This window comes from Ischnura elegans, assembly GCF_921293095.1.
Source record: "Ischnura elegans chromosome 13 unlocalized genomic scaffold, ioIscEleg1.1 SUPER_13_unloc_1, whole genome shotgun sequence".
Taxonomy (NCBI): domain Eukaryota; kingdom Metazoa; phylum Arthropoda; class Insecta; order Odonata; family Coenagrionidae; genus Ischnura; species Ischnura elegans.
The window spans coordinates 9,333,334-9,454,955 of record NW_025791657.1 but is presented as its reverse complement, the minus strand read 5'-3'; the positions used below and the strand labels follow the sequence as shown (position 1 = coordinate 9,454,955).

Here is a 121,622-nt window from a genome sequence, read left to right as displayed (position 1 = left end):
TGAAGATGTTGAGGTTTTAAATGAAGCAACTCAAAGTTCAACATACAAGGAGAAATTTGTTGAATGCAGGAAAAAGGAGTATGCTACCTAAGCCATCCGTCACCAAGAACTCTGGGCTGAACCAGAAGGCAGGAAAAGGAAATATGCTACCAGAGATGCAAATTTCCAAAAACCCTTGGGTTAGCCCAATAGAAGCTCCAACACCCTCAACACCTAGCAGTGGGGTGCCCCAAATGGGGGAGTGGTATCGACAAAAAAGGAATAGATTCACAGTTGCTGTATCAGAAGTCAGCCATTCCCAATACATGTCCCATTTCCATGTACCAATTTTCATTACATACACTTCCTTACACACACACACACACAGTTTTCCTCTACCTTGTAAAGTTTTTCTGAGGACATGGGTAGTGATGCAAGAAGTGATGCAGGAAAATCTAAGCAAGTAATGCCTCATGAATGTGAAAGTGCTAAAGTCACAGCCATTTACTCACTATGCATGTCTTTGTGGTCCAGAAATGGTCCTACTAAATGAATGAAGCTCTTCACTGTCCCTTGAATTATTGCTTTCATATTTACTTTCTCTTGCTTTCAGTTGAAGGTGATGACTACAACTTCCAAATATTTGAAGCCAGGATAATGACTGAGCTGAAGGAGATAAAAGAAAGTATTCAGGCGCTGTCACTAAAAATGGATAGTTTGCCTGCAGGGGAAGAACATGAGGAGGAAGTGCAGGTTCTCCATGACCTTCCCTTGAAGAAGTTGGAGGATTTGACTGAGTTTCAGGAGACAGTTCGCTCCAATTCAAAGTACAGAGCATTTATGGTGTGTGTTTTTATTAATTATTCACATAATACCTATTATTTCTTTGCAATCACCATTACATCAATATTCCTCTGAATTTACTGTCCATGGCATTTTTCATGGGAGACTTGATGATAACCTGTAACATCGTATGAACCATTAATGAAGTTAATTATTCCTTTCAGGTGAAATACTTGCAGAGCAGATGCTCCAATGCCCTCTTCCAAAGTACAGGGAAAACATTTACAACTTCCCTAAACAAAACTGTAAACGTTGTGTGTGCCACAATTATGTGCAATGACCTAAGTCGTTTATTTTGCATGACAGGGCGAGCATCACAAAAAATACCTTTTGAGGCTGAGTATCCTCACATCATTGACCTAATATTTGGTATGTAATGCCATTGTCATCTGTTGAGACGCTTGGGGTGTACTGCATATTTTTAATTATAATCTGCTCAACATTTCTAATATCTCCTTCAGATGCTGTGAAGCAGAAGAATGTTAACGGCGTACCATTAGACATGGTGGTGGTGAAGAGGAGTATAGGGGAATGGTTCCGCCTGTCAAGGGTGAGAGGGCGCTCCAAGGCAGCAGTGGCAGCATCTCAGAATGAAGACATGGCAATTTTTGAAATCCTTGATGAATCAAACCTTGATACATATTAACCTCGGAAACGCCCGGAGTTTTCTGTGGCTTTTTTGCATGAAGTGATACCACCATGCCTTCCAACATTTCTAAGGAGCAAATTGTAGAAAGAAAAGTAACAAAAGAAGACCATGACGGCAAGACTTACAAGACTTGGAGGTTAGGGATGGTAAAGGAACTGCTCCCGAGCCAACAGTTGGAGTGAAACGTGCTCCATTCCCCTCATTCAGGCTGCATGATGTCCTATAAGAACAGATATTAATTAAAGCACATCATCAGTCATCTCAATAAAATGTTCAGGTAATTATTCGTGAAGCTCATATGAAAAACCCAAGGACAGACGACACTAACTTTTTGTATTTTATACAACTGTTAAGGTATGTCAGAGAGTCGAAGTGCACCCACTTCTTCCTCTTCACTGCCTCTGATCCACTGGGTGGGTGCACATTCTTCTCCCTGACATACTTGTCCCTCAGGCTTTTGAATTTCGAGGGGAGCTCTGCCTCCGGGATATTTCGTGCAATGATTGGTTATGTATAGAACTTTAACTGAAGCTGGCAGAGTAATAACTAGAGAAACACTCGGGAAAGTTTGTCAATGCATACCATCTAAGGCCAAGTGTACCTCCCTCCACAACATTGCCTTCCTCTCCGGAGTCCTCTCCTTGAGAGGAAGGCAAATGTCGAGTAGTGGTGGTCGCTGCCACACCTCCATAATGAGGGCTTTAATGAGGCAGTTGTCCTCTGAAAATTGAATTGATACATAGTCATTTGTTGCATACTTAAACATAATGTGCGAGGAAATAGTTTCTCAGTGGAATACCTCACCAATAGTCTCCCCACTGCTGCTTGTTGAGGGCCCTACAAGTAATACAAGAAAGCTGTTTCCATTCATCACAGCAACCAACCGCACTGTAGAATGACTAGAATTCTTACTTAAAGGCTTATGAAATACTTCTAGGTTGAACACAAAGGGACCAATACTTAACCCGGGAGTAGTCGCGCCTAACATGTAGCCTTACGTGGTCGCTGCGGGTCACTCTGACCCGCACTAAAATAAATTGTTTTAAAGCTTAATTTACATTTTTGTTTTTTTTATAGCTTTATACATTTCAGTTCCAAGGTATATAAACTCAAACCATGTGTTTAAAAAAGACATTTTATTGCTTTTATATTTTTTTCGGAATTAAAGAAAAAGTATCACAAAAAATGAGATTTTTGTCATAGTACAAGTTTTTTAGTAATTTTACGGCTAACTAGCTTACTTACAATAATTTTTACTCTTTAATATTGAACATAGGTTATAAAGAAATAAAAGATTAATATATGGCTTATTGTTATAAGGAAAAGTTTTCAAGTTATTGAAGCATGAAAATGTTGTACATATTTTCTTAAAAAAAAACGAAATATCAATGAGCCATGGTTTATCACATAGATTAAAAGAAAACTTCAACTATTACTTCATAATATTTTTCCAATAAGAACTAATATATACTTCCACAACTTTATGTCACTACAAATGTCCAGTTATTGGTTTAGTTGCATCCCAAAGTCAGTATAGTTGAGGTATCTTGGCCACGCGTGAACCTACAAAACCCACAACTTGATTAGATACACAAATGTATTTTTTATAAAAGCACATCAAAACTTTCAGGTGTAAAAATAATGTGTAGTTCCTATGTGTATAATATAAAAAAACTCACCATTTATTCCATGTCAATACAGTTGAGACAAGTGGGCTTGGAGTGTTAGCCACAGACAGGGATGTTGCATGACGCACAGTTGTGAGCCGACTTGTTGCCTTGACGGTCGCAAAGTCCACACCGCTTTCTCTTGTTCAGGACTTCTACTGGAGGGCGAATAATGTCTTCTTTTAGTATGTCCAAAATATTGATACGGGTTGACTTTGACAGAGATCCTTGAAGACGAGTTCTAAGGTGAGGTGTAACTATAGTTCCGTAGCCAACTCTTTGAGCCATTTCCTTCGTACAAGTTTTCTTTCTTTGTGATTTCAGGAGCAAATGATGAGAGAGTTTAGTCCTATGATGTGTAAAATGTGGTAAAATGCTGTGAGGGGCCAACAATTTGTCTTTCTGGCGACAGAGTAATTGCCACACATTTCATCAACCACATCAACTCCTCCTTTTGTGGCGTTGTAAAATGTTATTATCTCTGGTTTCTTTTGTTCTCCTGTGGCATTGTCAATACTTTTACTGTGATGCATGGTGGAGGTCAATAGAACAACCTTGTTCTTATTCGGGACATAAGATACGAGTGTTGTCAAGTTTTTGGCAAAACCAAAAATTGACGAGTGTACTTCTCGATTCTTAGTTCTCAAAAACTCTGGAGGTATCTCTTTTTTGTTTTTCCTGATTGTCCCAACTGTGGTGAGTTTTTGATTTTGCAAGAGATCATTAGAAAGGGCAGTACTAGAAAACCAGTTATCATAAGTGACGTTTCTGTTGCTTCCACTTATCGGTTCGACAAGCCTGACTACTACTGGAGATGGTGTTAGACTTATGTGTTCATGAGGTCCCGGGCGTTGTTTTCCAAGATATACTTCCATGTTGAGTGCATAAAATGTTCGTGAGTCAACCAATGAAAACACCTTCAAACCATATTTCGCAGGCTTATTCCGCATATACTGCCTGAAACCGCACCTTCCACGGAAGGCCCACAACATTTCGTCAATTGTTGTGTACTCACCAACAGAAAAGTTTGATTTACATTCCTTTACAACAAATTCAAAAACATCCCTGAAAGGTGCTAACTTGTCCACTTCCATCCTCTGCACTCGGGTTCTTTTATCATCGAATCTTAGCATTCGAAGCAAAAATTTAAATCGATTCAAAGACATTACACACTTGAATAGACGCACTTCTTCCCACAACTCTTCTGCGTTCAGATGTGAAGCCTTCAACACACCTGCGTAATACAATAAACCCAACAGGGCTTTAGTTTCTTCAACTGTAGTGTTTTTACAGTCACGATCTCGGCCATATTTGGTGGTAACTTTAATGACATGAAAGACGCGTAAAGATACTTAGTGGACTGTATTAACAATAGAAATGGTTCACATTACAGAATAGATGCTTCTCGGTTGATGTCACGCCAAACACTGCCCCCTTGTCTCTGTCTCTGAAGGTGCAGCCCTTGCACTAAGTCATGTCACACCAGGACCTCCACCCCCGACCCCACCGAAGGCCCCTAACCCAGTCCTCAACTCATACATCCATCATCGCGACCTCCACTCACCCCAACCCTAAGGTCCAAACCACAATTTTTGACAACGCTAATGGTCGCTGCGGGTCAGGGTGACCCGCACATGCACGACTAGGTCAACAAACGAGCGGAAACTAAAGAAACTCAACAGGGTATGGTAGGAGGGTTTTAGAGAAGCAGCTACACGGAAAGTGAAGACCGTTCGTTACTTTGCACATACAGGACAGATATAAATAGTTGCGTGCGGGTCGGAGCGACCCGCGGCGACCACTCCCGGGTTAAGAAAATAATACTCGCATTTTACATTTTGTTTACGAGTGTTCTTACATTACTCACACTACATTATTTAAGAATACTGATACTCACATCACCATTTTGACATTGTATGTGAATCAAGGCTCTACATATCCATGGATTTCACTTACAGATAATACCAGCTAATGATAATGCAAGGAATGACACTGCTCACTCTCAACTTAAGCTGCTACAAACTACGTTACCCAACATTTGTATGAAAACTATAGACACTTGTAAATATAGTCACTCACCAGGTTCCACCAAATTGCCCTTGTGGCACACTTGGTCCGTATATATTTGATCGGTGACGATAACTGAAAGAAAGGACAGATATTAGATACCGCTGATGAGTTTCTTTTCAAGAACACGTGCAATCAATCCCAAAAATGATATTAATGCCTGATCAGGCCAAAACTTACTCTCTCCCGATCGATATATCTTCCCCTGCAATTGATCCACATGAGTGAGATTCAGGAAGCATTCATGGTTGCCAATAGCATCCCGAGGCACCTTGCCCGAGCAGTGGCCACAGATGTACTAATGGGAAAGTTAAGAAGCCATACTTAAGGGAACCAGATTGAAGTAAAAGAAAGTGTATAATGCATATGTCACTGCCAATGAAAAAGCAGACTGCTATATTGAAAAAGAAGTGATAACTCTGAACACCCTGGCTACATTCATCTATCGCTTGGACTTCAACTGAGAAAGCAAGTTAAAGGTGAGAACATAAGAACTCGTAACAATCATGATTTGCAATTAAAGCATACAAAATGTTGGGGTTAATTAACCGAATGTGCAGATTAAAAAATTTTGAATTGCTGATCACTTCTCTATGCTACCTTGGTTACGTACGTTTTGGAATATGGTACGGTGTCCTCCTTCCATGGTACGGTCATGGAAGAAGGGTATGGTTATTGGGAACCCATATTATGATACCCACATGCATACTCTGGAAAGTGAGAAAATGAAATGTCTTAAATTACTTGACCATAAATCTTAAGAAAATGCCACAGGACTCAACATTTCTGCACAACATTTGCATTTGTACACTCTTTCAATTCGTAAAAGGCATATTGGAATGCTCTTCCTTAATGATAAGGTAAGATAATTAACATTAAATCCCCTGATTTATAGACCTTGCTAACTTATAAGTTTCCAAAATTTCCCAATTCTAAACATCCGTATGAGAAATTCGACCCCTTGCTATTTTCGTTACCAGCCATCCAACTACACCAAAAATATGATTACTTACAGAACAATAACTGATTGTAGCTTATAGTGGTATGACTGATTTTTTTCATTCTTTTTCCTCAAGTTCAAAAAATGCGCATTAAATAAAGTAACAATGTGATACCATAATGTATGTTATCATAAATGAAAACTCCTCTGAACACCTAGATATTTTATACACACCTTTTGAATCTGAATTTGATGATAATCTTATCAAATTAATTGAACGGCTTTCCTGTGTATTACTTAGTAATTTCTGTAAATATGTATATCTATTCCTAATGAAGTGCGGTTATGTCCCTAGAGTAATTACGTTACTTCATTAACCTTTTATTTTGATTACTGTCTTTGAAACACTAAAATTTTATAGTGCAAGTGGAACTACAGGTTTCCTAATTACATGGAATTGCCAATGTTAATAACGTTCTTGAACGTGCAGTAGTCACTAAAGCATCGTACCAATGTAAACACATTGCCCATGCATTAATTTCATCACATTATTTGCAATAAAGAAAGAATACACCCCGCTAACAAACGAGTTTTAACTCCGAATGAGATTCGTGTGCACATTAATGAATGAATTCATTATCCGTAAATTAAAATTTTCAAACACTAGAAATACTTAACAAGAGTAGTGCGGAATTTTAACCTTATAAAAGGAATAATATGCAAGCCTATCGATGATGAATTGGAAGGGTTCGAGACAGACGAATAAAATATTTTTAAATGAACTGTGGCTAGCCTAGGAATAACATGTAATGAGTCATCGTCGGAAGCACATGTGCAACGGCGTTACCTCAACACGTTATGTATTAAAAACTCATCAATACAAACAGGTAAGCAGCATTTTAAAACAAGTGCACTACAATGAAATATTATAGTAACCCTCACGACGTCATAGGGACTTATAAAACTTATAAAATAATTTTCGACGTCGAGGATGGACTACTACCGATTCATCCGCGATGAAATAAACGTAAATTACAGAAAAACCCGCAAATAATACAAATGGAAAGTCAAATATAACACAATACAAAGCCATATATCGCATTCTGTCGTCGTTCATAAGATAAAACCTCCAAAATGTGAATTTATCTGCTTACCTCACTCTCCATGTTTTTCGTAGTCCCCGGTCAAAGTGCTGCGTACGCGCCAGGAAATCCAACAGGTTCAGTTTTTCTGCGACGACGCAGCGAGCTGGAGACGTGACGTCATCAATTCTCAAAGACGGGCTCTGATTGGCTCGCTAGCCGCGGCGTCAACGCAACGCCGAACTGAAGGCCCCCTAAGGGGTTGTTCATTGTGGTATCATATTGCATTAGGGGATCCCATTTTTCAATTTGAAATTAATTGTTTAAACATGTTTTGTGAACAGCCTTGGTGGGCAGTAATGTAATATCTTCTTTCTTTAAATTTGTGTTCTGCATTACTATCTCCCACTTACCTCAAAGGATTTAAATGACTAACTACTGTTGATTTAGCATCAAGTTTGCAAAGTTTATTTCGCAGATTTTAAGAAATTAGAGAAATTAAAGAGAGTAATTTAAAGAAACCTTAATGTTTTGTTCACATGAGGAGAAATCGGTTATGATTTTTGCAATGAATTTAACACATTCATGAGGAGGACTCCTCATGATACTAACCACTAATCTATAGTCTTCAGCCAAACCATCATGTTTAGCAGTAGTGTAATTGTTCATGAAAAGAGTGAATATTGTTTTGAAATGTATTTTCTTTTCTTATAAAATTTTTATAAGGGCAGTTACCCTTGCTGAAAGTGCTGTTGTCAGGTTCTTATTGTAAAATAATCTCATTACTGTTTTTTTAAATATATATTTCAATACTTTATTTCTTATATATACGATGACATTTATCTTTGCACCTCGTTTTTGTGTTGTTGATTTTGTCAGTTATAAACACATATCAGTATCTGGGTTACTTGAGAATATGTAATGCTTTATGAAATAGTTTAGACAAAGATGATTATTTTTTGTTATAGTTTTCTAATTCTATAAATTTGGTCCTTGGCAAAGAAATTAAAATAGATTTTAAAGCAAAATGTGCTCTGATCAAAATAGAAGAACTCTAATCTTTATATTTTGTCTGGAGGTCAGTGAAAACCACACTTTTGGTTATGATAAAACCAAAACGCATAAAATCTATCAAAAATATTATTAAATGAAAAGTATTTTGCATCATAATCCAAAAAAATTGTAATATTAGGGGCCGTTTTATAATGTTGGGTTGGACTGGAGTTTAAGCTAAGCGTCGGTTAAGTCCCAAAATTCTGTTTTATAATCGATGGTTATGTAAAATATGAGCATGAAAACGCGTTTTAATGCACAGATTTTACATAACCATCACATATAACCATAACCATTTGCAATAAATTACTCACTTTATATTTTTTACACTTCACTGTTGGCAATTCTGCACACGAGTAATAACGTGGTAAAGAAGGGGTAAAGCTTACTGGGGTAAATTTGCCCCAAATTACCAGAAAATTTTCCGTCTAAATTATCTTTTGTGCTGACTGGGACGATAGTCAAGCTAAAGCATGGATTTCCCTCGAGTAAAAGGTGAACGTGAAGTTTAAATAGTTAAAAATGGCGGATGTTTTGAAATGCTGAAGTACCCTATGATAATATACAGAAGAAATAATCGACCAAGCGCAGCATCCTCCATTTTTATCCGTATCTACGATATCAGCAATCAATTTCCACTATTTTAGCACCATGATAACAATTTAATAAGTGAAATTGGCAATTGAAAGAGAGAAAAAGATCGTACCTAATAATTACATTCTGATTTACTAGCATGTGATATCACTATAGAATAGGGTAGTTTCCTTCAAAGAAAAAAAAAGCATTGATCGCGATTTGTTACCCACCATTAGTGTATTCATAATATACAAATTATTTGGTTTTAGAAATACCGGTTTAGACGAATGGCCATTTTTATCCTTATTTGAAAAGGGCCAGATTGGCGCCCATGCGATACCACTCCACGTGACGTCACAGGGACCTAGTTTCTACACGAGTAGATAGGAGTTATACATCGTCTGAGATTACCAATGGATGCATGAGGCACAGAGCTCAGGGAAACACATCTTAATAATCACCTATTAAAACTGGCTAAGGTCGGAAAGTTTTATTCGTTTGATAAGGCATTAATAATTCTTATTTAAGCCAAGCGCTACTTGCTAGCATGGTACTCAGCTACCTGCTAGCATCCTGCATCATATCAGCGCTCAGAGCCTCGCCCCAAGGTCACCTCACTTGCGGCAGCGGGAAGCAGAACGACGTCACGTGTAGTTTTTCCCGGCATTCATACTTAGCCGTCGCGTTTTCGCGCGCTTGAAAATTTTCACTTTTCATTTAATCGCAAAAAATAGATGTCTTCATATAAAAATCTAAAAGCGTGAAATACGTACTCAAGGAGTAATGATCTTTCGATTAAGGCAATAAATAAATAATAGGAAACCACCCTATTCAACATTAAATGTGAGGATATATGTCATGGGGTGAAAGGGGCTAGTCTGTTAAAATCCTATTTCATTTTCCAAGGGATATGTTTGGCAAAGTACAACAATAAAAATTGTAGGTAAGTCCATTAACAATATCTGGTGTACGGCTTGGTATTTCTTGGAGATAAATATATAGGAATGAATGAGGTAACTGAAAAATAGGGATGGTCGGATCGGATATCTCGGATCCAAATATCGGTGGATATTGCCCCTCATCGGATCCAAAGTCGTGGAAGACATCGGATCTGGTTCCGAAATTTTAAGTAATAGTGTCAGTGAATGAAACGCATAAGGGTGGAAAGAGCTCCGATTCTCTCTTCGACTGCGCCGTCGCATGCGATTCCTCTCCTACGCCACTGGTCAGTGAATCCGAAGAAATTTCGTATTTTCATTTTCAAACCCAAGCATAACAGTTTAGGTCCTGAGCAAGTAAAGATGTTTAAAAAAACAACTTGAAAGCCTATAAAAATGATTTTTAATTTGTAAAAATATTAAAATGTGTATGAAAATCTAAAAAGCATTCCTTCGATTACACGTACCCAAAATAAACTTTAATGATTACTTCGTTTAATAGCAGGAAGCGCAGGAAAATGCATTTGGATCCGAAAATATCCGATCCAAAAGATCTGGCTCCGAAAATCAAGGATCCGATCCGGATCCGAAAAAAAAATCTTGGATCCGTCCATCCCTAGTGAAAAAGAAAGGATTTAGCACGTTTCCTACGTAGTGTATACAAGATGCTGTGTGAGTTTTCTTTGGAAGTTGAGAAAGGCAAATTGATGCAACCTATTCAGCTCGTGTGGGTAAAAAAAATGTAAGAATGACTGATTTGGTCATAAGATGGTATGACATTAATTATTAATGAATTGGTATTGCAAATAAGCATTTAGAGTGTGGAGATTTACTTATTATTTTTTTGTGACTAAAGTGACCTCTCATCCTTTAGATAGAAAAAGATTCGGAAAGGCACCTTAAGCTAGAGAAGCCTTCTGTTCTCTGCGTGTTCTAATGCGTTGCCTTCAACAGAAAAAATAGGGTAGTTTCTTTCATCAAAGAAAACGAAAGGCATTGATTGCGATTCGTTTGCCACCATTAGTGTATTCATAATACACAAATTATTTGGTTTTTGAAATACCGGTTTAGACGAATGGCAAGGGTCAAATTTTATCCTCATTTGAAAAAGGCCACATTGGCGCATGCGATTCCTCTCCGCATGACGTCACAGGGACCTAGTTTCTACACGAGAGGATAGGAGTTATACATCGTCTGAGGTTACCAATGCATGCATGAGGCACAGAGCTCAGGGAAACATGTCTTAATAATCACCTATTAAAACTGGCTAAGGTCGGAAAGCTTTCTTCGTTTGATAAGGTATTAATAAACCTTTTTTAAGCCAAGCGCTACCATTCAGCAAGGTACTCAGCTATCCGCTAGCATCCTGACACGTATCAGCGCTATGCCTCGCCTCAAGGTCACCTCACCGGGCGGGAGGGGGAACCAGAAATACGACGTACGGAGATATTTCCCGAAATTCATACTTAAGCGTCGCGTTTTCGCGCGCTTGAAAATTTTCACTTTTCATTTAATCGCGAAAAATAGATGTTGTCATTTAAAAATCTAAAAGCGCGAAATACGTACTCCAGGAGTAATAATCTTTCGAATAAGGCAATAAAAAATAATAGGAAACCACCATATTGTGATTTTTATAGCCTAAGTGCTGTTCGTAGCCAAACACAGGTAATGCACTTTTAGGCCGGTATCGTTTGTCGCTTCTTTAGCCATCCTTCATCTTCTTCGGCTCATGAAGGATAGATTTCAGTTCGAGATACGTCTGAAGGTCTCCTTCAGCGCACTTTGCTTGAGAAGGACACCTCGCCAGCGTAGGTTGGTCTTGCCCAGCCTTCACATCCACTTCACAACCTCGACCATTTCATCACTTTAAAGATTTTTAAACAGGCCTTACATAAAAGATAGATTGGTAGAGAAGAGTTTGTTATTATTTGTGATGGCAATAACTTTTAATTTTATTTACGTTCATTTTTCCGTTTATTTATGCTTTAAATTGCAATTTTATCCGTTAGCCCGTTATGCTAAAGCTGCCAGGAGATGTTTGTGTATTTCGACACATTAAAACTTTAATTAGAGGTATTCCTCAGGTATAATCGTTTGCAATCATGTTGAATGACATGTGATAAAAGTCGTCGTACTAGACCCAATCCATGCTAAGTATATCACCCAGCACGCTAAAAACCATCTCTACATCGATGTCTCATGTAGTTTTTTTATCGGACTGCTGTAGCCATTTCGGTAACAATTACCAAATCAGTTTGATATAATTTATCAAACTGGTGTGGTAATTGTTACCAAATTTTTCAGTGAGCCATGTGACGACCGAAAAGTTTGATAAATTTCATAGTTTTAACTCAAATTCGATAGTTCTAACTTCACTTTTTTCCATGCACGATTACTTATCTCGGCATCACTTGAGGAATCGCCAAAATACAGTGGAATTTTATTCGGAAAGGGAATTAATGTCAAGGTACAGGTTTCCCAAGGAGACAGTGACTGATGTATTCCTACCAATGTTGGCACGCGGCAACAATAACAACCTTATGCATGATGTGAAATAGTCTTTAAGTGCTCATTTCTCCGTTAAAATATGTGTTAAGAATGCTCGTTTCGTTGTCAGAATCGAACGTGAATTCACCTCAGTAGAGTATTTGTTTAAAAGCGGTAATGTTACTTAGAAAACACGAATGCCATTTCGTTATCATTTATTTCTGTTTTTGTGACACCAGATAGTGTGATATGTGAAATATGTATCTAAGTTTAGCGTGTTTCTGATTTCCAAGAATGCCAGTATGAATTTTACGATTTCGTCGTTTACAGATAGTCTGCGCTGAGTTATCCCAGATGACGCAATCCACAGTGTCTGAGATAATCAAGGTAGGTGATACGTGATCATATATAGCTCTTTGAAAAGTGTTGCACGTATAATACTGTTAATAATTCAAATCGTGCATTTTGAAGACTGCTCGCTCGTAACATTGGCTGTCCAGAGACGGCATCATGGGCATCTATGAGAACAGCTGATTGTGTCGACTTGGTAGGGCGTAGATAAAAAAGGCTGTTTTGTTTACGTTATATCATGTCACTTCGTACCTCGTACTCGACAGTTATTTACATGAAAAAAACGAAGCAGAGGTCATTTACGTACGTCAGGAATCATTTTTAGTGTTATGTGATACTCCCTCTTGTGTGGTCTTCCTGAGTCATGCAATGTTGTGCGAACCTCGTCGGTAGAAATGATAATCATAATATTTTCCATCGATTTTACGTGATTTTTAAAGTACCACATTAGTAATATATTGCCTGGGAAAACTGATTTGAACTAATGTAAACATGTTCACCGAGCACGGTAGGTAATGTTTTCATTTCGTGATCGTGTGTGCTGAAATTTTGTCTTGCGAAGGGATGGTATGTTCTAAAATCATTGATTTGAGTGGTAATTTGGCATTTATATGATTGATTTTCGGTTTATTAATGTATTTTAAGCGTGCATGATAAACTCTCATGATATTCTCGTTATAATTAGTTAGCGGACGTGGTAAGCTAACGTGTTTGCATCATCACTCAAGTAAAAGTGCTTAATAGTTTGATATGATACAGAATAATGAATTTTTAAGTAAACGAAAATTTTTAATGCGTCTAATGTTTTATGATGTTGGTTTACATTATTGTATTTTCTTTTTTCTCTTGTCGTGACCTTTTCTAATTAATGATTGAATAATTCCTGGAGTATATGTCATGCAACGCAAATTTTTTTTGCCCACATTTCGGTTTATTTTAAAACCTTCATCAGGGCTATGAATGAAAAAAATGAGACGACAATAATATACAGCATTGATACATACATTGAGGTTACAAACAGTTTTTTACAATAATAGAATAAAAAATGAGAAAAGAATACACTAGAATTTTGACATTAAAAAATATAAAAAATAATTTTTTAATGTCAAAATCCTTGTGTATTCCTTTCTCATTTTTTTAATTATATTATTGAAAAACAACTTTTTCGTAACCATTATTTATGTATCAATATTGTTTATTATTGTTCTTGACGATCAAGTTGACCATCGTAAGTTGGGCAGTGTTAGATACTAAGGCCTACAATAGTAACTCTGCGCGTTTACACGGCGTTTTGAGGTTACGCGCGTATGGATCAACGTCGATACGATCGTAGTGTAAACGGAGTATTACGGGGGTTACGGGGTACGATGGTTGGCGCTAGTGCACCAAGAAAAAAGAGTTAGGAAATGAAGATCGATGCATATACGATTCTTTCGCGCCGTTGCAAACTTGATACGGTAGTTGATGTTTCATAAATAACTCTAATATATCACAGTTAAATGGCAACGATTGAAGACATTATGGAGCAGGTAATAGAAGGACGTAAGGGGAAAGTTTTTTCTGATGTTCTATTTATCAATTAATGATATCGGATATTCTATACTATACCAGTTTTATGTATTACTTCATTTACAGGTTAACCCATAATCATGTGTCCTTACATTATACTTTACAGATGATGGAAAATAACAAATAAACAAAATGTTAACCAATAAAAAATCGTTGTAAACAGAATTTCACGATAAAGTTCGCCACAAATAACTATAACATTTAGATGAAGACATGGAGAAATCATTACTTGAGGCGAATTTAGCAGAAATCCAAGCCTTTTATAGTAAAATAATAAGAGCAATATGTACTGCCATTAAGGCGTGAATATTCTTAATTTTTTGACACATTCACTCGAAGAATCTAGATTCTAAAAGGATTCACGGACTGTTATGACTAAGTTGAGTTACACCTCATCGTTCTGGATAACCGGGAGTTAAAGACATAATTTGCTCTATGGTAATTAAAAATAAACAGGTGAGGATTTGTATAGTTTTGACGGATTCCATTAAAATTTACTAATAAAGGAGATAGGAAAAATATAAATAGGAATAGTAATTTTGTAGAGGAATAGGCCATTGTTGGAGGATCCTTTGTCGTGCAAGAGTTTTCAAATTTGTTGGTAGAAGTTATTAAACTTAGACAGTTTTCATATGTTATTGTGGTTGGCATGTGAATTTTTACTTGGAGACATTTTTTGTTTTCAGAAAATAAAAAGATAAGGTTGATTGTTGTTCAGTTTAACACATTGAAACGTGTCTTTATTTTCTCTCGAATAAAAACTATAAAATAGCTAAGAATTCAACAGGTTACGGGCCCAGAGGCACGAAAGAAGTAAAAAACAAATTGTGAAAAACTGTGAATGAAGATATAAAAAAAGGTGAAGTACTCGTAAAAAATATACCTGTGCATATATAATTATGGCAATGAAGATTGTGAGTGAAGACATGGCCTGTGTCCAGAGGCAGAATTCTGTACACCGGACCGACGATTGTCGGTGTCGGTAATGCCCCGTCTACACATCGATCGTCGCGACGTTGATCCCTACGCGCGTAACCTCAAAACGCCGTGTAAACGCGCAGAGTTACCATCGTAGGTCTTAGTACCTAACACTGCCGAACTTACGATGGTTAGCGCTAGTGTGCCAAGAAAAAAGGGAAATGAAGAACGATGCATAGTCTTTCAATTTTTATCCAGCCTTCCCGCCTTTTGAAGATAGAGCAAAAAGAAAAAGAAATGGAGGGAGATAAAGGGAAAATATTTTCTGACGAGGAGGTGGAGGTTCCACTCGCTCTCTTCTCGGATAACGATATACAAAGAAAGTAAGTTTATTGTACAATATTTGTGGGTATTTAGTGATTTTATTCTTCGAAAATTAAGTAATTTCAATCGCTACTTACTACAAATTGTGTTGAGCACATGGTGTCATGTTTTGAAATACTAAGTTGAGGTATGGTGCTTGCATGTAGAATGCTTTGATGGTTGTTTGGAAAATCTTTCCCCACATGTACAAAGTGGATAGAATTGCTCAATTCGTGTTAAAGTCTTAGGTCATCAAACCGTAAAATACTGAGTGCCTCATTGATATTCTGAATTGATTACGTGTTCATAACGTAGGGATTCATACGTAAAAGGTTACCATGTGATCTACATTTCGTAAAGTGTCTTGGTGAATAGCAAAGCGTAGCAATGTGTTTATCTTTCGTGTTCTAATTAAACGCTGAAGTGTATGTCCTTACGCTCTCCATGGGATGTGCCTACGTGAAATATGTGTATCCTGAAAGTAATTACGGTCCTACACTCAACTATCATGGGTTTCATCTTTTTCCTTGTTCCTCTTCCTATATTTTCGGTGTCATTGTTATGACTTCCTAGTTGCTGCATAGGCTTTGAAGTTTCTTTCCTTCCTAACTAGTATTGGAACAGAAATTTTCATTCTTATGAAATGATTTAAATTAAGTTTTTCTCGTCTCGGAAAACTTCTTATCAGAATATCCCATTGAGACCAAAATGTTCGTTGCAAAGTAGTTGATCACTTCTTTTACTTTGAATAGGTTACAGAGCAATCAGAGGAGCCACACGGGAGTGTGGGTGGAGCTGGCGGAGCGGCTGTCAACCCTAGGATACCCAAGGTCTGCCAGCCAGATTAAAGATAAGGTTAATAACCTGAGGCGGAGGTACCTAGGGTTGAAGCGAGGGATGAGGTCAGGGGACTCTCCGCCGGAGTGGGTGCTTTGGGATGCACTCCATAAGCTTTATGCCACTGCTCCGGCGGGGACTCCTGAGGCATGGATGGACTCCCTAATATCATCGTAAGTACTAACTCATAGAATGTTACATGTGCTTCAATCACGTTATCACCTCAATGTTGCTTAGAGATATCACTCCAGTGGTAGCTTTTCATTCCTTTTAACCCATTAACGGCCAACGTTGCGAAAACGCAACATTATTGAGAAATGCAAAAAAGTGTTTCAATTGAATTTTATTAATGTAGAATTCGCTTTTTTCGATAAAAATAAGTTTAAACTGATTTTTAGCGTGTTTATAATAACAATTTATGAGTATTTCGATATTCATTAAAATACTCAAAATGACTCAATTTTCGAGTCTCCTGTTAAGCAACATAAATAATTTTTCCTAAGAGTAACTATTCCCTTTGTTACCTTTTTTATTCGACCATGTGGACGTAGAAATTTCAATTAACAGATATTAAAGCTTATATTTCGTCAGGGAGTCAACATTAAGCGAAAATCAGATCCGGAAAATAATGTTGCGTTTTCGCAACGTTGGCCAAATCCGATATCTATAGGCAGTTATGCAACCCACATTACCACATATTTCGGTCTCGTAGGAATATGCCGTTTTTAGTGTCAGATATAGTCCTACGCATTTTTATGCCTCGTATTTGACAGATATCGTCATGTTTGATAATTAAGATTCTTAGATATTATATTTCCAATGATATGCTGCATTATGTTACCTAAATCCAATGTAAAATGGAGATGCATTACGGCTTGAAAGAAATGAGTCAAAGTGAATATTTTTACGGAAGATAACGTATTTTACAGTTTTAAATTGACATTTTTATCACAAAAGATGGAATTACAACACATAATGACTATTTATGAATTAAATGAAAGCATTTCGGGTGAAGGAACACAAAACTTTGTACTTTCAATCCGAATTAATCCTTCCTTACTTCACGATTCAGCGATATCACCGACTTCCACAACAGGATATTGGGTGAATGAAGACGATAAGGCGTAGATTCGGTTCGGAAATGATTGAAACAAAACATTTAGATTAATCAAAAATAATTACACTTTTCAGACAATTCCTGTCTGAACGAAAATAACATATTTGTAAATTATGACCTCATTTTGACGACTTGAATTAAAAATTATTACAATTCGGAATATTTGCGCATACATTTTAAACTAATGAGCAAATGGTACCTTACTTTGGTCACTACAGTGCATAAATGTTCTTTTAAAACAAGCCTTTTAAATTTGGCTTTTAACTTTGGTGCTTGTATTATTCAGACGGTTTTAGGATTCAACCAGGCGATAGAAAATTACTTCCATCGAAATTTAGGCTTGGAAGCAAGTGTTATTCTGGAATTTCTCAAGGTTATCCCTGATCCCTCGAATCATCGTATGTTTTTCGATAACTTCTTTTCATCTTGAAGACTATTTATTGTTTTGAAATAAAAAGGATTATTTGTCACTGGAGCCATGCGTGAAAAAACGAGAAAAAACGTATAACTGAGGAGTGCCTGATAGAGTATAATTAAACCATCGACGTGAAACCGAGAGGAAAATGAAAACAAACATTTGATAAAGCCGAAGGTCTTCGTATTGTTCGATGGAATGATAAATAGATTGTCCCTGTAGACAGCAATACAAGTTTTTCGCTTCCATTTGGCACAGGGAAAAGTTTCAGAAGAAAAAAGAAAATACTATTTCACATACTATTCTATGTTAATAAAAGAAAATACTATTCGTGTTATTGGGGAGTATAGTAAATACATGGGAGGTGTGGACCTACTTGATAATGCAAATGCAAATTACCGCACTAGAATTCAGGGGAGAAAAGGTCCTAGCTTATCAGCTCACTGCACAGCGTTTGCGCTAACGCCAAGAGATTGTACAGGTTATGCAACGGAAGTAAATTTCACTGGTAGACCGCAAATCGTATCTAGCAGGGACGAATCTAAAAAGTGAAGTGAATCAGTCAGTAGATGACGTACCCCTATATAATTCGCGTCCTTAAACAAAGAAAAAGTTAGGCTATGTAATTCATCGCGGATCGTGAAGCATGAAATGACGAATTCGGCCATAGAGTTTAAAAAAATTCAGTAGTTGCCGAAACAGTATAAAAGCCAAACCATGTATTAATGTACGAAATTTTATGTTCCATTGCACCCAAAATGCTTGAGTATTTCATAACTAGCCATTAATTGTTGTAATTCAATCTGCAATGATAAAATTGAATTCAATGAAAAAATGTGAAATACATGCTCTTCCGAAAAAATTTTCGCTTTGACTTGTTTCTTTCAAACCGTAAAGCATGTCTATTTTATAGTGGATTTAGGTCAAATAACAACAACATCTCGTTGGAAACATAATATATAAGGATTTAATTTATCCAATATGACGATATTTGTCATATACGTGGCATGAAAAGGTATAAGATTACATCCGACAGTGAAAACAGCATATTCCTATGAGACGGCAATGTATTGTAATGCGGGTTGCATAACTGCATACAGATACCTGATTCTGCCAACGTTGCGAAAACGCAACATTTTTTTTACCATAAGCAAATTTTTTCTAAGGCCCATATTTTCAATTTACCTTATTTAGCATGTTATTAGGTAAAATGAAGAGAAAAATTCTTTACTCGGCCGGTAATGGGTTAAACAATAGCCTCAATGGGATGGGAAATGTGTAATGTGAATAAGTTTCTTGCTGTGAGCTAAGGCATAATTGAAAGATGCAAATCATCTAACTAATGTAAGTGAATGCTTGTTTGAATGAGTGTAACCTGGCATTGGACAGAATCACCATAACTTGGTAACCCATTTGCTGTTTAGTCTCTTAAGGACCATAGGGAATGGAGTCCTCAATCCGTTCCCTGTGTTTTTCCATTTGATATCATAGAAGTTCTAAATAACTGGCACGATTCATATTCCATTGTTTGACAAGTAATGCTTCCTTCATATTGTGTTTCAGAGAAGTGATCACGGGTGATGATGGGGGTCCATCCACCTCAGCCGCTCCAGCCACTCCATCAGTAACGCGGAGGAAGAGGAGGAGTGAATCGGACATAACTAGCTACTTAAGATCTTCGCATGAAGAGTACATGGGGATGCTGAGGAGGCAGAAGGAAAGGGAGGAGAGGGCCCTGGATTACCTAAGAATGCTCGTGGAGTCGGTGGTGAGGGGATTTCCCTCCAACTACCCTCTCCCATTGTGCCACCTTAATACCAACATATCCCCTCCTTATCCGAGCCCCCCAATTTCCATACCTTCTCCTAGCCCCCCCTATTCCCATACCAACCCCCAGCCCCCCCATGCCCACACCAACCCCCAGCCGCTCTATTCCCATACCAACCCACAGCCCCCCTATGCCCACACCAACCCCCAGCCCCTCCATTCTCATACCCACCCCTAGCCCCACAGTATCTGTAACAGCCGCCAGCCCCACCATCTCTCCAACAACCACCAGTCTCACCATCTCTCCAACAACCGCCAGTCTATCTACAGTTGCATATTTATCATCTATTTGTGGCATTAGGAAAATTGTTGTGTTACGTCCAAAAAATCTTAAATTAAATTTGAAAAACAGAATTTTATTGTGTCTCAGTTGCTTTTCAACCCATTCCTCCCCAGCAGTGCTAGTTTTCCTTCTCATAATTCGATGAGAATATGTAATTCATATCTTTTGCTTGTGTAGCTCAGCGGTTTGTGAGGCATTATGATATTTTTATTGAAGGTGTTTCATTAGGTTTGTTTCTGCTATAACAATTTCCTAAGGTAAGAGTGATCTAGTTACCACAGTTGACAGGCCTCCTAAAAGCGAGTGAGTATGTAAGGGTTAGGAAATGGTTGAAGGATGGTCCATTCTCACAGCGTGGTTTGCGAGTGAGGGGAAATGCCCATGAGGGATCACATTATTGCAGTACTATGTGATAACTTTATGTGCTCTGGTCACTATTGGTTATGAGCTAGGTACTACCCAGTGAGGAAAGTTTGTGCAGAATTAAGTTTGAGTTACTTCAAAGTATGTGCAGAGTTGAATTAATTCTGAATGAATGTGCATAGAACGTGCTTAGAATATGCAAAGATCGTTTCCCGCTGCACTAACTTTGAACATGTGCAAGGTGAACGTTCTCAGCACATTCTTTGAACTAAATTAGTGAACTAATTCAAAGATTGTTCATTTTGTTCATTATTTCACTGATGTCCGCGGGTTGTACGATCTCAGATGCCAACGGATTCTACAGAACACCTCCCAATTCACATGGAGTTCGAAGATTATTTCATATTTTCCCTCCAAATGTCCACACAAGGTGCGAGCGATGGTAACTTGATTACTCAAGCCTTTATATAATTTAAAATTCACGGAAATTCTGAATTTTAAAAATTTGGCACGCAAAGCAATAAGCTAGGTTTTATAATAGGTAAAAAAACTTTCTTCTTATTATAAGAGCCAAAATGTATATGTTGCGATTTAACGGCTCTGTAGAGCTTACGGGTGAAAGTAACAAGAGTTCGGGGAAGGGGAAGGAGGGGAGGAGAATGAAGACGGGAGAATCTCAAGTTTGTAAAGAAATAATAACGTTCGCGGAAGCATACCCAAGGAGTTGTTTTAGCGGCTTCAACTGACACCACCTACTCTGAATTGCAACTCCGTCACTCTTTCGTGAACTCGTGGTGAATGCAGTTGTGAGCTGAGAAAGGACCCCAGGAACTGGAGTGGAAGAGGCAGCTATCAATTGCGACCACTAACGCCGAATTATTCTAGGTGAGTACGTAGTATTTACCATATTACTAAATTTGTTTCATTAGTTAATATTATTATTATTAGAATTTTTGGTTCCCAGATTAGATGTATGAATTTTGCGAGACTCCACACATAAGCTCACTTGTTGCATATTCGGTTTGTGGTGATCGGAGGATACTCTGCGTGGCGGGAAAGGAGGCGTGACGCTACTTTTCCCGCTCTAGGGTGCGTGGGTCCAAGGGGTATTTCCGAGAATTTGGACCATGCACTGGGGTACACTACCCTTTCCGCTGCGACCCCTTCCCCCTCACGCGCACCCCCGGGAAGTGGACATATAGGGCAGAAATTCTGTCCCGCGTGGACAGTTTTTCTTGGCAGTACAGTGAGTGCGTTTGCTGGTGCCTGGGTTGGACGAGTTCATCGTTCGAGGACTTCTGCGAATCTCCATCCGGGGACTCTTCGGGACCTTGACGCGGGAGCTGCGGTAGTTCTCGAACAACAACTCGAGTGGGAATGGAACCGGGTACGACCAAGTCCACGACCATCAGCACCGCCTCTCCCTACTCGCCGCCACGTAAGTTCTATACCCAAGCATTCCACCTCCGTGCGCGCCAGCCTCAAATCCCCCCCGTGAAAGTGTACGAACGGAATAAAAGCGAACAATAAAAGCTGAGTTAGTTACTCCCAATGAGCATTTGATTCGCTCTCCCTTCGGGACGTTATCCAGGCAGAAGACCTACTAGTAGGTAGCAGTGTCGTCCCGTCGCGACATTTTGGTTTCAGGTGAAAAATTAATTTATCCAAAATTCATTTTACTTTTCGGGGGCTTACTTTGCAGTGAATAATCTAAAGGACATTTACTCCGATTTTTTTGTTATTTTCGTTATTTTATTTTATTTTTTGTGTGTGTTTTAATTTTGATATTACTTCAGTATGGCCTGGCCACAGGACAATTTTCCTTTCGAACAAAACTCGAATCCATTATTTCGGCAGGAGCATAGCTCGGATATAATTGATTTTTGTCCATCCGTAACCCCAAATGATTCAGAGAATTTACCTCATCCGCCATTCCCTACACCTAACTCCGCAATCCGTCACACTCTTGGGGGACAAGTATATTTTATTCCGTTATTCAGTGAGGATGATGACGTATCGATAGAAACCTTTTTTGAAAAATAAAATTAAATTCGTAATTTAAGTGCTTGGACCGAACATCAAACGCTATGTGTCGCGCGCTTACGCTTGGCAGGTTCCGCTGCTGAATATGTGTCGGCTAATCCACACGAAGTCAAAAACTTCAGAGATTTTCTTAGGTACTTAAAACAGAGATTTTCTGCCCGCATTTCACCTCTGTCACTCGAGTGCTTATTTTCCAGCTGCACTCAGCAGCCTCTGGAAACAGAAGCAAACTACGCAACACGGCTTCGGAAAACTGCAAGGCAATTGCTTGAAACACTCGCGGATCCGTCCTCGGAAGTAGCCACGGCGATGATAGAAAACAGGCTTCTTTTGCAATTTTTGTCGGGATTACGAGAGGAAATAGGGCGCTTTGTACAAGTCAGAAAGCCAAAGAGTATGTTAGTGGCCGAAGAGTATGCTCTGCAAGAGGAAGCAAATGTGAAGAGTTACGCCACCAAAAAAATAGACCCTGAGTATGTGCACATGTTGGATAGCTCTCCCTATGACCCTGCCTTCCACATCCCTCCACCCCAAGCTGGGAGAATCACGAGAATACCCTCACTTTCCCTTTCCTCCTCTAGCTTTCCTCAAGTGAACCACATCCCTGAAAGACAAGGTCTTCGCCCACACCCTACTCCTATACCCTCTCCTGTTCATAAACCTGTCGTTCAAGATCGCCCACCAAATGCCAACCGAAGCTGCTATTCTTGCGGAAAGACAGGTCATATTTCTAAATACTGTCGCTCGCAACCTCAACGCTGTTACAATTGCGGGGAAAAATCACACTTCTCCAAGGAATGTCCACTTCAGTGTTGTGGAATTTCTAAAGAAATCGGCCATCGCCCGCTCTATTGCCCCATCAAGAAGACCTCCGAGAAACCGGGAAATGGGATAACCCCGACCGCGAGGTCGGGGGCGAAGTAATTTTAGCAGTCTCACCAGTATCGGGTATGGCAGTAAGAGTTGCAATATTGGGAAAGCCTTAACGTTTTTTAGTGGACAACATGCAATAAATACTCTACGAATTATGCTTGTAATTTATAATATAAAAGTCATTTATATGTATATATTAGAAGTTCTATATTATTTTGAGTCAATGCATTTTATACTGGGAATTAATCATCAACGTATTACTTTCTTTCATCTTATTTGAAACTCAAGGATTTTTTAATGTTTTTTTGTTACAGAATTTGAGTTTCCAGCTTCCGAGTAGGCTTACAGTGCTCCAGTCATCATTCCATGGACGAACAGACAGGCAGAGCCAATGGGGGAAGAGGTCAATGAAGAAACCCTTTAAAAATTTCATTTTTAAGCTTCAACATATTCGTGCTTTGCCTATTTGCCTATTGCCGTGGAATAATTTTTATGTGGAAACAATTAGTATATATGTTTATTCTTTTCATGCTATGTGTCATCATCATCAATCATTCCTCAATTACTTATATTCGCTTGCTTTCACATTGTTTCTATAATATTTGCCATTTAATATGAATGTCATTTTTATGAACATAAATTTTTACATTGTATACCTATATTATATTATTATTTTATACCCTCCTTCCCTTCTCCTTGGATTTATTTCCAAAATGAATGTACATAAGATTCCTCCTTCGCCTGTCCCTACAATTGGTATAGCACTGAACTTGAAGCAGCTTTGATCATTCTTGCGGATTCATATAGCCAGAGGCAGTGCATCATGCATCCTATCCTATGGATCCTATTATATCCTATTCTATGGATCACATTTGTTCCTTCTCGCTGTAGGATTTCGCCGGGTGTAGTGCACGATGCGTATCCTAAGAAGCAATTATGAACCTTCACAATGTAGGATCTGCTAAGAGGTGGTGCTCGATACATATCCTATGAAGCAACTGTGAACCTTCTCAATGTAGGATCTGGTAAGGAGTAGGGCACAGTGAATATCCTATGGAGCAACTTTGAACCTTCCCAATGAAGCATCTAGCCAGGGGTTGTGCAAAATGCATGTCCTATGAAGCAGCTTTGAACCTTCTCAATGTAGTTTCTAGCCAGGGGTAGTGCACGATGCATATCCTATGAAGCAATTTTGAACCTCCTCAATGTAGCGTCTAGCCAGGGGTAGTGCAAATGCATGTCCTAGGAAGCAACTTTGAACCTTCTCAATGTAGCATCTAGCCAGGGGTGGTGCAAAATGCATGTCCTATGACGCAACTTTGAACCTTCTCAATGTAGTTTCTAGCCAGGGGTTGTGCAAAATGCATGTCCTATGAAGCAATTTTGAACCTTCTCAATGTAGCATCTAGCCAGGGGTGGTGCAAAATGCATGTCCTATGACGCAACTTTGAACCTTCCCAATGAAGCATCTAGCCATGGGTTGTGCAAACTGCATGTCCTATGAAGTAGCTTTGAACCTTCTCAATGTAGTATCTAGCCAGGGGTAGTGCATGATGCATATCCTATGAAGCAACTTTGAACCTTCTCGATGTAGCATCAAGCTGGGGGTGGTACACGATGCATATCATATGAAGCAACTTTGGACCTCCTCAATGTAGCATCTAGCCAGGGTTAGTGCAAAATGCATGTCCTATGAAGCAACTTTGAACCTTCTCAATGTAGCATCTACCTAGGGGTAGTGCACAATGCATATCCTATGAAGCAACTTTGAACCTTCCCAATTAAGCATCTAGCCAGAGGTTGTGCAAAATGCATGTTCTATGAAGCAACTTTGAACCCTCTGGTAAGAGGTAGATCACGATACATATCCTAAGAAGCAACTTTGAACCTTCTTATCGCACGATCTGGCCATAGGTAGTGCAAGATGAATAACCAAAGAACATCCTTTGCATTACTGCAGGAGAATGTTCTTTGAACTCGGATAGTGTGCCATTTATTGATTCTTTGGACGTTCATGAAGAACATTCTTTGCACTAAAGGTGCTTCGCTGGAGAATATTCTTTGCATATCTTTTGAACTAACTTTTCCCCACTGGGTAATGTAAAATGTAAGTGATAGTGATAATTTACTTATGCAAAACTCATTTCTGCTCTATTCTTCCCTTAGTACTTGGGAAAGGGTCTTTGTAATTATGATAGAATTTATTGATTGAAGCTTTCGCGGCTCATGATGATTAAAAATAAGTCACATACGTGTGTATGCCGCGTGTCGTGATGGAGATAGCCCCGACGTTTCGCGACCGACTGCTGGTGACTTTTTCAAGGGAATAATGTTAGGAGTGGGTTTATGCTGCCTTTTTATATTTCAGGTGGGAGGGGTGGGCGGAGGGTGTGGGGAGTTAGGACTGGAGGGGGAAGATAAGGAAATGTTGCGGATGACTGGGTTCCAGGTATTGCTGATTCTTAATCCGGTATATGTATTGTAGTTGTTCTTGTTTTTCTTTATTTCTATGGCCTCGCGGATGAGTCTGGTTTAAAAATGTTTTATCCTCGCGATGACTCTTGATTTTTCGAAGTCGATCGCATGTCCGGTGGCTTCGTGCTCCGCTACGGCTGACTTTGAAGGGTAACCCAGTCGAATGGCCCGCTTGTGTTCTTCTATCCGAGTTTTGACTGTTCGTCCGGTTTCCCCGATGTATTTCTTCTCACACGATCGGCAGGGGATTTCGTATACTCCTTCAATTTGAAGTGGCGTCCTATCCTTGGCATTTCCGAGGAGGTGTCGTACTTGGGCGTGTGGTTTAAAAATGGCTTTAATGTCAAATTTCCGGAGGATGTTACCGATCTTATCCGTCGTTCCTTTCACGTAGGGGAGGAAGGCTTTCTTTTGGCTAATGATGTCTTCTGCGTCTTGGGAATTGTTCCTGTTGTCCTTGTTGATAATCTTTCTAAAATTTCGGGATATAGCTCCGTTGTCGTAACCATTAAGACGTAGTATGGATTTCAGCTTAATTATTTCTGATGATAGATTCTTCGGGTCACTCAGCCGGATCGAGCGTTCAATAAGAGAGGTCATTACAGCGTTTAATTGAGCAGGGTGTTGATGAGAACTGGCATGGAGATACTGATTTGTTGATGTCGGTTTTCTATACACGGCGTGGCCTAGGCTTCCGTTGTCATTCTTCTTCACCAAGACGTCGAGAAATGGCAGTTTTCCGGATTCTTCAATCTCCATAGTGAATTTAATATTGCTGTTAAGGGTATTTAAATATTCAAAAAATTGTTCTAACTTCTGTCGACCATGCGTCCAAATGAGGAAAGTGTCGTCTATATACCGTAACCAAATTTTGGGTTTATGCGTTGCATTTTCGATTTCCACTGTTTCTAAGGTTTTTAAGAGCCATCCTTTCTCTCCTGGTAACGTTGGCCTTCTGATGTTGGGATGCGGAGTTCCGTTCCGTTCCGAGCGGAGTTTACGATGGGATCTCCCATCTCTCCAGCAGTGGCGAATATTTACATGGTACTGACTGTCCACTACAGCCGAAAGGATGACCGAGTGCCACCCTTTGTAATTGTAATAATCAGCTCCTCCGTGGATTGGGGTCTTCATAGGTATATGGCACCCGTCAATGGCACCGATGGTTCCCGGGAAGTTCCACCGGGTGCGGAACCAGTTCTCCTTGGCGGCCATTTCCTCCTCCGTCGACGGGAACACTATACATTCCATAAATATCTGTCAAGGACAGCTCTGCAGAAGTCTCTTACTGACATGCACAGTAGCTTTCCCCACGCCGAAAGCAAGGCCTACCACTCCATAATCAGCCCCAGATTTTAAATAGAAGAGGGCTACAGCGACCCTCTTCGCCACCGGTAGGGCAGGCCTCATTGCCGTATCCTGTCGACCGATGAACGGTGCCAGTTCTCGGCATAGCATGTCAAACATGTCCCTAGAGACTCGAAATGTTTGCAGAAATCTATCTTCCGGCCAAGCAGGGACGTCTCTCTCCTATACCGCTTGGGCTCGAATGTAAGCCCAAGCTCATCTCAGGGCTCTTCGTCGCCTAAAATTCATGGCAATTAACCGCTCCAGGCGAGCAATTTCTAATTGCTTATTTTGTCGCTGGTTCCATATCATACGATACCTTTGGTAAGCAGCTATAGCTGCTATTACGTTACCGAAGTCCATGGCGGTTCGATGTTTCCCCGAGGAACGAATTTGCGCTTTATCGAAATTGCGCTATATGAGACGTGTGCATATTTTATGGTAGGGAAAAGAACAGTGAGAAAAATTTTGAGTTAGTTGCATATAGTGATTCTGACTATGGTGTACACACTAGAATCAAGGAAACAGATACGACGAAGGAGTACATCAGGTTGTCTTATAATGTGTAACAAAAGCCCAATCTCGTGGTGTTCACGACGACAATCTGTAGCCGCTCAATCTACAACCGAGGCCAAACTTATCGCTGCATGTGAATGCTCTAAAGAATTGAAGTACTTAGTAGAGTTATCAAAGGAACTAACAGGAAAAATAGTGAAAAGTACATTGATAACCAAAGTACAATAAAATTAATTGGAGCTGCAAGAATTAAAACAAGGCGGCATATTGAAATAAAATAATTTTTTGTTAAAATTGAAATTTATAAAGGTTTATTTAACATCAAATATGTACCGACTGAGTATAATGTCAGAAACAGTCGTCACCTCTGACCACGAATTACGGCAATAACCCCGAAAATGGAGAAATCCACAAAAAGTAGGATTTGCTTTATAAATAATAATATTTATTAGACATAAAACAAAACACAATTTGCATTAGTCTTTGTCGTGACTGGTATACAAAATATTACAAATACAGATAATTATTATATTATTAGTGCAATCTGTGAAAATATTCAGTCACAAAATATTAAAAGATACAATGAATTATAATGAACATTTTGGTGAAATTATGGAGAATATTAAATCACAAAAAAATTAAATCACCCTTGTCGCTATCAAGGAATTCTTCGATTGAGTAGTAGGCCTTTTTATTAGCCAGGCATGCACAACTCTCTTGAATTTGTTAACACTAACAAATTTAGCTTCAGAGGGTAAACTATTAAACAGGTGCAACTTAGTTACATGAAATGATTTATAAGTTTTAGATAGTCTACAGTAGGGAACATTTAGAGTCTCCCTGTTCCTGGTGAAATGCTGGTGGACATTTCCTCTTGTCTCCAAGAAGTTTTGATTGATCTTTATATCAAAAAGACACTTCTTTAAATATAAAGAATACAAAAGAATATAAAGAATATAAAACTCAACCTCTCGTTAAACTCCACGTTACTGTCATCTCCACGTAAGTTAACGTGAGGTTTAACCAGACATTATAAAACCGCCCCCCCAAAATTATAACTAAATATAATATAAATTTATATTAATTATAAATACGCCAATGTCTCGTAGGAATCAGATTCAAGAAAATTATGTCACCAACTCAATAAAATAGTGCAACGGAGAGAGTCACGGACTTATAAGCCGATGCACCACAAAGTTTTCAAAAATATACTCCATGATTGAAGCACAAATGGTAACATCCACACTATTTAATTTATCACTTAACGACCGACCATGGTTTCGACACTTGGTGCCATTTTCAAGGTAATCCAACAAAAACCTCTCTCGGTTTATACACCCAGGCCAAGGTAGGAGGTGGGGGGGATATGGAATCGAAGTGAGGGGAGTGGGAGGGGGAAACAGTTTAGGTGAACAAAAGAGCGAAGGCCGAAGCCAGAAGACATACAACAAGAGGAGCGTGAAGGCCAGGGTTTTGACGTCATGGGGAAGCTTAACTTTAACTTAAAGGTGAGTCTGTAAAAAATAAAACATCATTACAAAATCGATATGGGCTGTTGGCAATTTCAAATTTTTTGAAATTGCTAACAGCCTAATTTCTCTCTGCCAATATCCCATAGATCCCTCTTTTACCGCTTAACTTTTATTTTCAATTCAATCTCCAATACTTCTTCTTCTTCTCTTGACATCTTTGCCTCCCGCACCAATGTAAATGACCAATTGAAAAGACTATCTTTGTGACAACGACCTTTTATGTTTTGTATGTGTTGAAAATGGTTGTTATTTATGAAATTATTTTTATACATGTCTATTAATTACATTTACATAATTCATTTTGCTTATAAACCCAATGTAAAAGCCTTAGTGCTGTTTTTGGTGTGATATAAATGCATAATTGTATGTGATTTGATTCGGAAGCTTACATATAGGATCCCCTTGCAATCCCGCAACACTCGAATACGCCGGTGTAATGCGGGAAACTTGGGTTAGGATCCGTAGGATACGATGAGTCTCATTATAACAGTAAAACCTCTTATTACATCGTAATGGTGGGGACCAAAATTTGGGCAACACATAAAAAAACGCATGATAAAAACACAAACGGTAATTTCCACACTATTTATTGTAACACTTAACGACCGGCAATTGTTTTCACGCTTCCTGTCATTTTCAAGGTAATCCAACAAAAACTCTCTCGGTAGTATTTATACCCAGGCCAAGGTAGGAGGTGGGGGCATATGGGATTGGAGTGAGGGGAGTGGGAGTGGGAAGAGGTTAGGTAAACAAATGAATGAAGACCGAAGCCAGAAGACATACAACAAGAGGAGCGTGAAGGTCAGGGCTTTGACGTCATGGGGATGCTTAACTTTAACTTAAAGGTGAGTCGGTACAAAATAAAACATCATTACAAAGTCCATCCGGGCTGTTAGCAATTTCAAATTTTTTGTAAGCAAGCCCTTAGTCAATACAATGTAAAATATCTATGCCAAAATTGCTTAAATGGTTGTTCAGGCATAAATGATTTTCAAAACAAGATTTTCTGTCATTATGTATAAAACTTCTTCCGTGTTCCTCCACTCTGTCTTTTAACCTTTTACCGGTCTGGCCAACATAACACAAACCACAGTCCTCAAACTTTAATTGTACACTCCACTTTTGCCCATACAACCATAATTGTCCTTAGAATTGAATATTATCTTGTCAAGCGTCAATGGGTTATAAAATGAAATATTTTAATAATTTTTATATTTAGAGAAGACATTCCGTAGTTTTATACGAAATGTTTCTAATGAAAGGTAGCTTGACCCAGCGGGTAATTTTAGTCGGGACTTTACACAGAGATGTCAGTTTGTGAGAGTTTGTGGTTCCTTGGGAGCGATAGCGTTTAAGCATCTTGCCTATGCACAGAGCATTGAAGCCATTTCTTACTGCTATGATTTCCATAATTTTGAGTTCTTTATCAAAGTTGTGGACAGTCATGAAAATATTCATTAACCGGTGGATCATACACCTCAATGCAGCTAGCTCATGTGTATGGTGATGAGATGAACCTATCGGAACAATAACATCAGTGAACGTTTCTTTTCTGTACATCGATAGATCATGTTTGCCACCCTTAATTGAAACATTTAGGTCTAAGAAATTGATATTTTCCCCACCATTATCAATCGTAAATTTAACCTTGTCAAGGATTGAATTTTAAACATTTTTAAAATTATCTTATTTGCGTGATGAGCCTGTCCATAAGCATAAAATATCGTCTACATTGTACTCTTCAGCCAATTTATTAATTGACAGTGATATGATTGTTTGCTGTAGAGGCAGTGACTTCCTATCATGGTGATACCCTGTAACTTTCAATAATTCAGCAAATTTTAACTCTAGAAAAAAAAGCCACCGGCTCATGATTCACGAGGATATCCACAGGCTTCGCATCGAATGTGACAAAAATAATTTTACCAAACTACATTGTAATATAGTTAATCAAAATTGAAGCAAATATAATTTTTTTATATTTGATAGGCATAGATATCAAACTAAAATCTTTTTTTCATTCTGAGATTAACAGCATTTCTTATTTGCTGATTTCGATCGAGGTGAACTGTTTATAAGTGTAACTCCCTCAGCAGAGTATTGAAGGGGTCAGCTAATGACAATTTGAGGTCTTCCACTGAAGCAAAGGACTGCATTCGAGATGCGATTGCAGGCTCTCCACGGATGGCATGCTCAGTCCAACCAACTGAAATATTCATTCCAGTGCCAGACCTCCAACTTCCCACAACCAATATGTCGGTAAGTTTTATCACCATCCAGGGCTGTGGCAGATCCATGATAGCGTCAAGATGGAGGCTAAGTGGGGTTAAAAATACCAACAGTAGTGGGGGTTGGAAAACATTACCATTCTATCTAGTGTAAAATGGGTACCCAAGGATAGCCCAACCCCCTACCCCCCTCCCCCATAGATCCGCCACTGATCCAGGGTGAAACCAGTGTTGAAAGATTCATTCTATAATTTTTGTTGTAGTAATATATTCTTTGTGTGATGAAAATGGGTATGACTGGCATTAGTATATGCATTTCTGAGTAAATTCTTCTTTAACATTACGACCTTCACTTTCATGACAGAAGGCAAAAAGTCTAATCGCGCTCATCCATTTACTCATAATTCACTTCGCTGTACAACACCGCTAATGTTATGAATTAAATGCCGCTTATCATATGTAGTAGGCCTATGGTGAACTCTCCCAATTCTACTTAGAAGCCATTAATCTACAAGCCAGTAATACTTCCTTGGTAGCCTGCTCAGTCCAACCAACTGAAATATTCATTCCTGAGCCAGACCTCGAATTGCCCACAACCAAATATGTTTGTAAGTTTTATCATCATCCACAGTAAAACCTGGTTTAGTCTTCTTTAACATTATGACCTTAACCCTTTCACTGCTGTGGACGTACCTAGTACGTCCGCACGGCAGACTGCTGTGGACGTACTTTTTCTTCCTCCCTGCCATGCGGTCAGCACTTTCGCCGAAGCACTTCGAAGGGACCCCCTAATCCCCGACCCTATACTGGACCAGCTCACCCACGCAGGACCGTCTCCTCGACCCTATGAGCAGGCAGCCTACCTCTCGAAAAGTGACCGCTCTGACTGCAATTTGAAAATCAATCACTCAATACGATCATCAAAAACTTATTGTTTTCATCGCACTCATGCCAATCATGCAATCAAGTACGTCTTTGAACCGTGTTTCTGCGATGAAAAATAACGGTTTTGTTAACTTTGCTAAAATGGCCATTTTCCGGTTGTCCGCAGCCACGTTTCTAGAAAAGTTAACAAAATAGTTATTTTTCATCGTAGAAACACGGTTAAAAGACATGCTTGAATGCTTGACAGGCAGGATTGCGATGAAAACAATCATTTTTTGATGATTGGATTGAGTGATTAATTTTTAAATTGCAGTAAGAGTGGTCCCTTTTCCGGAGGTAGGCCCCCGCTGGTAGGGTCGAAGAGACGGTCCTGCGTGGGTGAGCTCATCAAGGATAGGGCCGCGGATTAGCGACCCTTCGGAGGGTGTACCACACCCATCCTGGAAGTAGGTACCTGCTCCATGGGCCCAGGAAACGCATTTTAACATTTTCGCCGCATGTGAGGAGTAGGTTTTCGGTGATTGAACAGCAGCGAAAGGGTTAAGTTATATGATATATGGCAAAATGGCTAATCACCCTTATCCATGTGCTAATAATTTAATCTTAGTTTTATTACAACACTAATGTTACGAATGAAATGTCGCACATCGTTAAGTAAACTTTCTCAATTCGACTTACAAGAAAATACTCGTAACTGTAACACGGCTAGGTGTCAAGTATGTTCTCTATTTTTTTAAGTAATCTTTCTTCTGAACCTAAGTTAAGGAACTTGCCCATTTTTACGTGTGAGAAAGGAATGAAGAATATAGTTGCCTAAATTTACATTAAGTAATTAGCTCAAAGTTAATTTTAACTTGGATTTTCTACTACTGTACAATTTCAACTTAATTGATGTGCGTGGCTGCGAAATTGCCCCAGAAAAGTCACCCTATGGTGAACACAATTTAAATTATAACGCCTGAAATGCATCTCTCACTTACCATGACACTTTTTAGGGCCATATCTGTAGTGTTCAGTGGGGTTGACGGGTTATATTGACAAATATTTGGTGAAAAGAACTTTTTCGAGGGGCAAACCCTGATTTCCCTTAGAGATGAAGGCGATCACTGGGTTTACTATTACTATCATCGCTAATGGCTTTCGGGAGCAGCTGCGTGTTGCACTTTGTCCTGCGAGCGTTCGCATCCATTACAGGGCACATCATCAGGCAATGAATAAAAATTCGGAAAAGGTTGTCAATTAATATAGTTCTCCACCCTCTTCCATCCACTGGAGTAGTGGGGGAACTGGGCAACGCTGACGTCAGCAGAACTCTCAGCCCTGTCCTTGAGAGGTAAGCGGACTCTTTCTCGTATCTTGTGAATAACCTTGCTGGCTACATAGTCACCGTTTTCTCTTCCGGAAGATTCTTTTCCAGGTCTGGCTGAGTTAAACGCCGTCAACTCTGTTGAAATTCTGGGGGCATTTCTCAATTTCAATAGCGCATGGGGGAGTGTGGACGAGTATATTAATTGAAAACCTTTTCCAAGTCTTTTTGCATTTGCATCCATACTCAATCGCAGTGGATAGGCCACAAAAAGGTTATGTATTTACCGCCATTTAAATCGTGCGCAAGTTTTGAGGTGTTTTCCTTCCAGTGTGGGAAGATTTTCACTAATGTAGGAATCGTGCATCAGCTAGTAGTGGAATGCATTCACGCTTCCTCAAGTATTTACATTAAGGTTGCAGTAAAATAATTGAAATGTAGAATATCCGAACAAGTGTGTTGCAAAAACGCTTCCTTTTGCGACACGGAAATATCATGATTGAAAATAAACATGTGTGAAAAAAATTGAAAAACAGCAGATGCTGCCGCACTGTATGAAAAGATTTCCAAGCAGGAAAAGAAAATATTCGGGGAATATCATGGAAATAATGATGAATAGCTACTGTGAAATGAAAAGCAAAAGAAAATATGAAAAAAATTGTAGACTGCGAGAATCGACCCTTAGACCTCCGGTCAAGAGTCGTGCAGCGAAACCACTGAATTGCATTTCGCTCTCGTTATGAGCGTGTTTCGAAGGGAATATATAATGCCTTTTAATGTTAAACTGCGTTTATTGTTTAACTATTGGTTATATAAACCAATTTGGGGGTGATATTTAGACAGCTCCTGCTGGACCCCAGCACTAAAGTTTGATTAAAATCTGAGATCCGGTTTTGTGATACTCCCCTTGTTAGTGTAGAAAATTATGAGAATTTATTAATTAAATTATTATTTAAACAGCCAAAATGGCCTTTACATTGAATACAAAAAATAAAATCTACAGCTTCAACAAATATAAACTATTAAAAAACTATAAAAAGGATATAAAAAAGAAAAAAAGGGATTCAGTAGATATCCTTTCGAAGCTGCCTCTTGAATAATCTTACGGGCATTGAAAGATCCAGGGAAGGTTGAGTACTCGAAATGGCATTGAAGGAGGTAGAGAGTCTGTAAAATAGTGATCTCTGAGAGAGAGAGAGAAAGAAGGAATTTAGGTTGGTGTAGTAGGTGGTAATTACGGAATGCACGGGTGGGAATGTGGAGTGAAAAGAAAGGCAGCAAATCTGAGGATCGGAACTTGCCATTTAAGGCATTGTAAATTAAGGAAATATCGTGGAAATTCGTGCGGGAGGATAGTGGGACCAATGATAGGGCAGACATTACTTCAGAGCGAGAAGAATTACGGAGGTGTTCATTCAAAATGCGGTATGTGGGTGATTTGATCCCCACATGCTTGAGCTGCCTTGTGCTTATTTCACTACCGCGCTTCTTCAAAATACATACCGGAACTCGAAAATTACATGATTCGGTTTCTCCTTCATGAAATCACATAACATGTTTCACCATCTCTCTTGTGTACCTCATTATCACTGATTACTAATTTCATGGTTAGTACACATGCCACGTGCAAGTAGATGTACTACCAGAGTGAGAGCTTCACAGAATCTGCTGGAAGAATAAGTGCTCTCGCTTGTGTATACATAAGTGCGTGGCTCTTTCGAGGGAAAGACACCCTCATTCCATGCATGTATAAGTTCTTCTCGCTTGTGTGTAAGGATATGGTCTCAGAGTAGGGATATACAGAGAGGACAAAACGGCTGAAGGTGGTAATCAGCTCATTGCGCATTTCACCATGTTCTAAATAAGGAAACGTGGCTTGAGTTGCTATTTGGTTGCTATCATTTGCGCTTGGCGTGGAGTGTTGTCGCACAAATTGTTTTTATTCCTCCTTTCTTCAATGCTTTCACGTAGTGAGCTAGTGTTTTAAAGAAACGTGGAAAATGAAGGAAGTGGAAAATAAGACGAGGAGAAAAAGTTTTGCTTGGTGTTCAACCATTAACTGCAAATAAAATGCGGGCATGACGGAAGCAAAGCTGAGTTTCTTCAGTTTCCCTAAAGACCATGTGAGGTAAATAATTTCACATTTTTTCTGAGTTACATTGCTGATGGAAGAAATTAAACTTATATTCGAGTATTATTTTGCATGCGAAACGAATTTGTCGAAAAAGTTTGATAAGAACTTGTGATGTTGGCGCAGGTCCAAGGAATGGGCGATTCGATGTCGTCCGTCGGATTTAGAAAACAAAACTCAGTTATTTACATAATAACTGCCGGATTTGTGCGTGCGATTTGGCGTTCCTTGCTCTACCTTTATTATTAAAGAAATAATTAGGCTACTTTGAATTTTAAACCCTCTTTTTTCTGTGGATGGTAAGTCGTTAGCACTATTTGGTTTGAATTTGCCGCATAATTTTACTTATTTTCAGTATGGCCGCCGTGCGATTTATCACTACAGAGAAACGTATGGTACAGCCACCGAATGTCCCCGCTGTATATATCCACTCTGTGCTTACGGTAAAAATGGCCAGGTAGATAATCCCACGTTGGATACATATTAGGAAACTTGGGCAAATTTGGTACCTGACGTAATATTTCTCCATTATTTTATGGCCTCCTTTGGAGAGGTCATTAGATTTCAAGGTAATATTAATAAAATTCAGCGTTTAAGGTAATATAATATTCATGAATGTATATACCATAACATCAATTAAAGTGAATGTGAATGATTTTTTTAAAATTAAATAATTATTATTTTTTATTAATTATTACATACATTGTTACAAGTCGACCATAATGTCGGGTGGTAACATCAAATCAGGAAGTACATAATACAAGGAAACAGAACCGGAATACATATCCATGATAAAAACAATGCCCTTATTCTAATCTCATACAACTAAGAATTTAACATTGTCCCAATAAAACAATTTAAAACAATCCATTAAATACATTTATTCTAATATAATACAACTAAAAAATGTGCATTGACCCAACTTCAAACTCTGTTTTTGAACCATTATGTACTAATCAATAGGTAAGTGCTTCACACTTCTTCCTAAACATTTTGGCATTTGAAGGGAAGATCTTAAAAATCACTTCAGGTAGGTCATTCTACTCTTTTATTCCCCTATGTAGGAAGGATTTTCTCAAAATGTCTGTTTTCTGTTTTTTCAATTGAATTTTAAATTTATGGTCTTTCCTTCCTATGTAGCAGGGTGAGCCCAGCTTTAGACCTAATTCATTCCAACCCTGCTCTTTTGTAAATGCTTTGTATACGCCGCATAGCCTATTAATGGTTCTTCTCACTTTTAGAGGTTTCCATCCTAAGCTCCCTAACATTGCTGATACACTTTTCCTTCTTCCATGTTTCCCTAGAGTGTACCTGGCTGCCTTTCGCTGAACCCTTTCAAGCTTAGAAGATTCATTGTTATAGTAGGGATCCCACACAGAAGTTGCATATTCAAGTACAGGACGAACCATGGTCATGTAGGCCATTTCTTTAGTTTCTTTTTTGCTCTCTTTTATATTCCGCATGACCCAATGCAGGGTTTTATATTATCTCCCTACCACATGATCAATATGCACTCCCCAATCAAGATTAGATGTGAAATTTACCCCCAAGTATTTTAAGTCCCTAACTTTGGAAATATTTTCCCCGAGCAAGCTGTATGACCGACTCTCCGTGTTTCTCCTTCTCGTGAATGTAATTTGCTTGAATTTTCCCGTATTCACATCCATTTTGTTGGAGATTATCCATGAAGATACGTTTTTCAGGTCATTTTGAAGGATACACGGGTCTTCCCAGGCTTTGATCCTACGGTAGATTATGCAATCATCTGCGAAAAGTCGTATATTGGAGTCAACTCCCACATGGATGTCATTAATATAAATTAGAAACAATAGCGGACCTAATACGCTTCCTTGCGGGACCCCTGATGTTACCGCTATGTCCATATATTATCCTTCACCTACTCTTACCGTCTGAGATCTACCTTTCAAAAATTCCTAAATCCATACTTTAATCCTATCATCTATCTGTAGCCTACTAATTTTCTCTATCAATTGAACGTGTGGCACTGTATCAAAAACTTTTTTGAAGTCAATGATCACCGCATCAATTTCACTGCCTTGATCCAGGACTTCAGCAATGTCTTGCGATAACCCTAGTAACTGGGTCTCACAAGAAAAGCCCTTCCTGAACCCGTGTTGATACTTGAATAGCCAATCATTTGTGGCCCAAAATTCGCGCAAGTACCCAGCGATAACTTTTTCAATTAATTTACACACTACTGACGTTAGGCTTACTGGTCTATAATTATCTACTTTAGTTTTATCACCCCCCTTAACCCTCATATGGATTCTCTGCGCCTTAGCGGCGCTCGTGGTTTTAAAAGTGGTGTAAAAATTTTTCATTCCAATGGATCATTCTGAAATTTTCAGTAGTCTTTTTTTTCTGCCTTCTTCGTCTATGTATAAAATTTTGTTAGCATAGTGTCGATAGTTTACATTTTATTGGCCTCTAATGGAAAAAGTTACGTCGTTGGATTTTCGGCGCCGCTGCGGCGCTCAGTATTTCTTCGTCGCCACGTCATTGACTGCACTCCCAATGTTAATGTCAAATCATTTATGTTTCGTATGAAATGCTATAATATATTTATTATCATATTATTTATATTTTTAAACATTATAAACAAAATGAAATTGTTAAACAAAAGGAAAATTTTACCATACCTATTTTGCTTTCTATTACAGCTAAAAATCAAAATATTTGCCTCAATATGATGTTCATTGACAAAACTTCATCTTTTTACAAAATTATTCATAAAAACTTATGGCTAGTCAAAGTTGTTTTCTCATGGGCCGCCGACTTAGTTTTGCTTGGACCGAGAATTTCCTCATCGTTACGTCAGGGTCTGCACTTTCAACGCTAATGTCAAAGCAATAATGTTTTATATGAAATGCTATAATCTATTTTAATCCTATTATTTAATTTTTAACTTATAAACCAAGTGAAATTGTTTAACAAAAGGAAAATATTACAATACCAATTGTGCTTTCTCTTTTAGCTAAGAATCATTACGTTTGCTTCGTTATAATGTTCATTGACAAAACTTCATCTTTTTGCGAGAATTATTCATAGAAACTCATGGCTATTCAAAGTTGTTTTTCCATGGCTTCCGACTTAGTTTTGCTTGGGCACCTTCTCCGCTCCGCGTCCACGTTACTGCCGTGGTGATAGTCAGCTTTGGGTAAATACTAGAGTGACTCTGTTTAGAATTACTCCAAGCAGCAATTCTAAGAAAAATTTAACACAATGCATTATCCGAATTCGTACAATAATGCTTCCTCACCGTTGTGTGAAAATTTCTCGCTGAATGAGTAACTGTAACTTACCAAGAGATTCAGAAGTTTCACCGACTACCGTGAAGAACACATCGCACAGTTATTGTTATATGTCTTGTACTTTTCATTCGAAAAAAATCCCTTTGCGGCTACGATAGTCTATACATAATTGCTGGCGTTTATATAGCTACTGATGACGTGACAGTTTACCATTGAGGTGAAATCAAGATAACTACCCAACTAATTTCGTGATAGAAAATAATTTCTCTTTCCTGACGATGAGTTTAGACTTTACATGGTAAAAATCGTTTCATTATGAATAGATGAAAAGACAATTTACCATGAGGTGAAAATTTGTAAACATATATCTCGTTTCTATGTGTACTGAAATGTACAGATGTTTTATGCATTGGGGGTGTTACTAACGTAAAGGGATGAGTGAGAAGGAGAAAGGAGAAGGAATGCCAGGAGGTTGTTTTGAGGTGAAGGGGCGGTAGTGTGTAGACTGCCAAGGATCGGGGAATACCAGGATCGTTAGGACAGGTAGGAGTAGAAAATCCTTATCGCAAAAAAGGTTGGGAGTGCAAGGAGGCAATTAGATACAAAAGCCTGCTTTTTCTTCATCCTTCTAACGCTGCATGAAGGACAGGGAACAAAAGCCTTGTCAAAACGCCCCGCGGTGGCCCTCCCTTCATTCCAAGAAGGTCCAGCTCGGTGGGTCATTAGGGTGGGGAGAAGTTCAATCAAGTTTTGTGGGAGGGGTAAGAAGGTGGTGAATGACGAATAAGGGAGCTTAGTGGGAAAGTATGGAGAGTCTCAATGTTTGGGTCAGTGAAACGCTAAGAAAGGAAACGGAAAGAAAATGTAAGGGAAGTCCTTCCAAAGTGAGGGTATTTTTGTCACCCCAGAGCATATTATCATCAGTTTCTCACGCAGATTTGGACGAAAAAAAGGCAGCTGCTCATTCTCCTCTACCACCAATAACACATACTTCTAAGAATTTATTTTTTTTGGACTTCCCACCAATCCAGGAGTAAAACCTAATCTTATGCACTCCCACGAAAAACATTTACCCGTCCATATCTAAGGAAACCTTTCGCTTGGGCTACACGTCCCCAGTGGGGGAATGGGGCTCCGTGGTAGGAAAAGAGTACCGACTCTTCTAGCTCCATCTCCAAAGAAGCGTTGAGTTCTTTGACACGCCGCTTATCATCCCATATTATTTATATTTCAAAACCCATAAGACTTGATTTTTTTTATTTCAGGACATAAGCTCCCAGAATATTCGTAAGATTTGTCTTGATCGCCAGAATCTTGTAAAAATCACGAAAGTTACACTCGTCTCTTCACACTTAACCTACATCTGTTCCATTATTAACGTTTAATAACTTATCCTTCTATATACACTGCAAAGATATAACATATGGGTGGACGCATTGAAGCAAAATTATGTCATATGGGCATAAACGAATTTTATTTGGTCATTCTTTTTAGCATTTAGATACATAAAATTATAAACAATATAAACATTAAAAATCGGATTTTGCCGAGCTCTGCATATCAGAAAAATATTTCAAACAACAATTACTCACGAAATTAAAACTTTCACTCAAAAATAACATACAAAGGGAACTGAAATAAAGAGCATTACGGCAAGAAATGGAAAAGAATGCAGCGTTCAATTTTTTTTGTTATTACTTCAACAATAAGGGTTTAAATCTAGCAAAACACGGTAAGAAATAAAGATAATAGATGTATTTACCATTATCAATCAAAAAACTTGTAAATTCAGGCTAACTTTGAAAGATAATAGCAAAAAATGACGCGGCGCCGCTGCGGCGCCGAGAATCCAACGACGTAACTAATTTTGTAAATCCATATGAGGGTTAAAAATGGGTATGACGGTTGCCATTTTCCATTTGGAAGGTAAGACCCCATTATTTAGTGTGACTAAAACAAGTCTTCTAATGTAAGGAACTATTGCTTCATCTCCTAATTTCAATGCATCCATGGACACATTATCAGGACCCATTGATTTATTTCTCTGCTGTTTCCGTATTAGTTTTAAAATTTCATTACCTGTCACGCTAATATAGTCTAATTTATTTTGTCCACGGCTAGATAATAATAATGAGTGTTCGCAATGTTCGGTGTTAGAGTTTAAATTAAAATTACCATCCCTATCCTTAAAGCTCCTAGCGTACCACTTATTTAGTTCGTTTGCTTTGTCTTTGTCACTTAAAATAACTTTCCCACCTTCACTCACGATCATAGATATGCCGTTATTAATATCTTTTTTCCTTCTAACATATTTGAAAAATTCATTAGTATTCTTCTGGCTTAGCATATTCACCAGATAGCTCTCCTGGGCTTCCCTTTTTTCAATATTAAATCTTTTAATTAAATTTTTATAAGTTTCAAGGTTTTTAGGGCTTACATTTCTTTGTTTATACACCCGCCTTGCCTTCCTTTTCAGTCTTCTTATATTTCCATTATAATACTCTGGATCGCTATTATGTTTAAGCCTTCTTCTAGGTACGAATTTTTCTATACACTCGAGCAAAATATTCTTAAAATAATTCCAAATTTCATCCAAAGTAGCACCTTGACCCGCCCATTTTGGAAAATATTCTCTTAGCATGTTTTTAAAACCCGTCACATTTCCTTTCTTATAGTTCCAGATGAATTTTTCAACTTTTTTCTTTGACATAGTGGGTGACAGTTCTAGCTCAATAGAAACCGCCGACTGATCACTTATACCCGGTATTATCTCAAAGCTTTGAACACCCTTAAATGGCCTTATAAGGAACACATATAATATTTTACTTCCTCTCGTAGGTCCCTTCACAAGCTGCTCGAATCCCTCTTCATAAACTAGTCTATTTACAAGTTTTTGAACCTTGCCATTGCCTTTAGCATTACCATCCCAGTTGGCATTTGGCAGATTAAGATCCCCTGCTATGAGGATTTATTTGTTCGGTTTTTCGGCGCACGCATCCGCCAAAGCCTCTAGTATACTCATATCCTCATCCGGTTTTCTGTAAAGTCCAATTAAATTTAAGGGTTTTCCTTTTTCCTTCGTAAATATATTTACGCTCAGCATTTCAAAATCTGTCCTTACCCATTCTAGGCTACTCAATAAGTTTGACTTGACGCAAATGAATACCCCCCTCCCCTGTCAGTCCTGTCCCTCCTGTATACATTGAACTCATCTGGAAATATTTCTTTCGAGTTGATATCTTCTTTAAGCCACGACCCAGTGCCTACTACACAGTCAGGATTACACAATTCAATTAGCGACTGAAATTCAATAATTTTGTATCTTATGCTGCGGCAGTTAACCTGAAGAATTTTTAAGATCTTACCTTGGTGCTGTGAAGTATTGGGGATGGTGACATTTCCCGCCGATGTGCTGCACATTAGCGTATTAACATCGCTGTAGAACTCTCCTATTTGTTCAGCACCTCCTGTTAACGACTCTATTACGTCTGTATCACTTGCACTCCTGCCCATTAGTGTAACCCCTTTCCCTGTATCCATATAGGGACCCTCACTACCGTCTTAAACGGGCTTACTCATTTCATTACAATATTGTTTCCCTGTACCTTCCAATTCACCCTTCACAATAACTTCCCCACTGTGATCAACATTATGATCATCACCACCAAGTCCCTTCTTTAGTTTCCCGACAAATACATTTCCACAACATCACAAATTAGTTTTCAAAACTTCTGCGATCCGGATCTATTTAAATGCAGCCCATCTCTTCCACGGTCAATTGACTTTACCTAACAGTTCGGATCCACAAAGAACATCCCCTTCATTTTGCAAACCCAATCAAAACCTTCGTTTATATAATCTATGATTCTGTCCGGCACATCTCGCCTTCTCAGAATCCCACTTATGATTATTTTTGCCGAACTGAAAGCCGTTCTAGCAGCTGTGCACATATCCCATACCCACCCCCACCACTTGGTCACTTGTTCTAGCCCTTTTCACGTCATTTGTCCCAACGTGAATGACCACCACTTCGTCATTGCCACCATTAGTCTTCTCTTCGGTCTTCATTCTTCCAATGATACTCTCCAGACCTTCTGTTCTCACACCAGGGAAACAATCGACCACATACCCTTTAAGCCTCGGTATCTCCGCAGCATGTCTCAGTAGTGAGTCCCCCATAATACGTACCCTTGGGGTGCCCTTCTTTACTACACTTCCAGGAAGGACTCCACCCATCTGTGGGCCATCAAGCGCCCCCTTCCCCTCCTCCGCCACTTCTTTCGGAGGTCTCCCATTATCGTCCTTCTTCCCAACTTCGGGTGTTTCTGCTCCCTTACTCGCTTTCTTTGTCACCCTAACTGCTTGCCTGCATTGACTCCGCTCGGAAGTCACTTCCTCGCGCACATTCGAGGAACCCTCAACACCAATGCTCCCAGAATTGCAACTAATACAACATTCCTTCTGATGAAGTTTAACCCTCAAAACTTCATTTTCCGCACTCAGCGCTTCCATTTGGGAGGAAAGCCTACATATCTCCTCCTTCAGACTCTTAATTATCCTTCCCTTCTCCTTCTGTTGCAACATATCTGACTCCGAATTACATTGAAAACACTGCCATTTTTCTTTAATGCAGTCCTCAATCGCACATCTGGAGCACTTAAAATGGAACCATTTCCCGCACTTCCCACATTGCACGCCATTTCTCAGCTTTTTCTTGCACTCGGAACACTTCAAAGCTGTAACCTTACTCCCCTCCCTGACCATGGTCAACGGTTCAACTTCCACTTAGGGAGCTACGGCAAGGTAAGTCCTCTCTCCTCGAGGACTGGACAGAGACTGAGAATTTTAGGTTAATGCATGTTGAATCTTGTAATGTAATGTAAGTAACAGACATTTTCGCTCACTCTTCTCTGTCTAATGATATCCACTTCATAATGCGCGCTGGCTTTCCATGAAAGATGTAACGTAATGATCTTACACTGAAGATGGCCACGTGAGTAATTTCGCATTGGGTTTATTAAAAGACACTTCCTTATAAATGGTACCTGGCAATATATTTCCGCCATCATTTTATAACTGTCAGTGTATAGGTTGTTGAGGATTTTAAGGTAATATTCATTAAGTTTAGGGTTTGTCCCCTCTGTATATGTATACTCTGTGATATGGTTGTTGAGGGTGGTTCTGAAAGGATAAGGTCTATCACTTGTGTACATTTAAGTGCGTGACAAGTGTTTCCTTTCGAGAGAAAGACTTCCCGCATTCCCTGCATGCATAAGGCTTTTCTCGCGTGTGCGTAAGGATATGGTTTTTGAGGGTGGTCCTATGAGTGAAAGATTTGCAGCATCTGCTGCACGAAAATGGTCTCTCTCCGGTGTGTGTTCGAATGTGATCGGTGAGATGACCACCCTTTCGGAAACACTTGCCGCACACGCTGCACGCATAAGGTTTCTCTCCCGTGTGAGTGCGTGCGTGTTCTTCCAGGTTGTGCCTCTGGGTGAAACACTTGCTGCAGACATTGCATGAATAGGGTTTCTCCTTGGCGTGCGTAAGCATATGTCTGGTGACGTCAGAACTGTGAATAAAAGACTTGCTGCAGACACTGCAGGAATAAGGTTTCTCCTTGGTGTGCGTAAGCATGTGTCTGGTGACGTCAGAACTCTGAATGAAACACTTGGAGCAAATATTGCATTCGTAAGGTTTCTCTCCCGAATGTGAGCGACTGTGCATAACGAGGTTGCCCTTTTGAGAGAAAGACTTGTTGCAAACGTCACAGGCATACGGTTTTTCTCCTGTGTGCGTTCTTACGTGGTCAACAATGCGGCTCTTTTTGGAAAAGCACTTGTTGCAAACATCACATGCATAAGGCTTGTCCCGTGAGTGAATGTGCATGTGTTCACTTAATGAATCACATCCAGAGAAGTACTTTTTACATATTCCGCATGAATAAGAATTCTCTCCTGAATGCGTTAACATGTGCTCACTGAGGGTTCTACTTTCAGTGAAAGTCTTAGCACACACTTTGCATGAGTAAACTGTCTCTCTTGAACTCCCACACTCCTGATCACGGCGGTTTTCAATAGGAGAGTATGACTTTGAAGAAAACTTTTGTGCGCACAGTTCCATATGTGCAGTGCCAGTTTTCCTATTTTTTCTCACATTTTCCCTCTCCCCCATTCCACCAGAATTTTTTTCAATGCGCCCATTTCCTTTTCGTCTCTTCCCTTGTCTCTTAATCTTCAGCTCTTTTATCGTTCTGGAGGTTGTAGGCTGACAAGAAATATCACTTTCTTCATTTGACACAATGGTTTCCATAGACTCATCGTCTCCCGCTGACAATTCAGCATCAACATCTGAATTTCTGGCAACATGATGAGTTTCGAGATGTTTGCTCAGCTCACTTTTGCTGTTGAGTCCACCTCTGATGTTGAAGGTATGATATGATCTACTCTTTGCTCTGCGATAATTCTCTGGATTTATGTTAAAGCAATTACTTACCTCTTCCTTTTCTCCCATGACCGCCTCAGTGCCACTCCCTATTTTTTCTCTGCTTTCGATGCAGCTAAGGGTATCAGTGGTATTTAGTGCATCAAAACCACCTCTATCCTCAACAAAATTCATTCTGGCTCCATCTCCACTGATTTTAGATGTATGAATGTATTTCGTATAACATTGTCCATCATCAGGAAATAAGCACGCTGTTAACTTATCAGGATGAGAAGTGCCACATTCTTCAAAGTCATTTTCATTCACATTCGTTCCTTCCTCTGCACGAGAAGCTCCAGACTTGGATTCAAGGGGTGTCACTGAGGCTGAGGGAGGAAGATGGTCACAGCCTAGATCAATCCTTACATTTCTTTCTGCCAGCAGATATGGAGCTGAAGATATTCCCACGTGCGATATGACAGGAGCTGGTAGCCCTGAAAAAGATTTTTACATTAACATTATCACAGTTGTATATGAAAACTATATCTTGGTGACATGATTCCTACAAGTCCTTTTAGAATGATACAAAAGTTATTTTATTGATGTAGAGGTAGCTACTTCAAAGGATGATGAAATTAGTTGCTATATAGATTAAATTTAACCCTTTCCTCACGGAGACTACGAAAGCAAAACTTAACCTCGCTACGAGTAGCATAAGAACATTTTAAAAATCTCTATATGGAGCTCTTTTTTGGGCGTGAGTTGCCCGGGTACACTCGTCCCTCGGATTTGGGACCCAACTCAATTGGGCGCCCTGCCTCTCACCCGACCCTCGGACCCTTTCTTAGCGGGAGTCCGTGGTCAACTTATTATTTTACCGGTGTTTTTTTATAAATAATTATTGATTACGATTTCTGAGAAATTACACTTACATAATAATAACTGACATATTTTTAAGCATTGTGAAATTTTAAACGGGTTTCTAGCGCTGATAATAACCTAGTTAGGACCTTTTCATTTTACAGAAGGTTAGATGTTTGGAGATTTTTAGAAGGTAAGGTGAGAAATTAGAGTGAGAATGCATTCTCGTATGGGCAGGCACAAGTACTAAGAAATAGGTTTAAGTGATAACGTTTTCATAGAAGTTGAGGATGCATTCAACAATAAAGGAAAAAGGGTAGGGAAAAAGGAATGCAAGCCTGAAAACCTATGAAAGAACTAGCACAATAGTATTTTGAGGATCGCTTTTCTTTGAATCGGAGAGGGCCATCGAAAAATTCGGCGAAAATGTCATTAGCGCTCAACACCTGGACTGTATGAATGCACGTGCGATATCATTATGAGAGCGGAAGGTTTGGTTTTTCCGCGTACTTTACCCGAGACATCGTCAGGCAGCTGAGCACATGTTCTACCCAAAATGAGTAGCTAACAATAGGGCATACAACGCAGGTACGAAGTTGGATATACAAGTAACATTTCTTTGGAATACCGGCGTATTAGTAATTACTCGGGGGAAATTGAATGGATCAGAAAATAAAAGGTATGTAATGTAGGAAGTTATTTGGATTGTAACATTCGTGAGCGATAAAACAATAAAACAACAGCATCTCCCCTTTACATATTTTTCATCCCGTAAGATGAAAGAACAAGGTATTAAAGCATTCACATCAGAAGTTCGTTAAAAATAACACTAAAATTTCATTTAAAATTTGCCTACGCACAGAACAAAACGAAGAATTCATTACAATAAATAAAAAATTTGAGTTTGCAACAAATTATTCTTTGCAAAAACCATTGCCGTTTCAAGCACTTCACCGCAAGTTCCTGCTGTGGGAAGGATCATAAATGAGTGGGAGGGTCGGGCACGATTGCCTAAGGGGAGGCACAAGGCTCTCCCTAAGCTCGGTCTCCGGCCGGGCCTGAATACCACCGACCATAGCTACCGCTGCGGTCGCTTCCCATCCCCCACGACAGCTATACCCGACATCAGGTCGTCTGTGTAGAAAAGTTTGCGACAGCTATACCCGACGTCAGGTGTTCTGCATATAAAATGCCCGTCGGCTCCACCCGACGTCCGGTGCGAAAGGGCTAAGGAGAAGTAAAAAAGGTATAATTTCTCCTTATAAAATTTTCTTCTAAAAGCCCCCTTTTATTTTTTTTGGCAAAAATGGCAGAATTTATTGCTTTCCAGTTAGTACAATGATATTCAATTTTCTGAATTTTCCCATATAATTTACCCATTTCCTAAATTTGCCCTCACAAGTCTATCTTAAACTGTAATTTTAAATTTCTCCTAAATTAATTTTCATACAGGCCTCTTGCATTTTAATGAAAGCAAAGTAATAGTTTAGTTAGAAAATAACCCTGTAGCTACTGTCAGGGTGCAGGCTTATATGCTCACATGTTACTATGATGATGAAGAAGTGGAATATGTCTACCAAGGTATAACGGAAGTTATCAAAGAGGGGAAGAAAATCTTATTATTTTAGGCGACTGGAATGCTGTCCTCAGCGAATGTCAAGACGGAATGACAGCTGGGAAATATGAATTAGAAAATTGAAATGACCGCAAAGAAAGGCTACTTCAATTCTGCACTGAACATAGGCTAGTGATTGCCCACATTTTATTATAAAATCCTCCGCAAAGAAGATACACATGAAAGATGTCAGGAGACCTTAGAAGATACCAAATCGACTACATTCTAGTGAAATAAAAATTCAGGAACTAGGTGAAGGACTGCAAAAGCTACCCAGAGACAGATATCGACAGGTGATACAACTTAGTTATGATGAAAGTCCCCTAAAATTAAAAAAAGTTGAATAAAGCAGCAAAGAAAAATAAATGGCAGTTAGAGGAATTGAAGGAGATTCAGGATCAACTGGCTTTTAAAGAAGCTGTCGAAAATAGAATAGGGGAAAATACGTTCAATAAATCAGTGGAAGAGAGTTGGAAAACCCTTACAAGTGGTCTGCAGGCAGCAGCTACGGAAGTTCTTGCAAAAAGAAAAGGCATCATGAAAAGCCCATGGATCACACAGGAAGTATTGGATCTCGTTGAAGAAATGAAATACAAGGCTGGGAAAACAGAGGAAGGGCCGATTTGTAACAAGAAAGTAAGGAACGAAATATGTAATAAAGTGAGGAAAGCTAGAGAAGCATGGATGAAAAATATTCGTGAAGATGTACAAAACAATCTTAAACATGGAAAAGTAGAGGCCGTCTACAGGATAGTGGGGAACCACATAAAGGAATCACAATTCATAAGACTAAAAGAGCAGAGAACTGCAATGATTTAAGGACCATGAAACTGACCACACATTAGTTGAAGATACCGGCAAGGATCATTTATAGATAGAAGCATAGAGCACAGAGCAGAAAAGTACATGGATGAGGACCAATTTGGATTCTGAAAAAAACATAAACAAGGGAAGCAATATTAGCTCTTAGGCTGCTCATAGAGAAGAGAATGGAGAAGAACAAACCAACGTTCATTCTTAGAGAAGGCATTTGATAAGGTGGATTGGAACACAATGCTTGGAATCCTAAAAGAAATTGGAGTTCTTTATACCATCATCACTGGTCAACAATCCTAGGATTGGTTTGACGCAGCTCTCCACTCAGTTCTCCTATCAGCTTATCTTTTCACTCCTACGTATTTCTTCTCTTTCACATCTCTCTTTACTTGTTCCATATATTTTGTTCGAGGTCTTCCTTTTCCATTCTTGCCTTCCACCTGTCCTTCGACGATTGTCTTTATCAGGCCATCATGTCTCAAGATGTGGCCTATAAGGTTGTTCCGTCTTCTTATTAACCTTTTCCCTACCGTACACGTATATATACGTGTGGACGTTTCCTGACCCGGGAGACCACGGGCGTATATGTACGTGTGAGATTTTCCCGGTCAAGAAAACGAAACCCGTATATATACGTTTTCTAGCTCTCCCCCTTTCAGGACGGTCGTGGGTTTAGGTCGCCTTTGTCTCGGGACCCAACGCTTCGGGGTTTAGGATTAACCCTCCGAATCCGGGAGCAGGTACCCGGGCCCTTCGTCTTTTATAACCCCTCTCAGCGGTAAGGGACAGCGGTCATACAATTGTTTATAGAGTCAATTTTCGAAATAAATATTTGTTCATTTCTCAAGAAATATAAACTAAGAAATGAATTGTTTGTCTTTTGAGCAGCGTTTACAATTTTTAAACGAAATTCTACGATAACTATTAACTTATATCTCGATTTCAGTGTAATTATCATATTACGACTGATAATTCTTAACCGAAATTTTTTAAATATTTTTTTGCGTAATTTGTTGAATTTTATTCAAGTTTTCTTGAGAAATACTTCCTGTAAAGTCAATTTCCATTTTCTTGCTCCACCACTGCACTAAATTTTCGGAAAAGAAAATTTAAAAAAATTCTAAAATTGTCGAGTTTTCAGATAGATCTGCCTTACAGCCAGAAGAGGAAGAATCAAAATTATATATCTTCGGCGATAAATCTTTGGCTCGCCAAACTGTGCCTTTATCACTTATCTTCCTTTTCTTGGGAGCATTTTCCTCCGCATCGGACGAGGAATCATCAGACGTAGCCGCGGAGAAGTGCAGCTCCCGCGATATCCTGGATGTCGAGGGCAGCGATATAGATGTCAATTCACCGGCAACCTCCGTTCCCAGATCATCGTCCTCGGAATCGAAGCACAGGTCTCCATCATCACTACCACTGCGGGTCAAAATCTCCAATATCTGTTCATCCGTTTTCAATCTCTTCGCCATGATTCCAGCCGCAGCAAACAGAGATTAAAAAACACTGGCGGTACACTGCCAATTTCTCACGACGAATACAGTAAAGTTATCACTCGCAGAATGAGAACCACAAACGTTTGAACCCAAGAACGACTGAGACAGAAGTGAAGGGAAACTTTATAACCAAAAAGAATTGTGGGTATGTGAACGAGAATGAACTTTACCCATTCTGAGAAATACGTTTCTATACTGATGGGTGGAATTCCAAAGAAGGTCTTCATGAGTTATTTCAGCCCGTGGTGGAGCGTATTTTCCAAACAAAATGAGGGATTTAAAAAATTCCGAGAAAAAATATAATTATACTGATTGATGCAATTCCAGAGAAGCTTCACAGGTGTTCTGAATGCCCGAGTGGAGCGTACTTTCCAAGGGATACCAAGGTTGCCCTGTGACAGACAAAGAGCTTTTCTTGCAAGGATTTTTTTACCTCGAGTAATGCATTTCGGAGAAATAGCTAATGAGATTTTTGGAAGGGTTTGAATTCGATAAGAAAAATTTTAGGAGCATATATTTGGCATTGAAATTTATGCATTGATTGATTGATGCATTAAATCCGTTAAAATTGACCGTAGAACTTCGTTTAAAATTTGACAATGCTCAGAAAAAAATGAGGAATTCAATTCAAAGTCTGCAATTTACGTGCAAGCAACAATTATCCATTTGAAAAATCCATATAAGCAATCCATAAGTTGACCGCGAACCAATGCCGCAGGTATGGTCGTAAACCCGGAAAGGAGGGAGCACATTAACCCTCGCTGCCCGGGATAATGCGGAGTCCCCGCTGCGAGGGGGCGAAAAAGGTTGGAGCTCGGAGGGTGTAATAATCCGCTAGACCCTTCTTAACGAATGCCCTCAAAACTGCTCCGTACCACGAGAAAGAAGAGTTTCTTGGGGCTCGGTACAGCAGTCATGCTAAGACGAAAACTCGGCGGTCTCGAAAGGGTTAAGGTTTTCATGAGGCTTCTCTTCTCTCCTACCCTTCTTAGGACTTCCTCGTTGCTAACTCGGTCGATCCATTTGATTTTCATCATTCTTCTGTAGCACCACATTTCAAAGGCCTCTATCCTTACTTTCTCCGCTGCGGTCATTGCCCATGCCTCACTTCCGTATAGGAGCATACTCCAGATGTAGGTTCTTATAAATTGTTTCTTTACATCCATATTTAAGTTTCCCGCTGTAAGCAGGTCTCTCTTCTGGTGGAATGCTCTCTTCGCCTGGGCTATTCTGCTGATAATTTCTTTCTTGCTTCTCCCGTCACTAGTTATCTTGCTTCCCAAATGAGAGAATTCATCCACTTCTATCAGTTTTTGCCTCCCTATTTTAATGTTGGTCTTGACTTCTTCTCTTCTGCTGCATACTAAGATCTTGGTTTTCTTCGTGCTTATTTTCAGTTGATATCTACTCATTACCCTACCCATATTAATCAGAATATTTTTCAAATCCTCTGTTTCTGCTATAACGGCTATGTCATCGGCAAATATTAGCATGCTTATTTTTTCTCCATGGATATTCACTCCCAATGCCTTTTCTTTGATTTCCTTAATGGCTTTTTCAATGTAAACGTTGAAAATTACGGGTGACAATGTACAGCCTTGTCGCACTCCTTTCTTCTATAATGACAGAAAAATCACCAACAGTTTATGCAAAAACCAAACAGCGGTGATAAAATCAGGGCCCAGCTGTGACAAAGCAAGAATTAGGAAAGGAGTGAGGCAATACTGTGCTTTGTCACCTGTAATTTTCAACATTTACATCGAAAAAGCAATTAATGAAATCAAAGAAAAGGTGTTGGTGCTGTAATGAAGTATAGTGGACTGTATCGCTATAATTTTACTTTGCTGCAATTCACATCTCAGGATTCTAAGAACAAAGAATACATTTGCACTGATTCACTAATAAGGGAGCATGGAATCTGCCCAACCTATCCCTGCCATCGTTCAGGCGTGACTTCCTCCCAGCACTATCTCACACCACATCAGTGCCACAAACGTCCAGAGTCCGAACAAAAGGCTTTGGGAGTGAATATCCACAGAGAAAAAATAAGCATGCTAAGATTTGCCGATGACATCCCCCGTAGCAGAAACAGAGAGGGATTTGAAAATGTAAATCAGGGTAGGGAAATGAATAAATATCAACGGAAAATAAACACAAAGAATACAAGGATATTAACGTAACAGAAGAGAAGAAGTCAAGAAAAAACATTTCAATAGGGAAGCAAACACTGGTGGAGGTGGATGAATTCTGTTATTTTGGAAGCAGGATCATTAGCGATGGGAGAAGCAAGAAAGAAATTATGAGCAGAATAGCCCATGCAAGGAGAGCATTCCACCTTATGGTGATCTGCTAACAGCTGAAAATTTAAACATGGATGTAAGGAAACAGTTTATAAGAACCTGCATTTGGAGTATACTCCTATATGGAAGTGAGGCATGGACAAAGACAGCATCGGAGAAAGCAAGGATGGAGGCATTCGAAATGTGCTACAGAAGAATGATGAGGGTCAAATGGACCAACCAAGTTAGTATTGAGGAAGTCCTAAGAAGAGTAGGAGAGAAGAGAAGCCTCATAAAACCTTAATACGAGAAGACCTCGTAAGAAAACGGAACAACCTTGTAGGCCGATATTCATATTCAGTGGAACTTAGTACTTTCCTCCTTAGCATGTTTTTCTCCTTAGCACGACGATTTTTCCTGGTTCTGGTACCATCCGAGGAAATACAGGTAAAACTATTTGGTTAATAAACCTGAAATAGTGGTGCTTTCCTGTGTAATACGCTCAATTATTTGCCATAGAGCAACCTGCAAGTCGTTTCCAAGTATTTTCCGAGTGTGTAAACCTCCAAATTCATTAATTACTGAATTATTATCAAATATTGACCTTTTTACACTCATGCCACATCTCTCTTTCTATAGCAGTGGTGCATCAAAATGCATTTCTCAGCGTGAAGAGTACGCACGTCATTGCTTGACAAGTAATGCAGGAGCTGATGATGCTTTGGATCGCCATGCGAAACACTTAACGCAAAAATACTCGATCATGATAAAAAAAATAGAAAGCGCACTACATTGAACAACATTTTTAGAGAATTTCATCAGTAGATTATAAAAATCTGCTTATAGTAATCTCTATTTGTCTTACTAATCGTGATATCAATATCGATTCATCAATTGATATATTCATTGATATGGGTTCATTCCGAGAATGAATATGAATGGATGTTGCCGGGATTTACGTTTAAGAAAATGTTGCACAATTTTTATGATTTTTAAAACAACCAATTCATTTACTCAGGGTTATCGTCATTTTCTACGAATGATCTCTGAGAATGAAGAAATGACCTAGCTTCAATTTGGAACGCAGTAGGAGTTGATGGCTGTGCATAAATCGCAAGTGGGAAATGTTGATTTATCTACGGGGGCAAAGAATATAATTACAGACTGCTATTCTTCAATTTATTTATTGCGAGGGAACATTGGTTAGCCAAAATTTCATTTAATTATCTCATAGAGAAGAGATGATGAAATTATTACTGCTTCGCAACTGTAAATTCTTTTGTTTTTCTATATGAAGCGTATTGGCTCTCTTCAGACCCTTCTTTGTTGAAATTAGTCGCGAGTTATCGTTTTGGAGCTACTGCAATAGCAGCCTCCTTCGACTTGTGAACCCACCCAAAGTTCCTTGATCCAGGAAATTTTACAGGTAGTGAGTTTTGAGTTTTTTTAAGCATTTTAGTAGTCATATGTTCAACATTAGAACCCTGAAAATTCGAATCTCGATATCTGGAAACTCCGGGAAAATTGACAAACCTTACCGATTTTTTCCTCACAGTCATAACGAATTTTTGAGAGGGCTCGGGCCCCATCAGGTCCCATGGAGTCGGCGCCACTGGTACTAATCTAATAAGGACCATGAACCTGATACTCCTGATACTTTATGTCCTGTGTTGACTGCGACTGGGGAAGAGCTGGAAAGTTGGGCCTTCGTATGAGGGGCTGAGGGTATCACTCCCCATTCCACTTTCTGCGACGTTGCCGTTGTTGGGAAGGCGGAGCGGGGTGAGGGGAGGTAAGAAATTCGAATTGGCCCTAATCACGTCCTTCGCCGCCATTTTAGGCCTGCAGTACTCCACGGTGTACCCATTTTAGGCCACGCAAATTAACATAGATACGTGGGTCTCAAGGTATTTTGTATAACAAAAGTGCAGCCACAGATTGTTTGTTTTAGAATTTTTATATTTCAGCTTGGAGTCAAGTTATAATTGGCCACAGTCCAACTTGATTTTCTCAAAAACCTGAGGACGTATTACTATTTATTTCTTTCCTATATGTGAATACGCGTCTTCTAAATACAATAAAGAAAACCGCAAGTCTCTATCTCTTCTAGTTGTTCCGCAATTGAGTGGTATGTGACCTCCGGCAGAGGGAAAAAACGATCGGCATCGGTCGCCCAGAGTGGCTCCCAGCCGTCACTACCATAACGCCTCAACGGTTAAGCTGCAAAATAATGTGAAGGCACTTCCAAACGGGAAAGGTTACTGCCCCTAAACTTACCTCCTGTGGCCAGATGGATAAAACTAGCAGCTAGAAACATTATATAACTACATAAAATTAGCATGATACCCACTATTAATCCTATGTTTGGTAAAATATTTTACTCAAATCAAACTAATACTCAAATATTTGGTAAAATATTTGAGTATGAGGTTAAATAAACTCGTCTCATAGCTTGGACGAACCATGACAGAATTCTTATATGAATTTTAAACTCAAAAAAGCCATAGAGAGAATATTTCTCCAGCATTTGGTCCAAGTAGTTGGACACTCAAACATTGAAGAAAATTCTTTTTAAAGAGGACCATTATACAACATGCAGATGACTACAAAAAAGTAAGTAAATATAACTCTTCTCCCCTATCCAATTGGCACTCATATTGAAGAAAACAGAAAATATGGATAGATGACTAATTCAGGTTCTTAATCCTTCAGAAACAGTCACAATAAGCCTTATCTGTGCACAGCTATTTGTAGCCCATGGAAGCACTTCCCCACTGCTTCCATTGTGGATGACGAGCCACTGCGAAATTGTCAATTAGTTCTCTGGTCACAGTAAAAAATTGCCAAATAAAAGGATAAGCATGTACATCCTCCATAATTATTAACATCAATTCCTGCATGTTGGGAGTAATGTGCAAGCCCTTATGAGTACTCACCAAATGCCTCTCCACTGGACTCCTGCACCATAGTAAAACTTTCAATTGGCTCCCCATCCTCGTCTGAAATAAGCTGGAAGTAAGGATCAAAATAAGAACCATGTACAAACAGCAGACTCAGAACTTTTTTGAAAATATTTACCAAAACTAATTTATAAACCACATAATATCAAAATTTATAATTCCTCAGAAACATTTTCTTTACAAAATAAAAATTTTCAATGCCATCAGAGCGTTTATTATTTTCCCATTTATTTTAACTTGGAAGCAGTCGTTGAATTATCTTATGTATGCATTGTAACATCATATTTATAAAATAGCTCTGCTATTGATGTATTTTCTTCCCTACACTACCATGCATGAATTAATGTTTCCTTGGTAATGGCTTCAACACTTATTTCTTCTACTGTTTCCAACCACATTAAGAAAACCAGAGATCATTTGATATCCACTCGATATTCTAAAAATGCATAAAGAGTTTACAAATATGAATACAGCATATACTAATTCAATTTTTAGTAGGAAGTTCAACAATACAGAAGTTTAACATTTTCCCTACTAAAAATGTAAATATACCTGTGGATATTTCTTGACCCGGGAGACGAAAGCCATACATTTTTACCGGAGATTTTCTCACACAAGTGAACAAAAGCCAAACATATACCTTTCCTAGCTCTCCCCCTTCTGCGATGGTTGCGGCTGTATGACATCTTTGTCTCGGACCCAACACTGTAGGGTTTAGGCTTTACCCTCGGAATTCAGGAGCAGGTACCCTGACCCCTCGTCTTTTATTACCCCTCTATACGGTAAGCGACTGCGGTCATGCAATTGTTTATTCAGTCATGTTTCTAAATAAATAGTTCTTCTTTTCTCAAGAAATATAAACTAAGAATTGAATTCTTTGTCTTTCGAGCAGTGTTTACAATTTTTAAATGACATTCTACAATAAATATTGACTTATATATTGAGTTATGTACAAACAACAACATGGAAATTGTTGCTGCATTAAATGCATTAATAATAACTATAGAACTTTGTTTAAAATTTGAAAATGCTTATAAAAAATGAGGAATTCAATTCAAAGTCTGCAATTTACGTGCAAGCAACAATTATCCATGTGCCAAATACATTTAAGCAATCCATAATTTGACCAAAAACCATTGCCGCAGTTAGAATCGTAAACCCGGAAAGGAGGGAGCACAACTACTCTCAGAGTCCGAGATAATGTAAAGGGGTCGAAAAAGGTTGGAGCTGAGAGCGTGTGTATATCCCCGAGATTCTTCATAGTGAATGTCCTCCAAAAATGCTCAGTACCATGAGAAAGAAGAGTGTCTTGGAGCTTTGTGCAGCAGTCATGCTAAGACAAAAAATCTGCCATCTTGAAAGGGTTAAGCAACTTATACAGTGAAACCTCTCTTAGTGACCACTCCTATCCAGCGACCACCCCTCCTAACGACCAGTCTTCTTCGGAACCGATTGTGATGCCCGTATAGTCAATGTATTTATTACCCCTATTCAAAGACCACCCCTCACCCCGACCAAAGACCACCACTACCACGGGAATTTCCCTCCATTAGGCGACCAAGGAATTCTACTAGCCTGCTAGGAAAGTCTATATTGTAAGCAGCACCAGTTTATACCTGCACTTACCAGAACAATTCGGCCGTTGAGGATAATTACCCTCTTGTCACGGCAGGCGGAGTGGGTTCGTAGGCTTGACCCTCTCCGTAGGGGTTCTGTTTTGTATACAATGTATTTTCTTTTGCTCAAACATTTGTAAATTGTGAATCAGTGAGTCCTTTCGTGGGCAAAACTGCCACTTCATATTTAAGTCGTGGCAGTTTGCTTATACGATATATATACGACGATATAAGAACAATCTCCGAGTCCAAGATGTCGAAGAGAGTTTGTTTGAGTTTAGAGGAAAGGGTTCAAGTTATTGAAGAACGAGATAAAGGTTCATCTGAAAGAAGGTTAGCGGATTCGTTTTAAGTGTGGGTAAACCCAAATAAACGGAATTTTAAAATCTAGGGAAGAAATTTTGAAAGAGTTGTAAAACAGTGACCGGAGCCGAGGAGTGAAAAGAAAGCAGCAAGAAAAATACGAAGGAATTAACTCTTCAGTTTTTGAGTGGTTAAAAGTCGCACAATCGAAAAATATTCCCATAAGTGGATCTTTAATAAAAGAGAAGGCCTTGCAATTTGCTATAGAATTAGAAGATGAAGATTTCGTGGCTAGCATAGCATTGCCTTCCGTGGGATCTCCGTTGAATCTGGAGACATAAGTGAAGAAGTGGTCTGTGATTGGAAGATGAGACTTCTAGCGATTATCAAAACCCGAAAACAGCAGCATGTGTTTAATATGGACAAAAGCGGACTTTTTTCCGTACTCTGCCATCTAAATCCCTGACACTGGGTGCTTTCCACTCATTGACACACATCAACACAAGTCGACTTGCGTCGCGGTTTTCGTGTTCCATTCGGTGTGTGTCGCCCACTGTAGTGACACAAGTCAACAAACGGTAACGCACAGGAATAGGAGAGTTATAAACAGTTACCGCGAGTCGACACTAGTCGACTCACGAGTCGCATGAATGGAAAGCACCCACTTAAGTCAGAGCAGTGCAAGGGTGGAAAGCAGGTCAAAGAACGATTGACCGTGTGTTTCTGTGTAAGCGCTGATGGAGAAAAAGAGGCACCCTTGGTGATTGGAAAATCTCTTCGGCCATGATGCTTCAAGAATACTGATATGACAAAGTTGGGTATATCTTGGTATGCAAACAGTAAGGCATGGATGACTTCGAAGATTGTTGAGGATTGGTTAATGACCTTTGACAGAAAAATGAGACGGCAAAATCGAAATATTTTCCTGTTCCTGGACAATGCTACATGTCACTCTCATCAAATAAAACTGACCAATGTCCACCTGCAGTTCTTCCCGCCCAATACCACATCAAAATTAATACCCCTGGACCAAGGCATTATCCAGGCATTCAAATTGAGGTACAGAAAGCGAATGATACAACATTTGATTGCACGGTTGGATGAAGTTGCCACCGCATCGGATTTAGCTAAGAAGATAACAGTGAGTGATGCTGTGTCATGGGTGCGTTCTGCATGGAAAGAAACTGCATGGAAAGTTGAACCATTGTGAAAGTTTTCAGAAGTGTGGTTTCTTCAATCCTGTCAACGAAGAAGAAATTGAAGAGACAAAATCAGAGGATGTGGATGTTTTGGCTCGAGCTGCAGGGTTTGAGTACAGCCAAATGGTGACCGAGGAGGAAAACCACACCGATTGCTATTATGATTTCAGCGGTGATTGGGAGGACTGCATCATCAAAGAAGCAAAAGGTAGGATTTTTAATAACCAATATTACCTCAATTATTGTAGTACGTATTTAAAAATAACATTGTGCATTATTTCATATCTATTATCTCCGTTTTTCTTATCTCTTTTTCGATAATATTGTATTTTAAGGAACCATTACTGAAGATGAAGATGACTCAGACATTGTGCCAAACGAAGAACCAAGATTAAGCCCTCAAGAGACACTTTCATTAATAGAAAAGTGTCACAATTCAATGAAAAGTGCAGATTTCAACAGCGAGAAAATCAATGAACTGTTAACAGAACTAAAATATGTGTTGGAAACTGAAATTGCAAAAAAAAGTGCAATGACCTAAAGCAAACTTCTATACGACAGTTTTTTTCGTCTCAAAGTGATATTTTCTCCTCAATACTGTGATGTATGTTTAAAGTCATTATTCATAAGAGTGGACGTTATTAATAAATATGTATTTGATATATATGCTATAGTTCCTGCGGCTTTGACACTGTTTGTTTTACTTCTCATAGGCTCCAAAGTGAGATTTAACTTCCTTGGCCAGAGTGACGAATATTTTTCTCAAAATTCAGCTTAATAAGGCTATATATGTTATGGTATATGCGTATAATATTTAAATTTATATAGTACACATTATAACAAATAAAGAGGTAATCATCTCTACTGTAGATTGCTGTTAATGCAAATGTTCTTGTGCAAAAACTGCTATGGGCGTACAGACAGTGTTACCCAGATGTTAAGCGAATTAGGCTGGGAGCCGTTGGAGACTCGGAGGCTGCGCGCTAGGCTTAGATTGTTGGAACAATTGAGAATGGATATCGTTAAGAGCGACACAGAGAACATAATATTAGAGCCACACTATATTTCCAGGTCCGATAGATGTGATAAATTAAGAGAGATGTTTTGCCGAACGGATAGATATGGGAATTCGTTTTTCCCCCGAACCATAAAGGACTTAAATAAACGCTTGTCCCAACTTCGTTTGAGCACTTAATTTTTTTTTTTTTAGCTGTAAACGGCTGGTGTCCTAACACCCCCAGCCACACGCCTTTTAGGCGGCTTGCGGGGTATTATGCAGATGTAGATGTAGATATACTACATTACTTTGTAGTGAGAAAATATTTAATATTAATTAAATTACTAAATGTGTAAAATTTACCAGCAATTAAAAATTAACACTGAATAAAACGCGATTTATGTTGCTTAAAGTAAAGCGTGAACTCAGTAGTTACCTATCTTTTTTACATCTGCTCCCTTGAAATTATGCAGTCAGAAACACACCCGCACCCCCTTTGAATGACCACCCCTCTTAACGACCATTTTTCAGTGGAACCGTCAGTGGTCGCTTAATACAGGTTTCACTGTAATACTACCAACCCACTATCTTAAGTACTGTCTAACTGCTACCCAAGTCATATTCCTTTGCTAGAAGAAGTAATGGCATACATTTGAAACGAGGCAATCGTTTAGGGAAGTAACACATCACTGTCAACAAAGTAAAGCTTTGAGAAAACAGAACAACATGGCATCCCTTTTGGTCCAAGGAAAACCTGGAGAAATACACACATATTCAAGAATACACAGCATATGCAACCATAGGCTGGCCGTTATTTTTCCGAATTGAGATAAATTATGTTTTCCTAGGCTCAAAATGATAAAAATGAGGTTAAATATTCACATGCTAAAATTTAGTTACTCTTAACTAGGGGAACCCATGCCTCAGGGGCCCTGCGTACTGAGGACCTTCAACTGAGTTTTTTTGGGGCTGAAAAATCACTATACTTACAAAAAATGGGCAAGAGGGTTGGAGTTCACATTTTATTCAGAGAATGGTCAAATTTGAACAAAGCTCTACCATTAATATTGACCCATTTAATGCAGCAAAAATTTCTATGTTGATGTTTATACTGGAATTGAGATGTAAGTAAATATTTATCATACAATGTTAGAACCCCGTAGAGCCGAACATGCATGGTCGGAACTTGGCCACGACATCTAATTTGAGGAGAAGAAACTTTTAGTTAAGGAGTGCCGATACTTCCCTAGACAAATCAGGGAAGCAATTGAAATTCAAAAAACACCTTTGAATTTCAACAGAGAAGATGGATACTTCCTTCACAGCGCCTGGAAAAGAGTGATCAAAGAGAGAGCCAATCAGAGAGAAGTGCCCAGTCAGACGGCCAATCACAGTGCAGCTCCCATCCAGCCTACAGTATATAAGCGAGGCAGAAACCAACAGCCGACACCTTCGACCTGAAGACGCTGGCAGGATAGCCAGTGAAACTGTAGTCCACAAACAAGCTGACGCGGAAGAAAACCCTGAAGAAATGCAGAGATCATTTCTCATACAACTACGTTTAAAAGTTGTAGATGCTGCTCAAAAGACAAAAAATTCTATTCTCACTTAGATTTTTCGAGAAAAAACAAGTATTTATTTTGCAAAATGACTGGATGCACAATTGTATGACCCCAGTCCCTTACCACAAAGAGGGGTGATATAAGACGAGGGGTCCAAGAGCCTGCTCCCAGAATTCGAGGGTATGGTCTACGTCCCACTTTGTTAGGTCCTGAAACTTAGATTTCACGAATCCACAACCACCATAAAAGGGAGAGAGCAAGGGTAAGTATTTTTTTTCTGCATTCGTTCTCCTGCATATAAAAATCTCCGGCGTAAATTTGCCACCATAGTCTCCCAAGTCAAAAAACGACTGCTGCCATTTTTGTCAATCGCAGGAAAAGAGTTGAGTACATCCTACCTAACAAGTTTACCATATTGGATGACTTTGTAATTTTTTTAATAGAAAATTTAATAATTTTAAAAATTCAAATAACAGAGTAGATTCCATTTAATGGGTCCACCGGTTACTTGGGGCAGCCGCTTAATTGGGGCAGATCTTGAAACACAGAACCCTATAGAGGAATATCCCAGAGTATTCTCCGCTTAATTGGGACAGTATGCTGCTTTATTGGCAATGTTCAACAGAGGAATGAATTTAGGTCATAAAAAATTGAGCAAAATAAAGGAAAGAGTGTTCACTCACCAAATCATCGTTTGCCAGTGGGTCTACGCCAGCACAGGCAATTCCATCCAGAGCTGTTCCATGCAGCAATTCATTATTTTCTTCTCTTAGGGGTTCATTGTTCTCCTCTTTTACATAAAACTAGAAGAAAATGCAGGGTGTTACTCGATTAAATCCAAGTATAATGATGAAAATAATACAGTATATTCCGTTAAATGGGTCCACTGGTTTCTCGGGGCAACCACTTAATTGGGGCAGATCTTGAAAAACTGAACCCAATAGTGGAATATCCCAGAGTATTTTCCGCTTAATTGGGACAGTATGCCGCTTTATTGGGCCATGACTTTTACTATATTCTCGAGACAAAATTAAAATTTTTTGTTTTCAGAATACTATTTTTTTATTTTCCTCCTTTAATCTACACTTTTTTTTCAAAAATGTTCCTATTTTTGCCCTATTTTGAAAGCTCTTGTTGTTACATTATCCGCAAGATGATAGGACTTTTCTTTAAAAGGAATTAATAAAAGACATTCATTCAGTGTCGTCCGAGGCTGTGAAAAATATTTTTAACTAAATTGTTATAATTTAAAAAAATTAAATTAAATTAAACTCGCTGATTTATCAATCAAATTAATAGTTTAATAAACTTATACTGCATTAAAAAATTTCTTTAGTCTTCTTTCCATCATTTCAACGTTTGTTTATGCCCATATACAGGATAGTTCGCCTCATTGGGGCAGCCGCTTAATTGGGACCAAGTGCACAAGTCCCGATACGTCCCTATTAACCGGAATCTACTGTATTTACAGTTGAACCATTCCATTGAAAAGTGACAAACTTCAATTGGATTTTTTTAAATTGAATATTTTTCACCTGAATTTTTTTCAATTGAATAGTTCAACTTAATATTTTTCAATGGAATAGTTCAATTTAATATTTTACAATGGAATATTTCCGAAGGGTGCAAAAGAGGAATAAAATACTTCTACATCGGGACTCAAACATGACCCAAGCTGCATAAGACACTGGAAGGGGTGAGCACTCGGCCAACAAGGTAGCTGAGAGGGATCGATTACTCAAGGTGGTGCACGAAATCTTAACATGAGAATCTCTTTCAAACCCAGGACTGTAGAAGAAATCCATGACCCTTTTTCTACATTAACAATATAGTTTCAGAATACAACAGGGTTCCCACTCTAACTGAATTATAAAATTCACGGTTTTCTCCAGGTTTACACCGTCTATATTTTGTCAAATTCACAGTCTGTTTTTTTTTATTTCTAAGAATAAATATTGATCACATAAAAATCACCGACTGCACGCTTACTAAAAATTTACCAACACTGTAAACGCCGGCAATGCAAACGCAGCAATGAAAGTACTCCTTTTTATGTCGCCTATCGTTAGCAAAATTTAGAGCCTGATAAATGTTGAGAGTGGGAAAATGGAGGGTGACAGGGAAGTGAAGAGGTGTCTGATTTCTCGTCAGGGTTAATGATCACTTTGGTTAGCAGTCTTCCAATGACAGGCTTAAGGTCTGTCTCTCGTCATGACACACGGACCAATAATTGTGCTTCGAATGTACATGTGCAGACAAATGTGTGGACATTATTTGAGAGTTAATGACCTTGAAACATGGTCGACATATCGATTTTTCTTTTGAATTGTCAATTGTAGTTCCACAATCAAGTTTGAGAGGATTTTAAGGTATCAGAATAAAATTCACAGCTATTTCCAGGTTAGTTCATGGTAGACGAAATTCACGGCTTATTCGCGGTTTTAACAGGTTACGTACCGGGGTATTTAAATTCCTAGGAACGCCAATTTGGAAATATGTGCCTATTAGGATGTAATGCCTTTGGTTTAAACATGGTTTAAAAAGCTAATTTTTAGAATAAAACTTTACCCAATCAAACGTTATGATGTATCAATTCATTATGAATAACAAACAACAACTGAAAACGTACTAATGAATACTTATACACTTTAAAATTGTTTAGGTTGACTTGCCTAAATCTTCGTCATCCATCCGGAATGTTCGGGAAAGTAATTACAAGAATTCTTGTCATCCGTACGCAACGTGTTAACATGAGAATTTGTCTCGAACCTGGGCCTATCTGGAAGAAATCCATGACCCTTTTTCTACATTACCTACATAGTTTTAGAATATAAAATAGGCATTCAGATCCCGAACATCAGTCTTGGTTTGTCTCCTTGTGAGTGGTGTTGGGAATATATTCCACCAAAGAGTGAATCTGCCTTACAGCAAAACTGCACTAGACAAGGCAAGAGTACACTCACCAATTTATCAGTTGCTAGTGGGTCGGTGACATCACTCAAAATTTTAGCAGGATCTGGTGTGTGCAGTGCAGAATGACTCTCTGTACTGCACAGAGCACTCTGTAAGTGCTCTTTGTACTCCTCTTTCACGCGAAACTAGAAGAGAATGCTGCGAGTCATTTATAAGGAAACACCGCGTACCTTGCTCAGCCTTTATCAATATCACATTTTTATGGCATTCGGAATGCCAAACACATATCTCAACCGGTAGTGGTTACTTTGAATGGGCCTCAGTTTGGCTGTAATTAATTAATTTGCATGCAGTACTTTTAGCAAGACTTATATCATTCCAAAATAGCACTTCTATTGCCAGTAGGTCAGTTGATATAGTGGATAAAGTTGTCCACTCACACCCTAAGGGCCAGGGTTTGAGGCTTTGCCACAGCAGATTAATTTGTAATCTCAATATTGATCAGACAGCGATGAATTTTCATTGATTTTAATCACAGCAAGCATTAGCATGAGAGAATTTTTTTATCCTCATAATGGCCTTTTAGTATTTAAGCAGTGTAATTTCGAAGGAGGACATAAGGAGAATAAACTTGCTACCCTCCTCAAAAACATACCAAAAGACTAGTGGGGAGTAATAGCAGTAGCTTTTTTTCAAGAAGTGACATTTGCAGGTGGTTCTCGATATTATGCGGGTTGGAGTACGGAATATATTGGGAAGCAGGGAGCACAAGCATATTTGTTTATTTTAAATAATCAACTTTTATTTCATCCTATTTGTTAATTGAAATGATATTTTCGAATGGTTTTTTTAGTATATAGGTACTTTGTAGGTAAACTCCCAGTAGAGTAATGTGAGTTACAATTATTCAGGAGATATGGCAATTTATATTCGTTTCATGTTATTATTAATTACATCTGCATACATATTGCTGCCTGTTATGAGCTTTAATGGCATGTGCTCTTGCAAGAAGTTGTTTTCATTTTTAATTTGGAAGTTGACCGGTATAAGCAGTACAAAAAACTTTCTAGCACACTCTCACCCTTGGTACTATAGTCGTCATATCTCCACGTTTGAAATGACACTGCCTAAATACCTAAATGCTAAAATTTCTTTTGCCTATGCTTGCTGCAATTTCAATTAATGAAATATTAGCTGCCTCATGATCAAGATGAAAATTACAAAATGTACTGCCGTGGTGAAGCCTCGAACCCTGTCCCTCAACGTGGAAGTCGACGACGCTATCCAGTATACCAACAAGCCTACCTGCAATTGAAGCGATGTCTTGGAATTGTATAAGGCTTGTTAAAAGTACTGCATGCAAACTAATTAATTTAATCACAACCAAACTAAGGCCCATTCAAGGGAACCACCACTAGTTCAGATATATGTTCACCATTCTTAAGGCAATAAAAAATACAGCATTGAAAAAGGCAGAGCATGGTTAATGGTCTCTCCTTGTCAGTAAAGGAAAAATAATAACAATAACCTCTTTAAAAATAATGATAAACCCTCTTCTTTTACATGAGACCACTGAAGATGGACAAAAGAATGTACTCATAAGCTTTTTGTCTCGCCTTGCCTGAAGTTCACCTCCTATAGTATTTAAAAATCCTTCCCATTATTTATTATTTCATACAGTTAATTATATCCATGAATATTCCTCTTCCACTCAAACTTACAAGCCCATGAAAATGCAAGCCATTTCTGTGTTAATTCATATCTTTGTAACATGGATATACTTAGTACTTTCTAAAGAACTTGATGTAGAAGGTTGTTTTTGTGTGTTTTCCACGCAGATACAAAATAGCAATTACTAAATTAACTAAAATGTTATTTGATCCAAAAAATATTGTAAATGTTACTGAAGGCATATCCTCCCAAAAATTTTTGATGACTTTCCTTGCTAGGGAGTATACTCTCTAATATACTCAATAGGAAAAATATAATAATTTTACAAAACAAAGCTATGCTAATCTCTAACAAGTTCACAATTATGATGGTGATAAATCACATGGACTGAGAAAGTAATGAGAAATTGAAAAGGAGAGTGGAAGAATAAACAGCCCTTCTAAAACCTCTAAAAGGAAGACAACTAAATTGGCCACATCACGAGATGCTTAGGCCTAATAAAAAAATATTCTAAGCACAGAAGGACAGGGAGAAGGGCAATGGACAGTAGGGTGGGCTGATAAAAGTGTTTTTCCTAATCAAATTTGCCAAGCGGGAAAGTAGTGAAATGAGCCATATTCTTTGATATATTGGACAGACGATGAGGATAGTTAAAGAACAAGAATTATTGTGAACATGCTCGTGCAGAGCACAAAATGTTGGGTTCATCCATTCAAGTAAACCGGTGCGTTCTATTTAAATCGAAGTCAAATGTTCGCCCAACTAAGTTAAAATACTTCCACAGAAATATTAATTGATTCGTTTTGGCAATCAACCTGTAGACAGGCATCCCCCGAGATACGTAAGAGATGCGTTCTGGTAGACTCTGCATAAGTCGAAATTTACGTAAGTTGAACATTCTGCATTACTGCTTCAGAGATTTCAATCAGTGGGGAGGGGATCGGGTGGGAATTCTAAGCGGAGAAATGCGTGGTAAATCCTCGGTGAAGTTTCATTCAATTCACTGCCATATTCATGAACTCTTCCACGTATTCTTAAGTTATTAGATACAAAATCAATAAACATTAATATAGTCTGAGAGCTGCATCTCGAGCATTGCCAATCAAAATGCGTAACATTATTCCCCGAATAGACCGATCGCGTGTATTCAACGGTATCTCAACGCTACATTACTAAACTGAATATAGTAGACCCTCGATATTACGAATTCCACGGGACCGAAAATTTAGAGGTTCGTAATAACGAAGTTCGTATGAACGTTTCTTTTAGGAATCGTCGAAAAAAACCGTATTAGATATATGCGATTAAATTACGCCGAAATATATACATAATCAGGAAAATTCGTTCCAGTTTCGGCATGCGGCATGACGTAATCAAGGGCTGATATCCTCCCGAGTACAGTAAGTCCGATTTACGAACTAGATGCGTTCCAATACCTTGTTCCTCAGTTGATAAACCTACGGTCCGGCCGCCGAGAGCTGTCCGATGACAGGGAGAATAGTCTAGGTCGGGGCAGCGTTGCCAGGTGAGAAAGTGAAACGCCTATAAAGGCCTTCGTGAAGAGAGGAGACGGAAAGGACGACGAGCGTGAAGGAACCAGTGGAAGAATCACTTGTTTTGGGGTTTCGAAGAAAGGGCATGTTTTAGTGGATCAGGCTTATTTCGCAGCTCTGTATGCATCTGACAACGTTGTATGACTAGGCGATGGTGTGAGGTGCGCTTGTGGGGCAGCAATTGGCTGCAAACCGCGCTGGCGAAGGGTTATCCGCACCTCTTATTGTGCCGTCATGGGGCCGGTCGTGCTATATGCAAGGCATCGAGGATTACGGTTATCCTGCAGAATGCAACACTTCACAACAATCTTGCGCTAACTCACGAATGTGACGAATTGATCTAAATAGCCGTGCAACGCAGCCAGAGCCGAAAAAAATCGCTCTCCGCGGCAAAGAACGGGCGAAACGCTGAACAGTTCCTAACTTCACACCGGAATGAATGATATGTTGTTCAGATTATGCCCAGAGTACGATTTCCTCTACACCGCACGGCATAGCAACGGCTAAATCAAAAGACGCCAAATTCGAAAATTGAAATTTTTGAATGCTGAAAGTTCGTAAATCGAATGTGCGTAGGAAGAGAACTAACTGTGCATCAAATTAACCAGCTGTAATGAGTCTGTCACAATGATTCCTCAGGAATGAAGCTTGTTATATGACGTTGCGTGAATGGTGAAGAAGTGACCATAAATGACGCTCTTGGTCACAGTACACGCGGGCAACTTAAACGTGGCGTGATTATTAAAACTTAGCGTAGTGAATATCCATCTGAATGCCACAGCTTATGCGTGGATCTTCGTAATAAAGTTCATTTTGTAACCGCCATGACCGGGACTTTGGTTTGTAATTTCGTAAATACGAAAATTTCGTAATAATGTTTCTTTTCCGATAGCTTGGATAGGCCTTTTGCTCGGGACCAACGATTTGCTTCGTAAAAACGAGAACTTCGTAATAATGTTGTTCGTATTAACGAGAGTCTACTGTACTTAAATTGATTCATTATGTTATACTGCAATCTAAGGACCTATAGTCTGCATTGTCTACTTACCTTTAATCATTATACCTTCTGCCTTTTATATATTACGTTGATTGATGAATCTGATCATTTCACTGTCACAGTTAATACACGTAGGAGGGGTGTCAAGGATTACGAGCTAATAACACACAAAAATACCAGTAAATCACTACATTCTTAGATACATTCACATGCACGTACACTCAAATTTTCACGCACGCAAACATACTTTCTTTCTCTCATATCTCAATAAAATGATGTCAAAATATCATCATTTGAATATTTACTTTGCAGGAAACCTCGGAGAGTATTTCAAATGCACGAAGCTAATTAAAATTGAGCTCTTATTCAGCCAACTCCCGTCATTAACTTGCAATGAAATAGTACATAAAAGCTTTCAATAACGCAGTATTCATTTACATTGGCACACAATATAATAGAACGAGAAAATGCAGCTTAATAAAATCTTCGCATAATAAAAAACACGGTAAGCCAGTCACCAGAGACAATTAACCAAGTACGCAATTAATATCGTGTGTCAACTTTTTCTGCACTTTTTCGCAGCGTTCATTGCCAACACTCGAAATTTCAATGCCTTTACGTGGGTACTAACCAATTCTTTTCCACAATAAAGATTTCTGCTCGCACTCCATTTTCTTTTAACTCCTCAGATGGAAATGTCCAAACTTAATGATACAATTTTTAAATAGTTGAAAGTCGGAGTTCGGGTGTGTATCTGTGTAACAAGCTGTATCGTACTGGAGTGAGTGCAACCACTTCCATGCTAGAACTGCAAATTTTCACGTCGATTGGTGACTTGGGATTTATAAGTGATTTTTCTACCGAAATTAATGAAAATTCTTTCGAGGAATGATAAAAATGAGCGACTTTGTTTTGTTTAGCACTAAAAAACTGGATAAGAATTTTATATTTTTTCTGCCATTGGGTAAACGAGCGAATATCTACTTTAACGTGCACGCATTCGAAAAGTAACGTAGTCACTTGAAATACGGTTATCACTTACGTAAGTACGGATTTACATAAGTCGAGGCATACGTAACTCGGGGGATGCCTGTAGTCAACATTCCAACACCCCATATAAAGATGGTTGAAGAAAAACCCCAAGTCTTCCTAATAATTTTCTGTTCACAGTTATCACAAAATCCATATCAGCAGTTTGACTTTGTTGAAGTTAAATCCTTCAATAAGAAGAAGTTATTTTGGTAAACTCAGCCAGGGTCCAAAAAATCCAATTCTCTGGCAATGCAACCAAATACAACAAACTGAACACGATTGGGATAAATCACTCATGATGAATGATTGTTCATATTGCCTGTTAAATGAGGGGATCATGATTCAAATCATCAGGTGCATTCAGCTGCACCTTGCTCATTTATCATGAACTCAGGATCACTCAGTGAGAGCGTACCGGATGCAAGTGTGGGCATCATGACTCTCACTTGTTTCCCTCCCTTCTGCTCCGTGCTGATCCAAAGTGAGCAGGGTGACTCAACTCTCAATAAAAGGCCAACTGTACCATGAAGTCAGACCACTCACTCACTCAGAGAGCAAATGTGAGCACCTAGTGAGGTAGAATGCACCCATTTTGCTAATTACAGTGAGTGGTTCGTTTGGAATGATTCGTTCATTCTCAACACAGCTCCTCTGTATTTTTTCACTTTTTGTCAAGTGAGGGAAAGGGTTGTTTGTTTCTATTGAGTGGTTCTGGCAATGTTCAACAGAGGAATGAATTTAGGTCACAAAAAACTGAGCAAAATAAGGAAAGAGCATTCACTCACCAAATCAACATTTGCCAATGGGTCTACGGCAACACTTGCAATTCCATCTGGAGCTGTTCCATGCAGCACTTCATTATTTTCTTCTCTTAGGGGGTCCATGTTCTCCTCTTTTACATGAAACTAGAAGAGAATGCTGGGTATTACTCGATTAAATCCAAGAACAATGATGAAAATAATACATTATATTCCGTTAAATGGGTCCACCCGTTACTTTGGGCACTAAGGTACTGTGTAAGTAAACTCCCTTTGGAGTAAAGTGAATTACATGTGTTCGAGAAATATAGCATTTTATAATCGTGTCCTTATTAATTATGTCTGTACGTATGTTGTTGATAGCCGCCAGCCTTTAATGGTATGTGCTCTTGCAAGAGTGGTTTTCATTTTTAATGTAGAAGGTGATCAGTATAAGCAATGAAAAAATTAACTTTTTGGCACACACCAACCCTTGCTAGTGTAGTCGTTGTATCTCCGCGTTGGAAATGACACTGCTTAAATGCCTAAACGCCATAATGATGATAAAAAAATAATCTCATGTCTATGCTTGTCGCAATTAAAATTAATGAAAAAGTTGACGTCATATGATCATAATGAAGACAACAAAATAAACAGCCATCATGGAACCCGAACCATGGACCCCTGGGTGGTAGCTGTATACGCTAACCACTACCCCACCTGACCCGCCTGCTTCATGGGGTGACATTATGGAACTATATGCGGATTGTGAAAAGTGCCACATGAAAATTAATTAATTACAGCCAAACTAAGGCCCATTCAACGGAACCACTACTAGTTCAGGGACGTGTTCACCATTCCGAAGGCCATAAAAAATACAGCATTGAAAAAGGCGGAGCAAGTTTCGTGGTCTCCCCTTGTTAGTAAAAGACATTCATTCAGCGTCGCCCGAGGCTGTGAAAAATATTTTTAACAAAAATGTTATAATTCTTAAAAATGATAATAAATTAACAAAACTCCTTGGTTTATTAATCAAATTAATAACTTAATAAACTTAGATTGCATTATTAACATTCTTTAGTCTTTCTTCTACAATTTAAAAGTTTTTATGCCCATACGTAAGAGAGTTTGGCTAATTGGGGCAGCCGCTTAATTGGGGCAAAGTGCACAACTCTCGATACGTCCCAATTAACCGGAATCTACTGTACCTATTCTCTTTTACCTGAGTCTGCTAATACCAGCCAAATGCCTCAATGCATGAGATTTTTGCCACTAACTTAGATGAAATGGACTAAATTTTTATCAATTCAGGTAAAAGGTGGCTTGTTTCTAAGAAGTGAGACTGGGGACGTTCAACAGAGGAATGGATTTGCGTCACAACAAAAGTGAGGTAGACAAGGAAAGAGTGTTCACTCACTAAGTCGTTGGTTCCCAAGGGGTCTATGGTATCACATGCAATTCCATCTGAAAGTGTTCCATGCATCACTTCATTATCTTCTTCTCTGAGGGGGTCTTTGTTCTCCTCTTTTACCTGAAACTAGAAGAAAATGCTGGGTGTCACTCGATAAAAGCCAAATAATAATAATAAAATATATGCGCCATTATTTTTCGAATTTCTCTCGGGACACCCCCTCATTTTATGCCAAATGGTGTAAAAACATAGCCTGTAAAATGTTGTTGGAATTGGATAATGGGAAAACATGCCGCATCACACTCAAAGTTGAGATATTTTGGTATTTTCGGCTGTTTTTCGGATATGAATGGTATTAAGAAGGCGCAAGTATTTTTCAACTGATTGTCTATGGTAACTAACGACGCAGTGGACATTTGGCATGATTCTCCTAAAATATTTTCCAAATGTGACCAGTGGTTCCCGAGATACGTCCCCAAGAGTGAGCGCGCCCCACCCTAGGCAGACATTTTTTGTGACACGCGGGTTGCATACACTCAACATCTGTTGATCATTCTCACTCATCGTAAAACCATAAAATTCTTTAGATAAACTTTAATATTCGTCAATATAACCTTTCCCATTATTCAATCGCAATAACATTTTACAGGGTATGATTTTACACCATTTGGCATAAAATGAGGGGGTGTCCCGAAAGAAATTCGAACAATAAAGACCACCCTAATGCACCATATGATGACTTTTCCCAGACTATTTCAAAGTCATGCACATCAATTGAGTTGATATTGCACAGTGGAAGAGAATCCAAGTTATAATTAGTGTAGAGCTAACTACCTCAAGTTTATATAGGTAACTGTGTTCTTCTTTGATTTTCCAATTCATGTAATAAGGCAAGTTACTAAACTGAAGTCAAGAGAGAAGGTTGCTTAACCCTTTCAAAGCTATCCTACTTCCTGGGGTAGAGTCAAAAAATGTGGAGGGTATTTTAATAAAATGTAGCAACTAGGAAAAATAAACATTATAAAGTTAATTTTTTAGATATCTTTAAGCGGTTCTTTTTTAATTTAATGAGATTAAATTGGACAATAATCATAACATTTTTATATGTTTACTGAAATATGTTTCTTTACTTCAATGTCCTCAAATTTAACAACAATAACGTAAAAGCCGATATTTCAGCGTGCCGCACTTTTCAGCCGAGTGGTAAAAAACGATATATCGGTGCGCCGCATTAAGAGGGTTAAACAAATAGAGAACAATCTTGATACCAAACCGTGTTACAGCAAAGACTACTGGCTTGTAAGTTGAATTGAGAGAGTTCACCATAGGCCTACTGCATAGGATAAGCAGCATTTAATTCATAACATTAGCAGTGTTGTACAGCAAAGATTGACTTATGAGTAAATGGATAAGCGTGATTAGACTTTTTGCCTTCTGTCATACAAGTGAAGGTCAAAATACTAAAGAAGTCTCCACAAAGAAATGCCAATACTTACGCCAGTCAAACCCATTTTCATCATACAAAGTAATTATTACTACAACAAAAATTATAGAATGAATCTTTCAACACAGGTTTTACCCTGGATCAGTGGCGGATCTATGGGGGAAGGGGGGTAGGGGGTTGGGCTATCCTTGGGTACCCATTTTACACTAGATAGAATGGTAATTTTTTCCAACCCCCACTACTGTTGGTATTTTTAACCCCACTTAGCCTCCACCTTGACGCTGTCCTGGATCTGCCACAGCCCTGGATGATGATAAAACTTACCGACATATTGGCAGTGGGAAGATGGAAGTCTGGCACCGGAATGAATATTTCAGTTGGTTGGACTGAGCATGCCATCTGTGAAGAGCCTGCAATCGCATCTCGAATGCAGTCCTTCGCTTCAGCAGAAGACCCCAAATTTTTATCAGCTTCCTTCACTCGTTCAATACTCTGCTGAGAGAATTACACTTATAAACAACTCACCTCCTTCAAAATCAACAAATCAGAAATGCTTTTTATCTTGATGAAACAGGATTTTTGAATTCTCATCAATGCCATTGCATAAAAATTGAAAGGTGCCTGTGAAAAAATCACTCATAAATAGAGATACGTGAAAATCCCACATTCACTTTTATTTCATCGCACTTTCAATAACAGTTTATCGCATTTTGTAGCGTCTATTTTTTTTATTTTCCTAATGAGGTAGATGACAATAAAGTGTAGGAAAACACAGTCATATGACAAAATATAGAATATTTTTAATAATTATGTTGTAGAACAATTATAAATTAAGGAATAAGACACATAGTGGCGGAGGTGCAGCTTGCCCGCGCCCACTTGTAGTTTGCTGCCACGTTGAGTTCCAGCCAATAGGGTAGTTTCCTTCATCAAAGAAAACAAAAGGCATTGATGGCGATACGTTACCCACTATTAGTGTATTCATAATACACAAATTATTTGGTTTTTGAAATACCGGTTTAGACGAATGGCAAGGGTCAAATTTTATCCTCATTTGAAAAAGGCCAGATTGGCGCCCATGCGATTCCACTCCACGTGACGTCACAGGGACCTAGTTTCTACACGAGAGGATAGGAGTTTTACATCATCTGAGGTTACCAATGCATGCATGAGGCACAGAGCTCAGGGAAACATGTCTTAATAATCACTATTAAAACTGGCTAAGGTCGGAAAGTTTTCTTCGCTTGATTAGGTATTAATAAACCTTTTTTAAGCCATGCGCTACCAGCCAGGAAGGTACTCAGCTACCCGTTAGCATCCTGCGTCCTATCAGTGCTCAGAGCCTCGATCAAGGTCACCTACCAGGCGGGAGGGGGAACCAGAAATGCGTCGCACGGACTTTTTCCCTTCATTCCTACTTACGCGTCGCGTTTTCGCGCGCTTGAAATTTTTCACTTTTCATTTGATCGCGAAAAATAGATATCGTCATTTAAAAATCTAAAAGCGTGAAATACGTACTCTAGGAGTAATAACCTTTCGATTTAGAAAATAAAAAAACAATAGGAAACCACCCTATTAGCAGCTGGCCAGTCGCTCACATGCTTTAAGTGGTGAGTATCGGCGGGGCATTTAAACTGCGCTCGGCACAAACTGTACGAATTCTGCCACCAAAAGGCAAATTTGCGTAAAAATATCACAGACGTCCAGTCATCGCATTTATATCACATTCGCTATTTTCACGCATCTCTACTCATAAACTACATGGTCGTAAGCAACAAAATTGGGCAAGAAGATTCTTGGTAGACTCATTTCATATTATGGCTCTATTGCAACATCCTTGGGGCCATGAGAAGGCCTTCAAATCGTCCCATTCACAGCAAATTCACGTTACTCCTGGAATATCAAGGTCATGCAAAGTATCTTAATTCCCCTATTTTCAAGTTGCAAGCTTGTGCTTAAAATAGAGATTGAGAGTAATAATCTTCACTGCTAAATGAACAAAAAAATGTTTATTGTTTTGCTGAATTTGCTTCTGCAATAATAATTTTCAGAGAAGTTGCGTTCAAAAGGACATAATCACTAAATAATAAATTTACTCAGTGGTGTCTCTTAAACTTGAAACCTCCTTTAAAATCAACAAATTAGGGATGTTGTTAACCCTGATGAAACGGGATTTTTTAAATCTTTCCCACGCCATTCCGTAAAAATTGAAAGGTATCCATATGTCTGTTAGTCGATCATGCCAAACTACAAAGCCATAAAACAAAACTGGGCAAGACCATTCTTGGTAGGCTGAGTCCATATTTTGGCTTTATTACAACATCTTTAGGGCCATAAGAAGACCTTGAAATTGGCCCGTTCATGGAAAATTCATGATGCCCTTTGAGAACATGGAAGTCATGCTAAGTATCTTAATTCCCTTCTTTTCAAATTACCAGCTTACACTTAAAAAAGAGATAGAGGATAACTATTGTCACTGTAAATGAACAGAAAAACTAAATTTCTAAATCTTTCACTGGATTTGCTTCGGCAATAATATAATGCAGAGTACCTATAAGTACCTACTTCCCCATTCATAAAGGCAACATCAGTAAAAAATATTTTCACAGGGGTATTTTAGAAAATTATGTGGAATGAGTTAATTTTGTTCACAACGTCTTCCTATATCACAAATGAAATATGGAAGTTAATATGGAGTCCATTATGAAGACTTTCAGCTTTTTAATAGAATAGACACTGATCACTATAGGCCTACTGCATTTGGTGTGTGATTTCTCTACCAGAAGGTAAGGGGTTTCGTAAAGCTTAGAGTTACTAACATGAAAATAGATAAGCATGTCTAGGCTCTAGTTTAGTTGCCCAAATGAGGGTCATACAATATTTGTAGAGTGACTACCCATAGGAATACAGATTTACACTTTCACAACTGAAGGTCATTCTCCTCTGTTTTTACTGTAGAAGAGTGATTAACATACCAATACCATATTTCTCCAAATAAAGTCCCCCTCTGAATATAGTCCCCCCCCCCTAATTCTGAGCCTCCGATGAAGTTTTAGGTTTTGATGTATCCATATAGATCCCACGAGTAGCTAGGGAATTAAAGGTCCACACACATAGAGCCCCGCTTGTATGAGTAAGGTTACATGAAACCGGAGGTCGCCTGGTTTCCGGAGTCACCCCTGCTAGAGACTTGTCACCCTCCGTCCCACCTCACGTGGTCACCTTGGCGCAGGGGCCCACCGTAGTGAAGGGAACAGTTCATCGACCAGCCAGGTCTAGATCCATCATGTTCTGCGAAAACCAGGGGCACCTCGTGGAGGATGTGGCTCTACACCACGCATGACGGTCTTGGCAGGCAGCAAGCCCTAAGGCCCGCTAGCCTGCCCTAGGATCACTTATCCTTCGTCCCCAGTTTTTATTGTTACGACGCGTTTCGATGCTGAGGCATCATTTTCAAGTTACCAGGGTTGTTTATTTTTCATTTCTACATGGATTTTCGCAAAGTCAAAGCTGAACCGATTGATTTCAAATGCAGTGCTGTTGTCATATTCCACATGGCGACTTGGGGATTTGGAAATGGTGTTGTTGGAGACCTAACTTTTCAATACACCCTCGTAGCTCTTAGTTATATATACCGTATTTCTCCGAATAGTCCCCCCCCCCTCATTTTGAGGCTTCAGTTTCGGGAAAAGTTAAAAAAATGTGTTTGAAAATAGTCCCCCCCTTTACTTTTACCACAGGCATTTTTGAAAAAAAAGGGGGGACTATATTCAGACTAATACAGTAGGGTGGGCCGAAAAAAGGTTTTTTTTCCTGATCAATTGGCCTCTAAGATTCCATCATGAATTTTCTATCGGAGGAAATGATCATTATCGATGAACTACAAGCAATTGTGTGCCATAGAGCTGCTGTTAACACTGGAAGCCATGCCGGAGTAATCAGGAGAATGGAAATGGCCCTAAGATGACCTTTGCATTGGTTTGTTTGCCTGCTTCATTGCAATGAACTTCCGTTCAGAACAGTAAAACGAACTGATGACCCTGGCAAAATTTGTTATCGAAGTTTACGCTCCAATGCGGTTTTCAATAAAATTGAGACAATATTGCACGGAGGGCCCGAAGCATATTATGAACATAAGAGACATTGAGATTCTACTCTTTAATTCAGGAAAATGTAATTCTGCTCACCCAGAGAATATTCTTCTTAATATGTTAGCCGATAAGCGCAGACAAATTCGTGCAATGGCCATCACAAATACATCGAAATCGAGAGAAACTCAGCTCAACTCAGGGAGGAATTGAGGAGATTCAAATTTTCCAAAGCTAAACTTCGATTCTCCAAATTATATCGAATTGGTGGACTGGGAAGAAATTGGGGTAAATCAACCACCAATAGTAGCTGGGATGACAAACAAAGACTTGGAAGACCTTGTTACGGAGAGATCTGTATTAGAAGTATCTTTTCCCTGCCACGCACAGGCAGTTGAAATAATGGTACAAATGATAATGTTGGCATCAAAATCCGTGTGCCGTGCAGAACGCAGTCATGGATGGGAATTATCGTGCATAAGAGACAGAGAAATTCAGCCGAAATTCAAAAAAAAACACAATATAATTTTGTCACAGTAATTGATGTGCCAACACAATCGTTTCCTATGGAAGGTTGTCTGGGGGGGACACGGGTGGAACTGGATGGTAGCCTCTTCCTCGTGCTAAGTTCTGGGTAGTTTCTCCATGAAACTAACAGAGAGCTACTTAGTGAAATGCTTGGTGTTCAGGTTCTGCTCTTTCTCAGCGTTGGCTGAATTTCTTGTTGAAAATAGCTCCACAGGTACATTATTCGTCACTATGATTGATGTTAATTTAAAATAATTGACCTTATTATTACTTTTGTGGGATTATTTACTAGCATATGGTGGCTTATTTGCTAAAAAATTAAATCCAATGGAAATCAATATTATTTTACCTGCAATTTAGCCCCCCAAAATGGAATTTTAGAAACGTAGGCAAAAATAGTCGTGTTCTGCGGGTGGTCTATACTCTATTTTTGTTGTTAATTCATAGGCATTGTTTGAACCATAGATTTTGTTAAATTAACTTCAAATTTCATTTTTACAAACTTTAAACATTACCCACTCTTTGATATTATCCATTATCCCATATTTTCCTCAAATTCGTCTTCATAGCCGTTTGATTCTAAAATCAGCCTGATTTTTCGCAAAAGTTTAAACTTTAGAGCTCAGGCGGCAGTGGTTAATTTTATCCGATTTGAAAAATATTTTGTGCATGAGATCCTTATATTATTTCGCAACTTTCCCGCATAGGGCAAATTTGATCAGGAAAAAAAACGTTTTTCGGCCCACCCTAATATGCAGTAAATAGGCTTTGCATACTTAGCAGTAGGCATGAGAATGCATGTATCAGTCATTACCACCCGGCATGCACTGCGAAGTGCCTTCAATTGCATCTTGAATGTAGATGCAATTAGGGGCACTTCACGGCCCACATTCAGTCCTTTGTCTCAGCAGGAGACCCAAACCTGTCATCAGCTGCCTTCTATCCTTCCATACTTTACAGAGAAAGTAGCAGTGATCCACATCACCTCCATCAAAATCACCACAACAGTGAAAGTTCCAACCATTGAAGAAACTGGATTTTTACTATCTCATCCACACTTTTACATACATAAATATTGAGAGTTGGACATGAGTTACTCGATCACACAAAATCTATACGACCAACTTAAACAAAATTTGGCAGAAGTTACTTGGTGCCTGGGGTTCATGTTAAGGCTACATGAAAATCGCCCTGGAGCCCTGAAAGGCCTTCAAGTGGGCTCTTTCATGGCATATTCAACAGCAATTATAAAAAATATGAAGGTCATGCAGAGGCTTCTCAATTTCCCTCTTAAATTTCCTATCGAGGGTTATAATTTTCACAGTTAAACGAATGAAAAAAAATTCTTTTTCTTTGACTCATTTTGCTTACACAGTAACATTTTTCTACGTAGTTGTATTTCTTACCTCAAAAGCACTAAATTCTCTTTGCTCAACAATGGTGTCTTTGATTAGGATCATTGATTTTATTTAACCCTTGGAGTGCCGGGGTGCGCTATTGCGCTCCTCCTATATCTCGCTAAAAGTGTCACGAGCACCATGGCACTCCTGCGAATTTTTTTAATTATAAAAATTAACTCATATTATCAAAAAATCATCAAATACTACATTATAAAGGTGAAACCACATATAATAAATATTTCCCAAATTTTTTAAATATACACCTCCAGTTTTTTTTGAGACCTCATTTTTTTCCTAACCAACTGCAAAATCAGCAACAATGCCTTGGCACTTTTATACCTCATTCACATTCCGATAGTTCAAGCCATCGTCGAAACTATCGTGCATTCACACAATGATGGTTAAAACCTGTGCTGCCCACTAGTGCTGACATCTTAAGTGAATGGGAAATTGACGGTTAGCAAAGCTGTTGAGGTATGCATGAACAAGATGTGTATTTACTGAATAATTTTTCTTCCACCTATATTCTTCCTTCCTAGGACAAATCCATGAAAAAAATAGAGCTGCAAGAGCTTTTTGTCTTTCTCTTGTCTCTTCCGGTCTCCCAGCGCCTAACCATTGTAAAATGGCAATGTTCCGAACTATGTGAACTATTGTCGGGACATGCATTCACACGGCTAGTTCAGTCAACTATCGTTGGGACGATGGCTCGGACTATCATAATGTGAACGAGGCATCAGTGTAGTACCCAGGAGATAGTTTGACACCCAAAGGATTAATCAACGCTCCCAATTGCGTGTGGCCCGAGATTGTTCATAGGCTGTTGGTAATCTGTTCAGTAAATCTCCAATAGGCTTCAAAGAGACAGCGACCAGGCAACAACTGTCTTTAACACTTTGAGTGCAGGCTGATAATTTTAAAGCCATACTGAAAAATCCAGCCATTTTTACTAACTTCGTACATTTTTAAAACATAAGCATCAAAAAAATATTTATATCGATGTGCATTTCAGTAAAAATGAGACTTTTCTTTTCTTTATGAATGAGTTGAATAACATTTATTGCTAATTTTTAAAAATATAATTTAACAATGAAAACCTGCTGTTTTTGAAATATAAAAACAGTTGCAACATATGATGTACCTTCAAAACATGCATAACGATTTTTTTATTACACTCAATTTGAACTATTTAAAGCATGGAAATCATAAAAAAGTATTATTCCAAGAAAATCATTATAAATCCTAGATGACAAAAAGGGTCACTGCATCCTTGAGAAACGGTTCTTTCTGCAAAAGAATTTTCACACCAAGTGGCCTAAGATAAGGATGCGGGTACCTGCAGAGGACTTTTCGTCCTCAAGGAATTAAAAGAACTCTTTTTCCATCAAGGATTTCATTTTTGAAATAACAGAACCACTAAGCAGTATAGTGGAAAAGTACCACATGCGAAATATTATGGCTTCACCCGTACAAAGACAAATATATAGAAAGACGTAATATTACGTCCATGGCAATCTTCAGAAAGATTAACAGGACGTAATATTACGTCCATGGCACGCAAAGTGTTGACAGTTTGTACTCTGTTTGAAGCTTGTTCCTTAACAGGCAGGCAACAGGCATTTCGGGAACAATATGGCACAGACTCTTAAAAGGCAGGGACCGAATTGGTTTTATGTTTCACCACACAGGGAGCGAACAGAAAACATTGAACAGCCTCTCAACTAAGGGACTGGTTTGCCGTCAACATCTCCCAACCAGAGGTGGATTTAGGGGGGTAACACGGTAAGTCATGACCCTGCCTCAAAATTTTTAATTTTTTATTAGTTGAATCGTTTTTTTTTTGCAATTCATTTTTCTACACTGTAAATTTAAACTTCTCCTCACTTACTCAATGCTGAGAAAATTTATCATAATACACCGCCACGGGGAAAAAATATTTTGCAATAATATCCGATATTACGTCTTCCTTGATCATATCCAATCATACATAGTTCAAAATTATTAAAATTTTCAATAGTAATAAAGAAAATATTAAATATTATAATAAAATTATAATAAAAAGAAGGCAAAAAATCTGCTGCAAGCAAACGACTTGTATCCAGTCACAGAAGAAGACACACTGAGAGGCTGGGCACAAATTCAGGGTCTAGTAGAAGACACGGAGGCAAATGGCGGGCCGAGAAACCTAACGGGACCAATGCCTTGTATTCAAGGCATCCACGTCCTAGGCTAGCGCGGGATGCCTTGAATTCAAGGCATCCGCATTGAGTGTGTTAAATATTTCAACTTCATTGGATGTTAAAAACAAAAATGAATGCTAAAAAAATGGGCTGCTCTCATCTGGGAACGAACAAACAATAGTGAACAGGCTCTCAACAGGCAGGGGAAGGTTGGTTGTGCACTTCACCAAACAAGGAAGAAACAGACAACAGGCAATCAACTGACAGGGGCCAGTTGGTGGTATGTTTCACTGCACAGGGAACAAACAGACAACAGTTAACGCACTATACACCCAAGGGTAATCAATAGGTATTGATTTCTGCAAAAATAATGCCTGTTTGCTATCTAGTTTTAAGTCTGTTGGAGATTTAACGAACAGAGTATGGACAGCCTACAAACAATATCAATTTCATTACGTACTTGGAAGTTTAATTGTGTTGCACCTTCGGTATGTCAACATAAATGAACTGTTTTTAGATTTAAAAATGGACTGTATTTAGTTGTTTAATTTCGTCGTTACAAAGTGTTTTTGAAACTTTCGTATGCTGTGGAACAAGCACCTTCCACCGAACGTCGCTCTCTTGTGACTGACTGCGCAGTCGTTCCTTTCATAACACCGTCTCCTCTCCCTTCCCCTACGGAGGCACTCCTTACAATACAATCCCCTGCCCGGGCACCCCAAACGGGGTCCATCCCCTTCTGGGGCACCACTCTGTCACTCACGTCCATTTCCATCCATTTCATTGCCGTAACAAATTAATCTACACAAAATATTATGTGCTTAAACACAAATTATACCTGATTGAATTCGGGTCATTCCATTTCAAATCAACCAGGCCATTACACCCACCGTCTCGAATTATCATGAAACTTGCCATGGCACTACATTCTCATAAAATTAAGGCCGTTTTACATGGTACAAAGAATTGCGCAGGTTAAAGCTGCATTAATTTCTAAAATGGCGTGGAACTGAGTGAATGCATGAACGAAATTAGAACATGGGCTATTTTGCCATCTCACGTCCATGCATTCTGGCATGTGTTCTAGTAATTCACCGCTTTACACGACACAATTTTGATTGCGCCTTCGCACGTATGTCAGATTGCGCAATTCCGTATACTGTGTAAAACGGCCTTTAGAAATTTTGTGCGCTTATAGCCTCCAATTGTCAATTGCTAATGAAATATGAGCAAATGAAATTTGAGCATCACCCCTAAAGTGCCGCAACGTGCAACACATTGTGATTTTTATTTTCATCCATAACTCCATTCCTGTGAGATGAAAAGGCATGATTTTTTTCTAAAGCTAAGAGTACATAATATTCTCACGGTTATCATCAAATATTGACTGCATGAAGTAATTCAGCTGCAAAATAATAAACTTTACAAAAACATCTCGCTTGTACCAATTTTCATTGTCAGCATCCCCAGGGAACGCCCATGCGAATACAGACTCATGGTTCAGTTTAAAGTAATCATTAATGTATGAGCAAAGATCCTGATGAAAAAAAATCGTGAGTCCGACGTTCCTTTTAGTAAAAAAATACTCATTTATGGTCACGGGAAAAAATGGCTCTTTTTCAAGGCACATAGATACTGCACAATTTAGAGTATATATAAGCTCATACTCATGATTAAACAATATTGGAGCATGCATTATCTCACTACAGTGTATGCTACTGTATCTTAGAGTAGGAAACACATAAGCAATCATGTGAATGTACTCCCACACGTACTGCTAATTTCGTGCTATCAGAACTATTCGAGCAGAGGGAATTTTCATTAAAAAAACTGCATGATCCATGGTACAAGATGACATCCTACATTCCTTTTAATCTGTGCCCAAAGACTAGAAACATTTCATATCCAGATGTATTGACACCACAGGAATGTACATTACCAAATGTCAAAGGAAACTGTCATCAAATCATTTGAATTGAGAAATTTCTCAGGAACTTCACCCTTTCAATATTTCATTTAGGCATTCTATATCATTGGAAATTTAGGTAAAAATAGTAAAATTAAATTAACAATCTTACCAATTGATTTGAAAGAGATCCTTCTCTTGCTGACCACATTCTAAGATACCGTTGTGTTTTTCACAAAGTCTAAATATTTTTTTTTAATGTTGGCCACTTCCTCCCTCAAGAAGTAGTGTGACCTCCGAGAGCTTTTGGTGCAGGGGAATTAAGCCCACACAATATGTGTCCTAGTGGCACACAGCAAACATCATATCTCTCTGGCCACAAGAATGAAAGTGAGGGCCATTTAGGTGTCATGAATTTAACTGAAATATCACCTTCTTCATGGTTGAGAGCTTCCACTAGTCCAATGTACCACACTGCTTGCTGTAAATAAAACCTACATATGGACCAACAGCCAAATTATCAGGGAAATCCAGTGTTTCAAAACAAAAATCAAATATAATAATATACTCGTCATCCAGGCCGTGGAACTTTGCAGCGGCTTTACTATCCAATAAAGGCACAAAATGATGGAAGTTTCTTGTGCCTGGAATTGTTTTTGCCTTGGTGGATCTTTCAAGAAGTTCACTACGTGACCAAGCCACATCACTAGACTTAATGTTTAAATCAATGTTGACGTTTTTCATATTATCTATACAAAATTCATACATCCCGCTGCTGTTTGTTATTTGCTGTGCCATTTGTTTCATGATACCACCTATACCATAACAAGAGGTCTTTCCATGGCTTGTGGAAAAAAAGATCATGTTGCATTCATACCATAGTCATTATAACGATGGCACATCCATAAAAGATTGGCAGTTTTTATATTGCCCAGCACATACATCTGTGAAGTACTGAACCTCTTGGAGGCGAAGTTCTTTTTAATAATTCTATTAGGTGACGTTGCACTTCCATAACAAAGGCCACATCATGATTAAGATCATCAGATATGAAACAATGAGATGAGGTGGTGAGAGTACTATCTTTCTTCAGGTAAATCAAGCAAGGGTGTATGGTGCATGATAGATTTATCCAGTGATAACTTTGAACTTCATCCTGAATTCAAAATGAAAAGTTCTCACTAAAATCCACTACGATAACTGCCTTTTCAGGACTGAGGGTTTCTTTGCTTATTTTGAAAAACAAGGATTGTACTTTAGCGACGTAATAATATGGTATCAGTCTATTCATTTTGAGGCATAGAATGTCCAAGAGTTCATCAATGGATGATGTAAACAATGGAAGTTCTGTTCTATCAGTGGAAACCCACTGTCTATATTTCACTGTATCAGTGGAGGTATATTCACAAAATTTAGAAATGATGATATCCTTTAGCCTGGAAGGATCTAGACAGTAATAACATTTTCTGAGCATGCAATCTGCATTATTTTTGCCACAGATGATGATATCCATCAACTTCTTACATATATGTTTCCTTCAATTGCAAGGCACTAATTAGCTGTTTCATATTTTGATGTATGATACAAACACAAACTGAATGAGTCCCAGAAGCACCAGCCATCACACATCATTTTGGCTGAAGTGAACAAAATTTGGAGAACCCAATTTTTTCTTGCGGGTACTGCTCTTTGAAGAGCACTTGAAGTTCCTTGAGGTTATATAAAATCAACCTCTTCTGCATATACTCATTCTTACCCACATAAACTTTATATTTGGCTCTAGGAATCTGTAAAGAATTCCAGTCAAGCTCGTAAAAATTTTTCCCCAGCTCTACCATGGAGTTTGGAAGTGGTTTCCCAGCACATGGTGATGGCATTGCAGGTATTCCCTTCTCATCAAGTAACTTTTTTGCCTGTCTCTCAGTGTAGTCTGAAACATGAAATTCACTCATAATCCTTTTCCTAGACCAAAATAAAGGGGCCAGGGTCAAAATTTCAATTTTACCCTGCCAGCTAACTGTAGGCAATTTATTCTTAATTTTAGTCAGCAGGTCATCCAACTTGGCTTTCTTTCGCTTGATGAATTGACTGTCACTCTAATCTTCATTAATACTTAGATTTTCTAGGGATGCATTCACTAATTTCAATGCACCAGACACTTCAGAAACAAGGTGATGCTTACCCTGTGTTATCTTTCCTTTTCCATATGAGTGTCTACTAAGATAGGACAAATAATGTAATTTCAAAGATGAGCAGTCTAAAGCCTCCAAACTGCAGTTTGTTTCATCTTATTTTCTATCACTTTCCACCAAAGACTTAACTGATGTAAGTTCTTTATCACTTTCATCAAAGCCATTGGGAACAACTTCACCTTTACAAATTTTGGAAATCCTCTTGTCACACCTACAGCAAATTTTTTCTCCAGGCTTCACCAGGAAGCTCACTGCTCTCACAGACTTACACTTTTCTAGAGGTATGGTCCTCAGAAATTTCCTCGCAGGACCTTTTCGTATGGCAAAGGGGTACAGCATTTAAGCTGAAAACACTCGTATTTCTTTAAGAAGCAATGAAGATGATGAGAGCACACAGTCAACAATGATGAAATAGGAATATTGCACAGTAGGGCAATTAAATCTCTGTCCACTTCTGGAAGTTCTTTGATATAAAAAGTTTGGGCTGTGCTTGTGTTGCTCTTTTTGTGAAATTCAGAACTGAGTTCTTTGCCAACACTGCACAATGCTATCTCTGACATGGCAAGACAAACCTCAATACGAATGAGATGTTAAAATGTAAGCCTGGCTATCAGTCACACAAGCATGAGCTACTTAGTTCGAAATTCAACCATGATATCGCTAAGGCAGTACCATATGACTGAGAAATTAATTAACTTCACTTAGACAGAAATTGGAGAAAAATTTTCTGACGGCTCTCTTCTGCCTTCACATTTTATACCGTACTATTCATTTACCCATTACCCATGGAAGAGATAGCTTAGTAGGAAAAATCCTGAAGGCAGGAAATTAGCAGTACGTGGGGGATTACATTCACATGATTTCTTATGCATTTCCTACTCTAAGAGCCAGTAGCATATGCTATAGTGAGATAATGTATGCTCCAATATTGTGTAATCATGAGTATAAGCTTATATGTCCTCTTATTTGTGTAATTTCTATGTGCCTTGAAAAAGAGCAATTTTTTCCCGTCACCATAAATGAGTATTTTTTTTACTAAACGAACGTCGGACTCACGATTTTTTTCATCAAGATCTTTGCTCATACATAAATGATTACTTTAAACTGAACCATGAGTCTGTATTCGCATGGGCATTCCCTGGGGATGCTGACAGTGAAAAATGGTACAAGCAAGATTTTTTAAAACTTTATTATTTTGCAGCTGAATTACTTCATGCAGTGAATATTTTATGATAACCATGAGAATATTATGTACTCATAACTTTAGAAAAAAATCATGCCTTTTCATCTCACAGGAATGGAGTTATGGATGAAAATAAAAAAATCACAATGTGTAGCACGTTGCGGCACTTAAGGGGTCACGCCCAAATTTCAATTGCTCATGTTTCATATACAATTGACGGCCAAAATTGTACAAAATTTCTAATTATACCAGAATGTATGACCATGGCATGTTTCATGAAAATCCGAGTCGATGGGTGTCATTTGGTCAAAATATTGGTTTATTAGACATGGAATGACCCATTCATTAACACACTCAATGCGGATGCCTTAAATTCAAGGCATCCCGCGCTAGCCTAGGACGCGGATGCCTTGAATACAAGGCATCGGTCCCATTAGGTTTCTCGGCCCGCCATCTGCCTCCGCGTCTTCTACTAGACCCTGCAATTGTGCCCAGCGTCTCAGTGTGTCTTCTCCTGTGACTGGATACAAGTCGTTTGCTTTCAGCAGATTTTTTGCCTTCTTTTTATTATTATATATTTATTATAATTTTATTATAATATTTAATATTTTCTTTATTAATAGCGCAAATTTTAATAATTTTGACCTATGTATGATTGTATACGATTAAGGAAGACATAATATCTGATATTATTGCAAAATATTTTTTCCGCGTGGCGGTGTGTTATGATAAATTTTCTCAGCATTGAGTGTGTTAATATGATTATCACCAACCATTGATAATGGCTAATAAAGTGAGCTCGAAAATTATAACAGCTATCACGGCTTATGCATGATAAATATTTACTTTGCCAATTACAGTCAGGGGATGCTTGGTTTACGTTTTAGCAGATAGGGAATGAACAGACAACAGTAAACAGGCACTCAACAGACAGGGGCCGGTTGATCATCCATTTTAAACTAAAGGGAGCATACAGAAAATGGTGAACAGGTTCTCTACAGGAAGAAAAAGATGACGTATTGGACAAAAGAAGACAAAAGTGGACATGGTGCTGCCACATACTTATGGAAGATAGCAAATGCAAACAACAATGCCAATATCTCTGAAACCATTATCTGTACATCTTTATGTGCACTGTATTGCGGCTGTTGATTTAGAGAAAAAATTTATTTTTTTGAGTGTTATTTAACTTGCACTAAATCCCTGCAGCATATAATTAAGTCATCCGTGCATACAAGTAACAGAGAAAGTCTTGATGTGATAATTGTTTTTCAGTGTCTTCCTTTAATAATTTATTGTATGCCTTCAGTTTCTGAGCAATTACTAATGTTTGTATTTAAAATGTGTTATGGGTATGCGAGTTCCGTCGCCGATAAGAACCTAAAACATTTGTCAGAGGACTGTGCTTCTTCTAGGTTTGTTTGTGTGATGTGAAATTATTGTTTTCATGTAAAATCATTAATAGCGTGTTTCTCTCTTGAGTAATACATATAATATTGGCATAGTGAATACCCCAAATTGTATTCATTTAAGGAAGTCTTTCTTTGATGAAGACATGTGAAATATTTTTTGGTGTCGTGGTTTTTCTGGTAATGATGACAAAGCTTCCTGTGTGGAGTTGCTAGTCTCCCATCGGGCGCCTCCCCAGGTGGCGGATAGGGGAATGCTCACCAGATATGGTGGGTACCGAGGAAATAAAATACTCGGGGTGGACCAAAACTAGCACTACTGCCTTGTAGTGAGGTGTTGGATCACCAAGGGCTAGAGAATGGGAAACCTTGATAAAAAACCCAGGTCCTCCAGGTTGGGGGTTGGTCTTAGGGCTAACAATCCTACACCAGAAAATGACCTTGGTTCATGAAAACAAAAATCAGCCTCGGACGGATGGATATAATGGCCGAAGACCTACGGGAGAACGGATACACAAGTCACGGATTACAACACGGAATGTAAGAACAATGTTGAAGCCAGGAAAGATGAAAGAAATAGCAGATGAGATGCAGAAGTACAAAATCGATGTCATTGGGTTTCAAGAGATAAGATGGCAAGGACAAGGCAGAATAAATAAGAAGGAATACACCTTACTCAACAGTGGTCCAGAGAATAGGACAGGAAGATATGGTACAGGATTCATTATTTCGAGTAAGATAAGAAAGAGCCTCTTATTATTTGAACCAATAAATGAGAGAATTTGCAAGATAAGAATAAAAGGAAAGTTTAGAAATATGACTTTCATTACAGCTCATGCACCTACGGAGGACAAGACGGAACTGGAGAAGGAAGAGTTCTATGAATGCCTGGACAATGTGTTAAATCTTTGTCAAAAATATGATATGGTTACAGTTTTAGGCGACTTTAATGCAAAAATTGGGAGGGAAGACAAAATGAAAGGAGTAGTTGGAGGATATTCAATACATGAGAAAAGTAGTGGAAATGGTGATATACTCGTGCAATTTGCAGCCAGAAACAACTTCATCATAAAAAGTACATGTTTCCCTCACAAAAGAATACACTTAGGGACTTGGAAAGTCCCAGGTACAAATATAGTTAATCAAATAGATCACGTGCTGACTAAGAAAAGGCATTCATCATCAGTTATTGATGTCAGAGCCTGCAGGGGTCCCAACTGCGACAGTGATCACTACTTAGTAAGGGCAATCATTAAGCAAAAATTGGCAAAAACCAAAGTAACACCCAAATCAACCAGAAAACATTGGAATGTTGGAAAACTGAACATCCAAGAGAACTTAGAGAAGTACCAAAGAGGTATGGAGAGAAAACTTTTTGAGTACCAGGCAGATAAGAATATCAATGAAAAATGGAATGATTTAGAAACATTCATTAAGGAAATAACAGAAGAAGAAATTGGTGAAAGAAAGAAGGAAAGGAATAATGACTGGTTTGATGCGGAATGTATGGATGCCGTTAGAAACACAAACAAAGCTCGGGAAACAATGATTGCTAGGGATACAAGATGTCATAGAAGAGAATATAAAAGGTTAAGAATGGTAGCAAATAAGGTGTGCAGAAAAAAGAAAACAGAAGCAATGCAAAAGCAGTTACAAGAAATAGAAGAATTAAGTGATCAGACCAGTGAAGTAAGAAAATTCTACAAAGCTGTCAAAAGAATGACAAAAGAGGGGTACAGCGTGCAATTGGGCATGTATAGGGACAAGGAGGGAAAGATACTGGGAGATGATGACAAAATAGTAGAGATATGGACAGAACATTTCTGCGACCTGTTGAATGATGAAGGATTTGAGGAAGAGAGCGAGGTGCATGAATATCAAGAGGGAAATGGTGAGGACGCTATCGAAGAGCCTACGATGGAGGAAGTGGAGGCGGTTGTCGGGAAATTAAAAAATAATCGGTCACCTGGTGAAGATGAAATAGCCCCAGAACTTATTAAGAAAGGCGGAAATGCACTCATGAGATGCATGCATGAATTGATCAGAGACATTTGGAGACAGGAAATAATGCCTGTAAAATGGAGAACTGGCATTATATGTCCCATATACAAGAAAGGCGACAAAATGCTCTGCAACAATTACAGAGGAATTACGCTGTTGAACATTGCATATAAAGTGCTCTCAGGAATTATACAAATGAGAGTTAGCAAAAGAGCTGAAAGCATCATTACCGAATATCAGGGTGGATTTCGACGAGATAGGGGGACAACAGACCAAATATTTACTTTGTGTCAAATAATGGAGAAGCACTTCGAGCACAACCAAGATTTACACTTACTGTTGGTAGATGTTAAGCAAGCGTTTGATAGTGTGAAGAGAAGCACACTGTTTGCAGCACTAAACGAATTAGGCTTGCCTAAGAAGTTAATCAGACTGGTAAGAATGACAATGCAGGAAACAATAGCTAAGGTCAAAGTCGGCAATAAAATGGGTAGTGCTTTTCCATTTAATATGGGAGTAAAGCAAGGAGATGGTTTGTCTGCAACATTGTTCATATTGGCCTTGCACTGGGCAGTAAGGGGAGTTGACACTGGTGGAACAATATTCTATCGGAGCAGTCAAATACTAGCGTATGCAGATGATATAGTCATTGAAGCCAGATCTGCAAGGAAGTTGAAAGAAATATTTGGCTCACTAAAGGAAAGCGCAGGAAGAATTGGACTGAAAGTTAACTGTGGCAAAACAAAATACATGTGCATGTCCACATCTGAAGCTCGCAGACGACCTCAGACATTAGATATCGACGGAGATAAATTTGAGGGTGTCTCATACTTTAAATATCTTGGGGCATTGGTGACATCGGATAACTCAATAAGTGCTTGCATAAAAGACAGAATCACCGCTGGTAACAGAGCGTACTTCTCAAATCATAAATTGTTGAAAAGTAGACTGATAAGAAGAAATACTAAATATAAAATATCTAAAACTTTAATAAGACCTGTTGTCACTTATGGATGTGAATGCTGGACGTTATCAACAGCAGAGGCGCACGCACTTAGATGTTTCGAGAGAAGGATCCTAAGGAAAATTTATGGACCCATACAAGAAAATGGAGTTTTTCGAAGACAATGGAATGAAGAACTTGACGACCTCATAGAGGGCCAAGACATTGTGAGATTTGTCAACTCACAGAGACTCATATGGATGGGACATTTGATAAGAATGTCAGAGGAGAGAGTGGCCAAAAGAGTTTTGGAGGGAAAATTATTCAGCGTAAAAAGAAGAGGACGTCCATGCCTAAAATGGAAAGATGGAGTGGAAGCAGACCTGGCTACTTTGGGGATAAGAGGATGGAGAAATAAGGCCATTAAGAGGGAGGAATGGAGGAAGATTGTATTGAAGGCCAAAGCTGACAAAAAGCTGTAGCGCCAAGGAAGAAGAAGATGACAAAGCTTGCTTTTCGATAACTATTCAGGATTTTCATAACTCATGGAATGTGTGGAAAAGCACAACATAAGTTTTTTTTAGCAATCCTTCAAATGAATTTCAACTTTGAGTTCTATTTTTACATAAATTATGTCTTGTCCATTACCAAATTAGCAGCAGCAAACAGGTAAGGAACAAAGTTTGCGACTAGGGAGAGAACAGGCAAGTCACCATCTCATGGGTGTGAAGCAGACAAGCTGTTCCAATTAGCATTCTACCAATAGTCGCCTGCCCATTGTCACTCGGACAGTAAACAGAGATGTAACAGCCACATAAACAGGCACTGAAATGACAGTGCACAGTCCACAGGCTGGTTGGCTGTGAATCATCAAGTAAGGAACAGATATTGCCGTATCCCACAACAGGGAAAGAACAGACAAGTTACACTCCTCTCACAGACTTGAAACAGACAAGGCATTCCAATTTACAACCTACCAACAGTCACCTGACTGTTTTCACTCGGACAAGACACAGGGAGCCAATAGCCTACTAAACAGACGACAAACAGGGGTTATTGTTAAAGAAAGCAACAGGGTTATTTTACAAATGTAATGAATTGCATTGCTTTTCAATTACTCATTACAAGAGACGATACGTATTTATGGTTGATTCGTTAAGTTTGGATACGAAATAAAGTTATATTATACTTGCAGTTCTATTACACGAATGTTCTGATTTATTGGATATTTTTTGTACGGCTAAATTATTAGTACAATAGGGCATTGCAATATTTCCATCGAGTTTTGACATTATACGTTCCGTTATTACGAGTACCATTATCAAATAAACAACAACGAAACGTATAGTGTCAAAATAGAACTCAGTGGAAATATAGCAATGTCCAATTTTACTAACATTAAGAACTTCCACCACATCGTGTCTCAAACAGAAATATTATTCTTTAGTCCTTTTACACTTTTGCATTTCTCTCATCTCTTCGTGTAATAATACACTTTGAAAATGGTAAATAAACTTCAATAACGTCCGCAGTTCAAACGTTTCTATTAATGAACTTAAAGACCTAAAATTTAAATCCAAACAGGTGGTCAAAAGCAAAAGGAATATATCCAAAATATATTTCACATCTATTGTCATTTTCCTGCTTGCGTGAATGATTTAACATTACTTGATAGTTTCACCAGGCTTCCCATGGAAAACTAAAATAAAAGTACTCACCCTGAAGCAATTTCTGGGCAAATTTTTTCTCAGTTTTGCGTCCGATTTATGACAAATATCTCTAAAATCAGAGAATTCCATGAGTTTTCCCCAGCATAATGGACATAAAGTGGCGGGCAGGCCGTCTCCCACAGCAACCTGAGAAAGCAATGAAAACCTATGCGTCAAGAGATTTCAGACTCATCGTGGAATATATGTTCATAGAACAGAATAAAACATGAACTAAGGAAATCACTTACATTTAAATCGACTAAATCATACAAGGCATCCGCTACAGTTATCTGTCTTGCTATAGTTGAAGTGAATATGTTGTAATAATAATTATTTTTCTTCATGCAAAGTCTGCACAGGGTGCCCTCGTGAATCCTTCCCGAAGACTCCGAGGAGTTCTCAATGGTCGCACTCATGTTTTCAATGAAATAACTCATTCAATCTTAAAACCACTTCACTCATCAAAGAAATCATCCACACAGCACTGGTAAAGATTGCCAAATTCCTCATACACTACGATCGTTTCCAAGACGCACGTCAATACGAAAAATTGAGACTGACCAAGGACAAGGGCATATAAAGCCACATTTGAATACGACCTCAAACAGAAATCACTTCGCAACAGAATGGAAAGTAAATGTTCTGCACGAATTTCATGCCCATTGACACCCGAGTTTATACCAGACCAGGTAAACAAGATTTAGTTTAGATCTCGTACTTTATCTGCGTATCTTACCACTAGAGGACTACGTATACAACGGGCTTTCTATCGAAAACTGCGATATTCCAGCATTTTTAATGGCAAATGGGCGTTTATTTTATATTCATTTAGTGGGTGTTAACATGTCTTTTTAAAAACATATTTATAATTTACACAATAAGGAAATTTTGGAATCCTTTTTCTGATTTCAAGACGTTATAATGTGACCGGGTGCAAGCCGAAGTTGGGCTTCAATTCCGTTTATTGCCGGCAGATTGAATAATCAAATGAAATTGTAGAATATGATCAATCAATAAAGTGCAATCAATTTCAAATGCAGTGTCCATTTATTTTATTTAATCAAATGGAAAGAAGTTAGTCTTCAAACGCGGATATCAAGCCTGTTGTTCAGGTGTGCTTTCTGCGGTAAAAATGGAAACTAGAAATAATCGAATCTAGACCGGTGTTTTAATGTATTGTCTTATATTAACAAATAACATGTGATGTTGTGTACAAGGAATCGTGTCAAAACTTGTTGAAAATATTCTCAGTCCATGCCATTGCGTCGTGATGTATGTGTTACGTGAATTATTTGTTGGCGTTTTTGGTCCTTTCGTGGATAATTTCATAGTATTTTCATTTTCACTCATCATTGAAGTGAATGCAGTTTCCTTGAGAGAGTTTCCCTGTAATTTGTGCTGCTGTATTATAATTTCGTTTTTTCCAAGAAAATTCTGATGACACACAGCTTGTTTATTTCTATTTCAGGTTGCTGTGGGAGATGGCCTGCTCGCTACCATGTGTCCCCTTTGTTTGACGAAACTCACTGAATTCAGTGTTTTCAAAAAGATTTGTTTAGAATCAAACGCAATTCTGAGAAAAATTCCGCCACGAAATTACAGCAGGGTGAGTACTTTTCGTTTTTTCTTATTCGAAGACTTGTGCGTTATAAGTTTCGGAGAGTTATTAGTGACCCTCTTTGGTTCGTTTTAACAGCAGTAAGAAATCTTGGAAGATAATTATTTGCGGAATGACATTGTTACGACAAAAATTTGTAAGGATTAACTGAATTTGGTAATAGATAATCGCTTAGTGGCATCAGCGGAAAAATATATTGTATTACTGCATGAGGCCATTTAATCCAGTACCTTTTAAGTAGAGGCACTTCGATTAACGATCCAAAGAGAGTTGAGCAAACCAATTTTTTATCTACAATAATTGGGGACATGATCAAACTGTTCCATGTGTGTGAATCATTGGCAAGGACCTAGTTATGCAGTTGGTGTTTCAAAGGCCACGACTGAAGATATTTTGTCTTCTGGTAAAACTTAATGTGTGTACTAATGGCATGTGTGTACCAATGTATGGCTTTCAAATTCACCATTGATCAACTCAAAAAGGAAGTCCACCCACTAGGCTGTACCACACTCCCTTTTTAAGTATTCGATTGGGTATCCGGAGGATATTTAAGTGAAAAAACAAATTCCAGACAATTTACTGCTAATGAACGAAATGTGAGATACCCCGAAATTAGTTTGTTTGTCGGTTGTCAAGCATAGTCTCAAGTGCACGCAAACGTATGGTATTTCTTTTGTTCGAGTTCTTGTTTACCCTCGACTATCATCTCTTGAGGTTTTGGTGAAATACAGTGTGTCCCAAAAAGAATGACCCGATTATAAATAAGATTATTTATTAGGAAGAAGGGCTTAACATCAACATATTCTATACTAAATTACTCACAAAAGACAAAAGTTTATAAAAAGCCATCATAAAAGTTCAATATGTCCTCCATTGGCTGCGCGGACGACATCTAGTCGATAGCTGAATTCATCCCAAACTGAGCGTAAGGTGTCTTCTGTCACTGAAGCTACAGCAGCTGATATTCTTGTTTTTAGTTGTTCAATGTCACAAGGTAAGGGAGGAACGTAAACATGCTGTTTAACATTTCCCAAAAGGAAAAAATCGCATTGTGTCATGCCAGGGGACCTAGGAGGCCAACAGTGTAAAGCCTGTTCTCGCGGTCCTATACATCATCTTCAGCGAGACTGGCTGCACCGTATTGTTAGACCAATGGTCTAAGGGTTGCACGCTCCACATCGCTCGTAGTGACATTCAGCAGATTTTTCTAAAACTCTAAACAATGCCGATCACATCTGGCTCTGTTTCGCTTGCCTAGTGACATTTGTTTCAATATTATTACAAGTTGAAATCGAGTCATTCTTTTTGGAACACACTGTATACCAAAATATTTTCACTGCATTTCTGAAATGGATTGTTCATTTTTAAGGTGTTTTTTTATGAATAGGTGGTGGGTACATTGAATGCAAGAGTAGCAAGGTGTATAAAAATATTAATTTTTAGTACGCCAAAATTATCCTGGAAAGTATTTTAAGTAATTGTACAATTACAAAGCAAATAAGGAATTTTGATGTGATAGACCTTTTCTGTAGTCCTTAAATATTTTTTTTTTGTTCCAATTTCCAATATTTTAATAAATTTTTTATTTTTGCGTCAACTGTGATTAATTAGATCACCAAACATATGGATAAAACCATCTGTGTTAGTACCTTTATGAAGATTATTTGTACATGTGTTTATAAAAGCTGTTCCCTTATTGCAATATGAAAATTTTCTATGAATTACGTATGCGGTTAAGAAGTTTAAAGGTGACCTGTGTTGGGAAAAACATTTTTATGGTTTGAAATTTTTATCCTGCATAACAGTCTTCACAACCGTGGCAAGGTATATGAAATGCAATATTTCATTCTTAAGCCGATGTCCCACGGTCAAATTTGCATCAAAATATTTTCATCAAAATTTGATGCAACTGACGCGCACCCTGTCCCACAGTCAAAATTTCATCCATCTGGCTTTTGGACCCAATGGATTTGTAGTAAAAATTGGTCTTGATAGGCGATGGAAAGTCTCAACTAGGAAATCCGTAATAATAAGTTGATCTTTAATAAGAAGGAAGCGATCTTTAGAATCGCAATACAAGGAATCGCAATTCTCCTGGTTAGCTTTGTGGAGGGCATATAATGCGTGTGAGCAGCTGGAGAAATGATTAATATGAACTCACGATTATACCTGTGAAACACTACAGCTGCCCCTTTCTATTACTTTGATTATAGGATAAGGACCTTATTTTAGCAACTGCTAGATTAGGAGAGAAAAATGTGATTTAAGTGCACGCATACAGCAGTATTTGTAACATCTCCTCAACCACAATGTCCATCATTTTTTAATAACATTTTCCTCGCGGGAATAAACTGCCTTACGTTAGTATCCTGGTGTTTTATTCTACCCTCGACCTAGCTGATAAGGGACATGAAAATATCCTCACTTATCGTCAATTATTATCGATAATATACAGGAACATCGGTGACCAACTCCTTCTCCAACATGTTTAGCATGCTTATTCCAATGCTTTCGTTCCCCCTTTCCAGCCAAGGCCAAGTTCAGCATTCCTTCTGTTTTCTTTTTTTCGCCTCTTAAATGTTCAAGAGGCCTGTTCTGACAATTTCGCCTGCTAAAAAAGACAGAATCCTTCACCTCCACAAGTTTCTAAATTTGTGTACATAAATATGTTTCGTTTGTTTTTGATCAAAATGAGATGCATCGTGGGACACCCCCATCCAGTTACATCAAAATATTTTGACAGAAATTTTGATGCAAACGTTTTGATGTAAATTTGACCGTGGGACACCGGCTTTACATTTTTAGGGGATTGTGACTTAAAAGAGTTGTAATAATGTGGGTGCAGAGTATTTTGATTCTCATAATTTATTTCGAAATAAGTTTCCTGGAAACCTTTTTTTTAATAATATTTTGTGTGGGAATTGTGTGACATTTACTAAGGGATTCTGTTTTTATGTTGATAAATTTTGTTCAATGAGTTTGGATTATGCTGACAGGAATATATTATTAATGGAATGCATGAGGGAATGATTAATGCTCTTTGCTGATTTTTTCTGAGAATATCTTCGACATCATGCAGACTTCCGTGGTGAAAAACTTTTCACGTAATTTTAGAGTTTTAAATGTTAGTTCCCTTGAAGTATTAGTGTTCTATTTCAATGGTTGATGAGATTAATAATTTTAAAAACCTGGTTGGTTAGTTAGGTTATCTCTACCCTATGATATAAATGGAGCTTGCAGCATTTCTTACGGGTGACATGTCAAAGAAAGGAAACCAGCTTTACTTTCAGAGCAATGCGCAGCTACAGAAATGGAGAGCGGTGATTCCGCGAAAAGACTTGGTCTTTGAGGAGCAAAATGTGATTTGCGAGCTCCATTTTGAAGACTCTGACATAATCCGGTGGTTCGAAACGAAGTTGCCTGATGGTACCACCCACAGGAATGAGAGGGACCGGCCAGCTTTAGTTGAAGATGCGGTGCCATCTATTTTCCCCAATCTCCCTCATTATTTATCAAAAAACATTCGTCCTAGAAAACCACCCACGTCTAGGACGGTGTGCCATGATTGTGTCCTGGGAGAAAATTATCCGGGAGAATTGTTGCCTTCCGACAATGGTGTCTCCTCAGGAGACAAAAATGAGGCAGTGGAGAACGTACCGGAAGCAAGCGGTCTTCTCCTACTAGCAAATGCGGCCGAGTCTCGGGAAGCTGCAAGTTTCGGAAGAATTTGAATTGAATTTTCGGAAGAATTTGAATTTGAATTTTCTCGCTTTGTTAATTCCCTTGACTCTGTAAAACTGCCTGGATTAAATTGGGCTAGGGCTTTAGTTGGAAGGTATGTCGTGTTTGTCCGCATTGGCCATGACTTCGTTACAGAGACAACCGTGATAATATCACAGGACATTAGGGTTAAGGTATGGTTTATAAATATTATCCGACTAATTTTATTTTTAAGTTTGACAGGAAAAAGCAATTAATTTCAATAATATGTGATAAACTTCTAATCATACCTTCTTTTCCGCCAGTTCATATTCCGTGGTCTGGAAGTCATGGTTCCAGGGATAGAAAGAGTGACAGATGTCGGCGACATTGGGCCAATGCTCATGTCAGTAGATGGACTCAGGGCATGTCCTGGAGTGCCAAACAGTGAAAGGTATGAGAGGCATTTCTGTTACATGGAATATTTTAGTTGCATTATGTCTGGTGTCAAGATATCATCATTTCAAATTACTCATGGCCATAACTGAAGTAGAATCATGCATTATTGTATGATATTAATGCGTAGGTGCTGAATGTAAACTTTTTTTGTATTTCCAACTTGCCTGCATTTTCTTCCTATGTTTTCAGTTGAGATAATTTTTCTTCAACTAATCACTGGATGATCTCCATTGCATAGATGTATATCAAATCATCTTTCACTGTAAAGAATATTACAGTGGAACCTCGTTAAAGCGAGTAGGGGATATAGCGACACCCCCGCTATTACGAGAGATAGCCGATGAACCGTCAATTGACCCTATAATAAGCGTGTTAATGAATTTGTTTTTATTAGGCCCTTTTGGTGTTGGCTCTCGCCATAGCGAGGGTTTCACCGCCGGAAGACTTTCATCAAGACTCCTTAACCTCTGTAATTGCTAGCGATCTGTTAGAAATGAAGTTAATGCAGTGCTCAGTTTCAAATTTATGTGGTAAACTGTCGTTCGATAAATATAATGATTGATGAAACAATGCTTTGCATGATTTTTATTCAGTGCGGCGCTTATAAATTGTTTGAATAGTTAGTCGTTATTTGAGTAAGGAAATTTAGTGATGCAAAAAACATCACCTTTTGCCTGGATTTATGCTTACGTTTATCGGATAGATGTTTATCTGTCGCCGCACCACTCCTGTTCCTGTATATCTTTTCGCAACAGGTATATTGGCTATTATTTGCTCCACCTCCGGGAAAGCGACAATTCACTATAGCGAGTGTTTATTAGTGCACCGTGGGGTGTCGTTATATCGAGGTTGCACTGTATAAGTTTTTAATGGATTCAGATTATTTCTCCACTGTGATATTGTATTATACATAGCATAATTGACAATTGAGTTCCTCTTCAAATGGCCAGAACATCTATTGGCTGCCTGGGTTTTGTTCCCATTGATGCCAAATCTGCAGGTGAGAGGAACAGAAGGGCTAAAATGAGAAGCCCAGCCTGCACAGTCGCATGGCGGCAAACAATGGATAGGAGAAGGAAGCAGAGGAATGGTGGAGAAAGAGGGTCCAGGCGTCCCGCAAGGGTCTCCTTGAAGATATGCCGTGCAAAGAATAGGAGATTGACCAGCAAGGTAAGCATGTATAATAACCATACGGTCATTCCTTGCCATAATAACCACCAAAATGAGGTTTTGACACCTATTGATTTTAGCATTTTAATTATTATACCATTCCTTCACGAATGTACTTGCTTCGATGAAAGGATGTAGAGTATATTTAGTGTGTGAACAAAATGAATCTGTGACACACTTTGCCTTGCGTAGGGAAATGAATTTCCCATAAAAATTTCAAAATCCAATTTCGCGAAAACTACTCTTACTGTAATTTTTTTGGCCCCCTTGTACTAGTTTGATTATTTTTGATAAAGTAATGGAGTGGGATGCCATATCTTGTCTCCTTTAAAGGTTAACCATTTGAAGGCCACGATGCAGGAGTTACAGGAGAAATGCTCCTCATCATCGGAGTCTCAGCTCCTTGCAAACATATCTAACCTTCCAGAGCGCCAGCAAGAAGGTGTGAGGGCATGCTTTGCTGCACCTCAGCTAAAAAATCCTAAGAATAGGCGCTATACACTCAGTTGGGTGTATGAGTGCCTACTTATTAGGATTAAAAGTCGCAAAGCATATGAACACCTCAGGAAAAACAACATCCTTTGTCTCCCTGGAGCTAATACCTTAAGTAGGTACATCCGTAATGTGAAGGGGGCATACGGATTTCAGGGGGCAATTTTCCACTGCTTAACCCATCATCGGCCAAGGCTAATATTCGGTAGAAATTTTTTAATTTATCATCATATTTAGTCCTAATAGATACTAGAAAAGAAATTTTGAAAATTTTGAGGCTCTAAAAAATTTATTTATACCAGAAAAATAATGGTGCGTTTTCGCACCTTTGGCGGAATGTGGGTAATTCGGTTAACATACCGTGAAAAACTAAAATCTTTTTCTTTTCCACTGTTTTATTTATAAACACATAGAAACGCATAAATTAGTATTTAAAATCATTAAGTAACTGTTCATACTATGACAAAACCCTTGTATTTATGAAAATTATTTGGATATTAGGACACATTACATTTTACCCAAAAATATGCATTGTACAGTCGGATTCAAAAGTATTGCAACAAATGGAGCGGCGCCACTTTCACCGCAGTTTGGAAACCGAGTTTCGGCATTTTCTATTGTACCAGTGGGAGGGAAATTTGAACAGCATTCCCACCTCCCGTAATATTTTTATAACAACATCGTTAAAGGGAAATGTATGCGGGAAATGTGAAATGTTTAATACCACAAAAACTATGCAGCTCCTGCTAGATAATACATCAACGTCCAGAACGTCAATTTACCTTCTCTCGTAAGTTGGCCGATCCGTCGAAGTATATTGTTCTACAATTAACGCTGAAGCTATTCGATCAGCGATAGCGAATATAACATACATATAAAATATCCGCCGCAATATCACAGTAAATATTGCCAGTGAGTGTTTAAAATCAGATTGATTTAGTGACACTAGAAGACCGGTTCATTCCTTGCCTGACAAAGCTCGCAATGAATCCACAATGAAGTTAACGTGTGAGATGGACTAGTGGTTAAGGTGAAGACTTACCTCGGCAGCAATCCCAAGTCGGCAGTTCGAACCTCTGCAGATCAATTTTTTTCAGTTACATAGTATAGCAGTAACATTTTTTCCACTTTAACACGTTCAGGGCGGCATGACCCACCGGTGGTCACGTTTCCCATGCGAATTAAAGGAGCTTCTGGCCACGTACGCCCATGAGGACGGACTTATTACGTTCTTCATCGCCCATGAAGGTGTTTTTAGTAAACTTTTTACTGATGCCAAACCGAACTTTTTGCCTAGAGAAAGGTAGCAAGTAAAATGACGGGCAATGATGTAATGATTCAGTATTTGATGTTGTATTTGCATTTGTGCGTGAAATATTTTCAATTTTAGTTTAACTAATCGGAAAGATATTCAAATGAACTCGATCATCGGTAATCAACTTCCATAATTTTATGAAATACGTAATTCTTGCATTGCGGGTTGCCTATCCGTCGATTATAGGAGTTTAAAAAAATTCTAGCTGTGTTACGTACGAAGTTCTCATTCATATCAATTCCACAGGCAGTATTATGAAGCTTATTCAATAATAAAAGAAAATAAAGAATATTGCAGTCATATTGAAGGTAGACGAGAGCTACATATAGTTGAATCGTTATTGAGCCATTATTTTCTATGACACGGCAAATTCTAGACGTAAATTTTATGTTTTGCATCGTCTATCAAAAGTATATCGAAATATAAATCAAGTTGGTTTGTCTTTATTCACATTTTACAACGAAGATAGGTTAACTAAAATATTCCTACTATTTACGTGGCATTATGCATCGCTAGAAATGCTTTTTTCGTTTTCCAAAAGACTGTAAGATGGCCCTACAAGAAGGTCGATTACCTTCCTTGATTACACGTTGAAATACTACTACACTCACCGTTTCAATTACATGGCTTTCACGTATCGAAGATGTTCCACTTCCGTAGATATTTAGAGGGTGGCACACACCGGAAAAATTATTTAGATCGAAAACAAAAATGGAGAGAACATTTCAAAACTATAATAAATGTCATTTTCAGTTTGGATATCCTAATTGGGTCAATGGAAACAATTTTCTAAATGGGGAATACAAATGAGCACAGCGAAAACTTGCCGAATCTCAAATATAATTTCAAACTATTTTCAATATAATCACTTATTTACATTATTTTCAATACATTCACTTATTTTCTTTGACAATGTCAATGGTGAATTTTGTTGAAACAATCCAAGCACATTGTAGGGTGTCCATCACATTCCTCACAAAATGTGTTCACTTTTCTTGCCCTCTTGCTTGCCTCTTTCGTTCCCTTTTCTTTACGTATTCTCTCGTACCAATTGAGGCATCTCTTCCTACCTATCCTCGCAGTACCTTCATATTTACTTAGGTTGTGCAAGGACTTCCACTTCTTCGAAGCTGGAACACCTCCCCCAGCCACATCGCTAAAGACGACATCTTCTTTCAATAATCCATCAATAACTTTCTCTCGAAAATTCAGCATTTCCATTTTTTTATTTTGGCCATAATTATTATATAAAACCTATGAATTCACCATCCATGTCCCAAGAAGCAGTTCTAATGCCAGTTTCTTATACCACTTGAGAGATCGTCTGATGCAACTATAATAAGCAGACATTTGGTCGGAAATGTCTACCCCCTTTTTCGCGCTATTGTAGACTGTGATGGCTTTTGGTTTCATTATTTCCCCTCGCTTAGATTTCGACGTGGTTGGTTGCAAAATCTCATCGAGGTCGGGATTAGGGGATATCATCATAAGTGGTATTTTGTCCTGCCATTTCATCATTCTAACACCTTTTCCATTTTACCTTGCAATAATTTCCCCCCTTTTCAACTTTTTTTGATGAACCTCTCGTGGATTACCTTTCCGATTCGCCCGCATTGTGCCACAAACATAGGTCTCCCTACCCAAAAGGTCTTCAGCTAGGCCCATACTTGTCTAAAAATTATCAATGCACAATGTCCGCTCAGCATCAAAAAGTCCCTCCATCAGTTGCAGTACAACTTTGTGTCCATGTCCAACCTTCTCCTTCGTGTTTGGCACTTCACTTTTCCTAGAGTACACTTGCAAACTATGCGTGAATGAGTCAGAGCTACACAGTTTGTAGCATTTTATTCCATATTTATGAGACTTTCCAGGCGTTACTGCCTAAAATGTAATCGACCTCTCCAAGGTACCATCTGTACGATTGGTGCAGTCTCCCCATTCATCGGAGCTTGATAACGCGGCATGCTCTTCCTCTTCAGGTGAATCTTCTCCAATTTCGTCCTTTGAATATGAAGATTCACTGTCTCCTTCGAAATTGGATGGAATGTATGAATCATCGGAGTCAGAACTAAATTGAGATGCATCTAAGTAAGCCATCTCCTCTAATTTTTCTTTGCCACTAATAACACAAAAATCACTGCTCCACAAAAAGATAAGGAAAATGGACTCGTATATCCAGTGGCACTCGTTTATTAGCCAAGACTGAAAGTTCTTCTCTCACTGCAAGGAAAATTTTGTCACCATTGTACATGTAAGGCCTTCCGCTCGGCTCGACTAATTTGAAACTCGACGTGTGGATTGCGTTGTTGCGACAAGGCAATCCACAAGTTGAGAAAATGTGAGAAGCGATGCCGCAAAAGATTAGTCAAAAACGAAACTGTCGGATTAGCCTCCTAAGGGTTACTTGCAACACCCAATTGTGGGTAAGCTTACGATAATAACTGCACCCACGAGTGGGTCTGCCTGCAATAAAATTGTAAGCAAAGCTTCACCTATGCCAATAATAATTTGGTTTCTTATCCGCAGACTATGGAAATAATAGATTCGAAGGTTCCGCCCCAACCACCACCCCTCTCCTAGGAGGCATGAGGTTGGGTGCGGAATATCGTCAGCCCTAGCCTTTTCTAAGCGCCGGACAAGTGCGGTTAGGCCCGTCTTGAGTCTACGAGATCCCATGGAACGTCCACCCCGAAAGGCGAGAGAAAGGGAAAGCCATTGTTTCGTATCGGGTGCTACGGACTGAGCGGTCGGTCGCCAGCGTCACAAAGGTAGAGGTTTTCCCGGTTCTTTTGGGGATAATCATTTTCGCGACTTTCTGAAAGCATAGAACCTCTAACAATGACAGCAGGAACGAGATGAATGATCTCCTCCCGCTGCATTTTGTTCCCAAAGCAATAAAACCGAAGCAAGGCATCACAGCGAAATAGAAAGAGGGTAATGAAGGCTCAAAAGATAAATTTGAAACAGTTGCAAAAAGACTATGAAATACCGAATTTTTTCGGATACTTATAACTGAATTATTCCATTCTGGGCTTATAAGAAGGGCAAATAAATTATTTCATCGTTTTCATACCTAAAAGCACGTCTTATTTAATCATTTTGAAGGTATTTACGTGACAGTAAATAAATATCGAAGAAAATGAAACGTGTAATACGTTGTTGCATATGCAAAAGGGGATTAATTAATAGCTAAATATTGCATTCTGGGCTTATAATAAGAGTAAGTGGATAAATTATTTCATTGTTTCCATTTTGTACGTTTTGAAGGTATTTCGGGCGACAATAAATAAATACAGAAGAAAATAAAACGTGTAATGCGTGGTTGCATACACAAAAGGGGATTAATTAATTACTAAATATCGGTGCATAGGTTTTCCAAAATTTATTGCAATTCATCATTTTCAACTATACCAAAGAAGTGTGCATTAATTTTAACATTATTGGATCGATTTAATTTTTACGAAAATTGACGCCCACGGGGAAGAAACGGCAAATTTCACGATAGCCGCGAACGTGTTAACTCATATTAACTTAATTAAAAACTGCTGCCGTATTAAAATTTTGAATAGAGAAAATTCTCTTTTTGCTTTCCGCGGATATAATATACGTTTTTACCGAAATATCAGTGCACCAATAATATGGAAAATATTTCAATCAGGTAAACCGCTCCATCAAGTCCTTTTTCGTATTACCCGAATATTCTATCGTTTTCAATAATATGTAGACACTCACGAGGCCCGCTTAATTGTGGGGCCGGGTCGGAGTAAACTTGGAAGGTTGGCACATGAAGCAACCTGCATTCGTTGCCTTCGCGGCGAGCCAGCGAGGACGGACACGGACGCGACTGAGCCACTGAACCTGGAGTCAAACTCCAGGAGCAAGTGCCCAATCGAAATTAAGATTAGCGGATGGAATGTATTGAGGTAATTCGAGTCCCCACAGACGTTGGGCTGTCTGTGTGTTTTCTTTTGGTCTCCGTGGCGAGGTTTTTCCTGTCTTTGGATTCATATTCGGACTCACCGTTTACCTCTCATCACTACGTGGCTCCGTGGTGGAGTGGGTCTATACTGAGTGCTGTAATTTCGTTAATATTCTTGCGAAGGTTCGAGTCGGACGTAATCATACTTTTTTTCACGTTTTAAAAGAAGTATTCTTAATATCAACATAATCTATGCAGGTACACTCATTTATACACATTAGCGAACAAAAGAACCAACCGAAAGGCAAAAAAATATGGCATTAACTTTGTCGCAATTTATTGTCATAGCGTTATAAACAAGAGTGCTAAAATGGAGTAAATATTTCAGGACGTAGACATGGTCATAGGAACAGAGAATTAACTTACGAAGGATATAAGCGACAGCGAAGTTTTACCTCCAGTATATAACATCTACAATTGCGATCGACGCGATGGAATAGGTGGTGGAATTTTCTAGCTGTTAAAATACACAGCGCCTTAACTTATATTAAATTAGATAGTTTTTGGTGCTCAATTAATCAACGAAATAATATTATTTTACAATTAGGAAATCAAGTTTCTGCATTTACTTTTTCAATCCCACGTCTAAAATTTTGGATTTTTACACTCTAAACCCTAAATCAAGGAATATATAAATATCCGAAATCTTAGTAAACGCACTAATAAATCACTCACTTGCACAAGTAGTTGATAAGCTTGCTAGAGGAAATAAAAATTAGATCATTAATCAGCACGCCGTCCTAAGTTGATAAAACAGATCGATTTCATAGACGGTATATGTGATCACAGGGTAAAATTTATAGCCTTAAAAATTGGAATAGAGTCATCTGTAAAACCAAAACGGAATATTTAATTTCGGGCATTTTTTGGGGTAAACGAAAAGGAAACAAATGAAGTGAAGTATCTAGGAGTTAAGATTTCTTCGAACCTATTGCTGGGAACACAGAAAAAAAAATTTTTTTTAAGAGCCCTGAAGAAGTTAGCATTCGTCAAGCGTAATAAGAGAAGATTTTCGGACGATAAATGAAAAGAGAGGTTCTATTACGCAATCGGCCGACCATATCTTAAATATGCAACGAGGATATGGGATGCGGTGTAGGAAGACTTAATTGTTTAGCTTAATAATACACAAAGACAAGCTGTGAGATTAGTCAAAAACTAACACGGGTGTTCAGGAAGCTTTACATATATGTTTAGCGCATTAGGTTAGCAGCTGCACGAGACCCGGAGACTAAGAGCGAAGCTTATATTGCTTGAGCAAATGAGAATGGCTATCTTTAACAGTGACACGGAGAACATGATATTAGAAGGCCACTACATTTCTGGGTCCGAAAGAAACAACAAATTAAGAGAGGTATTTTGCCGAACGGATAGGTGTGAGAATACGTTTTTCACCCGCGCGGTAAAGGCATTTTTATATGGAAGCGGCTGGTGTTACAATACTTCCCGCCGTTCGCCTATTACGGCGGCTTGATGGGTATTAATAGCAATAATAGGAGGTGTATTAAGATGATGAAGATATACTGTTAATATAATACGCTAATAGCCAAAATTGATGCATCCATATCTTCAAACTTATTAATAATGCTCACCCGTGATTAGATTTGATGCATTTAGGCGAGAGAAATGAGCCGGCCGTGGTGTTTCTCTTAAGTTGCCAGGAATGAAATCCGAAGGCAAGGGCAATAGATTTCCCAATAAATATCTATATTTCGGTATGATAACTTAAAATTTATTTAAAAGTTGGAAAAATGGATAATATTCATTCGGTATTATATGAAAAGTACTTATAGACGTAGGATATTTAAGTGAAAGAGTTAAAATACTAATTTTTTCTACCTGTCACTAATATCAAATTAGAGTCATTAATTTAATACCTTTATTCGTCTAAAAATTCATTACTGATTTTTTCTTCAGCCACCTGCAAAGATTATGTTGATATTAAGAATACATCTTATAAAAATGGAAAAAAAGTATGATTACGTCCGACTCGATCCTTCGCAAGAATTTTAACGAAACTACAGCACTCAGTATAGACCCACTCCACCACGGAGCCACGTAGTGATGAGAGGTAAAAGGTGAGTCCGAATATGAATCCAAAGACAGGAAAAACCTCGCCACGGAGACCGAAAGAAAACACACAGACAGCCCAACGTCTGTGGGGACTCGAATTACCTCAATACATTCCATCCGCTAATCTTAATTTCGATTGGGCACTTGCTCCTGGAGTTTGACTCCAGGTTCAGTGGCTCAGTCGCGTCCGTGTCCGTCCTCGCCGGCTCGCCGCGAAGGCAACGAATGCAGGTTGCTTCATGTGCCAACCTTCCAAGTTTACTCCGACCCGGCCCCACAATTAAGCGGGCCTCGTGAGTGTCTACATATTATTGAAAACGATAGAATATTCGGGTAATACGAAAAAGGACGTGATGGAGCGGTTTACCTGATTGAAATATTTTCCATATTATTGGTGCACTGATATTTCGGTAAAAACGTATATTATATCCGCGGAAAGCAAAAAGAGAATTTTCTCTATTCAAAATTTTAATACGGCAGCAGTTTTTAATTAAGTTAATATGAGTTAAAGTGGAAAAAAATGTTACTGCTATACTATGTAACTGAAAAAAATTGATCCGCAGAGGTTCGAACTGCCGACTTGGGATTTCTGCCGAGGTAAGTCTTCACCTTAACCACTAGTCCATCTCGCACGTTAACTTCATTGTGGATTCATTGCGAGCTTTGTCAGGCAAGGAATGAACCGGTCTTCTAGTGTCACTAAATCAATCTGATTTTAAACACTCACTGGCAATATTTACTGTGATATTGCGGCGGATATTTTATATGTATGTTATATTCGCTATCGCTGATCGAATAGCTTCAGCGTTAATTGTAGAACAATATACTTCGACGGATCGGCCAACTTACGAGAGAAGGTAAATTGACGTTCTGGACGTTGATGTATTATCTAGCAGGAGCTGCATAGTTTTTGTGGTATTAAACATTTCACATTTCCTGCATACATTTCCCTTTAACGATGTTGTTATAAAAATATTACGGGAGGTGGGAATGTTGTTCAAATTTCCCTCCCACTGGTACAATAGAAAATGCCGAAACTCGATTTCCAAACTGCGGCGAAAGTGGCGCCGCTCCATTTGTTGCAATACTTTTGAATCCGACTGTACCTATTACATTACCTGCACCTTTTGCTGGATGCCTTTTTCTCGATAATATGACCTGCATTATCTTCTTTAGTCTCTGCTAGTAAATAATTACGAGAAGGTTTGTCTTTTTTCGGATTTGATGGTCCTTCTGCATGTATATCTTAGTGATTGCCAATACTGAATCGGTCACCTTTGATTGACGTTAGTGCACCAAATGATCTTTGAGAAATCAATTGGAGACATTTTGAGCCAACTAGCCTTCCCATAGATTTTCCATGAATAAGTAAACACACTTTCCAGTAAATTGGTAAACAATGGCCACCACCTCGTTTTCCCTCTGATTTTGATTCTATAAATCGCATTTGTATAATCGTGATATATACTCCACCTATGGGATTATTGCAATCCCCAATGACGAGAAGCTGGGGAATAGTTATGTCTTTTCTTTCGAATGGTAAATTGGCTGTGTTTCTGGCCACAATTACAACAGAGGATTCATTCCATTTGACCGCGAACAATGCAGATTCCTCGTCAAAAGCATAAACAATTGAGCCTCGAGGCTTTTTCCAAGAGCTTTAGAGTTTTCAAGCGGGCACTTTCCAGTTCTTTTTTCCCGAATGGTTCAAGTTGCAAAGGATCGCCTTTCCTTCAGTGTTTGGAACATGTATAGGAGAAGTTGTCAAAAAATTACCGATGCTGAGTAATATCGGGAATTATTTTCAAGAAATGTGAAACAACGATAGCTCCTAATCCTACCTTCACTCCATGAGGATTTGTTTTATTTAGACCCTCCATACAAAAACAAATTGGGTTAGGTAACCATCTGAAGAGGAAAGGCACCATATTTTGAACCCATATCAAACCGGTTTATTTTATATCAACATTTTCACTGAGTGGCGTCCAAAATACGGATCCATTTGCTCATCTATAGAAAGGTTATGAGAAAAAATTCCCAACTGCAAAAATTTTCATTCAACATTGTAAATATTGGTCTCAGCTTTGCAAATTTGTCCGATTTGTCGAGAAAAAAGGTGGATATTTTCCTTTATCTCTTTCTACTCATAGTTTGACTAACTAATTCAACCCATTTATCTTTATAATATCTATAGATAAGTAAACGTCCTGCTGCGGGAGCATATGATACCCAGAGAGAATCAAAATCTCAAGAAACTTTTCAAGCCTGCAATACTAATTGTAACTGATGCCTATTGCTATCAGTAACATACCTTTTTTGAAAAATATACCATTTCCTCCAAACCTCATCATCAAGAAACAGGAGGAAAATGTCAGATGGAGACATAATTCCAAATTCACGTCTTATTTATTCATCATATTCCTTCTCTTTAGATATTGGACGACACAAAAACTTTGTATCAATATCCTTTTTCCATTTTGGAAAATAAGTCCCTTTTATCAGACGACTGGATATCTTTTTTGGTATACTGATGGCTTTCCTTCTTCTTCTTGCGCACCTAGCCGGTGCTCCACTATACCATCGCCTCGATGCGTTTCCAATGTTACCGCGATGTCATTGTTAATCGGCTTCGCAGTTCATATGTTATCACCGATGTCTTCTTCATCAGTCAAGTTCTTAACGTCTGGCGATATTTAGACAGCATCCGTGGCATCATCCACAGAATCCAGGGTTTCCTATAGAGTGGTCAAGATATCTTGAGTGGACACACACCTTCTTTTATTATCCATCTACAGTAGTCTCGGAAAATTTGATGCAATGAAAAAGATAATTTTTTCACTCCTACGTTGCCTGAAACGTTGATCTTGAAGCTGTGGGATCATCCAGTTACACCCGTCATACCTAACGAATGCGTATAGACCTATGAGACTAACTTCTTGAAGCTTTCTTCTAGAATTGGTAGGTGAGATCCATTAATGCGTACATAGCAGTGATCCATTTCTGAACGACCAGCGCTGTTTGAGAAACTTCCACACGGTTAAAAATCGATAGGTCTCGTGGCGGGGAATCGAGCTGCTCATTAGTATGCAATGACTAAATGAAGCCACATTTTAGAAGACGACAGCTGTGAGACCAATAAGATAAAAAATATATTTAATGGTTTTTTAAAACCAAACAATGATTAAATTTGATTCACCGAATAATTACAGGGTGGCGTACATTATTAGTGACTGAGGTTTGCTAGATTTGTCTCTCGGTACGGTACCCCAGTCCTAATCTGACATACCCCCAAACGCCAAAGGTGCGAAAACGCACCTTTATATACAAGTGTCAAAATTATACATCTCTAAATATATTATTTGATTTAAAAAAATCAGAGTAATTAAGCGATAATAGTACATTTATGATACTAGTATTAGGATTCATAAATATTCTTAGTGCACTCGTAAAAAAATATTAAGTTTATAGACCTCGAAGAGCATGAAATTTAGTAAACTTGAAACTTTATAATTAAATAAACACGTCAAAATTTGTAAAGAAAATGGTTTTAAAAATAAGGTTCTCATCTAATAAATAATTTAACAAGGAAAAATTATTGAATAACCGAGTAGATATTGTTTTACGAACTAATTAAAAAATGGTGCGTTTTCGCACCTTTGGCCGTAAATGGGTTAAAGGAGAAGGCTGAAGGGCTAGCTGTGGAGGAAAGGAGAGGTTTGGGTTGCCTTTGAAGTTAAATGAAATTATATATTAACCTTTCTGTCATTTTGGTAAATCTGTTTTTCTTAAACTCTAGGTGTTCTACTGGGGGATGAAATGAAACTTTCAAAGGCTTTATCCTTTGATAAGAAAACATTGAAGTTGGAAGGCTTCACCGATTTGGGGGACTACACTCCACTGCACCAACGCAATGAGAGGGGGGATCATGTGTTGGTGCTCATGTATCAGCCATTTCGAGGCAGGTGGGTGCAATCCTTGGCTTGCTTCCTAAGCAAAGGTTGTGCAAGTAGCACTGTCCTGCGCCACATAATTTTGGAGGGCATCATGTTGGTGGAACAAGCCAACTTTTATGTGGATGCAGTGACGTGCGATGGAGCCCAATGGAATAGAAGCATGTGGAGAAGGTTTAGAATCGATGGCAAAAACTGCAGCTGTGAACATCCCTGCAGTCAGTCAAGGTGCCTGTGGTTCATATCCGACTTCCCTCATCTCATTAAGACCATGAGAAATTCTTCATTTCTCGAGATGTTTCTTGGGTATTGCTTTTTTTCATGCATGCATTATTTATAACCAAGTTATTCTTTGCCTCTTCTAAGTCCTTTCTGTTACTTTCCTCTTCAGACTCCAGATGGGCCTGTGAAGATCGGGCATTGGGATGCTGTCATCGAAATGGATAAACCTAAGGGGTTCCATTTGAAAGCATGCCCAAAGCTGACGGAGGACCACATTCGCCCTAGGCCAAACCAAAAAATGAATGTTGCCAGGGAATTTCAGGTACATGACTATGTACCCATAACATCTTAATGGGTTAAAACATTTCAGACTATTTAAGTTCGACTTTTTTTGCTAACAGTGATGTCTTTATTTTCCATTCCTTCATTTACAGTTTTTTGGACGTAATGTGGCTGCTGCTATGGTGGCATACAAGACACATCATCCTCTCCTGCATGACTGCAATTCCACAATTGCTGTCATTGAGAGGGTGAAAGGGTTAATCCTGGCGATGAATTCCAGGGTTCCAGGGACAGCTCTGAGAAAGAACACAGAGCATTGGAGGGTGAGGATGTATACCTGTTATAGGTGTTTGTGTGGAAATGATATCTTCATCCATGTTCTTGCCTACAACTACAGGCATCCCCCGATTTACGTAAGAGATGCGTTCCGGCAGACTATGCTTAAGTCAAAATTTACGTAAGTCGAACCTTTGCGTTGGCGCTTCAGAGATTGCTGTATAACAAGTTGTATCGTACAGGAATGAGCGCAACCACATACGCCACCACATCCATCGCTAGAACTGCAAATTTTCACGTTGATTATTGACTTGGGATTTATAAGCGATTTTTCTACAGAAATTAATGAAATTTCCTTCGAGGAATGACAAAAATGGGTCACTTTGTTATTTTTAGCACGTAAAAAACTCTATAACTATTCGATATTTTTTCTACCATAGGTTGTACAAGCGAATATATACTTCTTCGCGCTCGCATTCGAAAATTAACGTAATCATTTGAAATACGGTTATCGCTTACGTAAGTACGGATTTACGTAAGTCGAGACATACGTAACTCGGGGGATGCCTGTACATAATATTTTTGCTTATAGGCTATTGAGGAGTTCCTGGACTACCTTGAGGAGTGGCAATTGGAGGCTGGTAGAAATGAATATCATTTCTTATCTGGGAACACATATCTTGGGCTAAAGATAACCCTGAAGGCCACAATGGAAATACACGATTTCCTTGCCGCAAACTGCGGTTATGAATATTTGATGACTGCTCGTCTGAATCAGGATGCATTAGAAGTAAGTGCCTCACTGAAGGACTCCAATACCAAATTTATAGTTACAATGCACACTGCAATTTAGGTGGTCTTCATGAAGGTTGTTAAAGTGTACCTTTCCCGTCAAAATCTCTTGGAAACTAATGGCATGTTTTCTTCTTCCTATGCATTGCAGAGGTTCTTTAGCATGATGAGGGCAGCATGTGGCGATAATGATCATCCTGATTCAGTGCAATTTGTGCAGGTCTTCCGATTAATGGGGACATACAGCCTGGTGAAGCCACCCAAAGGCTGCAATGTTTCGGGACCAGATGTACTCGAGGCCTTGCTCAGGCTTACAGACATAACACCCAGAGATGATAGATGGTCTCTTTACCAGTCAACCTTGGACAGAATCATCGATAATGGTGTGTCCGTGGAAGATGTGAGGAGACCAGCAATGGCTGAGCACACCTATGCTGCAATGTGTCCATCTGATGGCATTGTAAGTTATTTCGCTGGGTATGTGGCCAGGAAGGCAATTAGATTTACCAAATGCCAAAGATGCAAGGAGGAGTTGGTATCAAATACCAACACCATTAGTGAAAGGGAGGCATTCACTGCATACCAAGATGGGGGCCACCTAACCTATGCATCAGAGACACTTTTCCTTTTGATAAATGAGTTAGAAAAAGTTACTGGTCCACACTTTAATAGGGAAGGGTTGAGTGTGGACTCAGTTTTTAAACTCATCAATGAAATTGAGGAGAAATCAAATATACCTCTAGTTGGATGTGGGGACCATAGGGCTAACCTCACAGAGGCGATATTAAATTTTTTTATTACCACACGGATGCACTTCGCATGTCGTGTGTCTAATAAAAATGACAATAGAGAACAGGAAGAGACACACCTAAATAGGAAGAGGGCGAAGTTATAATGTAAATTAGAGATTCCTTAGGTAATCTATCTGACATTCCTTAGTGCTCCTATTTATTTTATCATGCAGTGATCATGTTCATTTTGTGACTATTTTTGCCTCCGTTACCCTTTGTTACCGTCGCATTGGGTGATAGTGTTAATGGTTCTTTCCACCAAGCCAATTACCGCTAGGCATTAGAGATTCCTTATGTAATCTCTCTGACATTCCTTAGTGCTCCTGTTTATTTTATCATGTAGTGATCATGTTCATTTTGTGACTATTTCTGCCTCCATTACCCTTTGTTGCCCTCGCATTGGGTGATAGTGTTAATTGTGACTTTCCTCCAAGACAATTACCGCTAGGCATTAGAGATTCCTTATGTAATCTCTCTGACATTCCTTAGTGCTCCTGTTTATTTTATCATGTAGTGATCATGTTCATTTTGTGACTATTATGTGCCTTAATTACCCTTTGTTGCCCTCGCATTGGGTGATAGTGTTAATTGTGACTTTCCTCCAAGCCAATTACCGCTAGGCATTAGAGATTCCTTATGTAATCTCTCTGACATTCCTTAGTGCTCCTGTTTATTTTATTATGTAGTGATCATGTTCATTTTATGACTATTTCTGCCTCCATTACCCTTTGTTGCCCTCGCATTGGGTGATAGTGTTAATTGTGACTTTCCACCAAGCCAATTACCGCTAGGCATTAGAGATTCCTTATGTAATCTCTCTGACATTCCTTAGTGCTCCTGTTTGTTTTATCATGTAGTGATCATGTTCATTTTGTTACTATTTCTGCCTCCATTACCCTTTGTTGCCCTCGCATTGGGTGATAGTGTTAATTGTGACTTTCCTCCAAGCCAATTACCGCTAAGCATTAGAGATTCCTTATGTAATCTCTCTGACATTCCTTAGTGCTCCTGTTTATTTTATCATGTAGTGATCATGTTCATTTTGTGACTATTTCTGCCTCCATTGCCCTTTGTTGCCCTCGCATTGGGTGATAGTGTTAATTGTGACTTTCCACCAAGCCAATTACCGCTAGGCATTAGAGATTCCATATGTAATCTCTCTGATATTCCTTAGTGCTCCTGTTTATTTTAACATGTAGTGATAATGTTCATTTTGTGACTATTTCTGCCTCTATTACCCTTTGTTGCCCTCGCATTGGGTGATAGTGTTAATTGTGACTTTCCTCCAAGCCAATTACCGCTAGGCATTAGAGATTCCTTATGTAATCTCTCTGACATTCCTTAGTGCTCCTGTTTATTTTATCATGTAGTGATCATGTTCATTTTGTGACTATTTCTCCCTCCATTACCCTTTGTTGCCCTCGCATTGGGTGATAGTGTTAATTGTGACTTTCCACCAAGCCAATTACCGCTAGGCATTAGAGATTCCTTATGTAATCTCTCTGACATTCCTTAGTGCTCCAGTTTATTTTATCATGTAGTGATCATGTTCATTTTGTGACTATTTCTGCCTCCATTACCCTTTGTTGCCCTCGCATTGGGTGATAGTGTTAATTGTGACTTTCCTCCAAGCCAATTACTGCTAGGCATTAGAGATTCCTTATGTAATCTCTCTGACATTCCTTAGTGCTCCTGTTTATTTTATCATGTAGTGATCATGTTCATTTTGTGACTATTTCTGCCTCCATTACCCTTTGTTTCCCTCGCATTGGGTGATAGTGTTAATTGTGACTTTCCTCCAAGCCAATTACCGCTAGGAATTAGAGATTCCTTATGTTATCTCTCTGACATTCTTAGAGCTCATGATCATTCATGAAATTCATTATCCAGTAAGTATTTATAATCATTCGAGTATTAAGGCAGTTTTAAATGATAGTGTATTTCACAATGCCATGATAACCATTGTTTATCTTTTTCAGATGAAAGCAGTACATCCCATAGATATAATACCAAACATGTACTCGTTTATCTTCACATCTTGCTTCTGCTACTCATCGCGGAATCACCTATTCACCTTGCTTCGCCATGCTATGTCCAAAGACTTCTGAGTAGAACATCTGAAGTCACACTAAGCTCCTTCGATATTGAAAAAGTGGTCACTTGGCTTCAGCCCATGACGCAGGTCCTTCATCCTGTAAGTACTCATATTAGTGGTTACCAATGAGTGTGTTTTTTTCAATGCCTGAATTACCATGTATATTTCTTTTTTAGATCTTATCAATCGAATTCCAGACATATGCTACTCATCGTGGACTCTCCCATTCATCTTTCTTTGCCATGCTATGTCCAAAGACTCCTGAGTGGAACATCTGAAGTCACACTAAGCTCCTTTGATATTGAAAAAGTGGTCACTTAGCTTCAGCCCATGACGCAGGTCCTTCATCCTGTAAGTACTCATATTAGTGGTTACCAATGAGTGTGTTTTTTTCAATGCCTGTATTACCATGCATATTTCTTTTTTAGATCTAATCAATCGAATTCCAGACATATGCCACTCATCGTGGACTCTCCCATTCATCTTTCTTCGCCATGCTATGTCCAAAGACTCCTGAGTGGAACATCTGAAGTCACACTAAGCTCCTTTGATATTGAAAAAGTGGTCACTTAGCTTCAGCCCATGACGCAGGTCCTTCATCCTGTAAGTACTCATATTAGTGGTTACCAATGAGTGTGTTTTTTTCAATGCCTGAATTACCATGCATATTTCTTTTTTAGATCTAATCAATCGAATTCCAGACATATGCCACTCATCGTGGACTCTCCCATTCATCTTTCTTCGCCATGCTATGTCCAAAGACTTCTGAGTGGAACATCTGAAGTCACACTAAGCTCCTTCGATATTGTAAAGGTGGTCACTTAGCTTCAGCCCATGACGCAGGTCCTTCATCCTGTAAGTACTCATATTAGTGGTTACCAATGAGTGTGTTTTTTTCAATGCCTGCATTACCATGTATATTTCTTTTTTAGATCTTATCAATCGAATTCCAGACATATGCTACTCATCGTGGACTCTCCCATTCATCTTTCTTCGCCATGCTATGTCCAAAGACTCCTGAGTTGAACATCTGAAGTCACACTAAGCTCCTTTGATATTGAAAAAGTGGTCACTTGGCTTCAGACCATGACGCAGGTCCTTCATCCTGTAAGTACTCATATTAGTGGTTACCAATGAGTGTGTTTTTTTCAATGCCTGCATTACCATGTATATTTCTTTTTTAGATCTTTTGAATCGAATTCAAACATATGCTATTCATCGTGGACTCTCCCATTCATCTTTCTTCGCCATGCCATGTCCAAAGACTTCTGAGTGGAACATCTGAAGTCGCACTAAGCTCCTTTGATATTGAAAAGGTGGTCATTTAGCTTCAGCCCATGATGCAGGTCCTTCATCCTGTAAGTACTCATATTAGAGGTTATCCATGAATTTGTTTTTTTCAATGCCTACATAACTGTGTATATTTTTTTTTAGATGTGATCAATTGAATCAGGGATGTTTGCTACTTAATGTGGACTCATTTATGTTCATCTTCCTTCGTCATGTTTCATCAAGTCCAAAGACGTCTATGAGGAATATCTGTAGTTAAACAAAGCTCCTTTGTCATAGGAAAAGATTTCACTTCAGACTATGGCTGATGGCCTGTTTACTGCAAGTACTGATAAATTTTGGATTATAGTAATGGGTATTTTTTGAATGCATTAATTACCATCTTTTTTCTTTTTTAGGTTTGACCTATTCATTTCTGGACATTACACCCATAGGCACTCCTTGTTATTCATTACGTCATGAGATGTGCTATTGTTTCCATTAATATCTTCATACCCAATATCCGCACTTAAGTGATGTAGTCATGCCAGTAACAACTTGGAAGGTTGACTCATTAAGCATCCTGCATCTTATGCCTTCCCAGCACCAATCAGTGATGAGGTCTGACGCTTTTTCCTCTCTTTAGGTTCATCCCTAGACTCATCATTTTTGCTCCACTCAAAGGTGGCTCCGTAGCGGATCAGGTCTATTCTGTGCACATTAGGTGTTGTGCAGTTCATGGAGGGTTCAAATCCTATGGAATCATAATCTTGTCATTTTATAAAAGATCCATTCCTATAATAACATACCATATGCAGATGACTCATAATAATAATAATAATTTATTTATTTGCCAGACGACAAGTATTGTACATACATTGTATACGGCACATCATGAATACAAAATCAAGTTATATACAAAATGGCAGTTTAAATTCAAAGGCAGTTATAAAGATAAATATAAAGACAGTTTAATCATGAAAGTTTAATTTTCGAATTTTTATGACTTTCTACGTTAACGCATTAATTACTAAACAGATTCTTTGCCAAAGTTGAAATAGGCAGAAATATATTAGAAAATGAACTCTTGAAACTAATTAACTTACAATTAATAATACATGTATTCATATATAACATACAGTAGATAATTGTACAATGATGACCAAAATAATGGTCATTTATGTCTTCAAACTTCTAATTCAGGCTAATCCGTGATTTTACTATGATGTCTTTTCTTCAATCTAGAATGGTAGAATTTCCACCTGGTCCTTATAGCTATTTTTGGTTCACATTCCCACTGTTGGTATAGCGTTTGTGCTTTCATAAATGTAACCTCTTGCATTATTATGTTATCAAGTACTGGAAAACTTGAAAAGTATGATTATCTATCTAATTCCAATTTTATCTTAATTTAGGGTTATGAAAATGAATTTAACGAAGAGTGTGTCTGATTGTTTGGTGTGAATTTGGTTTATATAAGTAGGAATATTTATCAACTGAAAATCAACAGTAATAGTGTAGTTTCCTTCATCAAAGAAAACAAAAGGCATTGATTGCGATTCGTTGCCAACCATTATAATATACAAACTATTTGGATTAGAATTCCTAGCTACACGAATGGCAATGGGCAATTTTAATTGCATTTGAAAAAGGTTAGATTAGTGCCCATGCGATGCCACTCCACATGATGTCACAGGGACCTAGTTTCTATATGAGTAGATAGGAGTTTTACATCGTCTGAGATCACCAATGCATGCATGAGGCACAGACCTCAGGGAAACATATCTTAATGATCTCCTATTAAAACACCCTATGGTGGATAAATTTCCTTCATTTGATAGGGTAGCAATAATCCTTATTTAAGGCAAGCGCCACCTGCTAGCTGAGTACTCTGCTACCTGCTAGATCAGCATCGCAGCGGCGCACAATATCCTCGCCCCAAGGTCTTTTCCCAGTATTCATACTTAGCCGTCTCGTTTTTGTGTGCTTGCAAATTTTCACTACTAATTAATAGCGAAAAATAGAATTTGTTATTTCAAAATCTGAAAGAGTGAAACACGTACTCCAGGAGTAATAATGTTTCAATTTAGGCAATAAAAAAATAATAGGAAACCACCCTATTATCCGAAAGGACATGATGCAAACTCTGCCACTTCCTCGACTTATTTCCTCAGTGAATGAATATGCTTACTAGTAGAAATAAATGTGTTAACGTAGACAGTCATTATTTTAATGAATTTGGTCTTTAATAAAATTCGGTATCCATTACTTGTAGAGGCTACTGGGTGTATTATATAGATGTCAAGGATGATTCTTTTGCAAATTAAAAAAATTATAAGAACTTGAGATTCAAGCGCTCACAAAACTTTATCACAACAAATGCATGTGAAACAATGTGACTGCGATACGGAGCCACATCCCTACACCTAGAAAAGGGTGAGATCAAATATGAATCCAAAGAGAGGAAAAGCCTTGACAAGGAGCTCAAAAGGAACTTTACATTTAGAAGAGGAATAAGTTTATCTATGTCATGCACTTTTCTTTATAAATACCTTATTAACAGCCTGTTTTCAGATGGTAAGTAATCAATGGATTTAGCTGATAAGAGGTAAATATTTGTTTTTTTTTTTATTTCTCTTATTTTTTAGTAATGTTGCTATCTCCCCTGTGATATGTTGTTGGCTCCTACTAGTAGCTGAAGCATCTGCTACTCATTAAGGTGTAGCAATTCCCCTTTTTCTTTATTTCTCTTTCTTTGTCTGTATGCTTCAGCATCTCTGTTAAAACTACCTGAAATGATTATTGGTTGCATGGTATTTTTCTTAAATAATTATGTTCAAGACTTTGAGGCTGTAAGGCATGTCACACCATTGTAAATTTGTATCAAAGGCATTGTCTTAGTTGATTTTTACTCTTTTCCAAAGGTCAATGAATTACATTGTTTTTGACGTATTCTACTAGATTTCTTGAGGATGGTAGTCTGTCCCGGTTTGGTATTTAGATAGAAATAGTGTGATTTTGTGCGTATTCCCTCTATATGCATCCATTTGTATTGCTATGCTTTTGACTGATGTTAAAATGTTTTTGCAGATTCATCTGTGGTACTCATCAGGCATAACTGTGAAGAAAATGACATCAAATTGTTTTTCGTGATAATTGGTAGTTTTTGAAGTGACTGGTTCCTGTTTGTTTCATCATCTATGTTTAACGTACTTATCTGGGTAGAAAATGGCTTCATGTTGATTTTTGCTTGGCAGTGTTATTACTTGATAGGTGCCAGGAATGATGCAGGTTCCAAGATATTTTAGTCATCATTTGCAGACTTAGGCTTCATGAATGTGATGATAAACTTTTAAGAGATGAAGCAATGCATGAACGTGTTGACAATTTATGGATTTTACCACTTCCCTGTGCTAAGAAGTTCACATATTATAATTCCAGTGTCAGCATTGGTACATGCATGGCCAACTTTAAACAGGCCGGAACATGGAATTTTGGCAACGCTGTGCCGGGGTCCTATCGTGTTTTTTTGAGAGCATCGGAGAGCATGGCGACTTATGCGTGAAGAGTATCCGTGTAACCGAAGAAGCATTAAATCTCTTGTTAAAAAGGCAGAACTGGACTTCTTTTGTGGATATCATATTGACTAAAGGTACGTACAATAGTTTTAAGATAATTTTTGGGAGCTGAAGGAGGAAAATCACGTTTATTACTTCAAAAGTGTCGCGGTCACATGCCGGCCGGCCATAAATGGTGGGGAATTGAGAGTGCAACAATACTGGTTTAAAAGGGGGAACAAGAATTATTTTTCTGTACTTTGTTTTGCCTTACGGTAAGTAAAATAGTTTAAAGATATTCTCAGTGAGTTGTGAGTGGATATTCAACAGTATTTCATCCAAAGCATAGCGTCTGTTGGCGGCCGGCCACGAAGTAACCTTGAGAGTACACAAATGAAACGAGGCGTATTTGTCGGGATATAAATGCTACGTTGTTTTTACAATTTTATTATTCTCGGGTTAACAGTGATTGCTATATTTGGTGTGCCTTATGAATAACTATGTGTAGTTGTGTTTATAATAACGTCGTATATTATTGAACGACGAATGGCTTCTCGTTTACTCTGTTAATATATGTCTCCAGGTACTGATGTTATTCATATTTTCCAAACTTATCATGAATGCACTGCTTTTTTTCTGTGATCAGCGAAACTATCTTTATTAATGCAACTTTCCATTGTTTTCATTAAAGGGGCCCAAGCGTTGTTGTGTGCATATTGCAGAAGCAACTACCTATCCTCCAAAAACAAGGGGTATGTGACTGTGTTCCAGTTCACCAAAGATGAACGCAGTAGACAGAAGTGGCTGAAGAATATCCCTCGGAAGGATTGGAATCTTTCTTCAAGCGCAACAGTTTGCGTCAAGCATTTTGCTGAGCGGGATATCCTACACCGAATAACTTACATGAATAAGAACGGTGGAGTGAAAAGTTACGAGTTAGATCGCCTAAAGTTGTCCCCTGGTGCTACTCCCACAGTGTTTCAGGCCCTCTCCTCTTCTTAAAACTTCTTATTGTGATCAGTGAACCATGAAAATCTGTGAACATAAGTAGATGAGTTGTACTTCTAAGAAATGAAATCAGGAAATATTGTATGAATCAGTGGAACATGAAAAGACTGCTGATGAAATGACAATATATATCTTTATTTCCGAAAGACATGCTAATTTGACATCTGGCCGCCTTCTAATACTGAAGGTACATTGGAAAATCAATTGCTACTAAGT

At 38.6% G+C, this 121,622-nt stretch overlaps 5 protein-coding genes and 1 long non-coding RNA gene across 7 annotated transcripts; 4 read left to right on the top strand and 2 right to left on the bottom strand.

Moving 5' to 3' along the window:
- Nucleotides 1-601: 601 nt before the first annotated feature.
- LOC124172235 lies at nt 602-2,647 on the top strand. The gene is made up of 3 exons (XM_046551654.1): nt 602-822; nt 987-1,191; nt 1,284-2,647. Exons 1-3 carry the CDS (start codon nt 637-639, stop codon nt 1,466-1,468), a joined length of 576 nt encoding a protein of 191 aa, XP_046407610.1. The 5' UTR covers nt 602-636; the 3' UTR covers nt 1,469-2,647.
- Nucleotides 2,648-2,735: 88 nt separating this feature from the next.
- Nucleotides 2,736-7,398, bottom strand: LOC124172569. The gene is made up of 3 exons (XR_006868187.1): nt 7,300-7,398; nt 3,151-5,503; nt 2,736-3,034 (listed from the first exon to the last, which is right to left on the bottom strand). It is a non-coding gene; the product is annotated as an uncharacterized LOC124172569 (long non-coding RNA).
- A 34,165-nt stretch (nt 7,399-41,563) lies between these two features.
- Nucleotides 41,564-75,804, bottom strand: LOC124172040 (zinc finger protein 436-like). The gene is made up of 8 exons (XM_046551445.1): nt 75,796-75,804; nt 73,145-73,312; nt 71,383-71,502; nt 70,014-70,133; nt 64,026-64,160; nt 61,746-61,865; nt 55,362-55,434; nt 41,564-45,849 (listed from the first exon to the last, which is right to left on the bottom strand). The coding sequence occupies exons 1-8, from the start codon at nt 75,802-75,804 to the stop codon at nt 44,132-44,134; spliced, it is 2,463 nt and encodes an 820-aa protein (XP_046407401.1). The 3' UTR covers nt 41,564-44,131.
- A 17,822-nt stretch (nt 75,805-93,626) lies between these two features.
- LOC124172564 lies at nt 93,627-103,730 on the top strand. Its single transcript, XM_046552007.1, has 6 exons — nt 93,627-93,747; nt 93,828-93,965; nt 98,003-98,130; nt 99,086-99,305; nt 99,639-100,002; nt 103,639-103,730. Exons 2-6 carry the CDS (start codon nt 93,858-93,860, stop codon nt 103,728-103,730), a joined length of 912 nt encoding a protein of 303 aa, XP_046407963.1. The 5' UTR covers nt 93,627-93,747; nt 93,828-93,857.
- A 7,133-nt stretch (nt 103,731-110,863) lies between these two features.
- LOC124172599 lies at nt 110,864-111,599 on the top strand. The gene is made up of 2 exons (XM_046552043.1): nt 110,864-111,420; nt 111,506-111,599. Exons 1-2 carry the CDS (start codon nt 110,981-110,983, stop codon nt 111,522-111,524), a joined length of 459 nt encoding a protein of 152 aa, XP_046407999.1. The 5' UTR covers nt 110,864-110,980; the 3' UTR covers nt 111,525-111,599.
- A 180-nt stretch (nt 111,600-111,779) lies between these two features.
- LOC124172243 lies at nt 111,780-118,407 on the top strand. Of its 2 annotated transcripts, XM_046551661.1 has the most exons (6): nt 111,780-111,941; nt 112,487-112,684; nt 112,838-113,146; nt 115,457-115,671; nt 116,757-116,930; nt 117,007-118,407. In XM_046551661.1, the coding sequence occupies exons 1-4, from the start codon at nt 111,798-111,800 to the stop codon at nt 115,583-115,585; spliced, it is 780 nt and encodes a 259-aa protein (XP_046407617.1). In that variant the 5' UTR covers nt 111,780-111,797; the 3' UTR covers nt 115,586-115,671; nt 116,757-116,930; nt 117,007-118,407. The 2 variants fall into 2 exon arrangements, with proteins under 2 accessions (XP_046407617.1, XP_046407616.1); XM_046551660.1 differs by lacking the exons at nt 116,757-116,930; nt 117,007-118,407 and adding an exon at nt 115,749-115,917.
- Nucleotides 118,408-121,622: the final 3,215 nt, after the last annotated feature.

Excerpts from the sequence above, each read along its gene's own strand:
- LOC124172243 (XM_046551661.1), top strand. The coding sequence starts at position 111,798 with ATGGTGGCATACAAGACACATCATCCTCTCCTGCATGACTGCAATTCC. Across the intron at positions 111,942-112,486 it reads AGAACACAGAGCATTGGAGG|GCTATTGAGGAGTTCCTGGA; the intron begins GTGAGGATGTAT and ends TTTTGCTTATAG. Across the intron at positions 113,147-115,456 it reads TGTGTCCATCTGATGGCATT|ATGAAAGCAGTACATCCCAT; the intron begins GTAAGTTATTTC and ends TATCTTTTTCAG.
- LOC124172235 (XM_046551654.1), top strand. The coding sequence starts at position 637 with ATGACTGAGCTGAAGGAGATAAAAGAAAGTATTCAGGCGCTGTCACTA. Across the intron at positions 823-986 it reads CAAAGTACAGAGCATTTATG|GTGAAATACTTGCAGAGCAG; the intron begins GTGTGTGTTTTT and ends TATTCCTTTCAG. Across the intron at positions 1,192-1,283 it reads CATCATTGACCTAATATTTG|ATGCTGTGAAGCAGAAGAAT; the intron begins GTATGTAATGCC and ends TATCTCCTTCAG.
- LOC124172564 (XM_046552007.1), top strand. The coding sequence starts at position 93,858 with ATGTGTCCCCTTTGTTTGACGAAACTCACTGAATTCAGTGTTTTCAAA. Across the intron at positions 93,966-98,002 it reads CGCCACGAAATTACAGCAGG|TTCATATTCCGTGGTCTGGA; the intron begins GTGAGTACTTTT and ends CTTTTCCGCCAG. Across the intron at positions 99,306-99,638 it reads ATAGGAGATTGACCAGCAAG|GTTAACCATTTGAAGGCCAC; the intron begins GTAAGCATGTAT and ends TCTCCTTTAAAG.
- LOC124172599 (XM_046552043.1), top strand. The coding sequence starts at position 110,981 with ATGAAACTTTCAAAGGCTTTATCCTTTGATAAGAAAACATTGAAGTTG.
- LOC124172040 (XM_046551445.1), bottom strand. Across the intron at positions 64,161-70,013 it reads CATTGGCAAATGTTGATTTG|TTTCGCGTGAAAGAGGAGTA; the intron begins GTGAGTGAATGC and ends ATTCTCTTCTAG. Across the intron at positions 45,850-55,361 it reads GTCCAGTGGAGAGGCATTTG|GGCTACCAGCTCCTGTCATA; the intron begins GTGAGTACTCAT and ends AATCTTTTTCAG.